The sequence below is a fragment of the Phoxinus phoxinus genome (genome assembly GCF_949152265.1).
Source record: "Phoxinus phoxinus genome assembly, chromosome: 17".
Lineage (NCBI taxonomy): Eukaryota > Metazoa > Chordata > Actinopteri > Cypriniformes > Leuciscidae > Phoxinus > Phoxinus phoxinus.
The window spans coordinates 6,192,927-6,337,105 of record NC_136892.1 but is presented as its reverse complement, the minus strand read 5'-3'; the positions used below and the strand labels follow the sequence as shown (position 1 = coordinate 6,337,105).

The window sequence follows — 144,179 nt, the reverse complement described above, 5'->3', positions numbered from 1 at the left end:
CTTGGGTATTTGTAACATTTTGCTTCGCAATCTGACCCGAAATCCCTGATATACTCAGAGTTTTTGCTGCTTTACTGCAGTTTCCATTTTGTTAATTAGCCCTATTGTCTGCTTATCAATCAGATTAGCGCTGGGGGATCTGGGCGGAGGGTGCTGAGTAGAGCAAGTTTACCCAGGAGGAAGTGCAGGGCTTTGATCTCTGCTAATGAGCTGCCAATACTGCCCTCAAGGGCTACTTCCTGGGGCCAGCTGGAAGCCTGCAAGTTAGGCCACCTGAAACAACACGTACTCTTTCCCTTTCCAAGTGCCCTCACCCCACCTGCCCTTCCCCCAGTTTTCTTCAATGGTAACCCTTCCCCCAAATTGAACTCTGTGATAATTGGAGATAGAGGTGGGCTACAGTCACTCAAGGTTTTATTGTCCCTATACACTCTTTAGCCAGACTAGTGGCCTGATGTTCTTGGTGACACTTCGCTTTTTTATTTAGATCAACTTTTCCCCTTTGGTAAATGATGGATGCAACATTCTGTTTGTTCTGTCACTCTCCTCAAGCTCAGCCAGATTTTTCAAGTTTGAAATGTTCACAATCAGTACTTTGAAATTGGGTTAATTGAACATTTTAGCTAGATTACAATAAATGAAAGATTTTTTTTGTTGTTGCTTTTTTCTCCCCTCATAGTTCACTGACAATTTTTGTCCTGTAAATATGCTCAACTATTTTATTTTTGTAATAATAATTTAACAATTTTTTTTCTAAGGAAAGAGTGCATTTCTTATCTTTGTGATTTGAAAATAATTTAAGGAAACAAACTTTGACGTTGGCCTGAGAAAGTGTCATAGCGCTGCCCACAGTGCTATTGCTCCGACACGACAGCTCTCTTTCATCAGATATGGTATCTATGGGTCATAATACTGATACAATACTGATTGTTTCAAAGCAGCTTGACAGTAATAACAGGAAAATAAAGCACTAGTTTATTTCGGCTGTACAGCAGATCTAGAAGAAAATAATGTCATACCGTCTCTCTATTAATTTTGAAGCTGTGGGTTTGTAGTTACATCGAAAGTTGAAAAATCTATATTATAACTGTTGAGTTTCTAAGTGGCAACACTTAAGTGATAAATCACTGGCCAGTGTTGGTAATGAGTTTCTGCGCTCCTGAATGTTTCTCTGTGCCCGCGATCTTTACGTGATGTGCGAGCGACCGTCGGTATGAGTGTTCCTGTGCCACAATGTATCACCACATCACCACATTTGTTAAATATGATGATACACACCCGATGGTCTCACTTGAATGTTCAAATTGGCAAGCCTTTAAACATACAATTGACAAACTTTCGTGAGGACGCAAGCTTTAGTGCTCTTGCTCGGGAGCTTGTGCGCTGTGTGTGTGTGTGTATTCTTTACTGAAGACAAAATGTGTCCAAACGACAGACACTGCGTTTTTCTTTGGTACAAGCTGCTCCTGTCGCTCAGTTGACTTGGCGTTTGAGTTCTTCTCCATGTTGCTTTCATGCCGCTGACTGGACGGGGCGGAATCACGTGACTACACACGTGGTAATATGTTTTTAAGGAGAAAATTGCATAGGTTAGAGGTTCTAGATTTCGGTTTCGATTACTTTTCGATTAATTGTCCGGCCTACTTTGAATTATGAAACCCTCAGACAGATTATTTCACAGTTTCAAAACCAGACATCTCCGTCCCATGGAATGTCCAAACAGGAGTGCGTGATTCTCTCCAGAACGCCCCTTAATCCTCACCGCTTCCAGTAAACCTCTCACTGTTGGGTATCCTCTCACTCCTTTGTGACCGTGGGAGAGGGTTGAAACAGAAAGCTCAGCCAATCCTCAGAAGCTCTGTTTCACATCCATTCTCTTCCTTGATCCAGCTCAGGTACCTGCAGTCCTGGGAAAGAAGCGACTGGCCATGTCTTTCCCCACTGGACATTGAGCCATGCTGAGGTTGATGGCGAGCACACAGCAGCCCCTTTCATGGGCGTGGGGACAGGGCAACACGGGACACTTCCTGGGCTGAATGGCGCCCCGACACTCGACACCTGGGACAGCGGCGCTTCGACGCTGGCCCGGTGCCAACCTCAACGAGGCACCTTTGTGCTCCTGGTCTCAGTAACCTATCCGGAAAGATCTCTCAGTGCTGGTTCCCATGCATCACTCCACTCTACTTCACACTGCCTTTGTGCCCAACTGGCTCGGGACTCTCCTCACTTCCTTTCGCCTCAATCCAGGCTATAATTGCATGGTCCCAGTGAAAAGCAAGTATGAACTTGAAAAGAGGGGTTCAACTCTTGCTTTGCAGTAGCCTTTGGGCTCGGGCCACTGAATACAGTTTCTTGTACATGTAAAACCATTCTCCAGGATTAATTTGAAGGCATTGTTCAAACATGGCCTATCTGGTGTCCCACTGTCTTTACTGCTGCTCTTTAAATCTTCCTCACAATAAGGTACAAAGTGCTTCATTCTCCTAAATAAAGGAAGCACAATAATCTCTTGTTGTGACAATCCACTATTGCGCTTGAAGCAGGACATCAAAAATAAATCGAAAATATGCTAATTTTGCTAGAAATGTTAACCACTGTGATCCAGGCACATAAAAACGGGGGTGTTGAGCCTGTTGAGATGTGAAATGGCTAACCACAAAAAGCCATACGATGGCAACATGTGCACAGGAGACTAGGTTTGCTTGTTTTGAGGTGTTGCCTCCAAGCTCTGTGCGGCTCGGTCCAAACCCACCAACCCATCTAGCTTGTCAGACGCACAAGGCTGTCTCCCCAGGATGGTTTAGTACATTGTACAAAGTGACAAACCCATCAAAGCACCCGGGCCCAAATAAAAGGTCTTTTTATGACTTTCCTTCAAAGAGCGGCTAGGAGTTCAAAGCACACACAGTGAGAGCGAGTCGATGGAAAGTTCAGAATCATACGGAGAGGCAAAGAGATGTGGGGGTGGGGGGGGTGAGGGCCTCAAAGGGGATTCAATATTGCTCATGAAAGGCCTCCCCCAACCTGCCATACTCTGTGTTCTCCTAGGCAGTAAATCTTCGACATTAGGTTATCATTCTCCTGTACACGCCACCTTGCCGCCGCACTAAATATATTTCAATTTCATAAACATATGACGTATTCACGGTATCTTCTGCAGCATATGGCCTGTCTTCTGAAGACGAAGCAGTCAGTGGCTGTACAGTTTAGCCTGCACGGCACAGATAAGAATGCAGCTCAGAGTTGGGAAAAATGATTTTGCTTCCTGCCCTCAATTTGTGCCTCCCTTTTCAGAAACCGAGAGAGCTCTTTAATTAAAAATGGATGTCACTTGTGGTAAATATCCTTATTTATGTGCATACAGTTGTATGCCTAACATCAAATGCATCTTTGATGTGAAGGCATGTTAAGCCCCAATTCGGTCTCAATTTACAGCGTAATGTGAGCTTTCAATAAATGCACAGCTTTGATGACTTGATGGCTGCACTGCATCTTCTATTGCATTCTGAATGCAGTTTCTGAGTAAACCTTGCCATATTTCATTGGAATGAAGTGAATCAGCCCAAATTTATTTGCTATCATGCAGTGGTGAGGAATGATGTATCACCAAGAGAACCATGTGTCCAGTTTGTCAACGTCCCTTCTACAGTCATTGAATAATTTTTTTATTTTTTTGATGAGTCATGTTGAATCAATGTAGAGCACGTTTACGGAACTTGTGCGCAGACAACAATTACATTATATGGACAACTTTACAAGCGGAAACCCTAGAACTAGGGCAAACGTACGATGACCCAAATCTGCGTATATCTGATGCTCAGGGGTGAATCCATTGTTCTGCTATAGTGAAACATGTTAGCATGCTGATGGGACAATAATAGTGACTGAAAAAGCCAACCTTGGAAATCTTTTTCATTTGTTGAATAACACAAATAAGAGTTTAGAACAATCTCCCTCAACCAAGTCTGGGTAACTCTCCAAACAAACATTAACAGTGAAGCAAAGAATCAACTCCAATCAAATGCAAACTATGAGCATGTGTGTGCGGCCTCACTAATTACAAAGCAGCCTGAGTTTACGTTGGCTGAGCGACAGCGAGCGCTGCGGGCTGATCCACTAACCAGCTGACAGATTGGCCATCCTAAAGTTTGGCTTTAGCAAGTGTCATTCCATTCACTCTGTGCCGATACCATATCAAGTCACCCATGCCATTGTATAAATAAAGGTATGATTTCCGCTCGTAGATATATAATGCAGGTATCTCCTTACCAAGCCCTCCCTTCACACTGGCTTTGTGCCTCTGCAGTGCTCCTGAAATCCCCCAGCCCTTTTAATCCCCACAGCAACAAGGGTCTGTTTCTCTGCTTTATACTGAAGTAGGCCTCTGAGGCCTGCTGTATGCCTGTTGGCTAGAAGCCTCCTGTTTACAATTTCCCTATTCCTGTTTTTAATGTTGCTCCGAGAGCAGCCACAAAGGGCCAGTTTTGTCCAGCATGAACAAGGGAGCCATTAGAACAGAGATGGAGGAAGGAAGGAAAGGAGATTTGGGGGGGGGGGGGGGGGGGGGAATCAGGTGCCCCAGGGGGGATTAGTTATCCCAGCTGCTCCCTTTGGGGTAAGACATGGAAGGCATTTTTATTTCAGAAGGAATCAAGAGTTGGGGACAGCTATGGATGCATTGAGGAATGATATGTCCTGATGACATGATAACATTATGATAGTTCCTTGCCACTGTCGCCTTTGGCTTGCTTAGTTGGGACACTTAATGTTCAACAATATTATTGATCTGCCTGCATTGACACAATTATATGTGAACTGACCTGAGCAGGATGATGACATCACTGTTTGCCCCAGAGCGGCTAGATATATAAATGAACTGAATTAAAAAAGTTTTTACAACGGAAATGAACCATCATTGAACTTACTTAATCTGGACTATGATGCTATTTTCTTCTAGATCTGCTGTACAGCATTTTCCTGTTGTCACTGTCAAGCTGCTTTGAAACAATCTGAATTGTAAAAAGCGTTATATAAAAAAAGGTGACTTGACTTGACATGAATAAGAAGCTTATTCACATACATGTCTAGAGAAGTACATGTGTTCTCAAAGGTGTCCTAAAGACATGGGATGATAACGCTTGATTTTTTAAAACACTTTGCTCTTTAGACACCAAATTGAGATTTAGTTTAATTGCAGTGCTAGTTTAAAAAAAACTTAACAAGTAGCAAACACTAGCTAAACTTTTGAAGAAATTATCAGTGTGCTTGTTTGTAAAAATCTATCTATCTATATCCATCCATCCAACCATCCATCCATCCATCCATCCAACCATCCATCCATCCATCCATCCATCCATCCATCCATCCATCCATCCATCCATCCATCCATCCATCCATCCATCCATCCATCCATCCATGTGAGCTGATTAGGGAAAAATATGCAGCTAACAAGTGAGTTTACTTTAACATTTATCAGTTTCCCAAAACATTAGCTCTGACTATGGAAATACAGACCCATGGCTTTTCTCTGGTCCTATCTATGGAAGAATTCTCCAGGGTAACCCTGCACTGGCCAGCCCTCATAGTGGAAAAGCAGCATGAGTTTTTCTTTTCTCCATATGGCAGCCATTTGTCTCAAAGAGCTCTGTCAAACATAAATAATATGTTATGAAAAAATGGGCAGAAAGCATTACTTCCTCTGGGATAGGATCTCTGGAGGTCTGGTGTCCTTCACATCCTTGTCCTTCACAGAGACAGAGAGCAAGAAAAGAGAGAAAGAAAGACTATACAGACTGGCTGCAAGTGCGTGCACAAGTCTGGAGAACGCATGTAACCCTTAATCAAAGCAGGCCCTGAAAACTCAGCCCATCTTTTTGTTTGCAGTGCATACTGGACTCGAGCTATCAGGAAATGACAGCAATGGAAGACAAATCTGCAGAAATATCACACAACTCAATCATCTACAAGACACCAGATATCTGTAGATTTGACTATTTGGCCAATTAAAATGGAACTCTAAAATGAGCGTTACAGTATTTGGTCAAATGCTGCTGGTTTCAACAATAATACATATAGCTCAATGCAATTTGGTATTTCTTTTTTAAAAGTTTTGAAAGTTTTGCTTTTGTTTCAAAGTAACTTTCTGGACATCTCAGCACTGATAGAGGTGACTTCTTTTTCTTTTCTTTTTTTGAAAAATACCCTGACAAAATTAATCCTTTAACTCTATATCCATTCCTCCCTTTCCTTCTGTTTCTTCACCAGCCCAGGCTCAAGCTTTCCGTGAGTGCCGAAGGGATCATGATTAACATTCGTTCAATTCGCTGAGGGACACGCATTCTAAGCCCTTCCTTCCTGCTGCAAGTGGAATTCTCATTAAGTCATAACTACTTTTCAAGAGCAGCATTCCTGCTTAGGAGTCCCTCCAAGATTCCAGCACAATGATTTTCTTAGCTGCAAATTAATTGCCGAAGAAGACAAAGAAAGGGGGTAATTTTTCTTAGATCTGACACAAGGTAATTTATTAAAAGAAAGAGCAAGTATAACTGTCATGCATTAATGAATGAGGTCTTGTCAGGAAGTAAAATATTTTCATATTCAGACATGCACAGTGTTTAAACTTCTGATGTGATATCCATCATTCAATTTGTTAAAGTCGACATGAAGTCCAAATAGACCTTATTTACCTTCTTAATGCGCGTATCTATTCTTACTGTGTGTGATGTAGAGTGTTCCAATTTTTTTCAAGTTTGTCTTCATAATTTGTCATAAAATATAATTACTTTTTTTCCACCTCTGAAATGACTTTCCCTCTCAGCTGATGTCACAAATCCCTCTGACTTTTCAACCCTTTGGCTCCAGTTTCCACTTTTCATGATCCAACCAATTCCCAATGGATGAAATCAAGCCCCGCCCTAAATTTTGTGATTATATGGTGATTATATGGTTTCTCTTGGAAATACGTCAGATTACAAAAGTAAAATTGGTTGCAAAGAGGCTGCATTTCATGTTGACTAGAAATTCTAATTCTAACCAGGGACAAGATCAAGTCAAGTCACCTTTATTTATATAGCGCTTTTTACAATACAGATTGTTTCAAAGCAGCTTTACAGTGATGAAAATAATTCAACAGAGTTTGAACAGAGGCTGTACAGCAGATTTAGATGAAAATAGCGTCAGAGTCCATTTTAAGTAAGTTCTGTGATGGTTCATTTTTGTTGTAAATAAGTTATATAAGTTAATGGTGTCAATGCAGGCAGATCAATAATATTGTTGAATATTAAGTGTCCCCAACTAAGCAAGCCAAAAGCCAAAGGCGACAGTGGCAAGGAACCAAAACTCCATCAGGTGACAGAATGGGGAGAAAAAAAAAACAGTCGGGGGTTGGGGGCAGTTCTCCTCTGGCCAACAAACAAATGATTACCTGCATAAAGTAGCTTGGCCACTTAAACCAGATAAAATAACTGATGGAGCCGTCTGCCCCTAGATTTCCTTTCTTTGGCACTGCAGGGCTGGGCACAGGCCTTCTCGCTCTTACCTGGGCTGAATGGCTCTGACTGGGGTAACTGAAAATGGGTGCCCCCCTACTTGACTCATTTAGTAATTTGTCTGGCTCTTTTCCTTCTTCCCTACAGCTTGTAAAATGATCCAGCAACTTAATTTCCCCCTTCCCAAAAAAAGATGGATGCTAATCCTGTAGGAGAATGAGAGGAAAGGGCTGTAGGCACTTAAAGTCAACCCTTAAAACCTAAAGACTGAAGGCAACCTCTTCATGTAAGAGGGCCTCTCACAAACACACATGCATGTGGAATCTCATGGCACATATTAAAGATCCCTGTGTCTTTACAGTTTGCACAACATTTTCCTTACAAAAAATGACTGTGGCGGTACTATATGGTGTCAAATTATGGTACCATGATATGGAATGCTTACCATATTTATATGACATTTGCATGGTACTCCAAATGCTTTAATGTTTGAATGCTTAAAAATCATGTAATTAAAAATGTCTTCTTCTAGTTCACACAGGACAGTTCACCCAAAAATAAAAATCCTGTCACCGTTTACTCAACCTCAAGTTGTTCCAAACCTGTATGATTTTTCTTCTTCTGTTGAACACAAAGAATATTTTTTTGAAGAATGTTGGTAATCAAACAGTTGACGGTAGCCATTTACTTCCATATAGGAAAAAAATACTATGGAAGTCAATGGCTATCGTCAACTGTTTGCTTGCCAACTTTCTTCAAAAGTCTTCTTTTGTGTTTAAAGGAAGAAAAAAACCCATATGGGTTTGGAACAATGTGAGTAAATGATGACAAAATAAAACAAATACTAAATGCTAAATACTTAATACTAAACCCATGGTATTACCATGAAACCATATCCATGGTAATTATTTAGGTGTTTTATCACCATAATGCAATATTTACAATGTTAAAATGCAAAATGTAATGCAAAGAAATTGTTAACAAAGGAAAAATACCGTTTTAAAATGACCTTTTACAAAAAAGTCAGTTTTGGAGACAAATTTCACAGAAACAATGTGATAGTGAAAGATGCATTATCACTGTCATCTTGTTTTGCCTGAAATGTTTGCTGTCAGCAGATCGAGAAGCAGTTTTATTCCACTCACAGCCATGGTGCATCCATGCTGGCCGCCGCTTTGCTGATGTGAAGTGGTGCCGGGGACCGGAGGCACACTTCTAGACTTGTGGATGAGGCAGAAAATGCATTATGGTCTGTTATGGTTGGCTGATCGCTCCCATTCAAACAGTGAGCTGCTCACAAAAGGGCCAGGGCCGAGTTCAAATAATGGATCGACTCCCACCCCCCTCTCCACCCTGGCCGCCCCATTTAGATGATCATGAGGCACTTTTGGTGGCAGGGCAGAATCTGTGCCCCGTATCCTGGTCTTGTTGTTGCATACTGGTGATGAACAGCAGGACTATTGGTTGGACTTCCTGTGTTTCAAAGAGGGTGTTGCTGACCATCAGGAAGGGAAGCCTGAAAGGCGGAACATGGACGCAGGGTTGCTCATTCAGATGGAGAGGAGCCCTTGGGGAGGGGAAGTTGGGGATTTACTTCAAAGCATCCACAGACAACTTTTCAGAGGGTTTAGAAGCAATGGCATGCATGTACCAGTCAAGCAGTTCTCATTAAGTTTGTCCCTTGCAGCCAAAACTAGCCGACAAGACTTGTTCCCTTCTCTAAGGTCATGCTAATATGACTACAGACACTTGACTTTTTTTTGAAAATTATACGAAAGTCCTTTGGGTTGGGGGGTGGGGTGACACAACAAAAGCACAAAGTGGTAGTTCTGTCACAGCAAAGAAATAAGGGGAAAATAATTTGGTTTCCGATCTTCCAATTGTCTAAAACTACAGATTTAACTCTGAAACCAAAGAATATACGTGTGTGGTTGCAAGGGTATTCTGTTGAGTTGCCTCAAAAACCAAAGCTCAACAAAAGTCTTGAATATATTTCAGGTTTGAACATTAAATAACTCTAGTGGAATTTCAATTCATCTTTTATTTGTTGCTTCTCTTAAGGTGTCTCTTATGCCCTCAAGCCATGTTCTTAAATGTCTTTGACTTCAAGCTGAAAATTTTTGAGACAGCTTTCAAAGCTTAACTTTATTTTCCTTATTTTTTTACTTTAATCTTTTGCTTTCCAAATGTAGATGTTTGCTGAGTTGTTCTCCCATCTAATAATGATATGATAATCTTCTTCGTGAGAAACTCATTAATTTGTGCCAGTGATTTTCACCTGGTTTTCAACCGCAAAATAGGCTACATCTAGTCTGAAATGTACAAATGTATTTGTTCAATATATTTCAGTGAAGTGCATTGACTTTTGAAACTTTTGCTCTCCCTTGAGAAACTATGGATTCGCCTACAAAAGTTATACTACCCTGCTTATTTGACACGTCCTGATTTTGCTGAGTTAGATGCGGTCCTTGTTCAACATTTTGTTGATCCTGGAACAACATTCCTGTCTGAAAATGTAAACCAAAACCCTAAACCTAACTCTACCCATAACTTAACCTAAATAACCCAACCTAACCTAAAATCAGAGGGAAATGTCAGGTGAATAACACTGATGTGGAAGCACCTAACCCTGGCTGTAAGCCTAAACTTGACATAAACTGTACACTAGTTTCTCAAATCTGATTGGTTGATTGCAATGTTGTTCCAGGATTAACAAAGATGTTAAACTTGGTGAAATCAGGTTCTGCCATCTGGATATTTGCCTACTATAACATTCCTCTCCCTCATCTCATTTAATGAATTACTCCTGTCATGAAAAAAATATATATATTAATTTCCACTTTCTGACTACTTTCAGTGGGTGGTAATAGCACAACGTTAAACGCGGCAGGTAAATAGCACTGACTTTTGTGAATAAGCACTAGTATAGCACTGTGCTTCTCTTTTCCTTTCAAGGCAAGACAATTGACAAGGCAGCCATCTTGCTATCCTCCAGTTAGTGTGGTTCAATTGAATAAGTGTAAACGCTGCCATCCGAACCTAGCCTGGTTCTACCAGACTCTCGTACATTTTATTTGTACAGAGAGTCTGGCCTCTCTCCATTGACAAGCGTTAACTTCCTTGAAGGCGGGTACTCTGTTGAAGTTTAAAACTATTGGATCTGCCATAACCAATCGCTAGCGTTTGGTCGTGACGTATGACGACTCAAACTAGCGCACAACCTCAACGTCATCGTTCTCAGCCACTCCCTCTGTTCGCTGATTGGACCGGTAAACAATTGACTGGAGAGAAAACCCAAGAATACACGCAAACCCAGACGTAGTTCTGAAAGAAAAATGACAATTGAGCGGAAGCACGTAGGAGGGCGGAGCCAGGCTAATCCGAACCCAGGTGCGCACCAAAAAAACAAACAAACTGGTGCAGTTTGACTGAAATATGAACGCAACACTGACCAAAGACATCTAAACAAACCAAAAACAGGATGTGATGTCACAAGATGAGACCCTAATACGGACAGAAGCTTACGTTTTCATACGCTACACTGCCCGATAAGTTCGGCACAGGTGTCGGAAACGCCGTCAGCTTGCAGTAGATCTTTATTTGTGTGCAACACGGGAATCCCGGACACTGTTTTGACTCCTTTACACATTTTATTAGCTCTTCGTGAGTTCTCAGCTGGTATAAATATCATCATATGCATGCACATTTAGCCAGCGCACAGCATTATTTTTAATGTTCAGTAAGTTCCGTCCAAGTGAACCAAACTACAAGTGTGAATATATACATATATTTATTTTTTCTAAGTACTGTGTCACCACTTGATGTTTCTAAAGCAAAACCAATTGAGAAACAGTGAATGTTAGTTTTCTCATAAGTGTTCTTAACTCAGCCCAACCGTCTACTTCTGTCTTCTTCTCTCCTTCTCTGATTACAGGGCCCAGGCAATGAATGAAGTTGATGTTATCTGGTTTTCCTGCTCTCTCGTCCGTTCTCCTTCTGTTCTTTCCTCTCATTTACTGTACAGTAACAGTGGTGTCTTTCAGCTCTGGGAGAGTAAATGAAGTTGTAGCCCTCTCTGGCTGTGTGTTGTGGGTCCAGCCTGGAGACAGGACTCACGGCCCACCTCAAGCTCTCAATCAGAAAACAGATAATACAGAGCTTCTGCTGCTGGACACACTGTAATAAAGCACACATGTGTGAACCAGATCCTCATCCTCTCTTTCGCAACTTCCATATTTTCCCCACAGACTTTTCAGGAGGATATCTGGTCAGTTGTTACATATGCTGTCAGATATGCTGACATGAAGGCATCAAGCCAGTTTTGTAATGGCGCAATGCTGGATTTCAGTATTGTGTAATAAGCCTGTGTAGGTCATGCTGAGGTGAACTATGCAATAGAGCTGGTTGTTTTCGAAAAACACATAATTTTTAATGATTACTCATAGCTGTACAGGGGGAAGTTGTTATTGTAGCGGTGCTATTTTCCAAATCTGGTGGTACTTATGGTTTGGTGGTTTGCTTTTATTATGTAATGAGTACATCTGAGTTCAAGTTCAATGATTTAAACTAACAGGTCAACACAGAGCTGCTTTATCAATGTTCTGCATCATAACATTGACTTGTACTGATCTACACTTTTAGGGTCAGTCTCATTGCAGGTCAAATTTAGATTTTTTTTTTTTTCGAAAATAAAGTCGATTTCTGGATCATAAGGATTATAATACACTACATGTCAAATTGTGGAATAGTTAATTGATGGAATAATAATGATTTTTTTATTATTATTGTTGTTTTAAAGTATCACCAATGCTGCATTTATTCTACGAAAAATATACACAAAATTGTGAATATATTTTAAAATGTAATTTATCCATGTGATGGCAAAGGAGCAATTACTCAAGTCTTCAGTGTCTTGTGATCCTACAGAAATCTTCAGAAAATGTTCTGCTCAAGATAAATTTTTTATTATTATCATTGTTGAAAACGGTTGTGCTGCTTCATATTTTTGTGAAAACTGAGATACCCTACAATTCAAATATTTAGTAATATAATTATTATTTTTTTAATTAAAGGAGAAATGTATTAATACTTTTATTCAGCAAGTACACAATACATTAATCAAGTGACAGTGAAGACATTTAAAAAAAAATAATGTATCAATGTTTCCATAAAAATTTTAAGCAGAATTTATTTTCAACATTGATAATAATAATAAAAAACATTATTAATAATTGAGCACCAATAATAAGTAAGCTCCAAATGAGTATCTTAGAATGATTTAGTGATTCTAACAGTTTCATTGAATCATAAATTATTGAAAACTGAAATAATTAATATATATTTATTTTTCAAAATACAGTAAAAACAACGTGATTTTTTGTTTTTTTACATATTATGAGAATTGGGGGAGAAATTGTCATAGAAAATAAAAATGTTTTAATATTATAATAAAAAACAATCTTTATGTAAAATGTCCACAGATGCCTTTATCAAAAGCATCTTAAAGTGTATTAAATCTGCCCCTTATCAGAGCATAAGTTCTTGACAGATTTCACTCTTCATTATGATTGAGCAAATTTCAGCCGTTTGACTGATTGTATTTCTCTTGCTCCGCTCTGTGTCTTCACTAATGTAAAACACCTTTGTAATGTAAAAAATGTAAAACAGTCTCAAGCCTTCCTCTTCCTCCCCTTGTAATCCATCTCACAGCCTCTCCTGTCTTCCTGCGCTCCCCTCCTCCTCTCGGAGAGGCCGAGAGTTAGTGGCTGATAAGGGTGATGTCATACCTCCGCTTCCTGGGGATGTGAGTAACTGTATATGCTGTGCTGAGGGGCACGGTGGGGAAACCTCACACACACACACACACACACACACACACACACGAATGTCGTGTCCACGTCCATCTCAAAGCTTTGCAGAACATTTCATGCTCAAACATCCTGTTTGTCTCAGGATGCAAACACAAATGCAGATGCACAGACTATGGGTTTGCTGAACACAAAGTTCTGGTATCACAACATGATCTCATTATTTTTTCCAGGTCTTTAGATACTGTCCATATATTTATATCGTGCAAATCAGTGTCTAACATGCAGAACTACACCTGAGAATAGTGAGCCTGTTGGTTTTCTTTCCTAAATGACCCCTCTTTCATTTTAAAGTCAACATGAAATAAAATATGGATGTGCCCAAAGCCTAAATCTGAATTCAGGAAAGGCGCAGAAAATGAATGACGCATTTTACAGATGTATGCTTGCTTTGGTAGTCGGTTACATTACAGAACATCAGATTTCACTGATCATGTGACGAGAGTAAGGAGAGATGATTGACAGAGGATTTGGTGCGCAACAGACCCTGAGTGTCATTGGCAATCTAATATCTTATCTTGTAAAATGTGCGGTCAGTACCAATATAACCACCCAACCATATCATTGTGAGAGCAAAAGCATTGAAATATATTTTTTCCATCACCATGTCCTTTTAGGGGCTCCGTAGAATGCGTAATTTAATTTTTTTTTAACATATTCAGCTTTTATATATATATATATATATGCTTTTTTATATATATGCTTTTTTATATAAATCTTTCCAGTTATCTTGTACACATTCCTCTCATTCAACTTACACAATTCTCTGGTTAATGTCCTAAAAGGAGGCATCAAATAGAAAACAATTCCTTTTGCCGCTGTCAAATGAAAACCTAGGCCCTTTTAAGAGTGTAAACTGATATTTCCCCATTTATGGTACGGAAACGTGAGTCTACATGTGTCTGTCAGCAAGCTGTCCTGTGCCAAGTATCTCTTTCCTGTAAGAGATTACGGTCTTGGAGGTTTGCTATGTAGGTTTAAAAAGATCAGGATGTGGTCCATCTTGTAATTTACACCATGAAGAAGAAGAAAAAAACAAACAAGGCACGAGCACAGTTGCTCGTTGGGAAACCAGCAGATTGCAAGTGGTTTAAAACGCCGTGTTTCTCTCTTGAGAATATCTCGAGTCAATCGTGTGTGATTTAAAGAGTGAACGGACAGAAATTCTGCTTCTGCTCCTCACAAACTTTCACCCACATCCTTTTAATTCCACATGCATACAAAGACGCAGGCGAGCAGTGATGTGTGAGCTGGCCTCCGCTGGCGGGGCCCCAAAGGCTCCTGTTCTTCTCTAGTCTACCGTGGAACTGCTCCTTTCACCGGCTCCAAAGGGACCTCTGATTAGAAATCCTTCTCCGCTGCCGAATCTCCTGTCCTCCGCTTGCTGTGGAGTCTGAACTTAACAGAAACACAAGGACAAAGCAAACATTACATTTCGTGAGCCGTGTCTTCGCTGGCCTGGTGTTATTGGGTTCTTTGGGAAGATTCTGACATTATCATTTATGCACTGCTTAGGTTACAGCAAGAGACAGAATACAAAACAACCTATATTAAAACTTTAAAAATGTAGTTAGTTTTAGGCAAGCTTGGGTTTTATTTGGTTCTGCTTTGCTGTTGTCTTGACATTCAATGCGTCACTTGTTTTCCGTCAGTTTTCCAGTGCTTAAGAATCAACACCGCCATAGATGCAAGAAAGACCAATCACAACTCAGTATGCCAATAAATAGTGATGGAAGCTTCGAATCGTTTGCGAATCGGCGATTCGAAGCAAACAAAGTCATGTGATTTCAGTAAACGAGGCTTTGTTACATGTCATAGCTGTTTCTAAATGATTTGAAATTTGAATAATCACCACTAGGGGCATAGTAATAATGAACAAGTGTATATGATATTTTTCAATTTGTAGCCCTACAAAACAAGCAACAACAATTTTTTTTATAAAATATCACATGCTATAAAGACACATCATATTTAATGGTATTAGATGAATTATTAATTGTATTTAATTGCATTTAATTAATTTAATGAATTGACACCTTCAACAAAACATTTGCAATTTTACAATAAAAATTGTTTTATACAAGTTTGTGCTGCATTTACACTGTTATGACCAGCATTGGTCACCAGCGTGTGGTGCTTCGAAATTGAATCATTTGGCGAAGATATTCCTTCTGTTGATTCAAAAAGTTTTGAAAAAGTTTTGTTTCATTGCTAATAAATACAAGAGAGAAGACCAAATGCAATTAAAGCTACAATATGTAATATTTTTTTGCCGATAGGGGTCGCTAACCTCTTGCAGTATCAAAGGCGTAGGTTTATGACGCAGTGATACGCTGAATGATGGGACTTGCTGTCAAGCTGATGGATCTAATAATGTTAATGTATGAGTGAAAACATTGATGTTTTTTAACATTACAGTGGTATCAATCAAGTCGCGATTGCTAATAATTGACAGATATCACACGCGAGTCTCCCGGGTAAAAAGGATATTTAATTCTAATTCTACAGGTTATTTGAAGAATTAAACTTGTAAGGTAACGCAGCACTGTTTTACTTGGTCTAACTTTACACCATCATACTAAACAGCATCTGAGTGTGTTGAAAGTTATAATGTTATTCTGTGTTAGTTTGTTTGCTCTATGAAACTAGCAGCTTACAAGTAAGCTAGATCAACATTAGAATAACATACAGATCATATTCTAACATTGCATCATGTTGAGCTATATAACATTGATTTGTTTTATGTACATTTGCTCACATGTCTAATAAAGAATTTTCAAGAGCGGAGTCGCTGTCAAGTCGTGACTCGTGAAGCAAGTCAAGTTCGTCACGGACGTGGAGCTCTCGGCATCTCGAAAACACCACGCTGATATTGAGCCTCATTTTAGTTCTCCTTTTTGTCCCAAAGTCTGCTTGCCATGGTCCATAATGTTTGAACGAAATAAGAACAGCGTGCCGCTAAACTTTACGCTCTACGCAGTTGTCCACGTCTGTCGCCATGGTTACGTCATGCTATGGCAGTACGAGCGGAAACCGAGGATAGCGCGGATATTGCATCATTGACAGGCGACATTTTTTTCTGGGACGGGCCATTATTTAAAATGGGAATTTCTCTGAAATAAAAAATCTTTTGGGATATTGTAAGTACACAACTGCAGGAATATATATATCACACTGTGCAAGTTATCTTGGGATATTTTAATACAAGATTCTTACATATTGTACCTTTAAGTATGCACATCTTACAACAAAAACATAATTGACATTATATTTAGAATGCAGATATCACAGGGTTGCAAAAAGACAGAGATAAAAGAGATGGATCTATTTGCAGTTTTCTTTAAACAAAATAAACTCAAAATGACCCTTCTTCAGGCTATCTGGAAAGAGAACAACCTATTGTGAGACAAGATCTGACAAAGAACAACTGAATACAGAACATTATGGAGAGTAAAAATAAAAATAAATAGATTTGGGAAAGTGCTTGAATATTGCTTAAATATATATAGTTTATTGTTATATATTATATTTACAATGTATTTATTTATATGTGCAATGTATAGTAATAATATATATGTTAGAAATAAATGACTAATCCCATGACTAATAAATACAAAAAAAAAAAAATATTATTTAGCAAATGTTACATGCAAACACTGATGGTTAGATATTTGAAGTATAATGTATTGTATTTATCAAAAATTGCACACACATCTATGAAATGATCTACAAGCTAAATGTGTATGGAGTCTAAGCTGAATTAACCGCAGTAAATTGTAGCGAAGAAGAATAAAAAGATCAGCCTGTAAAAACAAACAGTCACAGAGGAGTAAAAAGAAAAATATTACTGAAAGGAAGAGTATGGCACACAGTTAAAGAGAAAGAGATCTCTCAGGATCCAGGGACAGCTCATCTCTCACACAGATCTGTGTCCGGAGCTCTCACACACTTCCAGACAGGAAGCGACACGTCTCCCCTGACGGCTCCTTAAAGGGCCCTGCCAGAATACGACCAGTAAGCCTGAAAATCCCCTCGAAGCACCTCTCACCACACCCACCTTTATTACACCCCTAGCAGCCTGTCCTACCAGAAACTAACTCTCAATGCAATGCCAACAACACCTGCGGGTTTCCTGACCAACCCATTCCTGTCAATACACAGATGTGTGATCCATTTACACACACAGGCCAAGCGTTTTCTATGCTGCTTACTGTATTCTTAAGCTGGAAATGCTGTACTAGAGTAGGACACAATTGGAAAATAGTGTGCAAGCACCAGGGGCATTTCTAGCCTTTCACTGATAAGACTTTTGCTAGTTTTGTTTGCTACAATGGATTATGTCCACCTCATCCAGCCCTCTTTTTGTTCTCTGTTATATTTTGTTACAGTGTTTGGAATGAGAAAATGGTATTAACTGAATCACAAACAACTTGTCAGAACCTGTTTGTCAGATTAGATCAAAAGAGTGATTTATTGTCAAATCTGGCACCATTAGTCCTGATAGTAAACAGCGGATAAAAAACACGCACAACATGATTGATAAAATATTATCAGCAAATAGCAGCACACTTTATGGCCTTTTTCCCCCATCACATATTTAAGTAATAATCACAAATGAGTTATCTTTCGAAAACTTAAACGCAAAAGTCATCCTTGGAAACCTTTTTGAAATTGGTCATTGCATTTCCATCGCAACTGTACTTTAAATCCTTGTTGCGGGATCCTCCCCCCAGTGGGCATTCTCATGTTTTAAATTTTTACTAAATTTACTGCACTATTTTATAATTTAATATTTTTCTAATCTTGACAAAATGTTGTTGTATCTGAGATTCCAGGGTTCAAATTAGTCCATTGTTTTGTTGAAAAGTGATATTGTTCCAGAAATTCTCTCTGTAATGTGTGTGTCCCACAGTGGCTAATTTTGTTTTAGCGCCTGAACAAATTCTCACAGGAACCACAATTTTTGTGACATCAACATCGAACCTTGGTAAGACATGGATTTGATGGATTTGATTTTATAACAATGTTTAAGTCCAAAGTATTTTCCAAAAATATATATATTTTCTATAAAATAGAAACTTTTACTTTTAAAGTTTATCACAGTACATTAGATTTACAGTAACTTTTTTACTTATTCATTTTTTTAAATGGTTTCACGTCAGCACGTCACTTAATCTGCTGAGTGTCTTCTTTCAAAAGTGACCAGATGTATTCATGAATTACAACCATTTAAGTTCTGATAGTTTCTTTTTATGTCTATGCTCAAAAAGGGGGGTAACGGTAAACATGTCAACTGAAAAGTTCATCGAAAGTCATGTCATTCTTATATTATAGAAGACATAATACATAGTACATACAAAATATATTTAGTCCCTAGTGTGCGAGTCAAGGCAACTGTGGCAAGTAAGGAAACCCTGCATTTAATGTTGGATAATTGAGAGAAAAAAAACATTGGGAGAAACCAGGCTACACCAGGGGACCATTACTAAAGGCTGTGTAATTTTAGTATAGTGTGTTTATATATTATGTTGTGTTGTGCCATGTCCTGTCCTGCTTTTAGGATTCCGTTTAAAGGATGTTACTCTTTTGCGTAATGTCAGTCTAATCTACTTTTATGAGAACTACATGCATCTATCCTCCCAGGAAGCATCCGATTATCTGTCCTAAAATTAGGGCTTTGGTCAACATGGACTTTTAGGGTCGGGGGAGTGCTTGCGTGGCTTCACTCGAGACATTCTGTCCTCAGGAAGCTGCTCCGTTCCTCCTGCGCCAGACCTGATCCACTCCCACATCGAGACAATGGCCCGCTTCAAAAAGGCCTATTTGTTTGGACATTCCTGTGAATAAGGGAATAATTACAGCAGGTCTCCTGCTCTTTCACAAGAGAGGATACAGCTCAAAAAGAGGCAATGAATGAAGGACAAAGAATGGGTGTGTGTATACATGCATTAGTGTGTGTGTATCCTGCAGCATTGACATCGTAAAGGGAAGGAGATGCCTGGGTTATTCTTGGTATGTGAGGCATTCACCATAAATAGGGCCACGACTCAGTGGTTTTTGTTTGTTGATGGGTTAGACAGTGACTATTTTAATTCCAATGGGATTCTATCTAGAGAATGGCTGGAAAAGGAAAAAGGAAGTGATGATGGATGTTAAACCAACATCCAGAGACCACTTCTTTTTTTTATAGCTAACTGGTCTTCTGATGTGTTTTTATGTGGAAAACGGTGGGTGGGCATGTTACGCGCTGCCTTAAAAAGAGTTTTTTTTTTTTTCTCATGAGGACATTACAGTTATAGTTGACACAGGTATGAAATTTCAATCATCGTTGACACATGCTGTTCCAAATTGATATGATTTCAATCTTCAGTAAGTTGCAAAAGGAGACATTAGGCAAAAATGCTCCAAAAATGACAGAAAACCCCCACAAAATGTCCATAAAACGTGTCCATACTCATGCACTATATTTATTTTCATAATCATACGATAGTTTTGTGTGAGAAATTTCGAGATTTGAGTTGGTTTTTTTTACTAAAAAGACGGACATAGGCGTCAAACCTGGTGTACCAAAATACATAAACGTGTAGGTAAATAGGGACAGTTCACCCAAAAAATAAAAATCTGTCATTATTTATTCAACCTCATGTTAATCTGAATGCCTTTTTTGTTTCTTCTGTGGAACCCAAAAGAAGATAAAAAAATTGTAAAATTAAATTTAGTGGGTTTTTTTTCCTTCATATTATGAAAGACAATAAGGTCTGATGCTGTTTGAACCTAACAGTTCTTCAAAATATATCTTCTTTTGTGTTACTTTCTCTTTAAATGTCCTCACATTAAGCTATCCTATTTCCTCAGTAGACTTTGAAAGATATCACGTACAAAATATACAGGTATTTACCACTTTTATGATACTTTGGAAGTGATTTTGGTCATGTTTGGAGTTTGACATTTTCATCGTGTGGAAAAGAGCAACGTGGCCATTCTGCTAAATATCTTCTTTTGTGTTCCACGGAACAAAGAAAGTTAAGGTATATTTCACTTCAAAATGAAAATTCTGTCATCATTTACTCGCCCTCAAGTTGTTTCAAACCTGTTCGAATTTCTTTCTTCTGTTGAACACAAAAGAATATATTATTGAAGAATGTAACCAAACAGTTGATGTAAACCCATTGACTTCCATAGTATTTTTTTCCCTACTATGCTTACTGACATTCTTCAAAATATCTTCTTTTGTGTTCAGCAGAAGAAAGACATTCATACAGGTTTAAACAACTTGAGGATGAGTAAATGATGACAGAATTTTAATTTTGAAGTGAATTACTTTTAAACAGGATTCTTCGGGGGTTTCTTAACCCATTCCTTAAGACCATTTCCCCAAACCCCAATGACTGGGTTTCTGTGTAGTGATTATCATAACATGCTCTATATGTGACCCAGTTTCATGCCAAAAATAAAAACTCTTTAGCACACATCACACAAGAGTGCAGTTTAGATGAGATCAGTCTCTCTGACGGCCACTTAATTATTGAAACTAATGTCAATATCCTATTTCCTGAGGATGTATTACAGCTCATCAAAGAAATGGGACAGGGATAAAAGATTGTAATATTCCATTCACACTCTCCTGCCAAGAGGGTTTATAATCAGGAAGTAGGAAAGACAGGAGGTGGACTTCCTGTTCTTCTGGATGGAGATGTAATAGCTTGCGCTGTATCACATCATGGGAATATAGAGAACGCATCCTGCCGAGAGCCTCGCTTGTGTTAGCGTGACGCACAAAGGGAGAGTACAGCTGCCATGTATTTGTTATCGTAACACCACACTCTTTTTTAGGTACTTCAGAGGGTGAGAGTCTTTTTTTAGCTCTTTCCGTCAATGAATCGGTCAGTTGTGTGGACAGGAACGGGAGGTGTGACAAATGAGAATGTGGTGGGCTAGCTGGGATCCTGGTTGTTATGGAAATCGGACTGATATCTCACAGGAAGAGGAAAAGGTGACCAACACACTGAGCAGAAAATACACAATGAATTCCCAATGAATACAGTCAGTTCATTTCTGTGGGATTTTCTGTTCTGAAATACACATTCTTTTTTTTTTATTTAAGGATGTCAGATTGCATAATGTTACACGTTTATGAAATCATCAATCACTCCAAAAGATATCTTTCTGTACAGTTTGGCCCAACATTTCTCTAATCTGGCAGGTTCTGTATTACACAACATCATTTATTTAAAAAAAATAGTTTTTTCATCATTATCATTTCTTCATTTAAGGTGATTTTTTCTTTCTTTTTGTAATCAGTCATCAGGAAACCTTCACAATCCATTTTACTTCCATATTCGTACATATTTTTGAATATTTGATTGGAGAGTGTATGGTGGGTGTTGTTTTTTTTTCACCAGAAATGTATTGGATCGTGAAATGTGGTTAATATTTGACATGTGGTTGGGAGGAAGGGATTGAAAAATACATAGCTTGATGATGTCAGCTGAAAAGCAAAGTCATTTCAGATGGAGAGCAAGTTATTACATTTTGATCAAATATTCATATCGTACACCAAGAAGATTTTTTCGCAATGAGATTAAGAATAGGGTCGATTTAGTGTGTTTCACTGGCCAAAACACACTAGAAAACACTGAGAAAACGGTAACCTAAAAATGGTAACATCTATATTAACTGATGTTCACTAAATCAACCTAAATACATTCATTTATACCAACAAACTCATTTTAATGGGTTAAATAGTGTAGAAATAGCTCATTAACTCTTTCCCCACCAGCATTTTTTTTAATATTTTTGAAATATTCACAAAACTTTCATGGCCCCCAGAATGCTGTTTTATTCTAGCTTCATTCTTTTTTATTATCACTTGAATGTGGGTAAGTTTCTTAAAAAAGCAACATTTTGAACAAAAAGCTATAAGAAAATAGTTTATTTTTTTTTCAAAGACTACAACGTACACAAGCAATGCTTTCATTACTGGTTTCTGATCCTTTTTTGCTCGTGTTTTTTTACCCAGAGGTTCTGTACTCTTTCAGAAGATGCATACTAGCGCCGTGGAAAATGTCATCCATGGCAGGGAAAGAGTTAAGGTAATAGTTGTAGGTAACCACTTTTTACGGTGCACCCTACCAACCACCCAGAAGTCCCACGCAACCATTCAAATCATCTTAGCAACAACATAGCAACAGGGTCAACGATATATAAGAGCACCATAACATTTTACAGCCTGAACTAACCTTGACATGTCATAAAAAGGTCACATTTTCAGATTTTTAAAGAGACTTATTGACCTTAGCACACACAGTCATGGAGGTTACAGGGCTTCTCTCTGTGACACTGTGTCCTGTTTTATGTTTTGGTTCCCCTTCATGTTTCTGCATGTTGGTTTCCTCACATGCGTATTATTTGAATTGATTAATATTTGGGACAAAAATGAATCGAGTCACTGACCTAATAACCTGGGAAGCACCCAGAAGCATTGTGATGGTGAGTGTTGCACATGCAAGCATCACTCATACTAAACGAAGCTATTCTGGAAAGTCTTCATTGAAAAAGATGCATTACGAGTATGTCTGCTCGATAATATTTACATTTAGCCAATATACAAGATTTTAACATGAATTTACCATCTCACTGTGAATGTTACTTTGAGCCTGCTGGGGGGGGGGGGGGGGGGGGGGGGAGTCCTGTGACCTGGGATTAAATATGAATGAGTTTTCTGTAGTAGTTTTTTTGTAGGCCAAAACCTGGAAACGAGTTAGCATTTTAGCACTTCCGGTTACATCGTACTGAAGTCAATGAGTTTTTTGAATGGATGTCTGATATAAGATCTGTGGTGAACACAAGCTCAAGATATTTTCATGGTTTTATACTACAGCATGTAATAGATTTGTCTTGTCCCTTTTACTTGTCTTGAAACATGTGTTTGCTACTGTAGCATGTGGCTAAATGGGACATTGAACGTCATCACGCTGAACATGTAAACTCATCTACACACTACTCCACAGTCGAGCTCTTACAAACTATTCTAACTCAAACTTTCAGGGAAAATGTATTTAATTAAAGACTGAAAGAGTTGTCGAAGCTTAATGGTGGTGATGTTGAAGATTCTTGTGATTGTATTGTATTTCGGCTTTAAAATGCATACAAGTTGTGTTCATATGTGATGGTTATCAAGATGAACAAAACATCTAAGAATCACAAACTTTTGTTTTTCACAGAGCTTGTTTTCTGCAACAATCCAAAAGCCAATGAAAAACCCTATTGGGTTTTTGTAAAGGGAACCAGAGTGATGCTAACTTCCGAGGTTGGCCTTCAAAAAAATGTTATTAATGCAGCGCTCTGTAGAGAACCGTAGTGGGCCCGGCACAACGCTCTCTGGTTGTCCCCCGGACGACATCCCTGTGATAACAGTATAAACGAACGTTTAAAGAATGATTGATCTGAAGAATGTGTCCAGAACTGCAGTTTTGAAAACGAGAAGGCCCGGATCCCAATAAGCCGCTCTCTCGAGGCCCTACCGCAAGCATGCGAGGCGCACCGTGAGGAATTCTCCATTCTACCCCAATTCTTTCTTCCTCCCTCCATCCTCTTCGTATCCTCCCCCCCTTCAGCCTCATAGCTTTTGCAGCCGCTCGAGACGTTGCAAAGTGTTTCAGCAGATGGAAAGCAGTCTTTAATTACAGTGGAATCAGCTGACCGGCATGCATCCCCTCTTTCCGTCCTGGATGGACGGAGGCTGAACAACAGCAAGGTAGAAAAGTAAGGCCGCACACACATGCATGCACGCAGATGTCAACAACACACTCCGGTTTAAGACTCCTCCAGGGGCACGTTGCAGGGGTGTGTGTGTGTGTGTGTGTGTGTGTGTGTGTGTGTGCTTGAGGTAATGAAGAAGTGTTTGTACAGTTTTGAAAGGATTTGTCTTCCGCTTTGACAGAGGTCTGTCAAAGTGCTTTATAATGCTGGTCTCTTGGCTGCAGTTGCGCCGGGGGAGTCCCAGAGGAAGCTGTTGCTTGTTCAGTTTACAGTGAATGGCTCCCTTCCTGCTCCAACCATGGCCCCAAAGGCTGGAGGCCAGGGTGCAGGGCTGTGTGTGTGTGTGTGTGTGTGTGTGTGTGTGTGTGTGTGTGTGTGTGTGTGTGTGTGTGTGTGTGTGTGTGTGTGTGTGTGTGTGTGTGTGTGTGTGTGTGTGTGTGTGTGTGTGTGTGTGTGTCTGTGTGTGTGTGTGTGTCTGTGTGTGTGTCTGAGAGAGAGAGAGAGAGAGAGAGAGAGTGCTCTCCCTTGTGCTTGTGGGTGGATATGCAATCGTACATCTGTTTGTTTGATAATGTGTGTATGTGTGTGTGTGTGTTTGTCATTTAACCTCACAGATTTGCATTATTAAAACAGTTCTTGGACTTTTTTTTAATTCTTCAACTTTTAACTGTTTACAGAAGGGAGTCTCATTTCCAACCAATACTCTTGCAATTGGCCATTTGCTTCAGCTGTCCTTCCGTAAACGTAGTGAAGTGCCTTCATATGAGAAAGACCATCTGCATTTTTGCCCATACTAAATATCAATCAGCAACCTGGAAATAATTTACTCTGAAACTCTTACAAGAAAGTTTCACTTATATATTCTGAGGTTACACTGAAATGTGTGGAGTGCTGCCATTTTCAGCTCAAGTCAACAGAAAAGTGGCTAATTAAATACATGACTGCCATCTGCTGGTGAAAGTACAATCTGTGTTATGTTCAAAAGTATTTATCCTGATAAATTATACATTCTTTTGCAACTCATTTGTGTGTGTGTGTGTGTGTGTGTGTAACCCGTGTTTCTTTTTTGAAACACACCATTAATTAGTCCTGGATTAGCTAGTCGTCCTCCAGGAAAACCCACCACCACCACCATCACCACCATGATACTATGGTTGTAAGTTTTGATTTTATTCTAGTTCCAATCTTCTTTGTTCTCATTTTCCCGCCACTGGTTTGTTTCTATGGTTGTTAATTAGTTCCCCACGCCTGTTCTGTGTCCGATCTCATTTATGGATAGTGGTTGTTTTCCCCAGCTTGTTTTGTGCAATTTTAGACTATCTGTATTATTCTCCTGCGTTGTGTGCTCATTACAGCAGCCACTTGAAGAACGGACCCCACAACGAGAAAAGTTTAAAAATGGACTCAAATGTGTCTTCTCCTCCACCCTGAACAGAGGAACCTGTATAGGTACCTTCATATTGCTGCTTGTTCAAATTGCTTAATTAAAATGAACTTAAGCAACACAATTGCTATAGATTTTGTCCAAACTTAATTTGATTGTGTTCAATCAGCTTAAATATATGTAAAATTGAAGTTTACTTAATCAGTTTGTGTTGGATTAGGAGTATTTGGGCTAGATACTCAAGCACGGCGGGTTCACCATCACCAGCCCCTCTCTGCACCCAGAGAACCGCCGGCCACCGTCCCGTTGTCCTGATGGAAGATCCAACCACGGCCCATTATAAGATTTCTAGCAGGAGCGGTCAGGTTTAGATTTTGTATCTGTTTGGCATTTGCTAGAATCCCAGACAAGCAACATAGTGTCTGCCCAGATCCGGGCCACATCTGGTTCATGTGGATTCAAGGCGTTCCAGATGTGGGCCGGACCTGGGCCGACACTATTTTCCTGTCTGAGATCCGTGATCCGTCTGAAGAAGATGTCCAGCTACAAAATAGGCCCAGAACATTAAAGATCCATCAGTATATTGAACCGTGGCCATGGGGTACTTTTATCCCTGTTTGCACCAAACACATCTGGTAAGTTTACTGCCAAAAAGCTCTTTTTTTTTAACGTTTCATCTGACCATATAATCCAGTCCCTTTTGAAGTTCCAGCTGTGCCTGACTACTGAATATTCTGGAGTTTGTTTTCGGAGGAGCGAGGTGAATTTTTCTTGAAATCCTCCCAAAAAACTTGTTGTGATGTACTGTAGGTGCTTTTTGTTAAAAAAATGAAGCTTTCGGACCACAAGACTCAACTAATCTCTGCAATTCTCCATCTGTGATCCTTGGAGAGTCTTTGGCCACTCAAACTCTCCTCCTCACCGTCCATTAAGACGTTCTCTTCCTGGCAGATTCGTAACATCTTTAGTTGATTGGAACTCCTTAACTATTTCCCTGGTGGTCAAAATTCTTTAGCTATTTTCATACAGCCACTTTCTATTTTGTGAAGCTCAACAATCTTTTGCTGCACTAATTAAATGACTTCTTGCATTTAAATGCCTAATTATTATTTTTTAAAGCATTTAAATTGTGATTTAACATGGAGATATAATTTTGGCAACACAACTTTATAAAAATAATACAACCTTTTGTTTCTAATGTGTTTTTATTGCCTTTTATTTGATGTTAAATGGTTAACATGATTTATTGTTGCACTATTGAAAGTATATTTCAAAGTCACAGTGAAGCTATGCCATTTAAGATATATTTCAATTCTTTTGTACAGCATAAATATACAGTAAAGTTAGTAGCCTATACAGTATATTTACATAGGAAAGGATCAGACATTCTTAAAATATTTCTATATCAAAGGCTCCAATGATAACAAAATACTTGTATTCGTAGAAAAAAATACAATAGTAATATTTTTTTTTAAACTTTTTTTTACATTCACCTGTACAGACAAAATGATCTAAAATAAATATAAAAAATAAATGTTTTATTTCTATATATAGACATATATTATATAGATAAAACGTCTAACTAAGCATTGTCTTCTCATTTACTTATTTAATTTATAATTCTTAATAGTGCTTGCAGTGTTTTGAGAGCCTCGACGGGCCGAAACATTACTGTATGCTGCCATCAACTGGAATTGGCAGGAAGTAGATTGCATTTTGGCCCTTGTGTGTTTTGGAGCCGCTTTTTGTCCGTCCATTCTTTCTGATCCCCACGTACCAGTCTCCGTTCTCCTGATACCTCTGTGACCGGTATGTGTTGTAGTGGTTCTCCTCGATCTTCTCAACGAAGTAACACTCATCGTTCAACATGGCCTGACACACAGGACAGAGATTAGAGCTGTTACACAGTTCTTTACAACCCTCTTTTAATGAATCAGAGTTCAGGAATTTAACAAGTTTAAACATCATGCTCCAGTTTAAAGAACGATTGAGGTTTTAATATGTTCAATATAATTTGTAGGAGTAGAAATATAAATTTTAAACTAATATCAAATTTGTGAATTTGGTTCATATAAGTATAGGTTACTTACAGTGCCATAAAGTTTTCCACATTTGTCCATTGCCAGGTATAGTCCAGTCTCATGACCCCTGATGGCCACCAATCCTGCTTTCACAGCTTTTACCTTCAAAAGAGCTGTCATACAATAATCATAAAACATGTATACTGCTATTACATTGTAACCATGTAGCCTAACAGTTGTTACAATTCACAGGTTCTAAAAGTGGCATTTTCCATTAAATGAATTACATTTTATAGTGCATGGCATGGTATCACTATAACATTTTTATTGCATAGGCTTTATATGTGCGCCTAAATTACACGTGTTCAAGCGCTTTTAACATTATTTCATAGATATTTTAGATAACATTTTTACATTTAGCTCTGTGTTAGGTTAATCAAGATAATCTCAGGTAATCCAATATGCTTCAAAGTTCAAAACAAATACTAACTGTGAACGTCGTTATCTTGTCGACTCGCATCCACAGTCCCGCTGGGTTGGATCCGGAGATGGTATCCTCCATTCCTGCAGTACAGTTTTTGCAGAGAATAATGTCTGGGATCTTTCTGCTCGGTGGTCGTCGGTAGCAGTGTGAAAGCGGGGATATCCCGCTCGGTCATGGCGCAGAGTGTTGCTCTGAGGCGCGCGGTGAGCATGAACACCCCTGTGAGGGAAATGGATCCGTCTTCCGAGCTCAACTACACTTATAACGAGTATGTGTCATGCAGCCTCCTTCACACTGTCTTATTATAAACAGACAAATTTGTTATGCTATTCTGAAACATAATTATGATTATGGTTCTTATAATTTTGGTCCATAGAAGTATATTGCAAATGTGTGTGTGTGTTTGTGTGTGTGTGTGTGTGTGTGTGTGTGTGTGTGTGTAATCCTTCGATTACAAAACGCTGAAATCTAAAATACATATAGCCAGGGTTGACAGTACAAAAGATTCTCATAATAGAACAAATTTGTAATTCCTTTCAAGATCCTTTCTTAAAGGGACAGTTAACCCAAAAATAAAAATCATGTTGTTCCAAACCCATAAGCGTTTAATCTTCAAAACACAAACGAAGATATTTTTTAATGAAACCCAAGTGGGTTCTGTCTCTCCACTGAAAGCCCAGGTATTCAAAACTTAGAAGATCCTAAATTTTCATAAAAGGCATATCAAAAATGAATCCTTTCATATAAAATGACTTTATATGATGAACAGTTTGAATTTAGGCTTTGCACATAAAAACGCCTATATATCTAAAACCACTTCACATATGGTAAACATGCAAGCTACCATATGTGATGTGCTGTATGTGTATTTTTGTTCCATTTTCGGGTGAACTATCCCCTTAAGGCCAATAGGTAGTTTGGTTTTCATTCACTTCAAAGGGCCTCAGCCAGACATCACATCTGAAGTGGTTTGAAAAGCTATCAGAAACATGTTCGGAGAGCAAGAGAGAACAAACAGAACAGGAATGCGTTCAGCCTTAACCGAGCATATTTTCCAAGCAGCCACTACACAGATACATTGTATTTATTGGAAATAGAGCCTTAGTGCCAGACAGGTTGTCGAGAACACTGTGCAAAGCAGCCAGTGTGAATGATGGCCCTCAATGGAGTGCTAATGAACTGGGTTGACCAGCAACGTTTGAGACTTACCTGTGACTTTGTTTCAGAGCTGCAAAGAGAAATGCAGTCTCTAACTGTGGAACAGAGTTTGTCCTTTTGTTTTTTTTGACTCTGGATAGTCTGGATAGAGTCAGTGGGCAGGCTTCTTCTTGTTCTCTTGAAGGATGACTAGTATTATGAGATACATCCCAGGGCAAAAAAGGCAGCTTTGGCATACTATCCAGTATCCAGTGCAGTCTATGTGTGTGACGTGGGCCTGTATGCTCGGAAAACCTGCCTGTGTAACATCATCTGGTTATCAACTGACCTGAACTCTGTTCACCGAGGCACTACTGCAGTAGATGCGCTCAGATCTGGTAGAAGATATGTGACCTCATCTTTTGCCCAGACAGTGAACTGTGTTCATTTCAGGACATTCTATATTTAGATCTGTCTGTATCGTCGCTATTTGTTGCACTTTGGTTTACACACCCAGTTTTTCTGAACCTTTGACATGCAGTAAGAGTTTGACTGTGTAGTTACTAAATGTACATATGACAAATAAATCCTTCTGAATTTCCATTACTTTTTCAGTTATATGTTTCCATATGTGATTACTGGATAAGATATAATATAGATAATTCAGTAAAATAATAAAAAAAAAAAAAATCCTAAATAAATTATATTTGATTTACCCACAGTAAATACAGTAATATTGTGAAATATTACAATTTAAAAACACAATATTTTAATATATTTTAAGATATGATGACAAAGCTGAATTTTCAGCAGCCATTTCTCCGAGTCACGTCAGTTTATTTCTATAGCGCTTTATTCAAAACAGGTTGTTTCAAAGCAGTTTTACTGTGATGAAAAGGAAGATAATGATGCAAACAGAATTCAATTCTGCAGTTACGAAGCTCTATAAAGACAATAGTCAGTTCAATGTTGATTCGGTTCAGTTCAATAACTCTGCAAACTTCATCAAATATCAAAGGAGTTCAATTCATCTATAAAGCAGCTCTGGAGAAAACATTGATATCATCATCCAGCTCATATCAGTTCTCATCCAATAGTGTCAGTACAGTCAAATCAACAATATTGCTGAATATTAAGTGTCCTCAACTAAGCAAGCCAGACAGTGGCAAAGAACCCAAACTCAGTCGGTGACAGAAATGGAGAAAAAAAACCTTGGGAGAAACCAACGAACATGGTTCAAGCTTGCATTACGAGTAAGATTGTGGTTTGATATCATTCAGAATATTTAAACCATTTCCTGCTTGAAAATCGTGATACTTCACGCCGGCATATGGATGAAGGAAAAGTTAAAGCTGGCCATATGGGTTTCTGTGCAGAGGACTTGGTCCTCATGGTCTTTGCTGAAGACTCCAGTCTTCAGTGTCACATGATCCTTCAGAAATCATTCTACAGCCATGGCCAAAAGCAGGTTAGGGTGTAGTTGGATATTCAAGCTCCACCCATTACGCCCAAAATACATTCAGAGAGGGGGAGCTGGACTTCACACTCCATCCATGGCTCTGCAGTGAGTAGCCTCTCTTAGTAAACTCTTTGAGCGTTATAGAAACTTACATGATCAAGTGTTTAAACGACAAAACACATTCCCTTCCATATATTTGAATATATCTGAATATATCATATAATTAATTATTTAGTTAACAAGTTTGTGAATATTTGGAATAAAAAAGGAAAACTAAATAAACTAGATATCTGTCGTAGTGTGGCTGCATGAAGTGCCACAATGGGATTAATGCATTCTAAAATAATGTTCTAAAATAACGGTCACCTTAAAAAAAACTCACGCTGGGGGTTCAGCTAGAATATAGAGCCCCTGGTATATAGATATACACCATCCTCTTTATCGCAAAAAAAAAAGAAAAGAATTTCTCTCTTTCTTTCTTTTTGCCGCGGGCAAGTCCCAGCCAACATTTGCATGTGGGGCCCATATGGGTATGAAATGGGCTGAAAAATGGGCCCCATGTAGGATTGTCCGCGGGTTCCATAATGGCCCCATGTTAATTGCCCAGATAGATTTCATGTAGGATTGCACTTGGTACTAGGTAGGACTCAAGTGGGCAACATACACAAGACCCATCTCGGTCCCAGTTTAATTATGACCAGCTAGCATAATTTTAATAATCATATCATCAACACATGGGAAAGTGTGAATTAGTATAAATAATTCTGATTGGATTATTAGAGCAAGCTGATTGCTGTAAAAGTCCAGTAAAGTCACCTTTATTTCACGAGTCACACTTATATATAATTAGATAAGGAAAAGGTGTATGCATATTTAGCATGCTGTCTGTTCTGAGCTTGGAATTTGGCCCGAACCCAGTGTACTCCCCCCGTTGTGGTAGCAGTAGTTCAAACTAGATGTGAGGAGATGGGGCGGTGGAGGGATGCTGATTAACTGTCAACAAACAGAGGTAAGTCTGCTGTATATATACCTGTTATCGTTAATTGAGTTGATTGACTGAATGTACTTCTCTCGTGTTAATTTGGTTAATTTTCTGAATGTGCTCTTCCCGAACTTTGTTAAGAAAACATAATTTCATGAGTTCACACTTACATATAATTAAATAGAGTTAAGGTATATGCATGTTTGGCGTGCTGTCCGAGGGGAAGTCTCAGTGCTCGTAATTTGGCCTGAACCCAGAGTACTCCCCCCAAAAAGCAAATGAGCAAAGGACAGCCTCCAGACTAAAGACCCCCAAAAATTGCCGGACTGGCGTTTCGAGAAAAAGCATGGTCGTTTGACGTCACGACGTCGGGTGAGTGGGTCCTATCGGCCGCCAGCAGGGTGAAATAAATTTGAAACGCCTGGCCAGGAGAGCTCTTGCGATGTCTGACTGAAGATCAAGACATACGGCATCAGACGGGTTAGCCTCGCCGGCAGACGGACGGAAAGCAAAGTATAGATGTTCGACCAGAAGGCTCTCGCAGCATCCGACGGGAGATCAAGACTCACGGTATCGGACGGATAAGCCTCGCCGGACGGAGAAGACAAAAAAGATGGACAGTGACTGGGCGGCATCGGACGGGCGTTTTGTGCTAAGATGCTTGATTGCTTTGAGGTGTTTTTGGAACCAAAAGTGTGTGACGGGTTTGTTGGAGTCAACTATGAAAAGAGGTTTGAAAGGAGATTTAGGTTGAGAGGTTGAAAATATAGACAAAATTGCCTTTTTTTTAAAGCTTGGTCTGTCTTGCTTTGTTTGATCAAGTATGAGATTGTTTCGCTATGGGGTGGTGTGGATTTTTGGGTCGAATTTGAAGGTGATAGCGATTTCTGAGCATCTAAGAAAACCAAAAAGACTCAGATGAACATAGCGTCGAGTGTAAGGGCGGTTTTGAGGGGCTGGTGACCTGTGCGAAGGGTATGAATACATTTTGTGAGAATGTCTCAAATGGATCCTCTGTTGTTTGCATATCACCCCAACATGGGTGTGTAGATGATGCCCTCATTTACATGCTACAGAGGATCCATGCACACCTGCACACTCCTGATGGATCTGTGAGGTTCACATTCTTTGACTTCTCAAGCGCCTTCAATACAATCCAGCCTCGACTGCTGTGTGAGAAGATGAGGAGAATGCTGGTGGATTCATCATTGGTCCTGTGGTGCATTAACTTTATCCTGCAGACCACATGTGCATCTGCAGAATAGTGTCTCCAATACTATCCTAAGTAATACGGGGGCGTCACAAGGAACCGTTCTGGCCCCGTTTCTGTTTACCATCTATACGGTTGGTTGTTGTCGGCCTAATTAAGGGAGGAGAGGAGGAGGAATACATGAGAACAATTAAGGACTTTGTGGTCTGGAGCGACCACAACCATCTCCACTTTAACATCTCAAAAACCAAAGAGATGGTTGTGGATTTTAGGAGGAAGAGGAAACAATCAATTCCGATCACCATACATGACAGACACCTTGGTGTGCAGCTCAACAACAACCTGGACTGGAAAAGCCACACAAGGGTGTTTTGCACCGGATAGTTCTAGGAACTTAGTTCTAGGAAATAGCCACCAGGATGGTTCATCGAGAACTAATGGTTCCCCTAAGAACGTTTTCCTGGTCGAATTTGCACCGCCAGTAGGAACTCTGAAGTGACGTAAGCCACGCTTGTTGTTTTTACTTTTATTTTTTGATTTTCATTACTTTTATTTTGATTGCGCAGCAGACCTTTATTTTGATAGCGCGGCGAACCGCAGAGCCAACACAATGCTCGTTAGTTTACGATCTGTCTAACAGTCCTGTCTAATACGCTATTAGATTAAACTGTTATGCATAGAAAGACAGTATATGAAAAGGTATTAGCGTATGCCGTGTGGCTGATGTCCAGTGTTGCTAGCTAAGCAGAAATACATAATCATGTTTCTCTTGGTCCCCTCAAAAGTTGTGTTGGATTTTCTCCTCAGTGTAAATGTTAAGAGGACCATCTATCACTGTTTTCCATGTTCGTAGAGTTAGTTTCTGGAGTAATTATATAGGCTTTAATATGTGTGTTTACACAGCCTTTTTTTTAAATGGCGGGTGCTGGTGTGTGCGTTCAGCGAATCAGCGTACACTAACGTCACGGATAGTTCCGACCTTACTCTGAAGGAGGAGCTAAATTAATTTATCCAAAAGGAGTTCCTAGAACTAAAATCGTTCCTAGTTCCTGCGGTGCGAACACGCCAAAATCCGGGAACATCTGCCAATAGTTCTAGAAACTATGAAAAGGTTCCTCCAGTGCGAAAGCCCCTATGGAGACGGTGTACAAGAAGGGTCAAAGCCAACTTTGTTTCTTAAGGAGGCTGAGGTCATTCAACATATGCCGTCCACTACTGTGCAACGTCTACCAGTCAGCAGTTTTTTGCTGTGGCGTGCTGGGGAGAGGGTGCCTGTACGGGAGATAGAAACAGAGTCCACAAACTTAGGCTGGCTCTTCTCATAGGGACTGAATTCGACATGGCCCAGCTGGTGGCGGAGCGAAGAATACACTCTAAGCTGAGATCGATAATGAACAATTCCTCACATCCACTCCACGCCCTTGGGGTGAGAACAGCAGCACCTTCAGTCAACGACTGATCGCACCAAAGTGCAAGTCTGAGCGCACCAGGAAGTCCTTTCTATCGGCGGCTATCAGATTGTTCAATGTGTTGTGATGATAACAAATCATCACTGGTACTGTATATAGTTATCATAGTTAATCATAATTTGGACATTTTTATCTTAGTTCGTTAGCGCTCATTTCTTATTTCCTGTTCATTTTTATATATTTTTTAAAATGTTTATATTGTAGATCGTACAGATTCGGAGATGACTTGTTTGTTATGTGTGGTGCTGTGTTTTTTGTGTATTGAAGCTACAGTGACAATGCAATTTTTCTGTAAAGGATCAATAAAGAATTAACAATGTTTTGTGCGTATATACATCATAATCAAACTCAAAGTATAACAACAATGAGCAGATGACATATCATTCCTTATAAGGCAAAACTTTATAATAAGTATATAGTAAAAAAGTATTTACAAATAATTTGCAAACTGTTAGTTTATAGTTCATTAATAGTTTATAAGCTAGTTGATGCATTAATAGACTATATACAAACAGTGGGACCTATCATACAGTGCATAAAGTGTTACCCAATATAATTTAGGTCCCTTTTTAGACACATGGTGGCAGTATCCTCCACATCAGAGATGCAGACAGTTGTGTTGGACATTAATTAATAACAAGACCAGCAGGAATGAAATGATATGAGGCAGTTCTTATGACACTGAGATATACTCACACCCAGGGAACATTTATCAGCCATCGGTGGAGACTCTCGCAACACCTTTCTTTAGTTTCCTTTCTTTCTTAACCAATTTCAATTCCGCTGTACATATAGCACCATCAAAGTGAACTTCCCCAGCAGCGATGGCAATATGGTATCTGTTCTTCTTTCAGTTGATGTTATAAATATCTGCTTTTCATTAGCATTGCCTTATTTGGCTTAAGGAGATGCTGACAGGTTTGAACAAGATTCTGACTAAAATATATTTAGAGCAAAAGTGAGACAAACCCTGGAGTAAAGTGGGAGAAAGGAATTCAGGATGGTTCGGGGGAAAAAGTCTGACCCCATCTCTGTTCCAGTATTTCTAAGCTGTCATTCACTGTAAAAAAGTTATATGAGATCAATAAATTATGACAACATAAGTTTTTATGTCACTTTAACTCAAAATAAGTTCAGCAATTTTCAACTTTTTTTTTTGTTATAAGATTCAACTATTTTTTTTAAAGGTCAGTTTAATGAATTTTAAGTCGAAATGACTTATCATCCAAGTTGATTGTAATGTAAGACAGTAACTTTTTTTTTTTTTTACTGTGTGGAGCTCATTAATTAATCTGCACTACATATATAGATAGATAGATAGATAGATAGATAGATAGATAGATAGATAGATAGATAGATAGATAGATAGATAGATAGATAGATAGATAGATAGATTTGTACAATGGGTTTTACAGTGGGAAAATATGTGAATTGAACTATGAAATCCTCACATCGTAGTGACATCATCGCTCTTGACCATCCAACCAATCACGTTCTTATCCTGTCGCATACAAAGCGTGTGTGCCGCGTTCACCGCACGCTCCGGAATCCCGCGACACCATTGGCCGAACGACATGCCAATCACAGGATTATCCGCTTCATGGTAGGTTGGTACAGACGCGTTTAAAAACGCCCAAACAGGAGACGCGATTACCGCGTTTTGTTTTATCATCACCCCACAGACGAACATTATGACGTCGTCATGAGAAGCGCGCGGGTATTCCGTGGATTCCCTTGATAGACAGATCGCCTCAAATATTTGTAGGTTTTTTTTTCTCCCAGCAGCGGCTTTGTTGAAGAGATGCACTTGTGATTTTTGTCAGACTGCATCCGTTTCCGACTACAGCTATGTAGTTTCCACTTCTATGCCTTTTATTATTAGTTAAAGTTGCGGTTAAGTTGCATCTGCATTGCATTCCTCTCTTGTCCTGGACTGAGGAACTGGAGTAAGAATGGGATTGCCTGCGTTAGAGTTCAGCGACTGCTATTTGGACAGCCCGCAATTCCGAGAGAGGCTGAAGTCTCATGAAATGGAATTAGAGAAGACCAATAAGTTCATCAAGGAGCTGATCAAGGATGGGAAAGCTTTAATTCAAGCCCTGAAAAGTAAGACATGTTTGCTCTGCTTATGAATGTAGGAGGGAACATGTACTTTGCTTATTAATCTGTAACATATTGTTTATTACACAAGACAAGGAAACAAGTTCGATTAATATATAGGCTAGTCCTTAAAAAGTGATTGTTTTATGTCAAAGACGTAGAGAGCTTAACATTTGTAAAACTACTTTTAAGTGTGTTTCTTTTGAATAATCTGTCCATTTTAAGACAATCATAAATTATTATCACATCCAGTTGCCCCAAAAAGTCACACTTAATTTTTTTTGGATGTCATTTACATTAACAAAATAGCAAACTAAATGTTCTCAAAAAAAAAAAAATTCCCATGGTTATTATTATTTTATTTTTTTGCAATTATTTTAATTAGGCTACAATTGAGTCATTTCCCTTCAGGTTTACACAGGTGTTCTTGCAGAATACTTGCAGAATTCATTAACTTTGGACAGGTTCAACTCACATTTCAGAAGCAGCCGCAGTGACCCACAGATCCAGACCCGCCTGAAATTTCCATTACCTTTCAAAACAAACACACACCGAGTCTGACCCTAGCAGAACAAGCGCTTACTAGAACTTACATCCAGTTGGAGTTGATACCAAACCGGCTCTCTGTGTTGACCCAAGAGACATGTCCTAAGACGCAAGGTGTTGAACACAATACCGAGGCGTGTCACGGCTCCCACGTTTGACAGCTTCAAATTCCTCGTGTTTGTTATATAAAGTTGTACAGCTGGAAAAGCCTCCTCTCTGATGTGGTTTCTAATATTGGAATCATCAGTTTTAATGACATTTGTCAGAGCAAGTCCCGAATAAGCCCTGCAAATTAAGATGTTTGCTTGTTACGTTTCTCATGCTTATCTATTAGCCTACACTTTTTGTTATTACAGAAAATGTACAACCAATTTGCCAAAACATAAAATAATTACAAATTGTCACTGTGTCGGATTTCACATGAGACCAAACCCTTCCTGTCCTCTTTATCCATTGCTGATCTTTTGCTCCACTCAATAGCGTATGCGATGTGTGAGAGACTTCATAAACACTTAACACACTAACTTGTTGTTTTGTGTCAACATGGAGCTTCTTTCCACAGTCTGAGCCCTGAAATCATGTTTAATTCCTCCATAAACACTAATCACAGGTTTTGTACTCCTCACAGATGTATTTTTGATAATTGACATTAAAAGACAGATGATGAGTTGAGGCAGGTTCAAAGGTTATGAGCAAATGTTCTCAGCGACTCGTGTTTTGGCAACACCCAAATAATGGCTTGAGGAACGAGGAAGGACTGATTTATAACTGACATGTATGGTATAGGGTAACAGTAATTGCTATGGTATTGTTATTTGTCAGGTTATTTTTTTCCACTAGGATATTTTGGTCTCTATGGGTCAGATCCTGTCTTCAATATAAGGCTATGGGATTTAAATACAATTGCGAACCAAGTCTTTTTTAAACTTAAAGTTAATGTGTAGCCTACCAATATATATCACTGCGGTCACATTTCTTCTGAATGATTCTGGCTTGTAAAATTGTGGACTGGAGTTTGATCACTGTTGTTTGGTTGCTATGTCCAAAGGATTGACAATTCACACTTTTTGCAACTTTGTTACTCATTATTTCACAATGCCTATCGGTCTACCCTTCCTCTTTTTCTTCTTCTTCTTTCTTATGTATACGTGTGGGATTGTCCTGCTTCATTCCATCAGTGAGTGGTTTGTGATTTTCTTGGACTTTTCTCCTACTGTCCTGAGGGCCGATCACCTCTGAACCCGTAGAACCGTGTGAATGCTCTATATATCACTGTGTCAGCTGGGCTTGATCCATGAGCTCAGATCTGCAGTACGGTTTGAGCTGTGACTGATTCACAGACATCAGGACACTGTAACCTTCAATGGGCCTGTGCATTGCTGCCACACAGCCTTTTCCTGGAATCATTTTTATGTTTTTTTTGGAGGAGTGACTAACATGATGTTGTGGTTCATGGATTGTTGGAAAGTTAGGGTGCAAATTTACTGGAGGGGTCGAATAATGTTCGAAGGAGTTATAAAAAAAAAAATACCCCTTAAAACTCATCTTTGATAATCAAATTTAAATGTTTTTTTTTTCTTTCCCATCATTTCTTCAAAAAGTTCTAAAAGAGATTAGTCTAATTTTTCTGAAGAAACTCGATCGATCACTTCATATGATGATCAGATTTCATTTAGGCTTTTATTCACATTTAAAAAATCATTAACTGGAAGCTCAAGCTTGTTCTCTTGACATGTGAGAACCATTGAGGTTAATTCTCGTGTTACGCAGCACGTTTGAGCTTCTGCAAGAATTCAATCTGTTCATCAAATAAAGCGATCGAGTCTCTTCAGAAAATTTGGACTAAAGCCCTCAATTCATATGGATTAGTTTTACAAAAAAAAAAAAAAACTTTTTTGAAGCGTCACACAGTGATAGTTGCGTAGCTGTCAATGGACGGACAGAAATCTCTCAGATTTCATCAAAAGTATTTTCATTTGTGTTCTTCCAAACCCAAAAGTCTTACGGGTTTGGAACAACATGAGGATGAGTAATTAATGATAGCATTTTCATTTTTGGGTGAACAAACCCTATAAAATGAGCTTGAATGTAACACCCTTGCTTCATTTATTTTAGTATATGCGGAAATTAGTCCCCGCCTCCACTCAATCCATCCAGCTCGGACTCCCTGATTCACTCGATCAACTCTAGTAGCCTAAATGCTACAGAATGGCAAGTATAAATATTGGTTTAATTTAGCCATATTAATTAAATAATGTAATAATTTATTCATAATAAATCATAATTTAACCAGAAACTGATTCAGAAGAAGCAAATTGTACAGGCAGGTCCGGCTTTACGGGGGAGCTTGAGCACCCTCAAACGAAAGCAAGAGCACACTCAGTTGTTCCTGTAATAATATCATATTGACAAAACATATTTTACTTCAAACATATACTCCAGTGCTAAACACATTCATACTATATAGAACATACTTTTGTACTGTCGCAAAGTTCAAATTTAAATGTTGTACGCACTCAGACACTGTGCGATTTCGGACGCACCGAATGCTTTGATAGCATTAGCACCGCAATTGCTGAATGAATACGGCATTATAGAACATTTAACATATATCATTTAACATGCCTGAAATCCCAGCCCAGTTTCAGTTAAATTTAAGTTTGTCTAAATTAAAAGAAACAAGTTCTTAAAACTCAAAAAAACGAAACAATTCAGATGACTTAAAATGTGTCAGTTTTGAGAACTCAAAAGAAAAGGAAAGTTCTAAATACTCATAAAAGTTCATTTGATTGAACTAATTTGTTTAAGTTGACCCTACTCAAACCAATTAATTATGTTTGAGCATTAGGGTTTATAGTAATTGGTTATCCTTTGGCTCGACTAGGTTATCAAACAGCCGATAACGTGTTCCTCAAACCGTGTTCCCGTTCGCCATCTCAGAGTCCGACAGCTGCCTTCTGAAAATCTGCATCTTTACACTGCAGTTTTAATGAGAAAATACTGCACCTGTTTTGTCTTAAAGCACATTAAAAACACCACAGATGTATATAAACAACATTAAAAGCTTGATTTTCACCACAGGGGGTCTTTAGAAAGTCTAGTTCACACACACTGCAGAGCGTTTCACAGGTTATGAACGGAAAGAGAACATGCTCCCGATGGATGAGGCTGTTTTCACACTGCACAGCTGTGAATGGAGAAAAGATACATTCGGTAGTGCTAAGTGAGGGCACATCCACAGATGAATGCATGAGAGGAGAACAAAGAAACAGCGTGTGTGTTTTGCTTGGTTTGTGCTGTGTGAGGAGTGGGCTGGAGGGGAATTAGGGCAACCTCCCCTTGATAATTATTGTCGCTCTATAATCTCAGCCCTCTGTCTGGAGGCGACCTACGGTAGCTGGCGTAGCTTCAGTCTGCCGCGCTGAGCAGGATTATCGTTTGTAGGATTAGCACATATCCTCTTTAATAAAGCAACTCTGATATACTATGTGCTCATAAACTCAGGATTACAATCAATCAATCAATCAATCAATCAATCAATCAATCAATCAATCAATCAATCAATCAATCAATCAATCAATCAGTCAGTCAATCAATCGTCTTTGATGGAGGCTCTCTAGTAAGTGATGGTGTTGCCTCCAGATGCATTTATAATGTATGGTTGGCATGTTCCCTGTCTTAAATTAATTTGTCCTCTGGCTGGTAATTGGAATACATGCCAGTTGCCTTAAAGTATTAATACTGGACTGGGGAAATACTGTATATTATGAAATATAAGTTTGTAGGATGATTATTACTATTGCACGTATGAGTTCAAATCCCTAAACGTAAGTTTTAACCTTTTTTTTTTTTGTTACTCATCATCCTGTGCCGTCCATCTATTTATATTTTTCACATTTTCTTCAGAAAAGAAAGGATATATCGGATCCACATCCGTTATAGGCTGATAATAGATGGTTGATATTGAATTTGCATGCTCATTTCTATATTTTTACATTTAGTTTACAATTGCTGTCATCTTACACTCACCTAAAGTAAATCTTTAAAAACACCTGCAATTTAATTGCTCTTTTAAATATAATCTTTTGCTCGAGTCAAAATGAAATACATTTATATTTTTATTATTTTTCATACTGTTTATTATAATGTTGGGATTCCTAAATTCACTTGTAGTAGGCCTATTTTAAATATAGTATTGAATTTTAATATTGTCCGTTCATTGGTTATTGACCACAGCATGAAAATAATTATTGATTTGTCTTGTCTTTAACATTCAGTGCATCCTCAGAAAAAGAAAAAAAAGTGTTATAAGCTTGTGTTGGTCTTTAAGGTTTATAATAAAAGACAGTTTGAGGAAAAAAGCGAGGGGAATCATTATGACCTTGTTGGGTTAGTTAGACCATCACAGTTTTCAACAGGCTCTTTCCAGGCAGGAAAAAGAAACCATTCAAGACTTTTATAAGAATGTTCCAGTTTTTTTTAAATTTTTTAATTTTTTTTAGATATGCTGTTGATAAAGCCTAACTTGTATTGAAGCAGGGGCATTCCTGAATGTTTAGGCCTGCTTCTTGAATGCTACATGTAGCCTATAATTATTTTATTTTCTGTTGAGTAAAAAAAAAAAAAAAAAAAACTGCTGCTCAGCTTCTCTGAAGTTTCAGGAGGCATAACATTTCTGGAGAAGGGGCAATATATTGACTCATGGCTACTTGTTTGTGGTTTTAGGCCGTCTGCTCTGGGATAAGCAGTTTTTTCTCGTATGCTGTGAAGTACAAGGCCTTTAGGTAATGGGCTGTGATTCAGCAACGCTCCACACTTTTGATGCATTGGTCTCGCACACACATTCTTACTGGTTAAGACTTCCTGTTTAATTCAATGCTCCACAATTGAGTGGCCACTTTTACCAAAACATCTTTCATGAATTCATATGTGTCACGATCTCTCCATGCTACAAATTGAGCTACCAATCTTGTCATCTCTGTAAGCCTCAAGTTGGTCACGTTTACATTTTTACAGTTTAACATTTACATTTTTCTGCCTAACGAAATTAAGTAGTTCACACAAACATAAAACACAATCTTGTTTTATTTACCTCCCCTTGATAGACTACTCTTGTTGTTCCAAAAACCCAACCTGACTTTTTTTGTTCTGTCAAACTCAAAAGGAGATATTTGACAGAATGTTAAGGGGATAGTTCACCCTGAAATGAACATTAAGTCATAATTGACTCAGCCTGGTGTTGTTGTAATGCAGCCGCGGCGCTAATAGAGTCTCACAAATGTACAGTCAAGCACAAAAGACCAAGGTCAGGATTTCTGTTAAATAGTACATTGGATTTTGGTTTGTTTTTCACTTAACCCTATATACCCGCAGAACACTTGACATATTGGGATTTAAAATGATGCTGGTCGCTATTCACTGCTATGGACAAATGCAAGCGGGAGATTTTTTAAATATTCTCTTTTTGTGATATGAAAATGGAAGAAGGACATATGGCATTAGAACAACATCAGGGTGAGTAAATGATGACTTACCGGTACGTTTCATTTTAGGGTGAACTATCCCTTTAATTTTTCAGACAATGACAAAAGTGCTGTCAAGCTCAAAAATAGATTTGTTAGATTAATAAACAGATTTGATAGATTTTTTCATTTAATAATTCATTTAATTTACTTTAATAATGAATTATTTTAAACATTTAATTGAATAATTTGATAAATATTTATACGGTAAGTACAAAACTGAAATAGATAACATGTTATCAAAACCTATCATATTACATGTTATTTTATTTAATAGTGACATTTCCAGTTTTGTAAATGACTGAAAACATTCCAAAAATATCTTCAGAATTATTTAGAACTACAACCTCGATTCAGACAACCACGCAATCTCATTCCTAAATGACAGTGATTCGCCTGTGTCTATTAAACCTTTGACAAAATCACACTAGAACACTATTACAAATATTCAAATTATCACAGAAGTACTGGGATAAAAGTTTAGAGTTTGCATATAAACACTGAGGTCTACGGTAGCGGTCACCTTTTGAAAGTAACTTAGCGCCTCAAATAACGATTGTATAGATCACATTGTTACGCAACTAAGTTGCAACAAGTGACTGTTAAAAATTGTATTTGTCATTGAATCATTCATTCAAGAGATTCGTTCAAAAACGCTGATTCATTCCATAATGAAACAAGTGAAGTATTTATGAGTCATTGAATCATTCATTTGAACCGTTTTTTAAAGTAATTCATTCTAAAAATAATAACATTTTTAAATAGACTGCAAATAATATTTTGTCAGAACCTCTGGTAAATTACATGTTATTTATAGTTGTCTGTTCAGAATCATGGCATTATCGTGCAGCAAACTCTCTTTGAAAAAAGTTTATCCAGAATCGTTCAGCTCTTACACGTCTTATAACTCTACTCATGCACTTCATTATAACTTTTAATAAAGAGCAGCTTGGACATTCTTCAAAATTGCTTCATTAAAGAATGAACAGGTTTACAACAATATGAGAGTGGGTAAAGGATGACAGATATATATATATATATTTTTGGATGAACTAATCCTTTAATGTCGAAACAGAAACACCTCAAAGGTAAAACTAGATTTCCTGTTATGAACCTGACCTGTGGACTTGGATGAACTGTTGCTTGAACATGACCTGTGTTGACTCAGGCTTCTGCAGGTTTCAGTGGTGAGCTTTGCCAGGGCTTTTTAATGAGAGAGCCACAGCCGTCAGGGGTTGAGGAGCCATGTGGGGTTTGGAAAGCAGCTCGGCCTGTGTGAGATTCTGTGTGCGTGTGCCACATCTTAAGTTCTGTTACACATTAAATTGATCTTATTTTAACATTCTCCTGGTGTACCATAAAAGTTAATGAGTGGAGGGCAGAGAGAGGACACAGGAGATGTTTTCTTGGATTGCTTCATGACTGTGTCCTCATTGCTGTCCAGGTGGTTGTGAAATGCATATAGGTACTGTACCTGCACAGGAAATTATTCCAGCAGTTCAGTGAGTTTAAAGGAATAAAAGAGCCAAAATAAACATTTGAAGCCTTTATATGAGAGATTCCTTTAAGAAGAAAACAACATTCTCATATTCTACTATAGAATTGTAGCACTGCTAATATAATAGTAATAATAAACCTTGAATTAGAACACGGATAGTCCCGGTCCTTGATTCTGATTGGTTGTGCCTTGTTCAGTAAGCACTGTGAAGTCCCAGTTTACAGTGAAGTTAGTTGTGGGGCTTCTTGGGGGTTATTGCTTTATTAATATTTTTTTTTTTCATCAACACTCAATAAAAAAAGCAATAAGGCAGTTTTTACATTAACATAATTTGGAAACATAATTTGAAAAGTTGAAGTCTCCTTGTGGTGTAAAATCAAGCTTTTAATGTTGTTTATATGTCTGTGGTGTTTTTAATATGCTTTAAGACAATCCATGTGCAAAGTCAACACCATTGCTGAGTATTTTCTCCTTAAAACTGCAGTGAATCAAACTCGGTTTAAAATCGCTGGTGTTTCTGACGTCAAAAACGACCTTGTAACCAATCAGGTCACCATGTGATCATCAACGAGTGGATCTCTGAGCTGCTGTGAGTGAGTGGAGGCGGGGCTCATTTGCATATTAATAGAACCGCATATACTAAATGAGGCAAGGGTGTCGAGTTCCATTCAAGCTATTTTAAGCAGACCCCAAACGTTCTTATCTAGTTACTTATGAGAAACATAGGGTTTAAAAAATAAACAGAACTGCTTCAAAGTTCGTGTTTTTGGTATGGGTGCGTGTACTTTATGTTGTAGAACAAAACGTCAAAGTATCATCAAGTTATGTTTACCACAGCACAGACCCTATTTTAGTCATAAATTGAAAACCTCCATTATAAAAAAAAATCCCATAGGAAAATCTAGAAGGAACCAGCGGCAAATTACTTTTCCGGGTTCGGACGCCATCTCTGCGCAATTAAACGTCTGTTTGACTCGGCTTTCACAGACAAACAAATGCAAAATAATGATGCTTTTTTTGACTGATAAACCAAATCTCTTTGCAAATTAATATGTTTTGTGATTTACAGTACAAAAAAAAAAAAGAAGTTATTTTTACAGTTTGTTCTCATTTGGAAAAATTAACCACAACTACCGCTTTCATATGAAATGACACGGCATGCTAAAAAGAATTGTGCTGTGGTACTAATAGGTTTAAAATAGTGCATTTCTATAATGATAACTGAACTTTTGCATTAGGGAGTAATGCAAAACTTAGAAAATAATATCAAAGCTTTTTGTCTTTATTTTGTCACGGCTCTTATTGGGGATGATTCATTGTGCATGCATACCTTTTAGTAACATTTGTTTGACCTTGCAATTTTTGCTGAAATTGTCATGTGCTGTGTTCCTGTAATATGACTCACTTCTCTGCTGTGCAAGGCCATGCTGCAGTTGATAGAATCACATTCAGTATACAACACACACTTTTCACAATCTAATCAGCAACTGATCAATAAACCCTCGTCCCACAGAAGACAGTGAATCTGGCAATGTTTTATTACGTTGTTCTGTTACATATATCGCGGCGTTTCTGAAATTAAATGTCCAGTGAGTAGCGCTAAAAAGCTAATGCTCTATTGCGTTGTTAAAGGATTAGTTCACTTCAGAATTAAAATTTACTGATAATTTACACTTTAAATTTCTTAATTCGAAAAGAAATTAAGTTTTTTTGAGGAAAACATGACAGGATTTTTCAACGGTTATCAATGGTTTGATGGTCCAAATTGCAGCTTCAAAGGCTCTACATGATCCCAGCTGAGGAATAAGGGTCTTATCTAGGCAAACGATCGGTCATTTTCTAAAAAAAAAAAAAACATTCATATACTTTTTAACCTCAAATGCTCATCTTGCACTAGCTGTGATGCGGCACACATTACGTACCGTATTCTCCGAACTATAAGTTGCACTTTTATTCATAGTTTGGCTGGTCCTGCGACTTATAGTCAGGTGCGACTTATATATCAAAATTAATTCATACTGACTGAGATGAACCAAGAGAAAACATTACCATCTACAGTCGCGAGAGGGTGCTCTAGTAAGCGGAGTTGTTCAGAAGCGACACTGAGGAAGAACTCAATGGATTCAGTGTTGTGGAATGAGATCGCGGGAGCTTGGTGAACTTGCTTACCACTAACTTGTTGGACTCGCTGGCTTATGTTAATTTAGCCTATTTAGCTTCCCAGCTATTTGTTCTTTATGCTATTGTATAGCTGAAATTACATTAACATGCCGGACACCTATTCAGCCTGTTGTTCTGTGTGCTATTGTGTAGCTGAATGACTTGCCTTTCCAGATTGAATGTCTGTTCTTGGTCTTGGATTTTGTGAAATAAATTTCTAAATAAATACGACTTATAGTCCAGTGCAACTTATATATGTTTTTTTCCTCTTCATGATGCATTTTTTGATTGATGCGACTTATACTACGGAGCGACTTATAGTCCGGAAAATACGGTAATCACATTGAAAGGTCACGCCTGATGTAGGCGGAATTACCGACCTAGTGTTTACAAAGTGAAAGTGCAAACTAAGTCAAACGCCCTAAAATAAATAAATTGTTTGTCCCAAAATAAATTGAGAAAAATGATTTGGAGTTTTTTGCCCTACCCTACATTTTCCGTCTACTTCAGGCGTGACCTTTCAACGGGATTACGTAACGTATGAAGTCGTGGATGTGCAAGGCGAGCATTTGTGGTTTAAAAGTATATAAATGTTTATTTTTGTTAGAAAATGACCGATCGTTTGGCTAGATAAGACCCTTATTCCTCGGCTGGGATCGTGTAGAGCTCTTTGAAGCTGCATTGAAATGGCAATTTCGACCTTCAACCCGTTGATAACCGTTGAAGTCACTATATGGAGAAAAATCCTGGAATGTTTTCCTCAAAAACCTTAATTACTTTTCGATTGAAGAAAGAAAGACATGGATATCTTGGATGACGTGGGGGTGCATAAATTATCAGGACATTTGATTTCGGAAGTGAACTAATCCTTTAACAAAAAATGGGATAAAACACATATATTTTAGCTGGCTTCTACATGTCTTTGAGTTCTTTTATTGGGACTTGTGTTTCAAAGGACTCGAGCCCCGCACTGCATGCATAGCCCAATGCTGTACCAAGTGAGCTACCGAGCAAGTTTACTACATCAGCAAAACGTGCTATGGTAAAGCGTTTTAAGATCATAACTTAGAATTGTTCAAAGAAAGTGTAAAAATAAGTTTTTATTTGATAATATGCCCCGTGATCATAATTTGTTTTGAAAAGGAATAAAAGTTGTTTCTGTTTTGCTGCCTCTAGTGTTCATCTGAAAACTGCAGTGAATTGTATAGGTACGTCTTTGGAGTTCTGCAAACATGCATGTTTTTCCAATGGGCCGGCGTTGGGGAAAAGAGTGTTGAAAATAAGCTTACCTCAATGAACAGTTTACCAACACAATGGAAATTCAAACCCAAGATTTGGCCTCAAGCGGTGCATATAATTCCATTCCATGAACTCGGACTTGTCTGACGATGAGTAACCACAGTAACTAATAGCATGGTATCATTACACCACAGGCTCTTTTTAAAATAACAAGTGTCCAATTGGCTAAAAGTTCTGTTATATGTAGAAGTGCAGCAAGGCGTAGAACTAAGATTCAGTTGGCCGAAGCACTTCTGTATTTTGCTCACTGCTCTAATCGCATTTGGTCTTCATTAGCGTGTTGCTGAGACTTGCTGTAGGTGTCACGTTCAGCATTTTCCAGTATTTGCTGTCTCATTGGAGAGGAAAGCAAAACGCAGGTGTTTTTTTGACATGTAATTCAGACAGATGTTGTTAATAATGATTTTTCCCCGTCATTGTGCCAAATATTGCCTGACTGCTCCACAGTCAGGCCCTTCACTGTCTGTTATACAGTAAAAACCTCTTTTTGGCTTGGTGACGGCACAGGAACAAAGAGGAAGTGGGCGTATCCGGCATGAGACAGTACTGAGTATTGCCAAGAACACAGGCCTTTGTTCCGTCTGACAATCCCAGAAAATGCTGTAAGCACTTTGGAATTTCGAAACTTATCTCTGAATTCTGCGTAACTGATGGATTTAGAGATGAACATTAGTGTTTGTTCTGTGATTTTTTTTTTTTGTCTGCATAATATGTATATTCTTTCTCTTACTCATCAGTCACATGATCCACAGTCACTGTCCCAAATTCCTCTTTTCCAAAGCTGTCAAATATGTGGGCTTTGGGTAAAGTCCCCTTGGGTTATTTAACTCTCTCTGTCTCTTTTTGAATGCTGACCATTGTGGCCCGAGGCTGCTCTCCCATGTCCTAACTCGATGAGTGTAGAACCAGTGAGTCCCCAGGAGGAGTGCAGTAAGAGACAATGGGCCAGTGTTCACAGGGCCTGGCTGGGCCGGACTGAATCGTTGAGGTCCAGATTGCTTGGAGATGAGGCAGGAACTTGAAATGTCCTGCCAGTGATCAATTGATTACGTTCTTCTCATTAACTTTTCACAAATGAATGCTTTAGGTTTACACTTTAAACCAAAGAGTGCAGGCTCAATGCTAAAGCTAGCCTGGTTCTACCAGACTCTCGTACATTTCATTTGTACAGAGAGTCTGGCTTCTGTCCATTGACAAGCGTCAACTTCTTTGAAGGCGGGTACTCTGTTGTTGAAGTTTAAAACTATTGGATGTGCCCAGAGTCACTCTGAATCTGCCATAACCTATCGCTAGCGTTTGGTCGTGACGTATGATGACTCAAACTAGCGCACAACCTCAACGTGATCGTTCTCAGACACTCCCTCTGTTCGCTGATTGGACGGGTAAAAAATTGACTGGAGAAAACCCAAGAATACACCACAATCCCAGAAGTAATTCTGAAGGAAAATGGAAATTGAGCGGAAGTACGTAGGAGGGCGGAGCCAGGCTAATGCTAAAGCTACACTGAATGTTAAATCTGAAAAGCTGCTGATGTTAGGAAGAACCGTTTCCGACAGGTTCCAAAATAATTATTAGAGAGACAAAAAAGCATGTTTTCAAGTAGTTTATTGTCCTCAACTTTTAAAGTTTTCAGTTCACACTAGAAGAGTTTCACTAATGAACTGCTGGCTACTTTAATTTCGCAGCCTTTGTATTTATATTTTGTGGAATTGAAAAAATAAGTATTATAATTTAGCAACATTATGACTTGGTTTCACAGACAGGGCTTAGATAAAGTCAGGATTAGGCCTTATTTCAATTAGGAGATTTAAGTAGTTTTATAAACGTTCCTTAGAAAAAAAAAACATTATTGTTGTGTCTCTTGGGACAAAACAATGGCATTGATATATGAAACAATGAACCAATCAGAAAGTGAGACAATGAACAAAGAACCAATGAAAACAAGACACATGAACAGGGGAAGCACATGACAGGGTCACATGATGGGGTCAGGGAAATCACATGACAAACCTGGAACATGACACTGGGAAAACTTCAAAATAAAATATGAAAAAAACATGGACATGAAACAAAACAACACATACTAAAGCACATGTAAAGTACTTGAGGTAACACTTTATTTTACAGTATACTTGTTACATATGTTACATGTATTTACATAATAACAAATTATGCATAAGTGCATGCAACTAATCAACCAGATCCTAATCCTTGCCAATGACACCTTAAAATAAAGTGCAACCGTACTTGATTATAATCTTAATATTAAAAAAATAAATTTTAAATTTTTAAGTGTTGTTTGATTTTACATTTAAAGTTAACATTTTAAATATATTAAATTGTGACTTCATCATTACAATTGTGTAATTAGAAATATACAAATACATGACAAATAAGTTTCAATAGAAATGACATTAAAAATATTTTAGGTTACCATAAATGCTTGTTCATTCAACAGTGCACTTTAAGCATGTTTAAATATAATATAATAATATAATTATAAATAGTGCATATAAATATGTACTTAAGTCTATAATAAAGTGTCCAAAAACATTACACTTCGTTTGTGCTTAAATATATTATTTTAAAATATACTATTTCTGTAATACTGTAAATAGTCTTTTTTTTTTGTTCTTTTTTTTTAAGTATGCTAACATGTACTTCATCACAAGGGTTCTCCTTGTCCCAGGTAAAAAATAATCCTATTTTCTAGTGAGGGAATTGATGATTTGCTGGACTGAGGCAGTGTGAAAAGGAATGGACTCTGCAGGTCTGTGAGGGTCACATGATGAATAATTAACCAGGATCGTTGACTGGGCTGCAGAGGGTCCATCATCGGCTCTTATCTTCTCTTACAGACCTTTACTGGCCGGGCCGTCAGTTTGAACAAAAACGCTGTGTCAGCAAGCAGTCACAAGGGGCGGCGACCAGATACCTGATCCCTTTCAGCCACAATGCAACTAGCATTACTGTACAGACTGAAATAATTCTTGGATAGGATGTGAATTCATAGGGGAAGGGGAGTCAGATTCATGAGATTGGTTTTAAAAGCTAGTGAATAGACTAATTGACTACATAATGTAGAGAGCACTTACTGTAACTGAAATGGATATATATATATATATACATATATATTTATAATGGTTTTTTTTTCTTTCTCCAAGGTAAAAAGTAGTAATTGTATTGAATGTGAAATTGTAGTGTACTTCAAATCGTATGAGTATATTTTTGAAGGAACAAAAAACTGTACTTGCATATACAATATTAATGAAATAAAAGGCCACTAAAGTGTAATGAAAGACATAACAATTTAATGACCAAGTTTCTTAACACACTTGAGTAGAATTTTAAAAAGTGCACTTTGAAATAATGTCTAATTAAGTTTTACTTTAAAGTACATGATCATCTCATTTTTTAAAGTACACTTATTTTGATGTGTTGACAGTGACATGTGTTGACACATACTAAAGTAATCTTAAGTACTTAAAGGATTAGTTCACTTTTAAAAAAACTTTTGCTGATAATTTACTCACCCCGATGTCATCCAAGATGTCCATGTCTTTCTTTCTTCAGTCGAAAAGAAATTAAGGTTTTTGATGAAAACATTTCTCCATATAATGGACTTCACTGGCGACCAAACGGTTCAAGGTCCAAATGACAGTTTCAGTGCCGCTTCAACGGGCTTTAAACGATACCAGACGATGAATAAGGGTCTTATCTAGCGAAACGCTCGTCATTTAAAAAATAAATAAAAAAGTTTAAGTTTTATAAGCACAAATGCTCACCTTGGCTCTGCTCTGTGATGCGCGTTCGTGACGTCATGTAATACGCAATTACGTTGAAAAGGTCACGCTTCACCGAGTCAGTGTTTACAAATGTGCGGAAGGAGGACCATACACACATATTCAAATGTCTTTGTGTCAGTTTATCGTTTAAAATGCCCATCTCGTGTGCGTATCCTGGGTGTTGTAATATTAAAAAGCCTAAAAGAAAATGTTCGTCAGGACAGAAATGTTTTACTTTTCATTGAAGCGTGACCTTTTCAACGTAATTGCGTATTACATGACGTCACGAACGCGCATCACAGAGCAGAGCCAAGGTGAGCATTTGTGCTTATAAAACTTAAACTTTTTTATTTATTTTTTAAATGACCGAGCGTTTCGCTAGATAAGACCCTTATTCATCGTCTGGTGTCGTTTAAAGCCTGTTGAAGCGGCACTGAAACTGTCATTTGGACCTTGAACCGTTTGGTCGCCAGTGAAGTCCATTATATGGAGAAATGTTTTCATCAAAAACCTTAATTTCTTTTCGACTGAAGAAAGAAAGACATGGACATCTTGGATGACTTCGGGGTGAGTAAATTATCAGCAAAAGTTTTTTTTTAAAGTGAACTAATCTTTAATTAGAAATTAAAGTACCGGTAAGTCTATTTTACAATATAAATAATTATGAAATTACATATAATTACTTACTTGAGTAAAAAAAAAAAGCACTCTTAGTTCACCCAAAAATAAAAATGATCCCATAGTTTACTCACCCTCCTCGAGCTATCCTAGATATATATGAGTTTCTTCTTTCAGCCAAACACAATCGGAGTTATATTAAAAAATATCCTGGCGCTTCCCAGCTGGCGCTACTCCTACATCCTACGTCATACGTCGGGTCAGAGGTCACTCTTCCGCCGGGACTTGTGTACGACTGTTACCGAAAGCAAGTGATTATAGTTTATAAAGTTATAAATATGGATATTTTTCTTAGATAAGTGCATCACTTCGCTTCAGAAGGCCTTTATAACCCGTCTTTATAATGGACCCTTTATAACCCGTCTTCATGATGAACGGATGCACTTTTTTGGACTTCCAAATCTAGGGTACCATTCACTTCCATTATAAAAGAAGGAAAAGAAGCTGAACGAAGAAAGTCATATACATCTAGGATAGCTAGAGGGTGAGTAAATTATGGGATAATTTTCATTTTTGGGTGAACTAACCCTTTAATCTTATTGCATTTAATATAAACTTAAACTAGAATACATAATTGTAAATAGTGTCCGAAAACATATTTTTAATTATTTTATTTCCATAATTAGTACTCTTTTTCAAAACTATGCTAAAGTGAACTACTTTTTCCACAAGGGAATATTATACCATATAGTTTTGAAAGAATTTAATTTTTAATTTGGCTTTTTCCCTTTTTTTATCCTATCAGGGGCAGGGCAGAAAGAGCCTTCTAATAATTATGTGCATTAATGGTCCACCTTGCTTATTTAACGTCACTCTAATGTAAAGGCAGAAATGACAGATGGATGATCTCGGTGGTCTCTGGAGGAGGAAGGGATAATGGCTGTGGACTGTGAGCAGGGAACTCTCCGCATGCCAACTCAAACAAACCACAACACACTGGCAATGAGAGGCAAGCTCCGGGCCGTTTCCCTCTCGTACAGCTCCAAAAATAACCCCTGCTGACAGTGTTTTAATCTCCACACAACCCCCTCTAGGGGTTCGAGGAATACTGTCGGCCAGAGAGATTTCCAAAATTCAAGCCTTGTGCTTGCTTTTGAAAGAAACTGTGAAATCTGGGAGCGATTTGTAGATCAGCACGGAGTGATTTGGTGATTAGCACCTTTGGACTGATCCAAAACCTCAGCAGCCAAGACCTTGCTTTAGCTCAGTATTGACAGAGCTTTTCTTGATGCATAACCTTATTAAACAGTTTACAAGATGAGATGCATTCAATTCAAGATGAGTCAATTCACACATATATATATAAAAAGATATCCAAAGCCAATGCATTGTAAAAAAAAAATCCTTTAAACAATGCAGTGAAAGGAATGTCAATCTTCCATGTATTATTGTCTCATAAACTTAATGGGATCATATGATTTTCGCCTTATATAATTAAATTGTGAACACAATGAACAAAGGTTCATATTTATATTGACAAAGCATGCGTTTGGGGAAGGACTACCTGATTGTTTGACTACTGTCAGACAGGATAAGTATTTGTGAAACACGTTTAAAACAAGAAGCCATCCTAGGTTTTTACTCACTTTACTCGCCCTGAAGCCATCCTAGGTGTATATGACATTCTTGCTTGGCAAGTCCATTCAAGTGCATCTATCCATGATAAAAGTGTCCCAAACGGCTTATTCTAACGTTTAGAGATGCTGCAGTCTCTACACTTTTTTATTTTTAATAGCTCAGTTTAAAAAAAGTATATCCGTTGATTTGCTGCACTGTGAATTATTTGACATTACATTCACAATAAATTACTGGCAACTAGTTACATTAATTTCACAGTAAGTTACTGTATAATTTTTACAGTACATAATTGTGAAATGACAGCTGTATACTGAGACCTCACAGTAGTAATGCCATTACATTACTGTGATTTAGCAGTATGCTGCTGTAGAATTACTGTTTTTTACTGTGAAGTTACAGCTAATGTCATCAGATTACTGTGATTTAGCAGTATGCTGCTGTAGAATTACTGTTTTTTACTGTGAAGTTACAGTTAATGTCATCAGATTACTGTGATTTAGCAGTATGCTGCTGTAGAATTACTGTTTTTAATTGTGAAGTTACAGTTAATGTCATCAGATTACTGTAATTCTACAGGAGCATACTGCTAAATCACTGTTTTTAACTGTGAAGTTACAGTAAATGCCATTAGATTACTGTGATTTAGCAGTATGCTGCTGTAGAATTACTGTTTTTAACTGTGAAGTTACAGTTAATGTCATCAGATTTCTGTGATTTAGCAGTATGCTGCTGTAGAATTACTGTTTTTAACGGTGAAGTTACAGCTAATGTCATCAGATTACTGTGATTTAGCAGTATGCTCCTGTAGAATTACTGTTTTTAACTGTGAAGTAATGTCATCAGATTACTGTGATTTAGCAGTATGCTCCTGTAGAATTACTGTTTTTAACTGTGAAGTTACAGCAAATGTCATCAGATTACTGTGATTTAGCAGTATGCTCCTGTAGAATTACTGTTTTTAACGGTGAAGTTACAGCTAATGTCATCAGATTACTGTGATTTAGCAGTATGCTGCTGTAGAATTACTGTTTTTAACTGTGAAGTTACAGTTAATGTCATCAGATTTCTGTGATTTAGCAGTATGCTGATGTAGAATTACTGTTTTTAACGGTGAAGTTACAGCTAATGTCATCAGATTACTGTGATTTAGCAGTATGCTCCTGTAGAATTACTGTTTTTAACTGTGAAGTAATGTCATCAGATTACTGTGATTTAGCAGTATGCTCCTGTAGAATTACTGTTTTTAACTGTGAAGTTACAGCTAATGTCATCAGATTACTGTGATTTAGCAGTATGCTCCTGTAGAATTACTGTTTTTAACTGTGAAGTTACAGTTAATGCCATCAGATTACTGTGATTTAGCAGTATGCTCCTGTTGAATTACTGTTTTTAAGTTTGAAGTTAGTTAATGCCATCAGATTTCTGTGATTTAACAGTATGCTCCTGTAGAATTACTGTTTTTAAGTTTGAAGTTACAGTTAATGTCATCAGATTTCTGTGATTTAGCAGTATGCTCCTGTAGAATTACTGTTTTTAAGTTTGAAGTTACAGTTAATGCCATCAGATTTCTGTGATTTAGCAGTATGCTCCTGTAGAATTACTGTTTTTAACTATGAAGTTGCAGTTAATGTCATCGGATTTCTGTGATTTAGCAGTATGCTGATGTAGAATTACTGTTTTTAACTATGAAGTTGCAGTTAATGTCATCAGATTTCTGTGATTTAGCAGTATGCTGATGTAGAATTACTGTTTTTAACTATGAAGTTGCAGTTAATGCCATCAGCTTACTGTGATTTAGCAGTATGCTCCTGTAGAATGTGTAAACTATAATAGTAATGCAACTCAGTAGCCAGTAATGTGCTGTTAATTTACACTTACCGGTAATAACTATTGAAAAATACTGTCGATTTTTACAATAAACGGTTTTATCTGTTAACCCATCAATAACCTATAACATTGAAAAGACATGTTAAATTCAAATAAACACAAAAACATGATACATTTTGTATTTCGGATTTATAATTATGGCCAAATCTAATGTATTGAGAGATGCTTTCCAAAGCAATTTGGGACTCCAGTGAGGCATGAAGACTGCAGCTGACCTACTAAAGCCTGTCTTCATTCATTATGTCACAAATTGGCCTATTTGACCTGAAAAAGAGGATGGTAAAAGTAAAAAAGAGCATAGATGCTTTTTGAAAAGGCCAGTTATTTTCTTCTTGAGACAGCGGCAGGCTCTGAAGTCGCTGAAGCATGTGAGTTTGCTCTTCCGGCCTATTATTCCTGTGAATCCTGGAGTGCCAACAACAGCACACACCAAGAGGATACAGTCCGTTTAGCTTTTAACTTGAGCACTTAGTCAGAAATTGCTGTTCGTTCACATGCATATACTGTAAATAACAATGGAGAAGTGCTGAGTATTGCAGTTATCTCAGAGGTATTTGTGTCTCAGAAAGGGGAAGAAGCAAATTAAAAGAGTTTCTATAGCTGCTATAAACGCAGTAGCCAGACAGAAACTCAGCTGTTTCAAAATAGCATGCTGCAGAAACCAGCAGTTTTTTTCTCTCTTGTGAAGTAGTGGTGCAGCAGGATAAAATGTTGCAAATGTGTGAAAACGCCACATATTAACTTGTCTCAAACCTGGTTTAGTTAAACTGTCAGAGTCATCTGTATGACAGATAAAAAATTATTGTATTAGCTGCTTTCTCGTCTTCTGCAGTGTTTTAGCTATTTTGCTGCTCACTGTGTTTCTGCTATTGTTGTTATTAAAATAACCGCATCGTCTTCAGCTCTTAATGCGGCACTTTATATTTTTAGTGAGGGAGGGAGTTCTAAGCAATGCACACCAGGCGGGAAAAGGCTTGAATTAAGCACTTTTGGCTCTAGATAAAAGTATTATAGATATAGCTCTGAAAGATCATTACCATAAACAACCCTGAGTGCTTGTGGTGTGAACGGCTCTGTTGTTTTGACGCGCTTCTCACTTTAATCTAATGGAATGGCAACGGCGTTCTGGCGATCTGTTGCGCATGCGCGACTTTAACTTCTACTTCGGGAGAACAGCTGATTTACCTTTGTAGTTATTACGTGACAGATTAGATTAATTAATGTTAGATTTTATAGTTATGTGGTATTTGAATTGTATCTATATATAATTTAATGCCCAACACGACCATTTTCTTGCTTTTTCAAATGGCAGTTGTTTTCTGTATTTTGTTAAATGATTAAATTATCCATTATGCTGTCCTCTTTATTGTTGCTTTGTGATTTTTGCATTCTTTGGTTATGGCAGTTAACAGTTTACTTCCGGTTGCCGTTCCATCAGCAGCTGTTGCTTATGTCCTGCGGTTCGGAGGGAACCATAGACTGTAAAAAAAATATGGACGTAGTGTCCGTGACGTCACCCGTTGGTTTCTGAAGAGCATTTTTGAAGCCCAAAGTGGGCAGAGCTGGCCGTCGCCATCTTGGTTAGCACTCCCGGATAAACGAAAATGGGCAAAAAGGCGGGATTAGCTGAGGTGACGTGACGCTAACAGACAGCAGACAAACGGCTAGTAGTGACAGCAGCGGCAATCCGGCAAAATCCACCCCCTCACAATTAGCTATGTAGACAAAAATCACTTTTAGTACCAGGCTGTAAACACATTTCTTTTCTGCTGTAAAGTTGAGCATTTTAACATGGGGGGTATATGGGATTTACTCTCTTTTGCAGCCTGTCTCTAGTGGCCAATCGATGAATTGCAGTTTTATTCACTTGACTAAAGGGCAGTACACACCGGGACGAATATCAGCGTGCATTATTCGTCAGCGTTTTTCAACGCGTTTTTTGTGTTCACACCCAAGCGATTTTCGCTGACGATGAGCCGAGTGAACATGCAAATTCATTCCCTGACATTAGATGGCGCTTAATGACTACCCCGCGTAGTCGCTGTCACGTTTGTCATATAGTTCTTTATATTCCGACACCAACATCTTGCCTGACATCTTCCTCGTCTTATTTCTTCCCGGCAGTGTAGACACTACTTGGCGTATATCTTCTTCGCCGTTACGTTATGCTCGGCAAGACCATTTTGTCTTTGAGCGCCCCCAAGTTGTGTTTTACTGTAACTTCAGAAGCTCCAGACACGTGAGCAAAAGCGCCAATCTCATTGGTCGGATAGTTTTTGACGCGGCGAGTCAAACCAAAAAAACAAATTCGAGGCGTTTTTAAAAAAATTACGCTTTTACGCGTGGCGTTTTACGCGTCGGTGTGCACACTCACATTGGCGCCCTTTGTTTAGTCACGAGGCGTTAAACGTCGGGGAATATCGCGTGTGAATATCGCGGTGTGAACAGGCCTTAACACTGATATAGGCTGTTGTAGGTGGTTGCTAGGGCATTGCCTTGCAGTTGCTAAGGTGGATGCTTACTGGCTCAAATTAAAATAGCCCACTATTAAGTCTTTATGAAAATCTAAGATTAATGAATTAATAAAAGAGGCTTGGAAAAGTAATAGCATACCTCTCCATTTTATAAGTTACTTGTAACTTACTATACTTGTACTACAAGTAGCTTAGCAACAGTTTCAAAGAAGCTACCCCAGGTCTCATATAGCCTTTCATTGCATTCTCCTTAAATGGACAGACATTTGGGTTTCATGAAACCCTAGTCCTTCACAGTTGAGGTGTTTGCTGTCTGTTTGGTACTCCCTCAAGCCCTTCTGCCTCGTCCAGATAACAGCGATCACCCGCCACCTGCTTACTAACTAGCAATCCATGCCAGCACATCCGTTGTACAGCCCCAAGAGTGGCAGGTGTTTGTTTCACATTCTGACTGATGAAAAAGCAGCTTATGCGAGCAAACATTCAGCCCCCGATAAACACAATTAAACACACTCCCTGCGAGAAGTGCTTGAACAGCACAAAAGCACACAAACACAAGTGAGCGCAAAAGCTCATGCATGTAGGCTTAAAGTTATCCATCATGGCTTGCCGTAATAATGGGATTTCCCCGCTGACCTAGAATCCTCTTCCTGGCGAGCAGAAGCGGAGATCCCAAGCAACCCGCCAGTATACACTCATCTCAGGACGTGTGCTGCCCTCCCTTTCTCCTGCAAGCATAACACACGCACATGTTCAGCATGTTGGCATGCCGATCTCATGAATACTTTGAATGATTCATTTCTACTTGGGGAAAGCAAGCGATGCTTGAAGGAGTTCTAAGAGGATCAAAGTGAATATTGATTATCCACTCCAGATTTTGTGTATCAGACTTCTCCTTAAGAGTCTAATTTGCAGTTGTATCAATTGAAAGACCACAGAAGGGCCTGAGTTAACATTAGCATAAACACTGTTTTCAAATGAATTTAAAATTACAAGCCAACTGTAAACTGTAAACATGTAAAAGTCAACATGAAATCAAAAGTTCTTCTGGTATTCTTCAGTCATTTTGGTTTCTTAGAATTTGTTACTTCATTGGAATAGTGCAAAACTTGGTAAAGGTTTTGGCACTTGCTATGTGAAAACACACACACACACACACACACACACACACACACACACACACACACACACACACACACAAACAGACACACACTCATGATTCGAAAAGGTTAAATGGTCCTGAACAAAAAAAAGGTAAAAAATGACGCATCTAGTGGACACGTTTAGTACTGCATTCCTTTTGAGATATCAACCTCAAATTTGGAACTTCATGCTTTTGATTTTCTGACAGTTTTAGAGTAAAATATGATTTGGAAAAATATATACAGTATTTCATATAAAAATTTAAAATTTTCATAACAAACTTAAAAACATTCTACAGCCTTTTAAAACCGTTTTCACTTCAGCAATAATCTGCCAAGTGGCGTCTTTAAAAAGAGACCAGACAGTTTCATTTTCAGGTCTATGCTTAAAAAGTGAATAAATGTATAATAACTACTACAAACTATCATAAATTTTTCGGCATACAAATTATAAAATTGGCAGCAAATTGCATATTTTGGCACAGTTTGAGCCTCTGAATAAAACTGAGTTTTTTTTTCCTCCTCGGGTGTGATCTTCATATTCTCATATAATACTATATGAGCCATCAAAACCTGATGTATCAAATATGATACAAACACATGCAAACTTTTTATTTGTTAACGATTTTATCGGTTCAATGAACTACATTTAAAAATATATTATATTTATTCCTATTATTTCATATGTCAGACTTAACTTATTATGTTGACATAGTAATTGTTACATGGATGAACTAAAGAATGACGTAACAGTGAATGATGTATGTTATTCCAATATTACCTAAAATTATATCATTATACGCATTCAAAAAGGTTACTTCATTGTTGACATGTAACGCCAACTACTAACCGACAGTACTCCATGCACATTTATGCGGAGCTCCTTTTTCCAAAGATTCGTCACAGTTTCCCCTTTCCTAATGGGAGCTGACGGGAAGAGGTCATGGAGAAACCTCGGTAACCTGTCAGCCGGAATAACGGATGCAGTTCTTGCAGGTCAAGTGTCATATAGATGCAGCTAAAGCCAGGTGCAGGAATGCTGTTTACACCCAATCATTTTATTGGATTAAATGACTCGTTTTAAATAGTTCATAATGACTCTTTTGTATTCCAGCGGGGCCAGAATACTGTCCTTCCCCACTGCAAACGCTGCCAGACTATAATGAGGTTACAGCACCACCGTTAGTTAGCAACATATGATGAGATTACGCGCCTGCAGAAGCATAACTGATCTATATCACGTGTCATAGAAATGATACGATGGTTCGTTTAGCACTTCATTCAACATTTATCGACTGGGAAAACCAGCAGTTTGCATGTTTGTTTGTTCAATTATCATTCATCTTACAAAAACCTTTGCTATCTGTGTGATCAATCTTCGAGTGTGTGCTATATACAGTATGTGAGAATGGTGCTTAACAAGCTTAATGGTGCTTTGCCGACTACTGTATAGCTTTTAGAAACTGTAACTATACCCTATGAATAAAACGCTGTACAATGGACGTCAATTATATCTAAAATCACGCAGCTTGTGGAGGAAAAGGTGTGAAGTATCTATAAAACAATAACAATCTTGTAAACTTACATTGAATGAGCGATATAGAGACCAGAATATCAAAGTGTTTTGACTTTTGACTACAAAACGTTCATCTAGAAACCACCCTAAATACATTAGCATCGTGGCAACTTTAGCGCAGGCATGTACCGAATGTACTGACAAATATCTATGGTGAACTAATGCGATTTCTATTTAAACGTGCATTTCAATATATTTGTGATTACACATTTGTAATGATGAAGTTTACAATTTAATATCTTTAAACATAAAAGCGAATAACAACACTACAGTTCAAATTAGTATGCAGTGTACTTAAACAAGTGTACTTAAAGCACATCAAAAGAATAATAAAGCATAATGATTTCAAATGTACTTTAAAGTTGAACTTTAAATTTAACAATATTACAAAGTGCACTTTTTTAAAAGTGTACCTACTGTAAGTGTGTTAAGAAACGTTGTGATGAAAGTGTACTGTCTTTAACTACATTTAAGATAACTTGTATATCATTCATTTGTTTTGTTTTTATTTACTTCAAATATTTGAAGTACACTACAGGTGCACATTCAATACAATTAAGTGAACTTTTTTCACAAGGGTTAAGATAATTGTATATAAACTTGACCTTTTTTTTACTTTAAGTAAACCATGCATGCATAACCAACAGTTGCTCATACTTTTTCGAGCACTTTATGGTTTTCCTGTTGCAGACCAGCATTCAGTTTCATTGTTGCAGCGTGTGAAAAACGGCAGAAGTCAACACGGCCCGAAGTGAGGGGGAGCGCGCTGCGCTACCGTACAGAACTTAAGAGTGATTTCATTGTATTTTTTCAGTGTGACCTCCAAACCACTTTTATCTCTCTGGGTGCTGTGTCAGCATCAAGCCCGAGTCCCTAAAGTAGGATTCCGTCAGAGGGGGGAAACAAGGGAGAGGGAAATCTTCCTGACTTTGTTGGGAACCTCTTTGTCGGGGTTGCTAGGAGACTGGAGCTATGTGGCCGAACACTGCAGCTAGAACGGGATGGGGAGGGTGGAGAATAGATATGGGACAGGCCGAAGAACAGAAGAGTAAAAAGAATGAAAAGATGGGGGAAGGCTTGAAAGAAGAGACTCCATTGAGTCAAACCCCTTATTTATTTGTTGTTGCATCTTCACACTAAGGAAAGTCCTTTTAATGGCTCTTTAAGTCATGAGACTAGTCATGAATGCTTGAAGCATTAGGCTTCTGAGCCTTAGAAATGTCTGGTACGCTGGACTGTATTGAATGTACACTTGGTAGTGGACTTCCAATCTTAAAAGTATGCTATATGTACTTGCATAATATTAATGAAATACAAGGGTGTTTAAGTGTACAGTTATGACTACTCTAATCGCACTTTAGAAAAGTGCATTTTAAATCGTTGTTTTAATAATATTTTGGTGTGCTTTAAATCAGTACACTTATTTTCATGTGCTGACTAAAGCCGCGTTTCCACCGAAATTACCCCGAACAATTTGTCCCAGGAACTTTTTTCCCAGAAACTTTTTTTGCCCCAGACCGGTTGCTTTCTGCGTTTACACCGCGGTCTAAAGTACCGGGGAGATTATAAACTGCGTGCGACTGCTCCTCCCAGTCTGCGACGGACAGTAATCAGTTTTGAGCGCCACATTTATAATAAGTATGGAGGAGATTCAAGCTGTGCTGTAGTTGTGTTTGTGATGTATTGCGGACATTGAATGAGATGGCTGGGACGAACGCGCAGAAAATTTCCTGTTACAATACGCTTAATAAAGCCTGAACCTCGTCGTCAGTCTAGTCCAGCTGTGTTTTTTTTTTTTTTTTTTTTATTCCATATTTGCAGACAGACAACTCTTAATGCATGAAGCCACGAACCGCAATAGATTTTTTTAAATGCCGGTTAAAATAGAATGCTGCGTGGAGTTCTCCAGTCAAAATGCGGCGTGAACACAACCAATCAGCATGTTCAGTCCCGCCCCCGAAAGTTCCTGAACTTTTAAAAAGTACTACCTCGCAAGCAGGGACTTTCGGAGGGGGAAATATTTACCCGGAACTTCATTTAGACCCTGGTTCCTGCGGTGTAAACACACCGAGTACCACCCCAAAGTTCCTAGTTCCTGGGGAAAGTTCCCGCGGTGGGAACGCGGCTTAACATACTAAAGCACATGAAAAGTACTTGATTCTAATTTCAACTGTAGTGTTTTTTGATATTACATTTAACGTTTATTTACACTCACTGGCCACTTTTAGACCAGTTTTCCCTTCTGAACTGCCTTAATTCTTCATGGCACCAGATTCAACAAGGTCCTGGAATCATTCCTCAGAGATTTTGGTCCATGTTCAGCATCACGCAGAGCCGTTACAACACATCCCAAATGTGCTCTATTGGATTGAGATCTGATGACTGTGGAGGCCATTTGAGTAAAATGATGTTCAAGAAAGCAGTTTGAGATGATTTGAGCTTTGGGACATGGTGCGTTACCCTGCTGGAAGTAGTCATCAGAAGATGGGTCACTGTGGTCACAAAGTGATGGACATGATCAGCAACAATACTCAGGTCGGCTGTGGAGTTTAAACGATGCTCAATTGTACCAAGAAAATATCCCTGCATCACACCATTGTTTATGACTTCCGACCCTACCATCTGAACGTTGCAGCAGAAATCAGACCAGGCAATGTTTTTGAGCCTGTGCGAATTGTAGTCTCAGTTTCCTCTTCTTAGCTGACAGGAGCGTGCCACTGTGTCTTCTGCTGGTGTTGGTTATCTGCTTCGAGGTTGGATGTGTTGTTCGTTCAGGGATGCTCTTCTGCAGACCTTGGTTGCAATGCGTGGTTATTTGAGTTACTGTTGCCTTTCTAACAGCTTGAACCAGTTTGGCCATTTCCTCTGACCTCTAGCATCAAGAAGGCATTTTCTTTGCGGACCATTTTTGGAATAACTTCTGAACTAATACTTAATTGAAGCTCCCTTTGATTTTATTACAGCTCTCAATCTGTTTGGATAGGAGTCAGCTTGACTTGGGAATATTTATTTTCCCACCTCTTTTTTTGCAAAAACGTTCTCCTGTCCTCTTCAGGTCCCCCCACAGATTGTCTGTAGATTCAGGTCTGGGCTCTGGCTGGGCCATTCCAAAACGTTAATCTTTCTTTGTTAAAGCGATTCTTCTGTTGAGTTAGATGTGTGTTTTGGATCATTGTCATGCTGAAAGGTGAAAGTTCTATTCATCGTGAGCTATTCATGATTCCCCCCACCTTGACTAAAGCCCCAGTTCCAGTTGAAGAAAAGCAGCCCCAAAACATGTTGCTTCACCACCATGCTTCACCTTGGATATGTTGTTCTTTTGCTGATGTGCTGTGTTGTTTTTTTGCACCAAACATAACTTATACAATTTTAGACAAAATGTCAATCTTGGTTTTATCAGACCATAACACAATGTCAACATGGTTTAGAGAGACTGGATATATGTTTTTGCAAAGATTAGCCAGGCTTAGATGATAATTTTAGTCAGAAAAGGCTTGTGTCTTGCCATCCTGCCCCATAGCCCAGACAGATGGAGAATATGGGAAACAGTAGGGAACAACTGAACACCCTTCTCTTCTGTTACAGAGAGTTACACCCCAAATGCATTTATTTTTTTCAGTTTTTTGGGGGGGAAACAACCAATATTGCACATTAAGCAATAGATAAATAAAGAAACACTACAACTTTTGTGTAAAAGTCCATGGCAGTCATGGCAACAGTTAATGATATTTTAAACTGTTCAATGTTGTTCACCAATACAATTTGCTTTCATTTTTTCATGTACACAAACACACCTGCTCACTGCTTTTCATGCTGACACTTGCTGGTTGAATGAAAAGCAGCTTTAGCCGAGACAAAGGTTGTGTATCCAGCACATGTTCGACTGCTCTCTTTTGTACACTACCAACGGATCCATGTCACGAGATCCCTCCTGTTAACCTATCCAGCACAACATGTAATGTTGTCCGTGTCCTCACTTATCACACTTTGAATAAAGCAGCTACATGTGTTTCATATACTGTTTTGTTTTGATTCTTTATACAAGAGCACAATTGCTGAATTCGGCCTTTGAGTTTGACCCATTCTCTTTATCATACACATTTTTCCCATATTAAGTTCACTATGTTGAGACTGTTTTGTTTACTACACCTTTAAGACTAATACATGTAATGTAAATGAGAGGTATAGAGAGTGTTGGGGTTACAGACTTTTTCATTGTGTGGTCTGAAGTTTATTTATTAAGTTTTTTGTTTCTGTGTTGATTTAACCCCCCCCCCCCCCCAATCAAATATGAATATTATATGCTAGATATACACTACAGAAAAAGTATAATGGATTTTTTTTTGTATTTGACCATAATCTAAAAATACATACTACAGTAATTTTTGACATAGATGAGGGTGGAACCAGAGGAATGGAGGGTTAGAGTGACACTGTAGGCTTGGAGGACAAGTGTGGAGACGGAGGATTAGTGGAACAAGGTGAAGCCAGTGGGAATGAGAAAACTTGGAGGAGCTGGAGGGATAAGGGCCCAAGTGCAGCTAAAGGCCCAGAAGTCCATGGTGGAGCCAGGGGGCGACAGAACAAGGAGAGACAGTGGGACAAGAGAGCCCGTTGGAACCAGAGGAAAGACAGACTACGGTCGAACCAAGTGATCAACAAACAATGGTTGAGCTGCAGGATCGGAAGGCCGAGGAAAAATCATGGGCTCAGAGCGCCAAGGTGGAGCAGAAGGGTCAGATCTGTTCCCAATTCCACAACTCCCAAGGCCATGGTGGCTGAGAAGAGCCGGTAGAGCAGGAGGATGAGGAGGAGCCAGGGAACTGGATGGAACCAGGGAGTTCGCATGGCTGGCAGAACCAGTGGAGAAGGAAGGGCCAAGAAACCGGACAAAATTATAGAGTCTAACAAGCCGGATGGGACTAACAGAGGAGGAACACTTTAGAGGTGGTTTTCAGGGTAGGATCTAACTCCTGGTAGGACAGGTCAATAAGCGCTGGCTCCAGGACAGACATGGCGGCTGGCTGAAGGTCCATGACACACGTGGGCACTCAGGGTCTCAAATTCTCCTCCTCACTTACTGTGAAATGAGATCCACATTGAAGGAATACCCACACACTAAAGAGCCCTTGTGGACTATCGTTGGGCAGTCGTGCCTTTGTGGGTGGTTTGAGTCTAGCACAAAAAAACACACACAGAGGCAATCACAGGGGTAGTCAATGATGTCACGCCTGTGGTTCTCGAGGGAACAATCCCCCTGGGTGAGGAGGAGGGTTTGTGCCACTGATAGATCCATTGTGGTTGGTTATTCTGTCACATGTAGGCAAGAACAGTTGAGGTGAGGATCTAATTGAAAATGCGGTCTTTAAAGGGGTCAGGAATTGAGAAATGAAAGTTTCCTTGATCTTTTGACATGTAAAAGGTCATTGCACTATAGAAATGTCCTGCGAGTTTCAGAATTCGAAACTTCTTTGTTAGTAACAGCTTTTATAAAAACCAAGCTTCTAAAATGACTGGTTTTGGATTTTTTGGTAAATGGACTGCATTTATATAGCGCTTTCACAGACCCAATGGCCACCAAAGCGCTTTACAATATTGCCTCACATTCACCCATTCACTCACGCATTCATACACCGACAGCGGTGTCAGCCATGCAAGGCGATCCAGCTCGTCGGGAGCAGCTGGGGTTAGGTGTCTTGCTCAAGGACACCTCGACACTTGGTCAGGTGGAACCGGGGATTGAACCACCAACCTTCCGGTTTGTAGACAATCTACATGAACCACTGAGCCACTGTCGCCCCTTTTTTACAGTATGATGTAATACTGCAACAAAAGACCTCCTCTGCAGCGAATCAGTGCCTTATTTTACATCATTGCCTCTTTAGCCCGCCAATTTGCGCATGTCATGTAGTAGTAAATACAAGAGAGACGCAAACACAGGATTAATGGAAAATTATATTATTTCTGCTAATCCGCTCTGTGTTTCCCCGCTGACTCCCCAGTCTGTGCTCTCTGGAGAGTGGTATGGAGGTTACAGAACGTCGTCCCATTGACAGGTAGATTACAAATTACAATCCACATTACAGACAGTGGTTGATCCGCGGAATTAGTAATCTGGTGGTTGTTTTTGTATTTCTGTCGCCTGTAGTAATTCTGACAGACTTCCGGTAATGTTTATCTCCGGGTCTTCTAATCTTGCTTACAACTTGTGCAAAATATCCACATGGAAGATAATTATAATTCTTGACTAATACAATTATTTCACCCAATCTGATCTATAAATGACACCAAATTTGTTGTTATCGGCACACTTTGTAGACAAAACAAACAAACAATGCCTTCACAAAAAAGAGGACGGAGAGAGAGAGAAAGCTGCTAAAGCCAGTTCAACATTGCATACATGGAGTCAAAGCTCCAGCATGTCAGCGGGTAAATCATCATATAGAATATTTAGCAGAAAGTTGTAAGGTAGCCTATATTTCCCATTATAATCAATTGTCTTGATACTAGTAAGATATTACATACATCATATTTATAATATTTTATTAAGACCATATCAATAGTATACATGATTTAAAAAAGTAATATACTATACATTTTCAAAAATGAGAAGTAGCATAGTACCATATATAATATAGATTTATACTGTATAATGTTAAATGAATTGTCTCATACTTCCATTGAAGATGAGGCAGAGGCAGGCTCAGAGAGTGAGAGCATCAGCCAGACAGCAGACAGTTAAACTGGCTGACAGTAAAGGAATATGCTAGAGTGTGATAAGAAGAATGATAAACATTGAATCATTTGAATGGAAGAGGAATTACAACAACATAAATTTAATTTGCACTAAGACCAGTTGTATTCACAATATGATTGTAAAAGGTTTGTTATTCATTCTCCATATTAAGATCATTCTGCCTCAGTCAACTCAAGAGTAAAGTGTAATAATTTAAATATGTATTTTTTAGAAAATGCAATACTGTATATAACACCTTGTAAATGTCATTCCAACCAATATTTCGTGTGTAGACAGTATATTTGCAGAGCATCTTTCCACAGAGAGTAAAGAAAGAGGGCAAAAGAATGACACAGAACCAATATGACCAAAGACAATGTTTTGATCATATGCATATGCTATGAATTATTAATGTTGCATCAGCCATTCAGTGTATGGTGGACAAAGGGATTATGCAAATGTTGGTTCATAATGTCTGGCATGAAAACTTAAGACATTTTAATTGTCGTTACAGGCACATTTTTCCAACGAGCAATTTTCCATTTTAGCACTGACCTCACTCAAGTCCCTTTAAGGCAAGTCATTTCACTCGGCGGCCATCTTTGAAACGCCTCTCGGGCATACATCTAACCCTCTCTTTGAATGGGGAACCATCAAATTCTCCAAAACTGTTCGCCAAGCTTATGATTAAATTTCATTTTTGAAATCACCAATGAAATCTGATAACGACTGTCTCATAAATGTTGTTTCTAAACACTCGAATCATGACAGAAAACAACATTTGTCAGGTTGGATCGTGCTCATGCGCAGTGTAAGCGCACGTCTGACTGTTTCTATAGGAACCGGAGCTTCTAACGGCAGCTGCAGTGATGCGATGACTTTACCAATCGGCGATTGGCTCTTATTTAGGAGGCGGGACTTATTCCGCCCTATTTAGCGTTGCCCTTTTCCCCATTTAAAACAATACGAGAGACGAGTCTTGTGTTATTCTATAGTCTTTGCCTCACTTTCTGCACGGACTACTACTTTTGAGATTTCTACATGTCTAGTGTAATTCTACTTCTATGTAACATAATATTATTAATGGATGATTATGAGTTATGAAAAAATATTGCTAATTTTTTTGTCACGTGTTCACAGCTCACAACTTGATCAGTGAGTAGATCAGAAAAGATATTTTCTTAAAGTTTTTTATTCCTCGTTTAGGAATAACTGCACTACCAGATGCATTTTGCACTTCACATGCTAAAAAACAAACATATATAGCAAACCCTGAAGAAACAACTATGCAATGTAGGGTAATATTGGAGGCAGACGAACCGCCAACAAAATAAGTTGTTTTGCAGTTGTTGACATCTCTTACCAACATAGTGTTGGTTTGAGTCTGTTAGTGGTACAGGGCCTTTAGTGAGTTTGTTGCAGTGATTCATGTGTATTTGCTGACATTGCAGGGATTAAGTATCCGGTTGTAACTCACTTCCTACCCTATTATTCATTTCCCTTTCCTGTGGCATACCACCGTCCTCCTCTCTGAAGGACGTGTGCATCAGTGTTGGAAATCCACATTCATGGTCCATCGGTACTCCATCAAAATCCACTTCCTGTACGCATGTTACTACAGCAGAGAAAACACAAGATGTATTTCATCTGACTTTTTTGTTTTTGCCTTGAGGCCTGCAAATGGAGGAAATGTATTCCAGCGTCCGTTTCTGGAGGGTTAACAAGTCATTTCATGCTCATTGAGTTGCTAACACTGCTGTAACTGTACTTCATCTGCAAGCGTCACTCAGCACAGCGGCCACACAAATCCCAGATGGCTGCAGCTTTCATCTTATCTTGCTGACTAAACTAAATGAGCAGAAATTGCAGTGCCCTGAAATTGACCCAAAAACAACAAGAGGCAATTCCTCAGAGGTCAATTAGAGGAAGTGGAGTGAAACTGCAGGCCTTCATTCGTTGAGCAACTGCTCATCTGTCTCCATGTTTGTTTACGGTGTTGTCGACAAATGTGTTGATTTTAAAAATGCAAAATTGGCCTTGTTTCAAAAAGATATCTCATTTTGTGTGCTAAAACAATAAGCTAAAGCTGTATAAACTTTGTAATGTGCACACCGAGGCTAGAGTGTGGTGTAAGCTGTCAAGAAATATAGATATTTCATCCCAAAATCAAAAGAAAAATCCCCTTAATTCTCAATAGCCTTATGCAAAGTGTATTACATGTAAAGATGGCCCAGATGTTTCTAGTTGACATTCACCTCAGAGTATCAGTTAGATTGCAAAGTTACTAATATTGTTGTTCATCTTGTGCAGTCGTTTTTTGTTTGTTGTAGATTTGAAATAGACATTTATCCTTAACAGTGTGATCTATCGCAATGACTTCATTATAAGTATGACTTAATGTTTATTTCTCCTTTGTTTATGCAAATTCCCATTTGTACATGCAACATGTTTGGTCTTTGACAACCCTGTTATGGTCCATATGTCAGAATGTGTTTGTTTTGTTATGAATGAATGAATGAACTTGAATGCATATCTGCATCTTCTTCAAATTATATCTTAATTGATTTGTTCCAAGTAAAATATCTCACTGAACATTATAATGTGTGTGTGTTCAACTGTGATGTGGCTGTGTTTTGCTGAGTCGACTTTGGCTTCTGACTAGCTCTCGCTGTGTGGCCCAGTACAGCTCCCTGCTGGTAAAGTGCTGTGTGTAATGGAAGCTCTGCCGTTTGGACCATCTGGAGAGATGTGTCTTCCAGGTCTTCACTGGCCTCCGTCACAAAGGCTTTTATCAGATATAATGCTCTAGATGTGACGTTTTTTCCCTCTATGAGTATCAGAAAAAATGCAAATAGGTGGCAAAAAAATGCCCACATAATTGGTTATTGTTTATTTATTATTATATTATATATTATTATATGAAAATATGTATTTAACTTGGCTGCCAAGTTAAGTATTTAAAAAAAAATCTTAAGTCTTCTGCTTAATGTGAGGAATAGACCAACATCTACATTATTCGTTGATAATTTCCACTGTCGCTCTCAATTCAAATGAGAACCCTCTGGAATTGTTTTGAATGTGCACGTGTAATGTACTTCAAATCTTAAAAAGCATATTCAATTAATCTGTACTTTCAGTCAGATAATATGGTATCATTGAAATAAAACTGAATTGCAAGTTCATCATTATAATACAAATATATTTCAAACATGACATATACATTTCAGTAGAAATTATGTAGCCTAATTATGTTTTAGTTTATCATAAATGTTTGCCAGTACAGTCTTCGTTGTGTACAGTGTGTCGGCTGTACACTTTATCCATATTTCAAAGACAAAATAAGTATTTATGAAATTACTACATACAGGGCAACTCGAACAATTAGAATATCGCACAAAAGTTAATTTATTTCCGTAATTCAACTTAAAAGGTGAAACTAATATATTATATAGACTCATTACATGCAAAAGTGAGATATTTCAAGCCTTTATTTGTATGGCTTACAGCTTATGAATATCCCAAATTCAAAATGATAATATTGTGAAAAGGTTTTTAAAGCTGTAAGCCATAATCATAAAAAATTACAAATAAAGGCTTGAAATAATTCACTTTGCATGTAATGAGTCTATATAATATATTAGTTTCACCTTTTAAGTTGAATTACTGAAATAAATTAACTTTTGGACCATATTCTAATTTTTCGAGTTTCACCTGTTGTATACTTAAGTCCTATACTAACTTATAAAACTTAATAATAATAAAACACTCTTAAGTTAAACCAATTGCATTGATATATTTGCACATCATTTTATACAATAATACATTTTAATTTAATTGTAAATAACATTTTCCGAAAACATTGCATTCATTTCTCACTTTTTCCGTAATAAGTAGTCTTTTTTTAAACAATAACAATAACACATTGTGCAGTGTTACAACACAGATCTCCCTCAGAAAGTTTGTGTTTTTTAGGTTAGCATCTAGTTTCTGAATACATAACACACATGTTTAACAAAGCTAGTGGGTTGTACAAAGTGGCTGCTAAGTGTCTTCCGTAATGGTCTTGAGAAACAAATTACACTCCTTTCCTTGGCTGAGGCTGAGTTATGTGCTCCTGGACCTCAACCAATGGCTCTGTTCATGACATCTTTCTGTTAGCATTACAAAACACTTCCAGGTTACGATGCAGACAGTTGCATTGCAGAAATGTTGGGTAGCATGAGAAATATTGTATGTTGGTGAGAACCTGCAGTTCACTAAGCTTCAAGATACTTATAATTTCATGTATTTAAACTACGAGCCACCCATTTGATAAAGGAGCTAGCTGCCCTATTAGCAAAAAAGCTAACTACACTGAAGCTAGTCTAGCGTAGCCAGCCCTTCTGCCGTTAGTCTGACAGTTTGTTTTGTTCTGCATCATGTTTAGGGGCGTGAACATTTAAAGTTGATGTCCCTACGATAACAGACCGGCTTGCATCCACTAAGTTTACTGCAACAATGGTGCCTCAAACTTCCCATACTTGTGAAAATCCAGCATTTAGTTGATCCTGATAAGCACTCATTGTCACAGTTGACACACACGACTTCCCAAAAATCCTGTAGAATTCCACCAATCAGATGACGACTTCAAAAATCCCAAAGTGTTTACCATTTTGCGTTCCTTATGCATCAGACTTTCAGCCAACTGTCGGCTGTTTACACGACACCATTTTCAACTAAAAACACAAAACTTTTTATGCTTTTTGGCCGTTCATTTGCTCTGCAAAGCCGTTTTGGGTTCTTGAAAACGCAAACTTTTGAAAATGGGTTTCAAAGTGCAAGTTTTTGAAAACGGTCTCCGTGCAAACAACAAAAACGTGAGTCTCTGAAGACGACGACGTCATGCACATGTGTATTAAGTGTTCAGTCTATAGTGTTACATCGCCATCTAATGGTCTGGCAGCAGAATACAGCGTTTTTAGTCGTTCCGCGGGTCCGTGTGAATGGGGATCGTTTGGACAATGGTGTCATCTGTACGAGAAAAACTCAAAGGAAGAACTTCTCATGTTTTAACCATATCGCTGTCGTGTAAACGTACCCTGAGACTACACTGGAGCTAAATAATCGTGGGCAAAACAAAGAAACCAAACGATTCACTAAACTGGATCACACCTCCAGACACTCCAGAGAGAGATTCTAGGAAAGCGAGATTCAGTTTTCTCAGATAAATGCATTGCATCTGTGGGATCTAGATACTTTTGTACTGTTTTAGTTTTTAGTTTTGTACTGTTGCTGGTTTTAGTTAAAAACCTTGAGCTCATCTTTAAGTATTTGTATGATTCATTCAACTCATTTGAGAGATTAAAAAAATGCACATGTTCAGGAACATCCGAAAAAGTTGATGAGGGATGATGAAGGATTTGGGAGGGCCGATCCTCCCTCACAGAAATGGGAGCTCCCTGTAGACAGCAGCTGGTATCCAGCAGCGATCTGTCTCCTCCCAGTGCAGGACACTTTCCAAACAAGGCCAGATTACATCGTTTTAAGTGTTTCCATTTTCTCACTTCACTGTCACTGTGGACATGTTCACACTTCAGGTTTTGGGGGTCACAACCACATTCAAATGTTATTGCTACTTGTGTGTAAAGAATACACGAATCACTCCAACTATTTTTTTTTTCTGTGTATGATGTTTTAGTGTTTTTATGCAATAAAAAAAAACATTTGAATGTGTTTTTGAATACATTATATAAGATAAAATGCTATTCAATGAACTTGAATATAACTATTCTGTGGTGAACATTTATCTTTTTTATTCATTTAAATAGTTTAGGGGATTGTAAAGTAAAAAAAAAGCTGGGTGGCTCAAGTGTGCTGATATATTTCAGTAAAAAAATCTTCATTAAAAGAAAATAATTCTGGAAAAGAAAATACTTGTTTGGAATAAATTAGTATTATTATTTTATAGGGGGAATAAGCAGTTTCGTTAAAGGGATAGTTCAGATATTTATTTTTTATTCTGTCATTTACTCACCCTAAAGTTGTTCCAAACCTGTATACATTTCTTTTCTTCCTCTAAACACAAAAGAATATATTTTGAAGAATGTCGGTAACCAAACAGTTGATGGACCTAATTGACTTCCATAATATTTTTTCCCCTCCAAACTATGGAAGTCAATGGGTTACATCAACTGTCTGGTTACCGACATTCTTCAAAATATCTTATTTTGTGTTCAGCAGAAGAAAAGAAATGTAAACAGGTTTGGGACGACTTGAGGGTGAGTAAATGATGACAGAATTAAAAATGTTGGGTGAACTATCCCTTTAAAATATTTGAAAAACTTTTATGTGGTGTGACCAAAAGAAGCCATGTGGTGAAAACATGTAGGAAAAAAACTGAAAAAGGTTTCATTAAGAGGACTAAGAAGTCTCTTGTGAAAATGAAATGGACCTTTTCATGACATGGCATGGCTAGTTTAGATTAAAAATGCCTCTAAACCGTAGAGGAAATTTATTTTGCAAGCAAGCAACATTTCAACTAAAGTTTTCGGGTGCACCGACAGCTCAGCGTGAGCAGCATTCCACTGGAGCCTTTGGAAACAAAAAATGCTGCATCTTTTTATTTGATTTCCTGTCTTGTTGGCTTGTATTTGCGAGTGTTTGTGCGTACATACTCAACTGTACGTGTGCATTCCTTCCGGGCGCTTGGACATGCATTGTGTCGCTGGGCAGAAGGCAGGAAGCAGGGCACACTGGAGGAGACAAATTGTGGGGAATTCTGTGTTCTTGGAGGACATGTGGAGGAAAAAGCTTGTGGATGTCAATAGAAACTGATTATTTTTAGCGCCAGTTGCTACTTAACAATTCATTTTTGGATTCCCGAGTGCTAAAATAACTCCGTAGATACCAAGTGGAAGATTGTTGGAAAGTAGCGTTGTCACTTTACCAAAATCAGCAGTCGATCCCAATACTAGTTAATGAAATTACATTTTTATTGATGCCAAAGCAAAAACGACTATGCTTTTGAATATACCCATGAGATGTCATAACTTGACTGGTAATTGGTGGGATTTTTTTTTATTAGAGATTCATGCAGATTTAACAATTTTACAGTTTTGTTCATGCATTTTAAAACGGCTTGTAACCTTGTAGCTCGGTAAGCCAAACAGAGTCGCATTTCTTTCCGTGAAGAACTGGGTCAATTTGTTTCACAAGATGTAAATGTATGTCCTAAGGAATTTGTGTGCTGGCAAACTTACAACTGAGTTGATTATTATTACTTATGTCATTTGTATTTGAGAGAGTTTACACACAGGGAATTACATTTGCCCAAAATGTGCTTTTGATGTTGGCACTTTGACAGTCACATGCAGAATGTTTGGCTCACATCTCGGTGAGTGATCCATTCTTTTGAAAAGAGCTGCCAAGACAAATCCTTTAGTGGAGCTACAGGACGTTTATTTATTTATTTATTATTATTTTTATTGGCTTGGAACCACGAGCAAGTTGTACATTTTCAAAACTTTTAGTCATAATCTGATAATAGTAAATAAAATGTACTTTAATTTTTTCAAACATTTCAGCATATTTTCAATTGTTCAATAGTTTCAATATGTTTAATCTATATACACTTTTCATTAACAGCAGCTGTCTTCCATTATGTGAATACTATCAAGCCATTATGTTAAGACAGTGTCTTATCTAGTATGACTCACTATCAGTTAGTCAAGGGGAAACCAGTCTTACTTTTCGGTATCAGATAAGGCCAATCTACGCTTTTATGTAACTGATTGAATAAATTTATGAACGCTCTTAAAAACATTTTTTTTATGTCTAGCCTAACTTGTAAGCGGTTTATGCAACCGGCAGCAATTGAATACATATTCCTATCATTTTATCCAAGTGATTAATCATTGATTTTGGACATCTATAGATTACTATAGATCATTTATTCTATAGAACTTGTTTGCAATTTTCAAAATAGATAACCAAATATAATGAATTATTGTTAAAGTATATGCGATTTACCTCAAAGGATTTAACTAAAAAGTGCTACAGACGTTGATGTCTAGCTCGGCTCATTTGCGTGCGAGTTTTTCTTTTGTTTGCTATTTTAAAGAAGAATTTTTCCATAGTTATGACAATCTAAAACCGAGGGGCCTGTCTTCGATTTATAAGCTGATCTGAGCAGCCAAATTCTCATTCCATGACAAACAGTATTTATTTTTAGGGTCTTTTGGGCTCATTCTGTCTTAGCTTTCTTTCTTGGACATTTTCCCCTTGTAGTCTCTTTTTCTTATTCCCTCACAGAACTCTCACTCACTTTGTCAGTCTTATGTCTTGAAAGGCCCAGGCAGCACAAAGTTTCCAAAGTCAAGTACATGTCTCTCAGTTGACTGACAATTTGTGGTTTTGTCACCTTGTGCTATTCTCGTATTCTTTTAACACATCTCTTTATCACATCTTTTGCAGATTTGTCCACAGCAAAGAGAAAGTTTGCAGAGTCGCTGAACGAGTTTAAATTCCAGTGCATTGGTGATGCAGAAACAGATGATGAGATATGCATTGGTAAGGTCACTATTGCTTCTTCTCTAATGTTGTTGTTAAGGAACACAACACTTTTTTTGGAAATAGGCTCATTTTCCAACTCCCCTAGAGATAAACAGTTGAGTTTTACTGTTTTCAAACAGTAAAGCACTTTTAGCATAGCTTAGCATAGATCATTGCATCTGATTAAACCGTTAGCATCTCTCTCAAAAAAATGACCAAAGAGTTTCGATATTTTTCCTATTTAAAGCATGACTCTTCTGTAGTTACATCGTGTACTAAGACTGACAGAAAATGAAAAGTTGTGATTGATATGGCTAGGAAGTATACTCTCATTCCTGCGTAATACTCAAGGAACTGTGCTGCCGTACCAGTAGGCGCAATGACGCAGCGCCTGAAAATAGTCCCCAGTTCGGTAACTTCCACTAAGTTTGTAATATCATTGCGCTGCTGCACTCATGGTACGGCAGCAGTTCCTTGATTATTACGCAGGAATGAGATAGTTCCTAGTAATATTGACCTAGAAAATCGCAACTACAGAAGAGTCAAGCTTTAAATAGGAAAAATATCGAAACTCTTTGGTCATTTGTTTGAGAGAGATGCTAACGGTCTAATCAGATTCAATGATCTATGCTAAGCTATGCTTATGTATGTAAGCTATGTATGTACAGAAACTACATCCCGTGTCTGTGTTGACAATGTCAATATTGCTGGAGTTCTGGTTCAACCTTCCACCACTGTCAACAACCTGGGTATAATCTTTGATTCCTCTCTTTCCTTCCTTCCTTCCTTCCTCACATCTCCTCGCTCATTAAGTCTGCCTTCTTCCACCTTCGCAATATTGCACGCTTATGTTACGTCCTTTTCTTAACATCAGTGATGCTGAGACCCTAGTTCACGGTTTCATCAGTTCACGGCTTGACTATTGCAATTCACTTTTCTTTGGCTTACCCAATTCATCATTAAATAAAATTCAATATATTCAGAACTCTGAGTCCTCCAGAGTCCTCACTCACTCAAAGAAATCTTCCCACATTACTCCGATTTTACGCAGTCTACATTGGTTACCCATTCGCTATCGCATTCAGTACACGATACTCCTTATTACATTCAAAGCACTCCATGGTCTTGCCCCCAACTACAGTATATTTCTGATTTCATCCATATACTCCCCTGTTCGCACAAAAAGATCTTCTGATACCGGTCTGTTGACGATCCCACGGCACAAACTAGCATCGTTTGGTGGAAGGGCATTTTGCACCGCTACCCCAACACATCCGTAATCTCTCATCTCTACATGACTTCAAAACCCACATTAAAACATATCTTTTTGTCACTTGTTTCCCCGACCCCTGACTCTATGTTCTGATTCTATATGTACCTTCACAGTTTCTATGTCATGTTTTTATGTCATGTTTCTATGTCATGTGTTTTTCTAATTTATTGTAAAGCGACCTTAAGTCTTCAGAAAGGCGCTATATAAAATAAACATATTATTATTATGCTAAAAGTGCTACCGCCAGACCCGGAAATCGGCTGAATGGATTTGAAAACGGTAAAACTCATGTTTAACTCTAGGGGAGTTGGAAAATGAGCCTATTTCCAAAAAAAGTGGAGTGTTCCTTTAAGGTCAGTGTAATGAAGAAAAAAAAAACAGCTTTAGCATGAAACCAAAGTATCATCATCAGTTTTAAACCCCAACAAAATGTCAATGTACTGTATGCTATTATACATAGAACATTTGTAGAAAGCATATGTGATCTATGAACTCACCCTTAAAAGCACCAGCTTCATCATTGTTTCTCTAAAGAGAATCGGTTGAGTACCAACTGATCCATGGCCATCTGATTTCACTCCAGTTCTTACACAATATATTCATTACCAGCTTTTAACTCAAATAGACAGATTTTACTGAGCGCCATCCACATGACCATTTCATCGAGCCACAATTAAACTAAGCTCAACTTTTATGCATTTGCCATAATTTCACTTGACGGTGTGGCATCAAAGACTTAAGTGTTGGAACCTGTGGGAATTTTTGTGGCTTTCTGTAAGTCCTGGCACCTCACATGGAAACTTGCTGAAATCCTGCTCGGCTAAATCTGAAGAAGGAACAAGTATGGACTTGCCTTTCTTCTGATCTCATCTTCAATTGCAGCCTTGCAGTCCTGCAGTCTCTTGCTTTCTGTTGACATTGTTCTTTATGAAGTTGAACATTAAAACCGTAGGCCACAGCAGAGCCCACTTTATTATATCTGGACTCTGGAGTTTTCTTAGTAAATGCATCCAGTGCATGTCTGAGGTTGAGTATCTTGAGAGATTTGATGAGGTTTTAGTTTCGATATACTAGTGCCAAGCAATGAAAGGCAAGCATCAGTGCTATTCTGCACATAGTTAGACATGCATGTTTGCTGCAGACAGGAATGTCATATAATGCATCAGTTCCATTCAGACAATTTAAAACAGGCGAAAATAAAATAAAAATCAACCAGACTTGCACTGAAGTAAGGACCTAATCAGTATCTAGGGATTTTTTGGTATTTTTTTTTTTTGACTTAGCATAGCAGCATGCAAATACTGCCCTAAAACCTTTTAGGTCGAATATCGAATATGCAATAAATGAATACATATAAAAATCATATAAATACAATAAATACATGTAGTGTACTTCAAAAAAAATTCATATTAAAAGTTTGACTTTAAAGTAATTTTAAATCATTATGTTCGAATAATCTTTTGTATGTTTTAAATTTAAAGTACACGTATTTTGATGTCTTACTAACATACTAAAGCACATACAAAGTAGCGGAGTATGATTTTAACTCTAGCGTGTTATTTGATATTACATTTATAGTTAATAGATTTTACATGTGCTAAATTGCTACGTCATCATTATAAATGTGTAATTACAATATATTTAGATACATGACATTAAGTATATTTTATTTGACCATAAATGTCTGTACATTCGGCTGTACACTTTAAAAGATGTACTTAAATCCTTCTTAAGTGGGTTAAAAAGCACTCTTAAGCAACTAAGTAAGGGATAATGTATAGCGAGGCGGTTGTTATAGCGAATACAACCCCGACAGGCTGATCGGGACCCCGATACATTTCTTTTAAAAACGATTGTATTGCTTCCGTTAAAGAACACCGTGTCCATGGCAACACTCTGTTTTTCTTGGCAACGGTGTGTTATACTTAGCATTCTACATTCGAATTTAACCAAGCCATGTAATAACTGCATATAAATTATAAATTGTCATTTAAATGCAAATGACAAGCATTTTGCAAGTTTCTGAAAACATTACATTCAGTTCACAATTAAACTTATTTTAAAGTATACATATTTCTGTAATAAGTACTTTGCATGAAAAAACATAAATCTAGTTGTATTTATTATTATTATTATTTATTTATTTATTTTCACCTAGGCACAGATACAAACATGTGGTTATTTTCAGGGAAAAAAAATAACTCTTTCTTTTATAACTCTATAACTTTAACTCTAAAAAATCCTTTTTTCCCCCTGTTTTTTCTCCCGTTTGTTTTTCTAGTGTTAAACACAGTCTTTTCAGAAATGTTGGTATTTGGCCACTGGTATTTTGTAAGAGCACTAAACGTATGGTAGATCTGTGTTGTCACCTTCTCATGGTTGTCACACATACTGTACATATGAACACAAACCTGATGTCCTGGTTTCTGTGGTGAATTATAAAATGACAAATGACTTCAGGGCTTGTAGATGCAAATGAACATAATATGGCTAAGATGTTGTGTGTGGGGTCACCAGTCTCATATGTTTTCTTTCAAAGCTAAATCACTACAGGAGTTTGCTGGAGTCTTACAGAACCTGGAAGATGAGAGAACACGAATGGTGAGCTGGTTTCTTCTTCATCATCATCATCAGCTTCATTATCATTATGCTTATCATCACTAATATTTGAAAGGAATAGTTCATTCAAAAATGAAACTTACCCCTATGTTGTACCAAACCAGTTCCGTTCAATATAGAACGTTGGACAGTATGATTATAGAGAGAGAGAGAGAGAGAGAGAGAGAGAGAGAGAGAGAGAGAGAGAGAGAGAGAGAGAGAGAGAGAGAGAGAGAGAGATTCTGCTATAGCATTGATACCATGGTGCTAATGACAAAATCTGACACGAAGCAGATAAAAAATTACTTTGTACCTTGCTAACTGTCACATTAGAATAGAATAGAATAGAATATACTTTATTGTCCCCTAGGGGAAATTTGTCATGGACTCCAAAGTGCGTAGTGCATAGAAGCAACTGCCATTACAGACAAGAAACAAAAAAAAGAAACACACGTTATAAATACTGAACACCAAGTTATTGCACACTTCTCAGGCCTATCTATTACAGATCGTATAAATCTATTTAAAAATTTTGATTTAAAATTTTGATGGAAACTGGTACAAAGGAGTATTTAAAACGGTTCAATTTAGTTTTAGGGATTCTGTATCTTCTGCCAGAAGGCAAGAGCTCATATTCCGTATGGAGGATGTGAGACGGGTCCAACAATACTCTAGGTATATAGGTAGCTTTGTGAGCTTATGGATGTGATTTTGTTTTTTCACACTTGTTAGATACTGTGTAGCTGGTTTACAGTTTCCAAGCAAAGTTGCAACTTGCTGATGCATGCTTACACCATGAAAAATTTAAATAAAAAAGAAAATTAGCCCATGATTTACTCATCCTGATGTCATCAGGTGTGTATGACATTCTTCTTTCAGACGAATACAATCGGAGTTATATTAAAACATGTCCTGGCTCTTCCAACCTTTATAATGGCAGTGAATGGCTGTATGTCTTTGGAAGTCCATCAAAGCGCATCCATCCATGATTAAAGTGCTCCACACGTCTCTGGGGGTTAATAAAGGTCTTCTGAAGTGAAGCGACGTGTTCGTGAAAAATATCCATATTTAAAACTCTATCGACTAAAATAACTTCCAGCAAACGGCCGTACGTATCGATTTACAGCGAAAGACTAATAACCCTTGAACTTGACGCATATGATGGATATTGTAGTTCTAGACTAAATGTGAGCATGCATTTACTCATCTCACTCGCACAAAAATAGATTCAGTATTCCTCAACATGAATAAAAACAGTGAAATGCAAACCTGCAATAATTAAACATGTCAAATTACACACATATTTTATGTATTTAATCTCACTTTAATCTCATTAACCAATGTCTTTGCTGCTGACTTTTGATGATCCAATGCAACCATACGAATAAGCAAAAATGACTAGGAAAACATCAAATTTGCAATATCTGCATCCTATTCTTCTGTGGTCCAGCACATCTGAAAGGTTTGTTTGAGCTGCGCCCTCTACTGCACAGGAGTGAATGTGCATTTTCCTAAAATTACTAAAACAAACTATATGGCTATATAATAACTGTGCTTTCACTGAAGAAAATGATGGAGTGGTGAATATGGTGAGTAAATGTTGACTGAAATGTCAGTTTTGGATGCAAGTAATGAAAGGAACTCTGCGACTTGTGTCTCTTCAGATTGAAAATGCCAATGATGTGTTGATCTTGCCGCTGGAGCGCTTCAGAAAGGAGCAGATTGCAGCTGCAAAGGTGAGAGTAAAAGTTCCTGTTCAAAGTCAAACCACTTTAGGCTGTTATGGTATTCATAGGCTTATTGTGTCTCTGAACTCCCGCCATCACGTCACAATGTATCAATGCCGTTGAAGAAGGACCCTGTTCAAAGGCAAATTGGTCATTTATGATTAATGTTACAGAGTCAACATGTGGAGAATCCATGTGGGCCGAGCAAATGCAGAAGTGTTTCTAAGAAACTGCCTTAACGTTTTAAACAGCACTGCCATCTGTTGGTTATGTTGCGTAAGCACTTATTATAGTGCTCGTGATGAAAATAAAAAGATACAATTAATCTGCTTAATTTGATACATAACAGGTTGTGCATTTCTCTTAAAAAAAAATTAAAAATTAAAATTGAATGCCAAACTGTGTTGAAAGTACATTTATCAGAATACAAATGCAATACATTTAGGGCATAGTATAAGGCAAATTGGGATGCAGCTATTGTTATTTTTGTCACTGGTTTGCCTGTGTTTCTAATAGGGATGCACCAAATCCAGATTTTTGGGGTTCGGCCGAATACCGAATCCACTGGTTAAGATTCTGCTGAATCCGAAACCGAATACCAAATCCTACTCCCATCCTCAGTCCATTAACACAGTAAACACATCAATGAAGTAAACAACGTCCACAGCAGTGGATTTTTCATTTTATTTTATTTTAACTGTTTAAAAAAAGAAAAAGAATAAGCAACATTATGCATTTTAACAGCAGTGATGTTGTATATTGTTTTAGGGTCCTTGCCACCACGAGAGACAAATCGTCATTGCAAATTGAACATGTAGCTCGACTTGAATTGCCTTCTTTTGACTGAAAGTACTGCCAAACAACACTTTTTTTCTGCTCACGAGTTCCATTTTCACTTTCTCACAGCCTACGACATTCGAACGGTCCACTACTGTAACAAGTGGAAATAAGGTGTGGCCCCTTTAAGAGCTGTGCGCTCCCTGTTGAACTGTCGGCAGTCTACATTGTATTGTATGCGCCTCGATACCCCATGTATGTGGGTTATTTCTGTTTGATGCTAATTTTTATCTTATTTTATTAAGTAACGCTGTGGATGATAGAACGTGTGACAGTTACATGAGTTCGATTGGGGAATAAAGTGCGAGTTGTAAGATGCCAATCGCCTCCATGATGTTGTGGGATGTGCCTCCAGTGTGTTTAGTTTAGGACAGCTCAGTGTGTGTGAATGAGAGTGAGTGAGTGCGTGTGTCCGAGATGCGCCCCTCCCCCCTGTATGACGCCCGCGAAACAGCGGATGAGAGTGGTGTGGGAATGATACGGTGACCAGTGCAGGTAGTTAGCTATGTGAAGTGTATTCCAGTGCAGCTAGAAAAATAAAGACACCCAAACTCTTCGGCAAGACGGCCTCTTTGTTTTTGTATGCTACCATCACACTAAACAGCGTGAAGTTTAGGGAATTAACCCCGGGAGGAAAACTTCTGGCCCTGGAGAAGACGGATCTCCCCTGTCTCTCCCAACCACGGTTAGGAGACAGAAGCAGGAAAGGTTAACAATGAGTATGTCTGGCCTCTGCTATAACTTTAGCTGTGAGTTACCGGTATCCCTATTTTTCTTCCTGACACACGCGTTACACTACGTAGACACTTTCCCGTAATCAACGGCGCGTGACGTCGACCATCGGCGCGTATTGCAAGCCTAGGGTTTGGTTCGGTGGAAAAAAATTCTAAGGTTCGGCAGAAACTGAACCCCTTTTAAAAAAAAACAGTATTCGGCCGAATCCGAATCCTGGATTCGGTGCATCCCTAGTTTCTAATCTAGTTCATCATTAGTTGTCATGGTTTCTGATTAGTTTCACACCTGTTTCTTGTTCTGTTGATCATTCCCTCTGTGTATTTAAGCCTTCAGTTTTCTCCGTTTTGTGTTCCGCTTTAATGGTTTGTGTGTAGGGTTTTATGCTCTTTGTGTTTATTAAAGGGGGGGGTAAAATACTTAGTTTCAGTCAATCTCATGTTAATCTTGAGTACCTATAGAGTAATCGTGCGTCTTTCATATCTCCAAAAAGTCTTTAGTTTCATCATATTTATAAAATAAAAATACAGCTTTCCGATTCTATCCGGAAAAAGCCGAGGTCCTTGATTCTGGGCGTGGGCGGAGCTATAGAGTCAAGCGGGAGCGCGCGGGAAGGTTTGCTTATTATCGATCGTGGTGCGGTAGGCCATATTACTATATATATATATAGTATTTGGTTTGCAAATCCAGCGACGACCTGGGCCTTGTTAATAAAACATTCGTCACTGAAATGACCAGAACACAAAACCGCACTTGCCACACTCCTTTGCTGTCCCGGAAATACAAACTGCATCCACTGTTCCACACTGGGTTCTTTGGGAAGCTGAACAAGGTAAAAAAACACACTTTTTTGGAGACATTCTTGACATCAACCATTCCTATTTAGCGCTGCTGATGATGATTTCCGGTAGTAGCGCGTCGATGCATAGATATTATATAGAGATATATGATGTCTATGCGCCGATGAGCGCGGTCTTTCTCTCCTCTGGTCGACGTGTGCGTGAACGCGCTTTTCCGAGAGCAATGCTCATATAAGGAGTTCCACTCTGGTCTACGTCATTAGATCTACGATAGAAAAAAACCAGCCGAAACGTGTTGCAATCCGGAAGTATGATTTTCAGCACAGAAATTCTCTGTTATTCGTTCAAAATAACTTTTCAAACTTTGGCCATTATTAGCATGAGAATCCATCTCTTTAACACTGTAAACAACTCTGAATATATGAAACACCATTGTACCCCCCCTTTAAAGATTATTTCATTGTTCATTCTGTCACACTTGTGGATTGACTACATCCTCATCAGTCACAAAAGCATGACTAAAACATAATGGTTTAAAATGTACTTTAAGTAAACCGTTTAATCGTATACTATTAAAGAGTGCACTTTAAAAAAATAATCATGAAATGACTCTCTTTAAGCACTCTTTAGTGGCCTTTTATTTAATTAATTTAGTTTAAAACTATACTTAAAATGTTTGAAGCGCACTTCTTCTTCACAAGGGTTGGAGAACAGAGACATTTAGGTTATCTGTCTAATCACAGTCAAGAGCAACTTCAGCATCCACCCCAAACGCGCTACTTGATATAGTTTAATTAAAGTGAATGCATACACTTCAAACAGAAACGACTTAACTGCTTTCAAAATGTCAAATATATTCAATTTAAAATGAATATGTACAGTATGCAAGTATCCTCATATAGTCTAACTTTATAGCTGTTGTCTGTTTGAGTTGACTCAAGCGTTTGTGTTTTTTATCCCTTAGGAGGCCAAAAAGAAATATGATAAAGAGACCGAGAAGTATTGTGCAGTGGTGGAGAAACATCTCAGCCTGTCTGCCAAGAAGAAGGAAGCACACCTTCATGAAGTATGTACTGCTCTCAATGCCAATCTATGTAGACTGAAATGACCCTTTTGCATACTGTTAAGGGACTAAAAGCCACAAACCCCCAATTTGATTTCATGTGGATTTCAGTTGTGTATTCTGCCTGATTTTCTAAACGCATTTCCCCACAGGCGGATAACCAGGTGGACCACGTGAGGCAGCACTTCTATGAGGTCTCACTGGAATATGTCTTCAAAGTGCAGGAAGTTCAGGAAAGGAAAATGTTTGAGTTTGTGGAGCCGGTAAAACCTCATCTCATTTTATTGCAGTGGTTCTTCAAAGATACAATAGCACTGCCGAAAACATGGTATCCCATCCCAGCAAACATTTGGACACGAATGTTTGGACACGTGTAATGACCGTCCCTCCGACACGTCCCGTCATGGTTGAAAAATAGTTCCAAAGTGAAAGTTGAACGGACGTCTTTGAGGTTATCTGTTCTGTGTTACATATTTTTACTGATTTATGATGTCCTACCGCGATTTTTGGCCAGGGACGCGACGCGACGTCGGACAAATGTTTGCTGGGATGGTACTGTCTGGTACTTTTTTGTTAGTAAAGCTCTTAAAAATTTGGACTGAAATTAAATTTGCTAAATATAATTGCAATTATACATCTTTAAATGATTTTGTATTTCCTCTTCACGACAGCTGCTTTCCTCTTTGTTGTTGTGTGTAGTTGCTGTCTTTTCTACAGGGTCTATTTACATATTATCATCATGGGTACGAACTGGCCAAAGACTTCAACCATTTCAAGACAGACCTCACTATCAGCATTCAAAATGTGAGTCCATTTCTTACAACAGACCCTCACAGATGTTGATATTACACATTTAAAAAAAGCAGAATTAGTTCAGTTTATAGCCTTAGTGCATTAAAGGGATAGTTCACCCAAAATTGACAATTCTGTCATTAATTACTCACCCTCATGTCGCACGTTTAATCTACGGAACACAAATGAAGATTTTTTTTTATGAAATTTAAGAGCTTCCTGTTCCTCCATTGACAGCTGTACAACTATCACTTTGACACTTCAAAAAGTTCATAAAAAGATTGTAAAACTAAGCCATATGAATTGAGCGGTTTAGTCCAAATTTTCTGAAGAGACTCACTTTATATGATAAACAGAGTGAATTTAAGCTTTTATTCACATATAAACATTAATCAACTCACACACCAGTTGTGGTAAACGGAAGCTCAAGCATGTTTGCTTGACATGTGAGAACCAATGAGGTTAATTCTCGTGTTACGGAGGACGTTTGAGCTTCTACAAGAACCAATGAGGTTCATTCTCGTGTTACGCAGCACGTTTGAGCTTCAGCAAGAACCAATGAGGATCATTCTCGTGTTACGCAGCACGTTTGAGCTTCAGCAAGAACCAATGAGGTTAACTCTCGTGTTACGCAGCACGTTTGAGCTTCAGCAAGAACCAATGAGGATCATTCTCGTGTTACGCAGCACGTTTGAGCTTCAGCAAGAACCAATGAGGTTCATTCTTATGTTACGCAGCACGTTTGAGCTTCAGCAAGAACCAATGAGGTTCATTCTCGTGTTACGCAGCACGTTTGAGCTTCAGCAAGAACCAATGAGGTTCATTCTCGTGTTAGGCATCACGTTTGAGCTTCAGCAAGAACCAATGAGGTTCATTCTCGTGTTACGCTTCACGTTTGAGCTTCAGCGAGAACCAATGAGGTTCATTCTCGTGTTACGCAGCACGTTTGAGCTTCAGCAAGAACCAATGAGGTTCATTCTCGTGTTACGCATCACGTTTGAGCTTCAGCAAGAACCAATGAGGTTCATTCTCGTGTTACGCTTCACGTTTGAGCTTCAGCAAGAACCAATGAGGTTCATTCTCGTGTTACGCTTCACGTTTGAGCTTCAGCAAGAACCAATGAGGTTCATTCTCGTGTTACGCAGCATGTTTGAGCTTCAGCAAGAACCAATGAGGTTCATTCTTATGTTACGCAGCACGTTTGAGCTTCAGCAAGAACCAATGAGGTTCATTCTCGTGTTACGCTTCACGTTTGAGCTTCCGCAAGAACCAATGAGGTTCATTCTCGTGTTACGCAGCACGTTTGAGCTTCTGCAAGAACCAATGAGGTTCATTCTCGTGTTACGCAGCACGTTTGAGCTTCAGCAAGAGATTTTTTCTGGCTTGCCAAGCAGGTTTTGGTTGAACTTCTGTTTATGTTCGCTGATCAATGTTTATATGTGAATAAAAGCCACAATCTGTTCATTATATAAAGCGAAGTCTCTTCCGAAAATTTTGACTAAAGCACTCAATTCATATGGATTAGTTTTACAATCTCTTTATGAACTTTTTGAGTCAAAGTGATTGTTGAGTACCTGTCAATGGAGTGACAGAAAGCTCTCAGATTTCATCAAAAAGATCTTCATTTTTGTTCCGAAGATGAACAGGTTTGGAACGGCACAAGGGTGAGTTTAATTTCGGGGTTGAACTATCCCTTTAATAATTTGCAAATGAGAAACATCACCATGCCATGTAAAGTCCATTGGGATGAGTGTGTGTTCACTGGACAGGATATCAACATGACTCAAACCTGACCCCTGATCTGAGCAGTCAATGTCCTTTTGCCAAAATATAAATTACAACCATCATAAAACCGGCCACTTCACAATGAGTCTGGTCAGTTATGTGTTATATTTAAGCAGCGCAGTTGTTTCATGTATCACGGTCACTTTTTTACAGTGAGCGGCAAGTTTTCACAAGCATTCTCGAATCTTCATACCTGTTGAAGCATTCACCTTCTTATTGTCTTTGTGGTCTTTCAGACTCGGAACCGGTTTGATAGTACACGGTCAGAGGTGGAATGTTTGATGAAGAAGATGAAGGAAAACCCACACGAACACAAGAGCATCAGTCCGCACACAATGCAGGGATATCTGTTTGTGCAGGAGAAACGTAAGTTGAAAAGTGTGGAGCTTCTCTTATTTATAAGACACAACTGATCACACTGACTTGTGGCCTCTGTAGAAGTTAGTGTGATTTTTATTTTTAATTAAGTTTAATTTTCAATTACTAGTCAACTACACTACCCTCAATACTAAATGGCGACCCAACATTCAGAGAAGTGTGCATGGACACAGTGATTGTGGCAAAACGGCTCTACCATGAAGCATTGCGAATGACGTCATTGACCATCTTTGATCTCCCTGCATTCTCAAACTACTTGTACATTTGTGTATATGTAGTATCTAAAATGTATTGTATTTATCAAAGTTGTTTTATATTGCTGGCAACTGTTGTTATCTATATGATGTATCACTATTCACAGAGCTTTGTTGCAACTCAGGGTCATGAAATATGTGTGCCTATTTTTGCAAAAAAAATATGACATTGTTTTTTGCATGGTTCGTGGCAGTTTCAAAGTGAAATGTTCTGAAACAAATAAATATAACTGTGCCAACATTGTATTAGATTGATTGACTTAAATGAAATGTGCAGTGATATATTTACTAAATATATTTACTGATATAAATATAATTAAACAGTATTTTGAGTACTTCTTTATTGCACAATGCACATTTCTTGATATTAAGCCTTAAAATGTGTTTAATATCACTATTAGTAAGGATAGTATGATCTCTGTATAATGTCGGCCTTAAAAAGCAAGATATATAAAGTGTACCTAAAGTATATTTTGTTAAAAGTTCCATTTCCTGTCTCCTGAGAATCTGAGATACCTTCATCTGATCGAATTTTTGAAGGCAGCATAGATGTATCCTTCACTGCCTTAGATATCCCACAATCCTGTGTTTTCCGTTCTGTGACAGTTGAGCTAAGATGGCATCTGAAAGTTGCAGTTGGTGGTCAGTTTGTGTGTAAATGTATGTTTTTGACCAATGGTTCCACTTTTGATGTCATTTCTAGTGAGACATTTCAATTGTAGTAAATTAATATTCAAGTTTATTTGCTCTATTTACAATCCCCATAGAGTTCCCTCTAGTGGCAATTATCACAAAATCCAGATTCATGTATTTTTTTTCCCACAAGAGGTCAGCAGAGACACACAATGCGAGATCCATTAGAATTGGACTGGATTGATGTCTTTTCTATTTTTGTGAAATAATGTAAAATGCATATTTTCAATTAAAATAATAAAATTCAATAATTTAGAGATAAAAAAAAAAATCACACATGTAAATATAAAATATCATATTTTATCATTATAGACTGTTAATAAGATTTCTGGACAAGAAAAAAAAGTAGTGTAATAAGTCTCCGTGTCATTTTGGCCCCTGAGGAGATGTTTGGTTACACTCCGGGGAGGAGAGCTTTGTGATCCACCGTACTGTATCTTGTGGTCTAACTGTCTTTTTCTCATGTGGCTCCTTGCTTTACCAAATCAGGTTCCTTCGTGTCCACATGGGTGAAGTACTACTGCTCCTATCACCGAGAGCCCAAGCGCATGACCTTGATGATGTTCGATCAGAAGTCTGGGGGTAAAACTGTAAGTTGTTCTCTCTCTCACACACACACTCTCTCACATACAGTACAAACTCTCTCGCACCCTTTCACTCAGCAGCATGTGTAACCTTTGGATTGGAGAGTGGGTTCTGGCACAGGCCACGTGCTTGTTCCCCATGCTGGCACTGACACGACTCTTATCCTGCACAGAAAGCTGTGTATCGCATGGTTGAGCTGGCACTGGTGTCTGCACCTGGCTCTGTGCCCGTCCCACTCTCCACAGCCACACACACACACACTGGGTCAATAACACGAATCTCAAACCAGGGACTGCATGCGGCCTGATTACATTCTGACCACTTACAACCAAACTAAACACACAAGCCTGCCAACCGCAAGAGAAAAGCAAACAGAAAACATTATAAATTCAATTCAGAATTACATTGTTTCTTGATCTGAATGGTTTATGTTATTGCTGACATATTTACTTAAAAGTTTTCGCCGGTTGCAATGAAAACCTCTTCAATTGAATATAGGCAAATTGCAGAATTAAAAATGTGCTTTCGATTCTTGAGTTAGAATTTGAATTGCGGTCACCCACTGGAGTTTCAAGTGGAATGGCAGGAAAAGCAATTTACCGAATTGCAATTTTAAACAATTCAACAAAAGAGGAATTGCATGAGTCCAACATGTAAAGCTGCACGATTAATCGTTAAAACATAACGACCTCGATTCGATCACTCACATGATCTCATTCCTAAACGACAGCTGTGTTAAAAATAATTAAAATGATCACAAAGTACTGGGATAAGAGTTTATAGATTGGATATAAACACTGATGTCTACAGTAGAGATCAAAATAGAGTGACTCACCTTCTGAAAATATCTTGATGCCACTAGGTGGCGACAAGTGAGTGTTAAAAAATGTATTTGTCATTGAATCATTCATTCAAGAGATTCATTCACAAATGATGATTCATCCAGTAATGAAACGAGTGAAGTATTAATGAGTGAGTCATCATGTTTCAAATGAATTCTTGTGTTGAGCATTAAACAATGATTAGTTTTATGTGGACAAACGTGTCCAAACAGTTGCTCACTTAATAAAACGCATCATATATTAAAGCGTCTTTGGTGTTTCTGAAGAGGATAATGCGGATATAAAAATCATTGATAGGCAACAACAAGCCGTTACACTGGTTAAAATAGCCGATTTCTCTGGATTTAAACACTGTTGGAAACATTTGGGTTAATGTACTGTAAGTACACAAGTCAACTAAATATATAATTTTGTTCTAGTGCTGTAACACGCATTTACTTTTTTTTTAAGTTTCATTCTATTTTAATTCTACTTTTCTTTAAAATCAAATTTGAATTAGAATCATGTTTGCGGCCTCAGTTCAATACAGCTCAAATTCAGTACACATTACAGAAGCTTGTGTAGCCGCTTCACACAAACACCAATTCTAAACAGAATTAAAAGATTGATTGTGTATTTAATGTACATTAAATAATCCTATATATATATATATATTCCAGTAATTATTTATATTCTTTTAAACCTAATGTTGACTGCCTGTCCGCTCATCTTCAACATATTTGGCATGATATTTTAGTGAGCTATATATGGATAATATTAGAGAAGTCAAATCTGGTAAAAACAAACAAAAAAACATATCCACACTATTCCTGCGCCCCATGATGCTTTGCGCGAATTATGGGTTTAACTTCCGTTACGCTGTAAACAATCAGTGAAAAGGCTCGCTCTATGAACGCAATTTAAGAAAGTGTCACCATAAAACGACATTTATCTACTCACCGTTCAAACATCAAACATTAAAAGGAAATTTAAAAGTGTAAAAGCATCAACAAGGAACTTTCAACTGACCAAATAACCCCAAAAGCACGATTCTTTCCACAGTTAAATATCACTGTAATATATCTGTAACTTATGTTGCCTTAATCAAAAATGTTCATTAACTTCAGCATTACGTGATACTATTTCAAAATGATTTCCGTCATTTTGACAGATTATAAATTGCATTTACCTGTGAAAACAAACCTGGAAAGAGACGTGAGGGTTTGATGAGAATAACGAGAGATTATTCGCGCATTCCAGTGAATTATTAATTGAATATATCGTAAATTAAATTCGGGAAACCAGACCATAAATGCGCAGTATATGTTGTCCTTTTTCATACTTTTACAGCGGATTGCAAAGGGAAAAAAGAAAATGATCAGGAGGAAAAGAAAGCAGCGACAGAAAAAAGCTCTTGCCGTATATAACATGTCACGTTAAAATACCAAGTGTATGTTATTCTCATGATGCCTGAAAATAAACCATGAAGGGAAATTGACAGCTCATCCAGTCAAACTAACAGATAAGCTTTATTTGTTTGGCAAACTTATGATTTGAAATTATTAGTTTCAGCCTTTTTGAATGGAAGTTCCCCAAACCGGAAGTGCCACCCATAATTCAAAACGCAGTGAGATCGTCAGGAATAAGGTGGATATTAAATTAAACATGCAATGTGATGAGTTAAAAATATTACTTTACACAGACAAAGGTTGATAAGCAGAGGTTTTGCTAAGGTGGTTACTAGGGAGTTGCTAGGGTGTTCTATGGCTGCTTACTGGTCCAAGTCAAGTATTTTCGTAATAAAAATGGTAAGTGTTATCAATTCCAGTAGTGATAGCACACTGCAGCTCAACAAGGCACACAAATATGATAATTCATGTTTGCAGCACAAACGGTGTGGTTGAATTATGGACCAAAATGAAATACTTCAGGTTAAGGGTTCAAATACTAATGCTTCCCATAGGAAACATTATTAAATAACCTAGAATATTCCTTAACACATGACTTTATCCCTAATTGTGCAATTGAGACTAGACTGCAGAGTGTCCCATTTGTCATGAATAGTTTCAGATGAGTGCTAACATGAGCTCAGTTTGTTTAGTCTGCAATCGTTACGCTAGCTTTACCTTATCACCTTCTCTGGAATGACAAGAGAGAAAGAAATCTAGAGAGAAGTCACTCAGTAGAGTGGATTGATAGAAACAATTAGACTGTAAGTGGAGAGGTCACTGAAAAAAGAGAACGCCAGTGCTCTGGTAATGAACTCCAGAGGCATGTGTGTAATGTGTTGTTAGTCGGTAAAGGAGTTGTGAAGTGTTGAAATAAAAATAGCTCGCCGCATCTGAACACCCATTCCTTGGCCAGACTTTGCAAGAAGATATGGAGTAACCTGACACTTTATCATACATTTATATAATAATTTATGTGATGACAGTGTAGTCTGTAAATATAGAACATCTGGTCACATTTTCCTCTTAGCTGTCCAGGCTCACGTAAAAATCAGTCAAATAGTGAGAATTTGGTGTCTATATTCAACCTCATGTTTCTCTTTCAGGGAGACGAGGAAAGCTTTACGCTCAAATCTTGCACCAGAAGGAAAACAGACTCCATTGAGAAGAGGTTCTGCTTTGACATTGAAGCCGTGGACCGGTGAGTTGACGGCCCGCATACCCGCCACCAGATGGCGCTTTAGTCCACATAACATCCAGCAGGAGTCACACTTCCTGGCTGCTGCTCAGAAAAGGGGGTGGAGATTTGAACTAGGTCTGCCAGGCATAAAAAGAGTACACTGCAGATAGCTTCAACCTGTCATAACTGTTGCAGTAACTAGGAATGGAGAGGTAAAGAGGCCATCTCATTGGTTGAGAGTAGGAGAATGCAGGCGATTACTTTATACATTATGCCAAAATGTCCTCAGCCCTCCTCAAAATGGTGATGCAATGTGGGACTTTTAGGAAGTGCACACTGCAAAAATATTTTTTTAAACTATATTTAGTCTTGTTTCCAAGCTAAATTGTGTCAGATAATACGATTTATTTCCACAGAATATATCTATATATTTGCGTTTAAAGGCACAGTATGTAATATTGACGCTAGTGGTTGAAATGAGTAATGCAGTTCAAATGAAAAAATATTTGAGAAAGTTGTTGTTTCCCCGCCTCCTCCTCAGACTCGACGCTCACGCAACAGGAACAACCGCAATTGACAATGGAAAGCGACGAGCCTTACAACACTGTATATTTATCTGCATTTTAATGTGCCTCTGCTCATAGAGCGGTAACACTTTACAATAACCTTTCATTAGTTAACATTGGTTAACTACTTTAGTTAACATTGGTTAACTACTTTAGTTAACATTAACTAAGAATGGACTGCACTTCTACAGCATTTAATAATCTTGGTTAATGCTAATTTCAACATTAACAATGATTATTAACTAACATTAAGAAAGATTAATAAATACTGAAATGAAAACTGGGTCCAACCCCTAGCAAGGTGTACCTAATAAAGTGGCCAGTGAGTGTATGTCTAAATTCACTCGTTTTTCTTACTGTGGCCATTTAGTAAGCAAAGAATTTCACACACAAGTCTGCACATGAATGTGTATATTACAGCAATGCCTTTTCCGTTTACGTTACCTAATGATTCAGCACAGTGTCAATGTGTCACTTATGATGAACATGATTTCCAGTTTTCCATCTTCTCTTTCCACACTGACTGCTATTCTCAGATGGTGTGAAAAGAAAAGAAAATCGTATTACTATAGCAACCGATGTAGCTATCACGGATATTGACAACATTATTGGGACAAACGGATCAGATTTCAGGATTTGCAAAATAAGAGTATGAACGGTCCTTTGACAGTCCAATCAGTGCTTTGATAAAGTTTTTTTTGCCAAGCGAAAACCTTTCTCTAATTCAGCTAACACAGTCTCACCCCAAAACGTCACATACTGACGGGTCTTGACCATATGGCAACATACGACGAAAAGGGTACCCTTTAACGTCCATGTGTGACGATTCGGGTATGGTTGGGTTTAGGTATGCTTTAGGGTTTACCGCTAGGAGGCGCTGCTGGTGCGCTTATGTCTGCGTCTCATATTGACGTTACATGGGTACCTTTTCGTCGTATGTCGACGTATGGTCAAGACCCGTCAGTATATGACGTTTTGGGGTGAGACCGGGCTGATTCAGCATACAAAGGTCCTGTATAGGCCCTGCTCATCAATACCTGTTATAGAAAACGTCTCGGTTACGTATGTAACCCTCGTTCCCTGAAGGAGGGGACGGAGACGTTACATCAGAACGACTGATGAATTGGGATCTCGTCTGAGAGCCAATCCACATTGGCATGCGAGATTTGCATCGCACGCTCCGCCCCGCAGCGCGGGTATAAATACAGAAGCGTGTGCGCTCGCATTTCAGGCGTTTGCTGAGGAGCCGAGCACCGGCCGCTCAGCGGTGGTACAGAAACTGTGGCGACGGGACGTAACCTCTCCGTTCTCTCCTTCAGGGAACGAGGGTTACATACATAACCGAGACGTTCCCTTTCAGTCAGATCTTGGGACTCAGCCGTGAAGCTAGTGCTGAGGCGGCCTCATATGAAGCAATCCGAGTGGCTGCAGATGCCATATGCCCCAGGAGCCTCTGAAAAAGTTTCTTGAGTGAATTCAAGCAGTTCAACACCGACCGAGCACGTTCCTCTGTCAGGTGCGCTGTCTGGTTGACCGAGTCCAACTCCATAACGAGAAAAGCGATCCTCTGCGCGGGGGAGAGTTTGCTTGTCTCCCAGTTGACCCGAAGTCCCAACTGGCTGAGGTGACTGAGCACCAGGTCCCTGTGTTTGCACCACTGCTCTTGTGACTGGGCCAGTATGAGCCTGTCGTCGAGGTAGTTGAGGACGCAAACTTTAGTTGAAGACGTGAGGTGACAGCGACATCCCGAAGGGGAGAACTCTGTACTGATATGCCCGACAAAGCGAAGGAGAATCGAGATATGAAAGTACGCGTCCTTCAGGTCGATCACAGCAAACCAATCTTGGGGATGGATGCATTTAAAAATGCGTTTCTTCGTTAACATTTTGAATGGGAGCTTGTGAAATGGGCAGCTCACGATGGCCTGGTAGCACCTCGGAGCAGGCTTTTGATTGCCCGAAAAGGCCACCTTGTGAGATGGGAGCATCTCGCACCCCTGCAAGGTTTAGCCAGGAAAAACTTCTGGACCACCAAGGCGGACATCGTCCGGCCAAGGGCCAGTGCTGCGACTTTAACACGGTCGGTCATCATGCGCAGTTCCTGCAACCGGTGGCTCGCCGGCACACGACACGGTGAGGAGTGGGAGGTCCACTGAGATTTTGCCCGGCGGATAAACTCTCGCTGAGATCCTCGATCTCCCAAAGTGTCAAGCAGCGGCTGGTCAACAGCAGAGGGGACTCAAGCTTTCCAGGGAGAAAGAAGAGTCGCTGTCATTCGAAAACATGAACCACCCTTAAACGCCGTCTCAGCATGCTTGTGGCAAGACAGCGCCCGTGGCCGTCAGATAAGGACAGGATCGACTGCATCCAGAAATGCACGGGTGGAATAACATCTTTAAAAAGACGCGGCGTCACACCCGTGTTTGCTCTTTTAGAGAAATAAGCTCTTTTAATGCTGAAGCGCACAGGGGAAATGGCCACAGAACAGCTTGCAGGGATTAGTGCAGTGTGTAATGAAAGCTCTTTTAGGGTGTCATTGAAACCGCAGGGAATGCTCTTGAAGATCGCGACTGAGCGCCGTCACCCCAACACTGCCAAGCAGAGCTTCGTCCCGACTCGTAGTAAATCACTCGAACAAATGATTGCATCGCAACAACACAAGTACTCGGCTCCAAAGTGAAAAGCTGAAATGCGAGCACACCCACTTCCGTATTTATACGCGCTGCGGGCGCTGCTTGCGAATCAAATATCGAATGGCAATGTGCATTGGCTCACTCGATGGTGATTGGGCACTCAGGCGAGATCCCAATCCGTCAGTCGTTCTGACGTAATATTGAACGTGATTGACTGAAAGGGAACCACAGACTGGTCACTCTCTGACCTTTATTTCTGAAGAAATATGGCTGTACCTAGCATACAAGTAAAAGCCAGTGTACTGGGCCGTGTGTTGGAAAACCTCTTAATATTTCAGTATGGCAGCTCTATCAGTAAATCAGTAGCACACACTCACACACCATTAACCCATGTGACAACTGAAGGTTAGGCCATGTCGGGTCAGGCAGAGTGATGGTAATAGAACTGGGCTTTTTAAATGAGTTTGTGGACAGAAGCCACTGATAGATTTACAATGTGTTAGTGCACTGGTGGTGTGGAAAACAATGACATTTTGTGTATGTGATGTTAATTTTTTTCATTGGCTAAGCCGACATATGGAAAGGTGTTTGAATAGTGTTTTTTTAGTGATTTTGTAAAATTGCAATGTGATTTGTATAAAATATATTTGTGAATAGTTAATGCGTGTTTCTTCAACTATGACTGCTTTTGTCCTTGTTAAAAAAAAGTACACTTTAGCATACGTTTAAAAAGTTTAGTACAGAAATAATATAATCGTGCCTTTTTGACCCACTTACTGTAAGTAGGACTTAAGTAAATATTAAATTGCATATAAATATGTACTTGTGTTTGAAATATGGATAGTGTACTGTCAAATACTGACAAGCATTTAAAACTTGTATGTCATGTATTTAAATATATTTGTAATTTCAAAAATTTTAATGATGCAGTTATAATTTACTGCATTAAAATATATTTACTTTAAAAGTGCAGTAAGTGATTTCTGAGAAACGCTGTTGACAATTTAAATCAACATTTAAACAAATAATTTGACCAGTGTTTGCTAGATGTCTGTTCTGTGTGTGTGTGTGTTCAAAAATATTGTGTTTGTACTTTGCACATAGTCCTGGCTGTGTAAACAGGAGAAAAAAACGATCCACGGATCACCAAAACACTCTTGCAAGCAACACAGACAAAAACACACAAAAGAAAGACAAAAACACACAAAAGAATGGCAAAATGCCCGCTTTGTCAAGTGTCCTCGTAAGCACAGTCTTAAATTAGTTAAATAAAGTCTTAAATGATCGTAAAGAGTTGTCAGTTCCACATCATGTGCGTCTTAAAGTGACAGCAGCCTAATAAATCTGCTGCCGTGATGTCTGTCATTTATGTAAATCAAAGAACAAAAGACAAAGAGAAAATCCCTCACTGCTCTTGCCTGAATAACTTTTGTAGCTTTAATAAGGATTCATCTACTTTTAAATTATAATTTATGCAGTGAAGACTGTGTTTGATAACTTTATATTATTATTCTACATTTGGAGATTAACTGTGAAATTATTACAATACAGAAGTATATTTAAAACTTTATTGTTAGGTGTGATTAATCGCTATTACAGAAAAATGTGCAATTAATTAGTACATGTCTTTTAACCGCATACATCAGCGGTGTGTGTGTGTGTGTGTGTGTGCGCATGCATGTGGACTGTACCCCTGTGACAAAATGTCCCCACAAAGATGACAATATCTGGAATATTTGTCCTTGTGGGGAAAATCTGAGGAAATCGGCTTATAAATCATACTAAATGCAGAAAGTTTTCTGTGATGGTTTAGGGATAAGGGACAGAATATACAGTTTGTATAGTATAAAAATCATTATGTCGATGGAAAATCCCCATAAAACATGAAAACCCAACTTGTGTGTGTGTGTGTGCGCGCATGCATGTGTACTGTACCCCTGTGCATGCCTACGTGTGGACATGTGTGCATGTTTCAGGCCTGGCGTGATCACCATGCAGGCGCTGTCAGAAGAAGACCGCAGACTCTGGATGGAAGCCATGGACGGAAGAGAGCCGGTACTTTATCTGAGAGATCATAAATTTGTTTCGCTTTCAATTCTGATAGGCTTCATCTTAAGAGTGTTTCACATGCTTGGCACTGCTGTGCATCAGATAAAGTGAATTCTCGTTTCGAATGCATATTCATGAGACTCATTGCGCCTCATAAATATGCATGTTAAGGCCTTTAGCCTGTGTTCTTTTTTTAAAATCTGAATTCCCATACATTGGTTTAGTTAAATATTTGCTTCATAATTGAATCTGCGATGTATTGTAGGATGTTTTAGACTCTGTCTTATAATCTAGTGAGCTGCCTTGCTTGTCTGCGGCCTACATAGACAGCTATGTTTAAGGGCAGCATGCTAACTGGATTAGAAGCAGAATCAGTGACTGATGAAACACTCTTTAGGCAACATCTCAAATGGTGCTTATCACATAACAAATAAACAACGCTCAGGGCAAAAACCTTTGACAGTTGATTTTAATAGTTAGCTGTTAGCATGCTGCATAGCTAATCAGCATAAAAATTCATAGACCGCACAAATATTTGGTTAAATAGTTTACCCATTTAAATTTTTATCAAATATTATTTGATTTTGAATTGATTATACATTTATAATCCATTTTTTCAGTTGTCCGCAATGCCTATGAAGGCTTCTCACTAGGTTTTGAAACAGATAACGTGCTAGCATGCTGAGTGAATCTTTCAGTATGACGAAGCCTGATTTCAAAAGCACCAAGCAAAGAGATTATACATGTAAAATAGTGCAAATGAGGCGTCTGCATTGTGTGCTACAGTATGACGGCTCGACTGGTAAAACAAAATTGTACTTGTTAAGTAGGAGATGATTTTTTTGTGTGTTAACAGCCACAATCTTAACCACAATGTCTTCTCACAGGTGTACACCCTCAACCGGGATAGCCAGAATGAAGCCAGTAAGTATGGCGCCAGTTCGGTCATCTCAATTTGAAAACCATAATTGCACACTCTTATCATGTCATTTTCATGAACACTTGTGTGTTTTATATTACTGTTTGTTTTACCATGAACTTGTTCTGATGTTTTCTTTGTCCCAATGTACTTTCTATTCAAGTGGCCCAATTAGATGTCATCGGCTTCAACATTGTCACAAAATTCATCTATGCCGTAGAAACAAGAGGTACACCTCATATTGTTTTTTTTTTTGTTCAGAAATAAAGGTCAGATGGTGACCAGCACACGATTAAATCTTCGTCTGAAATCACATATTCTCTTGAATAGGTACTACTTATTTTGAATAAGTAATTACATCACGACCGCTAAAAAAGTATGTTCTTTATATAGTACGATTGAGTGTAGTGTGAATGTAATCCAGCCGTATTACATGTACCATGATGTCATTATCATGTGACCTACCAGCGCCAGTTACGCTGTGTCACTGCCATTCATAAATCCTCTCCCGTGGCCTCATGGGATAGTAAAGTGTCCATCGTATACACACTTCAGAATCTGACTGGAAGTAGTAGGTCATCCGGGGACTTTCCGCCTACTCTTTTATGAGAACTGTGAATTTGGACATACTTAAGTATGCGATTTCAGATGCAGCCTATCTCTGACAACCTTTGGTTTCCTATAACAGGTATTGATGAACAGGGACTATACAGGATCGTTGGCGTCAACTCCAGAGTGCAGAAACTACTCGGCCTGGCCATGGGTGAGAATCTGCTGGTCATTTTGCTTTAGTGAATTTAGGAGATTAAAATTAAATGAATTTCAGCCATAAATGTCAGCTATACAATTTCTTAGCCTTAAAATTGTTTCAAGAAACATATAAGGGCCTTTTCAGACATAGGGCCCTATCTGGCACCCAGCGCAATTGACTTTGTACGCCGACGCATGTATCATTCTGCCGACGCACAGCGGACTTTTCCCCGTGAACATTTAAATAGAGAACATTGACCGTGGTGTCTATTGGTACCATGGTATCTAGTTTTATTACAACGCTCACTTGTAGTTTTTAGACAGCTTTGTTTAATTGTAATGTGAGGGGTCTAGTTGTCACGTTGCGTCATTGATTTACACTGTAAACTGCTCGTGGATTATAATGGAATGTATCTAGGTCCGCCACATTCCTCTCTTGCAGTGCAGACAGATTTATTGATTACAGAGTGTCATGCATTGCTCTTGTACAGACAGATATGTTGACTACAACAGTCTTGTTTTGTGGAGTTGGATCGTTTGCATGGCAGACACATTTTCTTTTCTCAGTTCATCTTGTCAAATCAAATTAAATTTAGGATGATTTAAATCCTATCAGCGTTGAATACCTAGACCTTGTTCTTTGCTACCATGCCGAAATCCATGTTCAAGTCCCTCCCATATATACAGTATTCTTACTGTACTTTCAAAGCACATCTTCCTCATTTGTGTATAAAGCTTCACTTTTCAAGGAACCGTAATTCTGGTTGGTAATTCCGTACAAATGTTGAGCAGAGGTAACCATAAGATACTGTAACCCTCCTCTAGACCCCAAAACATGTGCAGATGTGGAGCTGGACAGCACAGAATGGGAGATCAAGACCATCACCAGTGCAATAAAGCACTACCTCAGGTACCAGCCGTCCCACTCACACATGACCAGAGGGGCATCAATCCAGTTAGAACAGTCTTTGCAACACCAAATGCATCTTTGACTAGCCGTGTAGCATTTCAAAAGTTAGCTTAAAGCTAAAGCTAAAGCAAGCATCAATTCTACAAATCCTTCATTTATATACACCTTTATTTATACAGCACTTTATCCAATACTGTTTCAAAGCAGCTTTACAGTGATCATTGTAAATGAATGCATCAGAGATTGTTTTGGCTGTACAGCAGCTCTAGAAGAAAGTCATTGTCCAGTTGAAGTATGTTTTTCATTGATTCACTTCTGTTGTAAAAATCATTAGTTGCTAACTTAGGGGCCGCTTACACGACACCGTTTTCAACGGAAAACAGAAAACTTTGAATGCGTTCTGGCCGTTCATTTTCACGACAACGCCGTTTTGGTGGCCTGGGAACACAATCTTTGAAATATGTTTTTTGAAAGCGATACCGTCCGTTATCATCTCCGTGTAAACCTAAAAAACGTGAATCTGAAAACGGTGCCGGCATGCACATGCGTATTACGTGTTAAGTCTATACCAAGACAGCAACATAGTGCTGGTCCACATCTGGAACGCGTTGAATCCACATGTACCAGATGTGGGCCGGATCTGGGTCGACGCTATGTTGCTGTCTGGGTAGGCATGCGCGTTTGAATGCGTATGTGCATTTACATATAGTCTTTCTTTACAAAGTGACCAATTACTTGTCTGGCATTCATAATACAGCGTTTTTAGTCGTTTCCGCAGATCCGTGTGAATGGGAATCGTTTTGATAACGTTTTCATCTGTTTAGAGGAATACAACTGTCGTTGTGAAAAAATAATAATAACCCTTCTACTTAGAGTTATTAACTTAGCAACCATGCAAAACACTAGCCTGGCAAATACAAAACAATCTAGAAAATACACACAGGACAAGTACATCTAACTTAAATTAATACATTGTTAGCTTTCTGTGTGATTTGTATATTTGCATTTCTGAAATGCATAACTGGGACACAGTAGCCTCTGATAACAGATCACTCTAAATTGTTGTGTAGAAACATGCATTTTATGTAAAGCTGCTTTGAAACAATATGTATTGTGAAAAGCGCTATACAAATAAATGTGAATTGAATTAAATTGAATCTGCAAGTAGTTAAAAAAAAGAAACATTTAAGATTTGAAGTACACGATAAGTTTTCACCACACACTTTTCACACACACAAGGGGGATCACAGGGAACCCATTTGTTCATGACCCACACACAACATGCTAGCACTGTGCCATCAAGTTTTGCACGAGCAATTATCTAGTCATTCATGTTGTAAGCATAAGATGTTTTCTAACAAACCGTCTGATCATTCATATTATTCAACAGCATTGCTAATACACTACAGTGAATAAGTTAGTGAATAAGTAGTGTAGAACTTTTAAAACCGGTCAAGGAAGACCTTCATGGCTTCAAACGCTCTCCGTTTATTCTTTCTGGACGCCATGATTCCTTCTGTCTTTGAGTCTCGTTGTCTGTTTTCTCTTCTTCTGTCCATCAGGATGCTGCCGGGTCCGCTCATGACATACCAGTACCAGAGGAACTTCATCAAAGCAGCCAGTGAGTCTCTCTCCATCTGTCTGCTTATTTACACTCCTCTATTCTGATTGTGTGATAGTATCTGACTACAGCTCGGCCGTTCAGAGAGGAGGAGTGCTCACGCTAGTAAGACTCAGTCCAAAGCAGGAAACCAGGGTGCAAAAAAATGAAAATGGATTCACAGCGCGGCGGCTGTTGTCTGAGACCTCAAGGGATGTTGTCCCTCCTCCAGATCTTCTTTTTGGAGACCATAAACTTCCATTTTCCACACTGCAAAAAATAACTTATACTTTAGCTTCAAGCTCAAACTTTTACATTTTGTTAGATTTGTGCTTTATTTTCTTGATCAGTATTTTGTGTTTAAGATAATAAGACTTGTTTTCAGACATTATATTCTTGTCTTAAGCTTAAATGTACTACATTTAGTGAAGTTTATAAAAAAAAAAATACATAATTAAAAAAAAATATATATATATAACCCATTACTATTTTATAAATAAATAAAGCTGTGGCTAATTTCGTATAAAGCAAAGGTTGAGCTACAGAAATATAGCTTCCCCTTCCCTTGTCAGCCTCTGTTTTACCTCTCTCTCACTTTATATTTTTACTGGGGATTATTAGTATACCATGGCAGCCAGACATATTAATATTTGAGTGATCTTCAGTCAGACATTTCACACTTCAGCTTCCAACTTCATTCTATTTGATCTTTGCGTAAAACAACCATTTGCTAAAATGATCCGAATTATTTTGTAAAATATTAAAATGGTTAATTAATTACCAGCATTTTTTGTAACCACTAGGGGGAAATTATTATAAATATATTAAATATTAAAGAAATATTAAAGTTTCATAGAAATATTCTATGAAAAGAATATTTCATTTAATTTTGCAAGTAAATTTATCTAGCTATAAGGATGTTTGAATATTTTGTTCAGGAAAACAAGACAACAAAACCTGATTAACAAGATGACCCCCCCCCCCCCCACACACACACACACACACACACACACACACACACACATACACACATTTGTAACTCATGCTGTCTTCATTTGATCTCGTTTTGTTCTCTATCATTGTTTCCATTTTTGTTTCTGATTGTCTGTCTTTCTCTCTGCTTTTTTTCCCACCCCTTCAGGGTGACGTTAGGCCCTTGTCCTCATATGAACTGGGTTTTTTTTCTCCGGAGTGCTCCACCCCTCCCTTTCTGCCTTTCATATTCTCTGTTTTTTCCACCCCTCCCCTCGTTCATTCCTGTCTATGCGAGCCGTTTATGTGATAAAGAGCAAGGTACCATCTGGAGTTTGCCCCTCATCAGAGAGAGAGAGAGAGAGAGAGAGATGAGAATATGGGAGTGAGAGACGATGTGAATGTGTGTGTAACTGGAGAAGAGTAAATCTAGAGAAACAAGAAAGTGTGAACATGTTTGTGTACAGTCTAGTGGTTCAGTTTCTGTTCAACACAATGAAATACATGTCTGGTCTGGTTATGTGCTATCTTTATAAAACTGGGACTTGCAGTTTAATATTTGCAGGAGATCATTTTCTGTATCTCCATTTTGTGTCTAAAAAAAAAGTTTGCTAAAATGATTAAAATAATTTCTTAAATGATTAACTAATTAAAAGCGTTTTTAACTAATGGGGAAGGAAGAAATAATTCGATATTTTTTTATGCTTTATTTTCAACAAATAGCAGTACAAGGGTAACTTTTATATACACCAGAAGAACATATCATGCTTAACAATACAATATCAATTACAAAAGAAAATAAAGAAAAGTCGGGAAAAACAAACAAAATAAATATAGATATACGGTATAAAATATTATCCGAAAGTTCTGAAAACACATTAATAATTGCTTTTTTATACTATTTTATCAATAGATAAAGCGGCGTTGTTTGTTCAAATCCAAGTTGCAGCATTTTTTTTTTTTTAAAGCAATGAATGTGAGGCTACAGAAATATAATAATCCACAATATATTTTTCTCCCTTGTTATGTCATCTATATACTCTTGTTACTGGGGATTATTAGGATATCAAGGCAGCCGGTTAGATTACTCTAATATTTCAGTGACCTTTAAGAGCCGCGTCTGGTGGCTTATCCTTGCCCTTAAACACTGCTGCAGCCGTCACATGCACTAGGTGGCACAGTTTCTGTGCTTTTACATCCAGACACACACACACACACACACACACACACACACACACACACACACACACACACACACACACACACACACACACACGTGAGCATTAATATCACTTTAATTGGAATAATGTGTCTGTGTCAGTGGGGAACGGGATCTTTTGTTCAGTTTTACAACAGCAGCAACTGATGCAAATTTCCAGCCCTGAAATCTGTGAATGTTGAAGTACACATCAAGACTGTAGTTAAATACAGCAGCACAACGCCTACAATTCATGCGGAACAAAAAGGAAATGTGCTTGTTTTCCTTTGCAACCCCTCACTCTCTCGCTTCCTCTTTTGTCGGTCTTCCTAGAACTGGACAATCCCGAGGCGAGGGTGGCAGAGATCCACTCCATAGTGCACCGTCTCCCCGAGAAGAACCGCCAGATGCTGGAACTTCTCATGAAACACTTGGCCAAGTGAGTTTTGGGGTTGACGCCCCTTTTTAATGCGGTGTTACAAATCCAGCAGAGCCAAAGACCTTAGAGGATTGCCTTTGTAAGAACCGCAAGCATGCTGATGGCAATAAAGGCCTCAACTTCCCCTTTGTGTTTGTCCAGCTGAAAAGAGCGGCTTGTTTTCCTCCACCTGTCTCCTTCCCTCCTGTACCCGGCTCCGCTTTCTTTTGTGCGAGTCTAATTTGACACCCTGACTGCCGAGCTCTGCAGAGCCGTTTCTCACTCACGCTGGCAGATTTTGGAGTTTTACGGAAAACTTCTAAGCGAAAAACCTTTTTAAAAGATCAGATTCATAATCCGTAGGAATTTTGGGATGTAGAATTTGAATATACCCAATTGATTTATTTGCATAGCCTTTATTCGATGGAATCGCTGGGATTGAATGCTGTCCTCGTCGGTTGGAAATGATCTTGTCATGTAGGAATTTTAATAAATCTCTTCACCTGAGAAAACCAGTGAACACAATAGCCAGTGTGCATAGGATTCATTTGGATTTAAAAAAAAAAAAAAAAATTTATCTTGGGTTCTGTTTACACTAAATCATTACAGACTGTTGAGTTTGCTCATCAGAATCACACACACACACACACACACACGCACACATGCACGCACACACGCACGCACGCGTGCACACACACACACACACACACGGTTTCGCTATCTTTGTGGGGACTCTATGGGGGTAATGGTTTTTATACTGTACAAACTGTATCTTCTATCCCCTTACACTAACACTACCCCTAATCTACCCATCACACACAACTTTCTGAATTTTTACATAAAAAAAAAAACATAATTTAGTTAATACATTTTCCTCGTCGGGACCGCTGGCTGATCCTATGTTTTACTATCCTTGTGGGGACATTTGGTACAATGCAATATAAACCTGTGTACACACACACACACACACACACACACACACACACACACACACACACACACACACACACACACACACACACACACACACACACACACACACACACACACACACACACACACACACATATTGTTATATCATGAAATAACTTTTAAAAATAATGTTTATTATTTCCATAATACATTTTTGTTGATTTTATTTAGCCCTATTTTTGTTAGACTGTAAATAAAGCTAAATATAGAGAAAAGCACTAAACTACACTAAGGACTAAATGAGTGAATGAGATGTTACTCTCTCCACAGAGTGGCCAGTCACCACCAGCAGAATCTGATGACGGTCGCTAACCTCGGCGTAGTGTTCGGCCCTACACTTCTGAGGCCTCAGGAAGAGACCGTCGCAGCGATCATGGACATCAAGTTCCAGAACATTGTGGTAGAGATCCTGATCGAGAACCATGAACGGGTATGTTCTTTATTCCCAGCTAACAATGTTGAGTTCCCGGAGCGTTCTGGAAACGTTCGTTTCTGGTTCCCAGAACAGATAGAACCCAGATTTTAAGTTTCTTCAGCACCAAATAACAACTTCAACACAATAGGGTTTTCAAAATATGAAATTTATTCACAGACATTAAAAATGAATAAACTATTATTTCTGAAAGCTTTGTTTCCACCACAGAATAATTGTGACTTTTTGTCTCACAATTGCGAGTTTATATTTTGCATTTCTGACTTTATTTCTCGGAATTGCATGATTTAAAGTCGCAATTGAGTGTTATAAACTCGCAAGAAACTCGCAGTTATAAACTCGCAAGAAATACAATTTCTGAAAATGTTGACTTTATAACACGCAATTGCGAGTTTATATTTTGCAATCCTGACATCTTTTCTCAGAGTTGAGTTATAAAAGTCCAATTCTAAAGGGAAAAAAACTCAGGGCAAATTACTTTTTTCCTCAGAATTGCGAAGAATCTCCCAATTGCGTGTTATAAAGTCAAAAATTGCGAGATATAAACATGCATTTCTGAGAAAAAAAAGTCTGAATTGTGAGTTTATATCTCACAATTCTGACTTTATAACACACAATTGCGACATTATATTACGCAATTCTAAGATAAAAAGTCAGAATTGCAAGATGTAAACTCGCAATTGTGAGGAAAAAAGTCAGAATTGGGAGATAAAAAGTTGTTACGTTTCTTTCTGAAGCGGAAACAAGCTTCCATAATTATTTTACTTCAAATATGATAACATTACATCATTTCTTACAACTGAATTGAGCAGTTTAGCTGGACATACTACTTTTTTTTTGGTCAGTAAACATAATGTTCTCTTCAATTAGACGTGTCAAATCTCAATTTATTATTGTATGTATGTTAATTATAAGTAATTATTCAATAAAGAGATTGATTCACATGTTAGTCCACTCAGTCAGTAAAACGAAATGACCGTTCATTTTTAAATTACTCAAGTTGGCGTGGCTTTCTGTGAAAGACAAACGGCTTAATATTTTTAGCTATGAAATTGTATTTATCTGATCATTATAATGCGATATGTAATTCTGCAAAATATAGTTTATGGTTATGAAAAATTACACATTTCAGCATTAGAATAATCTCTGTATTAGTCATCGCACAAGTTTACATAGTTATGAAAATAAAACATAAATAACCTGCAAGGAACCTTCTGGAACCAGAATAGCCAGTCATATACTATGAAACTTGGGTTGAGCTTGTTTTTTTTCTTCTGAACCTTTGGTGATGATCCGCACAGCTAATGATTTAAATGGCTCATTAGATTGTTTTTATCAATTTGTCACCGTATTCAACCCATATGTGTGAAAGAAGGATGTAATTCCTCTATTAAAAGAGGCGACACTGATTCAGCAGCGAGACACTCTTTAAGGGACACACTCAGACCATGTTTGCAGTAACAGGTAACTTCAAAGCCAACAGGAGCTTAAGGGTAAATCAGCTTAGAGTAGTCGCCATGGCAACATGCAAATCGGCTCATGGCTGATTCCTCAAGCTGACCCCACAGTCACATGACAGAGAGCCACTCCCCCTGCCCGAAGGGGTGAAGTGGCCTGGGTAAGTTTTAAGATCAAGGCTGTCACCACGTCCTGTGCATTTAACCTTCCCATGTCTCGTCCCCGTAAACACACGGCACGTGCTTTATGTGACTCTGTGAATGAGGTTGACCTGTAATGAATCCTTCAAGCATTGTAGGCTACCTATCCTATATCTGTCAGCATATATACACAGTTATGTACAGCAGGAAACAAACAGTAAACTGTAACATAAACCTGATCCTCAAAAAGCGTTTCATTTACAAACACGCAATAGACTCTTTGCATAAAACCTTGTGACCATTAATTTTGTGTCTCAAGAGAAAGGGGTTTTTCTCAGTATTCTTAATAGCATAGTTCACCAAACTAATTATATTGTGGCATCTTTTACTCAATCTTATGTTGTTCCACAGTCATTTGACCCCCTCATATGACATATTACAGAATGCCCAAACTGTTCTTTTTCCTTGAATACATTCACTGAGGCCAGTATAAAATGTAAAATCCCTCTGTCTATTTTATTAAAGCATTTTATTGGTTAATTTGTTCGATTAAAACACACATTTAGTCATTTAGTGTGCCTAAAGGGATAGTTCACGGTAACACCATGTCCTAACCAGACACAACGCCGCGACATGTGATAAAAAATAATCTTTTTCATGTTAATCGGAGTTTTTGTCCCGGCTAGCCGCGATGTCGACACGAGATTATTCTATTTTAGAAACGGTTTCTATTTTTCTGTGACGTCGTGGCTAAAACAACACCACAAAGCGTTTCTCCAAACTCAGGTCACTGTTCTCAAAACAGTTAACACAGTAATCTGAACACTTCGTCATTTTCCTAAACATGTTGTACATTTTCCTTAATTTCATGCACATTACAAATCTCATACATCACACTGTGCATTCAATTCTCAAATGTTGTCACAGTAGTTCATACAGCCAACCAAATTGTAATATATCAGGAAAAAACAATTGCAGCTTTTTAAAATTGGTTTTACGAAAATCACAATCATTTGTGCACCATTTTCCCGAACACAACAAACACAACTCTGTTATTTGTTACATTCTCAGTTGTACTTGGAATGTTCTCAATTGACCGTTCGCAAAGACTCGCCCCCCTTAGTTACTGTCGCTATGTCCGACAAGCTCTCACACACACATCATGTTCTCACGCAGTGAAAAACACATCACAGAGCAGAGAGGAGACTGACAACGTGCTGACAGACACGACAGACTAGGTTACTTTTCAGTTACTTTTGATATTAAACATATTAAACAAAGTCTCACCTTTTAAATTTGGTTATTTTTTAAAAGAAATTTAAACAATAAATACTGTGTGGTATAAATGAACTACAAGGAAGAGATGATCTGTTCACGAGCAGCTTTAACTGAGGCTCTACAGCGATCTCTCAGACACATTAAAGAGCCACAAAACGGTATTTATTGTTTACATTTATTTTTAAAAATAACCAAATTTGAAAGGTGAGACTTTATTTAATATGTTTAATATCAAAAGTAACCGAAAAGTAACCTGGTCTGTCCTGTCTGTCAGTGTGTTGTCAGTGTCCTCTCTGCTCTGCGATTTATTTATCTCTGTGTGAGAACATGGTGTGTGTGTGAGAGCGGTGTAGTTTGTCGAACATAGCGACAGTAACTAAGGGGGGCAGGTCTTTGCGAATGGTCAATTAGCCCCAAATAAATATCTGCTGAGTTATAGTAATAGACACAACACAGGAAATGCAAATTTCCTAATTGTTTACATAGCTATCTCAATTACGAAAACTATAAAAAAAAAAAAAAAAAAGAAGAATGGGAAAAGGAGGAGGCTCTATTTGCAATGACCCAAGGAGGCCGCGTTTCCACCGAAATTACCCGGAACAATTTGTTTGGGGAACTTTTTGCCCCCCAGACCTGTTGCTGTCTGCGTTTCCATCGCGGTCTAAAGTACTGTGAAGATCAGGAAAATAGTCTGGTGACGTAGGACTACTCTCTACTTTACAGTTCCCGCTGGATTTCATTCTCTGAATTTAAGCTTAATAAAGCCTGAACCTTGTCGTCGGCCCATCGGTCATATTTTTTAAACTCCATTGTTAATTCGAATAGCAAACAACTCTTATTGCACGCACCGCAACTGACTTCTAAAACCACCCTGGAAAGTTCCAGAACTTTGAAAAAGTACTACCCCGTGAGCAGGGACTTTCTGAGGGGGACATTTTTAACCAGAACTTCATTTAGAACTTTGGAAAGTTCCTGCGGTGGAAGGTTTTGGAGAGGATAGAGAAAGGGTAATATGAGAGGGAGAGGAACTGTGGAAGAGGTAGAAAGAGATGAGGGGAAAGGAATAGATGGTATTGGAAGACGAGATGGAGCAAGAAGAGTTGAGGATGTAGGAAGAGGAAGAAGGGATGGTAGAGTAGAAGGCAATGGTATTAGTAGAAGGAGCAAGAGAATAAAATATAAGAAGACATGGACAGAGGAGAAGGGGAGAGTAAGGTGTAAGGGGAGGGAGGAGAGGTAGAAGGATAGGATACAGACAGGTTTCAAATTAAATCAGAGCCAACCTTGATATAAATTATGGTTTGGGCTTCCTTCACCAAACCAAGCATTCGATCTACGTCAGAGCGTCCACGAGTGGTTTGAGCATCACACACATGTCAGGAAGGTGTTCCTTCCAGCATATTCTCCTCTTGGAGATGGAAAGAATGTGTTTGCAACCCTTTAACCAAGTAAGTCTTCAAGCGATGGAAGAGCCCTTTGGAGAAGTTGAGGCACAAGGATGGATCCATCCAGCATTCACAGTTTTTTTTTCCCACGATGCATGACTCGTGAAAATATATGCTGTGATGTTGATGAAATTAATGAATAGCATATTTCAACTGCTCATGGTATGATCCATTTTAGTGATGGCCAAATGGCACATTAAACTCAGTCAGATCTATAAAAATGTATATTCATATTTACAAGTTATTATATACATAATCATGATGATACATTAAACTCCCCGTCATTCTCTCCTTGATAACGCAAATATTTCTACCCGTTTTTGCTCGTGTGAATGTCAGTCTCTGCTTTTCCACTACATACTAAAGCCGCTTGTGTGTATAACGCGCCGGCTTACTTTCAGCTAGTAAAATACTTCTTTGGTTTTGATTGGTTTGGGCTTTCTACAGCAAATTAAACTGCTCAGCATACAGCCTGCCTCAGATTGTGTTTAGACAATGCCAAATAGTAAAAAACATAATAACACGATCAGTGCCTAAATTCTGATTGGGTGGAAAATTCAGACATTTGGTTGGGCTCAGCCCACCCCCTGCCTATGCCTAGATCCGGCCCCAATTTACAATAATTATTTAGTTTGAAGTCACCATTGTTATCAGAATTATTTTAAGTTGGGAACTTCAGCCTTTTGCAATTATAATTAAGTCTCTTCCACCTAACGCAGCCAACATAGGAGAATAAAATAAGATTATTGGCTGAGTTTAACTCGACTTGCAATCCCTGCTTAAAATTACAGTGTTGAATAACTGTCAAAATGTTCTATTTTAGATTTCTCTTTGCAAATGGAGCCTTGACACTAGTTTAGAATACACAACTCCAAAATCACAGTAATTCCATAGTCAGTATCTCAATTAATTTTTGAATGCTTCACAAACAAGTGGTACATTTTCTCTGTTTCTTCTCTCTTAGAACTAATCTCACACACAAAAAAAAAATGTCTCAAATGTTAGCATATTTTCAATTGTTAATACAATATACAAGATTGCAAAGTATTATTTTTACTAAACATAATATATATACATTTCATTTATATAACATTTTCATCCACAGTTATTGCCTTTCTTTCTTAATGTCATTACTAGCAAACTTTTCAATTGCATAAAGCTATAAGGTATATTCTCCCAGGATCAGTAGCAGCATTTCAGTCTGTTCTATTTTTGTGCAGACACTCATCCCATCATTGTGGCTCTCTGACATCTTTATGCTGATTTGAATTTCCTCTCGGCTCTGCAGATTTTCAAAGACATGCCAGTGTCTGGAGGAGGGCAGGGCAACACCCAGCTCAACCTGCCCAGGCGGAGAAGTGCAGACGGCAAGGCCCCGTCCTGCAGTGAGAGACCCCTCACGCTTTTCCCCACACCCACATTCTCAGAGAAAGACAAAGGTACACCAGCAAGTGCTTTCTTTAAAATCTTTAAAATAATAGTTCTTTGGAACTAAAAATAATGCTAGAATGCATGACTCTGTACATGACCTTCATGACTAGCCAGTTCTATTTCAACCCGGTCAACACGTCTCCATATGGGTCAGCCTTGCTAGAGGGCAAGCTGTCAGGAGATCGTATTTCAAATTAAACACGCTCCACCTGCGCAAAGTTAGGGCTGTCAAATTAAAATGAGAATTTTGAATATTATTTCAAAAACATTAAAACCCAACAACGACACTTACATCATCATCATCATCATCACATATCGTGCACCACTGATAAGGCTGATCTGGATAAAGATACCTCCCAGGACTCAGATCCAGCACTTCTTGATCCATCAGATAAAGCTGTGATTTTTAGGGCAGCAGAGCGAGCTCAAGTGCCGGTTTTGGCAGTACCAATGACATCTGTTTTTGTTAGAGGCTCCCATCTTCAGACATCCGAAGGGCCAAAGAGCTAGTCTTTTGATGCCCGTTTTGATAGGGAGAAACAAGGCTGCTTTGTGGTCCCACCTAACCTCAAATGACGATACCTAACCAGTCCTGAATCTTCATGAAGTAAGACTCTGCCTGGGTAACATCAACCCCAGGAAGGCATCTGGTTCACACGGACTACTGGGCCGGGTGCTAGAGGACTGTGTGGCCGAGCTGGCAGAGGTCTTCACTACCATCTTCAACCTATCACTGTCCAGGTCATGGGTCCCAGCATGTTTTAAGGCAGCCACAATCATTCCTATCCCCAAACAAGCCAATGCCACATGCCTGAATGATTATAGGTCTGTGGCACTGACATCTATCCCTGCAAAGTGCCTGAAGCGGCTGGTTATGAAACACTTAAAAAAGGCCCTACCACCTGCTTTGGACCAGTACCAGTTTGCATACAAGGAGAACAGATCAACAGAGGATGCCATTGCCCCTCACATATTTGTGGAACATCTGGAGCACAAAAACACCTATAGACGGCTGCTTTTCTTCGACTTTAGTTCAGCTTTTAATACACTATGGCCAAATACACTCCTGCTGAAACTGTGTAACCTTGGACTGAACAAGTCACTATGCAACTGGATATTGGACATTTTAACCAACCGCTCTCAATGTGTGAAAATAGGCGAGCACGTTTCTAACACCATATCCATCAATACTGGTGCCCCTCAGGGTTGCGTGCTCAGTCCACTACTCTACATGCTTTACACCCATGACTGTTCTGCCTCCTTCCCCACTAATTACATCATTAAATTTGCTTACGACACAACATGCTCGGCCTCATAACAAACAACGAGACGGCATACAAGGAGGAGATTGAACTACTGGCAGAGTCGTGTAAAAAGCATAACCTGGTACTTAACATCAAAAAGACGAAAGAAATCATAGTTGACTTTTGTAAACCCAACCACCTTGGTCACTCACCCCTTAACATTAATGGGGAGGCAGTTGAGAGGGTCAACAACTTTACTTTTCTTGGTCTCACTGTGTCGGAGGATCTGTCCTGGGGCAGTAACATCACTTCAGCTGTAGGGAAGGCCCAGCAGCGGCTCTTTTACCTGAGGAAGCAACTCAGGTAAAAGGTTTACAACTGTGCAATTCAAAGTGTGCTGACTTGTGGGCTGTTAGTGTGGTTTTCTAGCTGCACTATAGCTGAACAGCAGTTGATTCAGAGGGCGGTGAAAACTGCAGGCAAAATCATCGGGACTGTCCTCCCGGAGATCTCATCTGTGTACACTTCCCGCTGTCTTTGTAGGACACCCAAAATCACGAGAAACCGATTCCATCCAGCACACGGCTTGTTCCACCTGCAACAATCGGGCAGGAGGTACAGGTCTCTTCAAGCCAGAACCACCAGAGTGGCCAACAGCCTCTACCCCAGGCAGTTAGACTGCCGAATAAGCACCATTCCCTTCTCCCCCCTCCACTCACTTAATCTACTCACTTAATATTATCCAACAATTGCAAAAACTGTGAACTTGACTTTGCATTGACACACAATAGTACTCATTTTCCTGGTTACTAGTGACTCTTTGCCTCATATACCCTTTTCATTGTTGATTACGTCACTTTGCCCGGTTATTGTAGCTATTGTAGATCTCACTTAATCCGTCTTTTATGCATACTATCCAACAATTGCAATAACTGTGAACTGGACTTTGCATTGCTGCAGCACACACAACTATACACAATTATACACTAGTGATTCTTCGCCTCATATAACATTTTCCTTGATGTTTGTCGCTTTGCCCTGTTTACAAAATACGCAATTGTTGATCTCTTGCACTTCATTAAATTGCACTTGATGCTCTAATGTAATCTCGTTGTATCATTGCAATGACAATAAATAATTTATTATTATTATTATTATTCCTGGAAGGCACCACTAGCGCTAATGCCTTACCCAAAACACAGTTAGTTAATATGTCGGGCCGGATAGCTGTGGCCTTGCCACAGTGCCTCTGGTGGGACCAACATTTGGTATGTTGGCTGGAGCAACAGCATGAGCAGATAGAGACAAAATCATCCAGACAAGCGCAGCAGGGCTGTGGATGTTCAGCTGTGTAAAGCTTATCAGGCATCAGCTTTAGCGGCAAGGCTTTCTGGTCTTGTTTAAAGTTTACAGTCCATGGCTTCAGTGGTCCAACCACGCCGCCAGGTTTGGTTATCAGAAGCAAATGTTTATGACCAGGATTGTGCAACAGTGGTAGCTGCCCCAGTTGTACCAAGGGAGGTTTTTGGCTCATCATCAGGAGCAGCCCTGGAACAGACACGGAAAGCAAGGGAGTTAACTTATGCAGTGCGACTGATGAGGCAAATGGGACTGTTTTTGGCAACAGGAGGCTTGGGTCGTTCAACCTCATCTGGCCAAGACTGGGGAGGTTCACAGCGTACTTTGACCAAGAGTTCCTTGGCAAACCAGAGGAAGGGCAATCGCCACTCAGCAGCAGCCAACAAAGCAGCTAGAAATGCGACTGTTAGGATCCCTGGGTACTCAATACCCTAAGATCAGGATACAGGCTCCAGTTCAGAACCAAGCCTCCAGATTACCAGGGTATTGTTCCAAAAGTCTAAAAAGGAAATGCAGAGTGCAAATCCCTCTCGACAGAGGTCTCAACACTATTGCGGAAAAGAGCAATAACACTCCTGCCCTCAGAGTCAGTAGGGCAGGGGTTTTATTCGGCCTACTTTCTAATTTCAAAGAAGGATGGAGACTGGCGTTCCATCTTTCATCTGAAACGGTTCAATTGGTCTTTAAAACGTCTACCTTTTCGAATGTTGAACCTGTCAACCCTCTTCACAAGCATAAGACAAGGGGGACTGGTATATTACAGCAATTTAACATTTGTTAATATTAGTTAATAATAGGTTAATGTTAGTTCATTGCATTAACTAATGTTAACAGATAAAATGCTTTAGTAAATGTTGAGATTAACATTAACTAAGATGAACACATGCTGTAGAATTATTGTTCATGTTAACTAGTGTAGTTAGCTAATGTTAACAAATGAAACCTTAATTGTAAAAAGGAAATCCCAAAGATTGTTTTGCGTTCTCCCAGTAGGTTGTTTACATGCAAACAGTTTTACGTTGCTAAGCTCTGTGCATCAGGTCAGCGGGAGAAGGAAATTCAGTTTGAGGTCTATAAATTGTTGTGCTATAAATGACAATGGAATCAATTATTGAAATAGTTTCGGGTTTCAAGTTGGCACACCTACGGTATGACCAGACACCGCCCTGTTCGCAATTACTAAAAAATGCTGCCAACCCCTTCTGGGCATGTGACGAGTTAACTGGTCCACCATTAGATTCCATTTAGTTATTGTTTAAAGACAGGAGTCACTAGAAGTGTAATTTGAATTGCTTATTGAAATACAAACCACCATTAAAAAAAATGCAAACCATTAGATCCCACCAGGCCATGTTTTAGCCACAGGCTGGAGTAATCATATTAGCATACCATTAACTCTTCATTAGGATAACAACGTGTTTGCTTTTCCATCAGCAGTGGAGAAGAGGAACAGTGTGGTTGTAAACTCCAGTGCAGACTCGGTAAACTGCAACAGCACACACAACTGGACTCGACTCAACAGCCTGCCCACTGGAGATGGAGATCATGATGGACCTCAACTGGCCAAACCGAGTCAGCCTAATTCACTGTAAGTGTACAGTACATGCTTTAAAGCAATAGTGTTTTAAAATACTGTCTCCCATTCTCCTGGTTGCCTCTATTTATTTGAGCATCCCAGCCAGCCCAACACAACAACATTGGCCGAACCAATGTCATGAGTTTGTTCAACCAACAGCAGGAAGGGGGAGTGTTCAAGAAACTTACTTAAAAACCATCGTTTTCAATCATCAAACCAAGCAGCTTATTGTTGGTCACTGCTTGTGACAAACTTGAAAGTCTGTGTGTGGAACTTTTTCGCCCTCACGCAAAACTCCAGATCATGCAGATTCCTATTGGAATGACTGGATTTTGATAAACTAATTCATAATTGGTTTTCAGATGGTTTTGCCCGTGTATACTAAAAGAATATGCAATTTCTCCACACACAAACACATTCTGTTTATCATCATCATTATTCCAATATCAAGGGCAATTGACCGTTCGCAAAAGCCACGCCCCTTAGTTATTGTTACTACGCCCGTCAAACAATTGAGAACCAGACACATGGCTGGGTTGAGCTCCATAGGCTACATTAAGTGATTGGTTTTGGAGTAATGCAGCAGACATATCCTCCAGGGCACGACAGAAAGTATAGACAGAATAGCGCACGGGAGAACATGCACAAAACAGTTTTGTAAAATTATATATCAATACTTTTTATTTGATCATATATCATTTTACAAAACTGTTTTGCGCATGTGCTCCCGCGCGCGCTATTTCAGTCACAACACTGCAATCAGCGGACGCGCTGAAACCATTACTCTCGATGCGGTTCTCTTCATTCATAACTCGTAGCCGACTGACTGAGAAGGATATATTTGTGTAAATAGTTGTGCAACTGCGCAAACTTTGTTTTGAAGTTTAATGTTTGAGTTCCAGAGGAATTTGTGACTGTGTACCTGTTCAACCACATCAAAGTTTCGTAATTAGTAAGTCCGTGCTTTTTCTCTTTTTTTTCTCTTGTTTGCTGACTGATGAGGGGGCCGCAGTGCCGTAGTGAAACGGTGTTTGTACATGTAGCCTATTTTTTTATAATAGTTGAAAGCAATCATAAAATACAGCAAGTTTTAAGCTTGTGCAGACCTCACTGCCATAGGCGCATCATTGCACTATCTTGCTGAAATCGGAATGTTTGACGGAGGTCCTTCTCCTTAGTTACAGTTGCTGAGCTAGGATTGGACGAGAACCGTTCGAGGGCGGGGTTTTGCGAACGGTCAATTATTGACAATAATGATTTTTGTCATAATATTGCAGTCCTACCTTAGCCTGGCTAACGCCAGACCCAATTCTCGTTGAGACTTGGGTCTGGGAACCACATGTTCATTTTCTCGTATTTGAGGCGTGGTTTACGAATGCGCCGGCGCCGTTTATTGGGTGCTATTATCAAATGCGCCTGTACGTAGCTCATAGCCAATCGTTTCCATTATACCAGATGACGTATGTAGAGAAATGGTTTAACGCCAAACGCTGCTCTTTTTTCTAAATAAAATTGCGATCTAAACTACTTAGAACAATATCTAAGGCTGCATCAAAAGGTAGCTTCGCGTCTGCTGCCATGTTGACTTGATAGATATAAACAAACTGCTTAGTTGTGTCGCAAAGATGTCGTCATCGTCTTGCTGCTCCCTCCCCGTTCTGTGATTGGTTCCCTAAACGAGGCGAAAATCAGGTCCATGGTTTCCAGACTGCCTTTCAGCGAGAATAAAATCGCGCTGCAAAGGCAGTCTGGGGAAACCCAGGCTAGTCCTACCTTGTAATGAGTTTTTTTATTATAATTATTGATATACTTTATGTGGGATATTTAAAATGTAAAATCTCAACATTATGCAATTGCTGTGAAAATACATTTATGCCACATTTGAGCAGCATTGAACAGCCTATGTAAAGAAACATGCCATGACAGATGAGGCTTCTGTGCCATTTTGGCAATGCAAAAGCGAAATAGCTTTTGTTGAAGGCGTTTGTTGAATTTTATTGTTAACAGACAGTATTCTGATGGATTGAATGAATTAACTAAATTTTAATATTTTACATAAAAAAACAGCACAGAGGCATAAGGTAATTATATGTATAAAAAAATAACTTTACAAAGTAAAAAAGAAAATTACTTTTATGGGGCAAATATTGACCCTTAGGCTCTGTGTCCACCAAAGCGTTTTTTCACGTGGCTGGATTATTTTTTAAATTGTTTTCAATTGGAGCGCCGCGTTTTTAAAATGCCAGGAGGGTAACGAGGCGCTGAGTGTCTTTTATACGTTGAAGCACTCCGCATTTTTTACAGGTCACCGAGAGTTGAAGAATGTTCAACTTTTTTACCCAGCTGACCAATCATAGTGGAGATGGGGCGGGACAAATACTACACCGACCAACCGTCACATTCTGCTTGTACAACGTCAACAGATGACAACAACAAGCATAATAACGTAACGAAATAATTTAAAACTAGAGCCAGAGCAAATTTTTATATAGAAACAACACTGAAACAAACTATCTGTGAAATGAGATACTAGTAACACTACAGATATTCCATATCATAGCAAGCAAAGCATCTCAACTGGAAAAAAACAAAAAACCTGCGCTGCCAACAGCTAGGCGTTTTCAGCAGAGCGCCTTGCGTTTTCAGCTGCCTAAGTAAACGTGCTTTGGTGGACACGTGGCCTTAGTACAAAAGTTCATTTCTGACCCTGGTACATGTGATCACCTTAAGTCAGGGTTTCTTGCACCAAAAAGTTGTCAGAATCTAGTTTTACATGACCATTTTCTCTCTGACCCGTACTGCACCTTTAAGACTTATTTCTCTCTGACCCGTACTGCACCTTTAAAACTTCTTTATGTAAATGACACAACTTCTTCCCATATGCAATGAGGTGCAGCAAAAATGTCAATGTTCGAAGCATAATTGAGATGTATTTTCTAAGTAGATTTGCTGCAAGTTGCAGGCCGGACTTGAACCTTTGTTGCATACATAAGCACTGTAGCTCATGTCTAAAGCGTATGTGTTAACTGCTTTGCTGTTGGTTCAATATTAGAGCATATCTACAAAATAGATCAAACATAATAGATATTTTACCTTTTAGGTATTAACTTTGTAAAAAAAAAATCCTGTTTTCCATAATACATCCCCTTCAAAGCAAACATGTACCCTCTCACATGGGCTGCAGTAATGATTTCCCCTGTAACCTTTCCAATCTCCTACAGCCCTTTTCCGCTGTTCGCACTTTCTAAGGCTCACTGTTTGAAGTATGCATCTCACTGTCTCTGGTAGGCCATGGGTCGGTAATGGATTTTTGAACCACTATCTTGGGCCCATTTTGATAGCTCTTAGCTGTGCACAGCTATGGCATGAGATGAGGGTAGTTTTTTTAATGCTGCTTCTCTGCAGCATAAGCACATACGGAGCAGATGTTTACTTCCTTCCGAATGACAAGGACAAACATACAAAAAGTCCCCATGTTCTCAAGATCTTGATCTCAGCGAAACGCACTTATTGCTTTGCTTTTTTTGGAAACCTATTAGAAATATGAATGCAAGCAATTTTCTCAAAAAATGTACTGTGCTGAGGTCAGTTTCAACTTTAAAAAAAAAGTTTGTGTTGTTAGTGGTGTTTGATAAGGCAAGCATTTCCACATGCGTTGTACATACATACGTTGGATTTGAACAAATCATTAATTCTAAGTATTACATTTTGGTGTGTATCTTATAATGCACTGTTTGTGCAACAGATATGAATGATATCAAGTCAAGTCACCTTTATTCATATAGCACTTTATACAATACAGATTGTTTCAAAGCAGCTTTATAGTGATAACAGGGAAATTATGATGATTTCGGCTGTTGTTCAGCTGAAGTCAGTTCAGTGTTGATTCAGTTCCATTGTAAAGATCATCAATTATTAAAGCAGTTCTGCAAAAAAATTATGTCATTTTCCAGCTCAGTTCAGTTCTCACACAACAGCGTCAGTACAGTCAGATCAATAATATTATTGAATATTAAGTGTCCCCAGCTAAGCAAGCCAGAGGCGACAGTGGCAAGGAACCCAAACTCCATCGGGTGACAATGAAGAAAAAAAGCCTTGGGAGAAACCAGGCGCAGTCGGGGGATCAGTTATGATGTGACTATGATTCAGGCTGCATCACAAGTCAGAATTCAGATCAGGATCGGTAGCATTCAAATATTCATCCAAGTCCTTTAGCTTCAAAATCGATTTCTCAAATTACTGTGCCTTGTTGGGGAAAGTCAAGTCACCTTCATTTATATAGCGCTTTTAACAATGTAGATTGTTTCAAAGCAGCTTTACAGTGATGATAGGAAATTAAAGTAACAGCGATTGTTTTGGCTTTACAGCAGCTCTAGAATAAAGTTATTGTCCAGCTAAATTTAGATTTGATTGATTCACTTCCCGCCGCTCAGTGCCTGGTGTCTCGAGAACGCAAACCATGACATAAGTTCCAAGGTACAAGCCTTGAAAAATGTATAAAACAGAATTTTTTATCGCTTCCGCATAGCCACGTGAACTGGAATTATCCCGACAACGTTTTATCTGTACATAGGTAAAGAAGGAGGGTTTCAAGCCATAACTAGAGACCAGAATATCATATGACCAGAAACTCGTATTAAGAGTCTTGAGAACAGTGTCAAATAGATGGTATAAGGTTTTCTTATCAAAGCACTGAAATGGGTGTTCCACAAGGGTCAATATTGGGACCGCTTTTTTTACATTATATTATATATTATGTATTATAGATTAGATGTGGCATTAATATATTATTATAACACCAATGACATAAAACTAGTTATAAACTTAGGGGAAAAATGTTTACAATGTTCGTTCAATTAATTTAAATGAATCGGACTGAATGCAATGATTGGACGAACATATGTACATGTTTTAATATGTAGAGCACTTCTATTATTGATTGCTATCAGGATGTGAAGAGAGTTTCCAGAATAACAGTGTTTATTAAAAAAAATGCCTAACCTAACATTAAATGATTAGTTGTTTTTGTTGTTTTCACATATATTGTATTAATGTGGTGAATGTGGTTGTTGGCTGTTATATTTCTTAGTTTCTGCAAATCATCTATTATCTAGAAGCATATAGAGGGTATTGTCCCTGTCATATAAACAATAAAATAAAATAAATTAAATAGAGACATCATAGAGCAACCACCCAGAACATCCTAGCAACCACTACAGTAGCAATGCCCCAGAAACCACTCAGAACACCCTAGCAACATCATTAGCAAGTACAAGAACATAATAACAGTGCCCTTGCTACCATCATCTGTTTTAACTGTTTGAATTAGTATGTGGAATAGAACAATGATTTATCTCCATGTTTGCTGTGAAGTAGACAGCATCTTACATTTAGGAGATCTTTACTGTTTGCACATAGTTTTTAGTTTTAGCTTTTGTTTCAGGGTCAAAAGGGTAGATTGTTCTATCAGACTGAACAATGTTTTGATACAATCTGTGATTCATTTCATTACCTTACATTGGCTACAGTCTTGGCTTGCTTTGAGGTTTTTATTATGTGAACGGAAATTATGAAACCCAGCACAACCCTCAGATTCTCTCAATTGCTTGCCAAGATATGTATTGTTGAGAGAGACATGACTGCCCAGGTCTTGATTTTAACCGGTGTTCCCCAAGATTCTGTCCTCGACCCTTTTCCAATCTCACTCTCCCAGTAGGAGATCACACTCTTAAGTTTCACGTTTTTTTTATTCCTGTGAAATATACTCGCACAGATACCAAGATTAGTGTGAAAAAGCAAACATCCAGTGATTCTGGCCCTTCATACATGTTCATTGAATACTCTCCAATCTCAATCTCATATACAAGGCGCCCTATCTTGCACCCAGCGCAAATTCCTTTGTACATCGACGCATGTATCATTCCTATTTTGCACCCCCGCACAGCAGACTTTTCCCTCCACATACGCACGTCGCTAAATTAGTGAATTAACTTGCGCTCGCGGGGGCGGTTCAGCGCAAACGTTCCCTGGTGCTATTTTGCAGTTTCAGAAAACAATTCCGCCACAAACCAGGAAAAACCTAGTCTAAAATCAGTGGCGCGTTGCGTGTTATTCATATGCTATTTTAAGCGCGCGTGCTTGGCCATAATGTAGCGTGTGCACAACGCGCATACACTTATTGTCTAATCTACAGACGCAGCGGTTTTAATTTTTGCAAATCATACATTATTACAAGGAAAAATATTAAAACACGAGGGAAATCATTGTTGTGTCCATGAATATGTGAAAAAATAGGCATTCATCTAGCTTACACATTTACCCAAATTATTATACGCCTGTTTAACTGAAGCTAATTTGGGTGGGTTTCTCCCATCCTCATACATTGTCACTTCTCTGTCTTTTACGGTCCTGACGAGAATGTCGGTCTCCTCGGCTGTGAACCGCTCCTGGTGTGCGCCTGCCAAACCCGCCGTTATAATAGCAATCTGCCGTGGAACAAGCGCGTCGGCTCTTAAAGGGAATGTGAGAGAACGCTCTGATTGGTTTATTTCACGTTACGCCCAAACTACACCTATGAATAATGAAGCTACTTCAGACCAACCCCTTTTAGATTTGTGTCGGGCGCAAGAGTCATTTATCCCGCCGGTATAATTGCAACAGCGCCCGGGATCCGCCCACAAAGTTGCGTTTTCGCGCTTGATACTTGCGTTTCAGATCGTTAAAATAGGCCCCAAAGTCATTAATCATCCTCAGAGTGGAACGGTTTGGTCTCTTAGATCATGTAAGAACATAGGAATATATTTAAAATGGTATTTAATCATGAAATACCCATTGCAAAAAACAATAACCATCAAGGGTCTGGACAAAACAGGGAGATTACAGTGCCAAGAATAAGTGAATACACCCATGCTAAAGATGACTAAAAAGAGGAATAAAAAATAATCATTTGGAAATTGATTTAATGCCTTAATTAAAAAAAATGAGGAAAGATCCGACCTTTAAGGACACCAATTTTCTTTGTGAATGAATGATGTATCGTAAATAAATAAATGTTCTTCCTTAAAATGCAGGGTGCATAAGTCAGGACACCCCTATGTTAAATTCCCATAGCGGAAGGCAGATTTTTATTTTTAAAGGCCAGTTATTTCATGGATCCAGGATACTATGCATCCTGATAAAGTTCCCTTGGCCTTTGGAAATAAAATAGCACCACATCGTCACATACCCTTCACCACACCTAGAGATTGGCATGGGGTACTTTCCATAAGATCATCTCTCAATGCAAATCAAACCAGCTATTAGGCGACCTGAAATAAAACCATTCCAAAATAAATAAATGCAAGACGAACCAAATGACTGACCATAGAAACAAATGAGGAGATAATCGGTAACCAAAACTAACAGTAGAGCAGAGAAACAGGAACTAAACAAAAGACAACAGAATGTCAAAATAAGAGTCCAAGTCCGTGGCAAGGAGGCAAGTCAAGACATGTTTTGCTCTGGCTTGGCTAAAGTATCGATTCACATGAATCACGATCCCATCTTCTGCAATTCGCAGAAGACTGCCAGTCATATGTGTAATGATTGCAGTTAGCTTTGACATTTGAATTATAATGTTGGGTTGACTGAAAAAAACGGTTTCACTTTATTTAGACGGTCCCTTTAACACATTCTGTTGACTATACGTAATGTTGCAGCTACATGTCTACTAACTCTCATTAGAGTGTGAGTAGAGTATTAGTAGACTGGTAGGGTTAGGGTTAGAATAAGTTGACATGTAGTTGCAAAGTTACTTATAGTCAGTATAATGTCTGTTGGAGGATCATCAACAATAAAGAGTTATCAGATATTAAGCAGACAGTCTACTAATACTCTAATGAGAGTTAGATGACATGTAGTTGCACAGTTACTTACAGTCAACAGAATGTTCAAAAAAATGGACCATCAAAATAAAGTGTTACCGAAAAACTATACATTTCAAGGTTTACAATTAATTCGGTGAGATTTTAGAGAACTGTCTACTGCAGTCAAATAAGAAAAGTCACACAAAACAGTAAACTACCCAGACTTAGTGTCGGCCCAGATATGACCCACATCTGGTACGCATTGAATCCACATGTACTGTACCAGATGTGGCCCGGATCTGGGCAGACACTATGTTGCTGTCTGGGTATGCATATGTCGAATCAAAAATTGATTCAAAATCGAGAAGCCATGTCTGTTATTTTAAGCAACTTTCACTCCCCATAAAGTTAAAGTCAGGCTTATTTCCAGAATACAGATATACAAACAATATTTATAATTTAGTTTATTTCATTCTCATCCTGTTTAATGCTTCATGCATAAATCAGTGAAATTAAAATCTCCATCTATAAACTATTTTGATGAGCCAAGTTGCTTATTTTGGGCTTGTTTTGCTTGGTTTGTTTATGGCAACACTGGCCTCTCTTTCTCTTTTCATTCGCTTAACATCACTCTCTTTGTGCAAACCAAATTGCACAGCCAAATCTGCCACGTTTAACAGAGCGAGCTCCAAACTCTAGTATTTCCCAGTACCAAAGAGCCATCTCATGCACAAGCCAAAAACATGCACAAGAACATACATGATTAGAAGTAAACAGAGAGTGAGTATCAAATGTGAATGCATAATTAATAAGCATGTATAATTTAGATTTGATTGATCTAATGTGTGAATTCTGGGTATTCGGGAGCCAGTGCTAATGCTTTTTTATTTCTTTGTGATATTTCACTATGACTCCGTTTGACAGGAAAATAAGAAAGCCAGTTGCAACAAGTGAGTGATAGCGTTGTATCTCTCTCACTGATAAGAAGTTTCATATGAGTTCAGTTATGTGGATAGCAGGAACGTTTTGTCCGTTTTGTCAAGGCATCTTGAGGCGGTGCTTTTTCAAATAAGTGTGTAAGACAGAAAAAAAGACACCAGAGACATGTTACAAAATATTAGATCAAATAGTGTGTGCTAAAAATAATTTCTATTCAGCAACACTAACAATAACGTTTCAGGGGGAGGCAGCAACTCTCCTGACTCCCTTGAGTTTGTTGTGTTCTCACTGAGTTCCTGGAGCATGGCGTGAATGTGAGGAGAGGAACTGCAAAATGTAGGTTAAAAAAAAGTTACCGGCATGTGATTGAATGCTGATTACCCTGTCAATGATGCAATGCCTGTCTATCATCATTGCAGCCGGTCCACAAATTGGCCTAAATGAGTCAAACTGGTTGAAATGTACAGACCAATTTACTGCCATCATGATGTCATAGCGATTCGTAAGTATTCATATGAATTCGTAGAATCTCAGTCATACGTTTCCGCCGCAGTGACATATAACTGTTTCCAGTGAGATCGAGTTGTTACTGCAGATTTGTTGACAAATGACCTGAAAACAAGGTGACTAATACAAATAATGGCCATACAACAGTAGTAACAAAATCTAAAAGCTTTTTACAAATGTATTGTTGTTGTTATAAAAAAAATGCTGACGTGACTTTGAAGTGATCTGTTTGTAATAAATTGTATATTAATATTGAACAAATAGTACACTGTATGAAACACAAATTTGTATTTATAGTATACACAAACAGATTTAACCACTTTTTTAACCGCATATTCAGAAGTATTAATAGGATAGATAGTTTAGATAGTTGTTCCCATTGTTTTTATAACTAAGCCGTTTTAACCAATTTTAGATTATTAGATTAAAATGGCCAAATAAAAAACAAAATATTACTTACTGTTGTGAAATGTAGAGACATTGAGCAAAATAGGATGATGACAGTATGACATCTAAATATTTTCATGGATTTAGGAGACAAAGTCCTGCTTTTGTAACATTGAAATCTGTTTGTTTTGTATATTGAAGGTTAATCCAGATAAGCGTCCATGATATTATGAGATTAATAGTCACAGCACTGCTGTGTGGTTCAGGTATTTCCAACGATGTAGGGAGAAACCAACCCCACAAGGATAGTAATACCAGAAATCTTGTATCTTGTGTGGACATTTTTCATCCATATGATGAAAACAGCTTATAAATGATACTGAATTATTATTATTATTATTATTAAAATGCAGAAGGTTTACAGTAGTGGGTTTACGGCAGTGGTTCCCAAACTTTTTAGAGTGGATTACCCCCTGGGGCATTTACCATCCTTCTGCGTACCGCTTCTCGTTCACTAAAGGCCATTGCACACTGAGTCCGAAATTCGCATCCGAATTTTTCGCACTTAAAAAAATAAAAATGACCTCACGTTATGTCAATCACGCTTGCACACTGCCTCCGAAACTTTCGTCCGTCATAAAAAAAAATCGAAACGGGTACGATTTTCTGCGTTTTTCGCATCCGTAACAAGCAGTTTGAATGGTGTTTGAATTGTGCTTTGACAATTCAGAGCCACCGAATCACAAATACGAAAAAACGCATACGAAAATTTCGGACTCAGTGTGCAATGGCCTTTAGACTGCAGATTTCCAATCATAGACAATATTTGCCCCCGTAAATTGATTTTCTGGTGCATTTTGTACCTATATAAAGGCAAAGTTTTTGTAACCCTATTAAATGTATGTGTCATGTTTTATGTCAAATTCTTAAAATTCCATTCATTTAATTGATGTAATAAAAAAAAAATTAAACAATCAATAATTTCAATCAAATGAAATCAGTATCAACAAAAGTCATCTTTGCACTGCAGTGGCATAAGCTGCATTTACACACTGTTTAATGCTGCTCAGAGGTGGCATGAATGCAGTTACAATGGCATAAATAATTTTATGAAATATTTTAAATAAAAAATGTTAAATAGAGAAATATGAAATTGTGGTAAAAACAAAGTGATACTTTTAAATATTAAACTAAAACCGCCAGTAGGTGGCAGTAAGTCACTGTCTTAATGAGTGCGTCATTAAATAATTTATTCAGTAACGAAGCAAGTGGCTGTATTTATGAATGGGTCATATTGAATCATTGTCTCTGCTAATTTGTTCAAAGTTGCAGATTCTTTTACTAACGAAACACAGCTGTGTGTTGCTTGGGACAGTTCTGTTGTGCCGTTTATTGGAACTGTTATTTCATTGCCAAACAGACCAAACAATTTTTTTGTCATGACAACTCTCTTTTAAAGTGTTTGGCATAGTAATAGATATGACAATGTTGATATATGTTTGGTCTTGGCAGAATAGATCTGCTACGCTTCTCCTGCTGCAGAGTAAGTAAGGGACTTGCTACTGCCAATACATACACGGACACGCTGCTGTGAGTGAGTAAGAGATGCTGCTGCTGCTGTACAATATAGCGTACATGAATTACCCGTAGCAGATCTAAACAGGTGGAGCTGGGGAAGGTGGAGGGTTTCTGAAAGCACACTGCATTGCTAAGGCAAATGCTACCCATGTATTTGAAGGTTAAGCACGCAAGCTCATAGGCAGTTCTATATTTGTTCTTTATGCTAGTAACAGCTGAAACCCCATTTTTGCAAAGATACTTAATCAAAAATGGTAGTAATGTAGGGTGATTTGCTAAGGCAGCAGACTCTGCATTAGGAGTTGCACAGGCTAGTCTTTAATGCTCTGCCATTTACTTAAGCTTGACGGGGGCGTAACAGGATAAGAAATCTTTGAAGGTTTTGAAGTTCCAACAGTTGGAATGAGAAATAAAGGCATACTCTTTGCTCCACAAGATATGCTTGATTATATCTGCATGCAACCTATCATATGCACTCTGCTTTTGTGGATGCAGTCTGTTTTGACCACAAAAAGATGAGGTAATTTGATTGGATGTCATGTATTTGAATTTTTACGCCAGTACCATTTTCCTGTTTTTTCACTAGAGGCTGCATTTTGCCAGTTAGAAATACATGCTTGTGTTTTAATGTTATTTTAAGGTGGGGTAAAATTAAATGTACGTCAAAACTCAGCATTTTGTTTGCCCTCTATGTACCCCCTCTATCACCTCATGAACACCCAAGGGGTACGCATACCCTAGTTTGTGAACCACTGGGTTAGGGGATATTATATACAGTTTGTGCAATATAAAAATCATTATGTTTTTGGTAAGTCCCCATAAAACCTGGAAACATCTTGTTGTGAAACAAGATGTGTGTGTGTGCACTCGTGATCGGTGGTAAAGGCCATATATATATATCAGCGGTGAGGATCAGCGGTCCAAAGCCACAAGACTGAGATGAATGCTGTCATCTATATATATACATATATTAATTGTGGCCGTGAGCTGATATACCCATCTCAAAGGCCTCTCACCCGGCAGGCTGTAAATCAATGCTGGCCTGAGATTGATGAACTGCTTGAGAAAACGTGTTATCAGTTGAATTACGTTGGCCGAGGCAGCCAATGTCACATTGTAGAAAATGAAAGTGGTGCCTTGAATGCAAAGGCCAAGTGTATGCAATTATCTACAACAGTGGGGCCTTAAGTTCTAACTCTGCTCCAACACTCATACCTGTATTTTTTAAATAAGCCTGAAGGACTTGTAAGACTTGAGAATTTCCGGGCCGCCTGGTTGAGGAACGACCACTCCCCGAGAAGACGTTTCTGGAAATGAACATTTTAACTTTTTCTTGCGAAATTACCATCCCCATCCGAGACGCACCACACCAAGCAGTTCACACCTCACCCACACACACTCTCATTACCCATCCCAGTTTTTTAGAGTTTAGAGATATCTTGCTTACAGAGGAGGATGGGTCTTTCATGCAAATGGGATCCTGCCCTCAAAAGGTGTAAACTCTGGAGACCGTGATTAAGGCAAATTCCCATTGTTAGCACATGTTTAGGTTTCTGTCGTGATCTGAGTATATAAAGAACTATCTCAAGAGGCTTAAGGCGGGATAATGAAATCAGCCCGTAATGCTAAATGTCTTTCAGACACTCAGCATTATGTATCCTATTTTCCTGAGTCAGGTATGCATCAGGTGTGCATCTTTACCTCAGAACATTTGATGTTATGTATTGATCATATTTTAATTGATTCTGTAATTAGCAATTATACATTTACCTGACTAATAATAAATTGTTACATTTGATTTTATTCTGACTTATTCTGAAATGTTTAACTTTAGTAGATTGGCCAGCAGCCATATCACCCTGTAGCCCAAGACTGGTTGCCCACTGAAGCTAAGCAGGGCTGAGTCTGGTTAGTACCTGGATGGGAGACTCCTGGGAAATCCAGGTTGCTGCTGGAAGAGGTGTTAGTGAGGCCAGCAGGGGGCGCTCACCCTGTGGTCTGTGTGGGTCCTAATGCCCCAGTATAGTGACTGGGACACTATACTGTCAAAGAGTACCATCCTTCGGATGAGACATTAAACTGAGGTCCTGACTCTCTGTGGTCACAAAAAATCCCATTTGCCCCTTGGCCTCTATCCATCATGGCCTCCTAATCATCCCTATCTCCTCTCCACCAGTAAACTGGGCGTTCTGGCGCAATATGGCTGCCGTCGCATCATCCAGGTGGATGCTGCACATTGGTTATGCGCTATATAAATGTAACAAATTATTATTACATTGTTTCCATTGTTACCGCAAAGCTGTGTCGAGGGTTAAGGACATACTAGATCTCAGGTTAGATGGAGCTTGGGTCACATCAGGTGGGATTCTAGATTTCTGACTAACTGCTTGACTTTAACTAAGTTGTTATGCAATCGCATTATAGGGGGCTAGATAAAAATACTATTGAGGTAATAATAGCAAGCAATGGAGTGGCATTATCTTAATGTACTTGCCATAACCTCTGATTATTGTTTGGGCCTTAACTAAGTTGTTATATAGGCGACTGTAGGGGGCTAAATGGGTACCTTTAAATATTAGCAAGCATGGGCAGCATTGTTAAATTGCTTTAGCTGTAACCTCTGGTTATCGATCAGACTGGCGAGTTTGTGATCGTGGGCCCGCATAAAAATGAACGGCTGGTGTGAGGACCCTGTGCAACTTTGAATGAACAAGTACAATAAGAGTAAAGAGTTAAATAGAATAATCAAATGTGGAGATAAACTGTTATGTAAATTACCAATAACCAATTGGCATTCCAACCTAAATTCGAGATTGTGATAAAAGGGAGTCATTAAAAGTTTAATTGGAATTCAATTACTTTGTCATGCTGAAAAGACAGTAACACGCAGAAACCTTCACCCGCTTATCGGAAACTGTCGCTGGACCGATTGGACAGGCCTTACAGACTTGATTAGCTGGATCAGGTGTGTTTAAAGCCCAATTTATACGTCTGCGTCAAACTCACGCCGTAGCTACGTCGTACCCTGACGTGCACCTCTCCAAAAATGTAACAACGTGTCAATTCTACGCAGATGCAAGCGCTGTGATTGGTCCGCTAGAACCGCTCCCTCGGGTTTCACACACTCCCGCTGCACGTGTAATTTCACATCAACGCGGACAACGACGCAGAAGTATAAATGAAAACCAACGCGTAGCCTACAGCTTAGAGGCTCCGGCGTAGGTCCGACGCAGAAGTATTAATCAGCCTTTAGGTTGAAGCCCCGCGGGACCTTCAGGAACTCAATTGCAAAACATCTGACTAGGGTTGGGTGCCGTTCACATTTGAACGGTACCGGTGCCTAAAATTCGGTGCCCCTACCCAACAGTACCTTTTTTTGGTAATTTAGGCATTAATTAATAAGACAGCTCAAAAAAGTAGTCCAAAAGAGATGATTATATTTACCATGATTTACATTTTTAGTACTTTATAATGCATAGGTGGCGATGTCAACAGATTAATGGCGCTTTTCCACTACACAGTACTAGCTTGCCTCGGCTCGACTTGACTCGCCTTTGTTTGGTTTTCCACTGTGTAAAAGTTGTACCGGTACCTGCTTCCAGGTACTTTTTTTCGTATCACCTTCAGCGAGGTTCTGAGCGAGCCGAGGCGAGCTGAGGCGATACTAAAATGTGACGTGACACACGCAGACTGCTGATTGGTCAGAGAGAATCGTCACTATTCACTGCGTCATCATTGCACGCGCCAGACGGAGTATCCTGAATTACCCCGACATTTTTAAATAGTTTGGCCAGAGATTGCGTGATATACCCACATTACTAATATTATGTAAAACAGCATACACTCGATTTGCCAACATAACACATTTTAGTCTTTTTCTTTTTTTAAAGAAAATTCCTTTGGTTTCATCCTTCTGCTGGAAAATAAGTCCTCTGAAAGTGTATAGGCTGCACAGTGATACAAAACGTATCTAGATAAACCAATATTCAGCGTCATAGTCGAATATTACGTTTCAACATGGTTAAAACACTATTGACCAATGAGCACCGTATTTAAACAGGAAATACAGAATGGTAGGGACTAAATGTGACCGCATAATGTATTTTCACTGAGTGAGAGTCCATTAACACTGCTAATGTATGGACATTTAGATTATTAAAGTTAATTCGCCACTTGAGGTCACACTGTTCCCATGACAACCCCAGTATCTACTGTGAGTAGACGCTCATCAGTTTAGTCATGAGTGCGATGGATGCTTGGCTACAAATTCCACAGTGTCCAATAAGAAGCTTTATTTGCTCCCGGTCAAATAAAAAACTGACATCCACTAACTTATGTATCACTCGAGATTGTGTTTTACTGTGGCTTGTTTGGGACACGCGAACATAGATGTGCTTGAATTAGCAACAGAGGATTCATTCTGCAGCAACAATATATCAACTACTTACTAGCAACCACAGGATAGCTTAACATCACTGTCTGATGTGTTCGATTATAAGTCTAACTTTATATTAGGTGTCTTTAACTATTATGTAATGTAATGTTAGGTACAATGCTATTGAGATGAGCTACGGGTAAGGTTAGGACAGGTTTGGTTTAAGGGTGGGTTAAAGGGTCAACAGTGTAATTATAGATAATGAAATAAATTACAGCTATAGTTACATTTTTTTAACGATAAGTACAATGCATAGAAGAACATGTATGCTCACAATATGTGCATTGTATCAAATGTTTAATTTAAATTGCATTACATTGTAGGTAAAGTGTGTCCATAAATGTTTACAATGGAGGTTAAAAAGGTTGCTTCTGTCTTGCTGAATGTTTCCGACGTGTAAAAACTGTTCATACAGCCGGTTTCCCTCTGCTCAAAGGTGAAGTGTGTGGTTTCTGTGCCACTAATGTCACCAAACGGAACTGGAAAAATAATGAATGTTTTAGGTCATGCAGGTTTCTCATCTTACATTGGTTGGACAAACGGACAGTTCCGTCCCAAACTCATGCTATTGGTTGAGCCACTGTTGGAGGTCAGAATGGTTCCTCAATATTTGGGAAGGCCGAGGCCAGTGGGAGAGAGTTTTTGATCATGAACATTACACTTTACACAATTTTGTATTGATTGTTATTAAACTTGTCAGCTACTGTAGCAACATGATATAACTGAATACCGTACTGTATTTGAGACTTTGCCAAAGCTTGAAGAATGATTTGAGATCTTGTAGCGTCAGTAAGAATGGGTTAAAATTACAAACCAATCACTATTGTTTTGACATGTATGCATTATCATATGTGTTTTCTGTAAAATATATATTTCTAATACAGAGTGAAAACTGTATAAAAGAAATATTTTTAAGTAAAAAAAATAACAGTACATAATAAAGACAGATTATACTTTTAAAATAAAAAACAATGTAGCAATAATAATAATATGTGAAAATGTCGGCAGAGCAAGTAGAACTCAGAAGTACTTGCCTTTTAGCCCTTTTGCTATAGCACCACTTACAAAAAAATCCTTTTTGCATATTTATATTCATGCATACAATTATTATAACATTGTTTTCTGTAATTTTCAGTCAAAATCCGAAGGTTCGCAGCAGTATGTCAACAAGGTAAGTTGATCAAGTTTGGCAGCCAGCATTAGAGAGAGAGAGAGAGAGAGAGAGAGAGAGAGAGAGAGAGAGAGAGAGAGAGATAAAGAATCATTATGTTACATTAACAAATTATCACTAATGTTTTTCTCAGCATGTTTTACTCAGGAACAGTTCCAGTAAATATGAAAATTCAGTCATCATTTACTCACCAAACCAGCATCTGTATGACGTTCTTTGTTCAGTAGAAATCAAATTAATATATTTGGGCAAATATTTACGCTGCTACAGTATTTGTATGCAATAAAAACCGTACTGTAACAGGGCTGTTCTTTCTGGTGCTTCACTGTGTGCATTTGTTGCACAAAGATAAAACAACTTTTGTGTTCACACATTGGAAAGACATGTTGTGTAAATGATGACACAATTGTCATTATTGGCTGAATTGTTACAGTAAACATGAATCTCTAAAGCATGTTTTACTGTGTTTATGTCTATTTCTTTATGCCGACTTTCTCTTAAAGTCTCTTGTGAAAGTTCTAACTAAGCAGCTGCTATAACATAAACGTTGGTGCTGGGATGCGTGTGTGTGTGTGTTTGTCACAGCCCAGCTTCACCCAGTCCCACTTCACCACGCTCCCCCTCGTGGCCGATGTTCTCTGCCCCCTCCAGCCCCCAGCTGGCCTCCAGCCCCTCCAGCGAATCCTCCCCCCTCAGGTGTGTGTTCTGCTCTGGCCTGCTTAGACCACTATCTATAGCGGTTTTCTAATCGTTCAGTGTTAAGCTTCAGCTTTGCAAATTCACACCTTCCCCCTCAAGTCTGAGCGTATACACCAACTCCACTAATATTAGTTTTTAGTGCTATATTTTTTTATTTATTTAGACAAAGCATTTTAAAAACTATTTATTGGTTATTAGCTAAAACATGAAAATAATCAGCCCATATTTTTATATAGGGGCATTCCTATTATATAATGTTGTACAGAATGATTACTGCACTTTTGTCCTATAGTATTTACAGTACTCAGCATAAATGACTACACCTCCTCTGAAAGTTAATAAAGTCAGCAATTATTCTTTATAGAAGACATATTATAGTTCCTTGAAGATAAAATGTTCTAGCAAGTCTGCTTGATCAGATTTTATCATCAAAGGGATATAATGTTGTGTTGAAAAAATGAGTACACCGTCCTGAAAGTTACGAAATAAAACAAAAAAAAATTGCTTTGAACTTGTCACATTTAATTGCTTTGAACATTTCTCAACAATTAAAAATGTTATATAGACTGCTGAATCCACTTGGGGATAGAATTGTCAAAATGTTTGTATTTCTTTTCACAAAAGAAGACAATGGTACAAGAGGATTCCCAAAGCACATGTGGAAATATAGTTAAAGAAACAGAAACTCAGATTTTTTTGATAAGAAAAGAGCTGGAGAAATGCCAGCAAGTGTTTCAGAGCTGACAAAAGCTGTGAGAAGAGTGATGCAATGTGCAGAAGTGAAATGCACTGTTTCCCTTTCGAGGGAACTCAATGCTGCGAAAGAATGTTGATGCTATGGGAACGCTTCTGCTCGGAAGCATGTGTGAATCTCACTGGCGAAACGTGGTCCCGTGACAGATAATGGCACACCTTGGAAACTATAACGGACAGCCGGACATCGTCAGCTTCTGTATCGTCAGTAAGCGCTTTGTGTCGTTGTGAGCCGTATTTGATGTTGTTTGTCTCATTATTATATTATTATGGCAGGTAGTAAGCAGCAGTTAAAGATCTGTGTGTCTCCCTGCCCACTCTACATTACAGGAGATGACACACTGGTGACAATCTCTGTGTGGTCTGCTTGAGAGAGTGGAGCACACACAGTCAGCTCTCTAGGAGGCTGGCTGTGTTCATTGTGAGCATTTGCCGATAAGAACGCTCTGTTCCCACCTAGCTCCCTTTGAACAGGGAGGCCAGGCACGTGCCCCTCCTGGTTCGGTTGACGGCTCAGATCATGGAGGTCGCATAGAATTGGCAGAGAAACTTGAGATAGGTTTTTCCCTTTCTCAGCTCTCACCTACCGGTCCCAGTGCTGGGTACCATGAAACGGCTCACCGGTACAGAACAACCGAAAATACTTCCCCAATACCCTCCCCAGATTGAGCAATCACCCCAGTTTCACAACATACCGGGCAAAGACTGGGCGAGAAGCTCACTGGAGACCGCTGCGTCCCAGGACACCCGAAGTGGCCTCCCAAGGACACTGATAAAAAATGGGCACACTATCAGCGATTTCAGGCCCAAAAATAAATTATCACATTCATCAAATCTTTCCTAACGATCCGCTAGCTGCCCGCCCCATAAGCAGGCCGTCAAAAAAACGTGTCTCTGTAGGCAGACTAGGCTCTGAGATCTGCACACAAAAACAATTGGTTTCACCAACCACTCAAAACTAAAATAAATAGTCCAACCAATCACCGACAGGGGCTGGGGTGTGAGGTTTTGCGCTCGTGCACGGCTGCACGCGAAGTCGGAGCTGAAGAAGAAGCCGTGTTTTGGAATAAACATGATGGTATTCCCTCGCATGCAACTCTAATCTTAATCCTCCTCCTCTTGGGGATTGACTCAATTTCTCTATTTCATTGATAGACGCTGGCTTCTTCTTCAGCTCCGACTTCGCGTGCAGCCGTGCACGAGCGCAAAACCCAGCCCCTGTCGTGATTGGTTGAAGAGTGTGCTTTCTCCACTACAGAGAACCACTTTTCTAGGGTTGATTTGGGACTACAATGCAGGCACATCTGTCTCCTGCTCTTATCAAGTCAATACTTTCAGCCAGGCAAAATCAGGCCAAGCTGCTAACGACAGACACTTCCCTCATGGGCTGGGTTGCTGTCCTAGATGGACGCCCAATTCAGGGTCTGTGGAGAGGTCTTCATCTTTCATAAAGCATAAATAGCTTGGAGATGATGGCTGTATTTCTATACTTCCTCCCAGATCTCAGAGGCTACCATGTCCTTGTCCATTCAAACAACATCAGTAGTCTCATACACAAATCACCAGGAAGGTCTGCGTTTGCACACTCTCTATGCAGATTGCCGCAACAGATCCTCCTCTGAGCCCAGGGCAAGCTTATCTCGATGAGGGCAGTTTACATCCCATGGCACCTAAATCAAGGACTCCACCCAGAAAAAGGTTCAGCCAGGCAGAAGTGGACTTGTTCTCATCAGAAGAAACAGCACACTGTCTGCCCTGGTTCTCCCTCACACAAATCCAGCTCTGTTGGGGTTGGATGCCATGGTTCAGACTTGGCTGAGGCTATGTCTGTACTCATTTCGCCCAATCGATCTGCTCCAGGGAGTTCTAGAGTGGGATTGCAGGACGGGGTTCATCTGTTAATAGTAGCCCCATTCTGGCCATCCCAAGTTTGGTTTTTGGACCTGATGTCTCTCCATGGGAGATTAGATCAAGTAGGAGACCATATTTATCACCACAGTCTGGAAATATGTAGGGATGCACCGAATCCAGATTTTTGGGGTTCGGCCGAATACCGAATCCACTGGTTAAGATTCTGCCGAATCCGAAACCGAATACCGAATCCTACTCCCATCCTCAGTCCATTAACACAGCAAACACATCAATGAAGTAAACAACGTCCACAGCAGTGGATTTTTCATTTTATTTTATTTTAACTGTAAAAAATTAAAATAATAAGCAACATTATGCATTTTAACAGCGGTGATGTTGTATATTGTTTAGGGTCCTTGCCAGTGACGTGCGGTGGTGTCTTAAAGAGGCTAAGCACTGAGTTATGAAAGCTAGATGTGCCTAATCAATAGTTTCATGAATTCACACACCATTGTGTGATGCAATTCAAAATCTAGAAACAGAAGATGCAACTCTCTCCTTATTCCTTGCATTGGTGGGCACTTTTTCAACATGACAATGACTCAATACATACTCCCAAGGTGAAAATCCTAGTATTGAAGTGAAGGCCAAGCATGGTAACCCATACTCGGAATTTGTCCTCAAACATCAGGGTCCTCCTTTACGAGGTCAACAGAATAGATGTGACAATATGTCATAAACTTGTACACTCAATGCCAAGAAGAGTCAGAGAAGTATACTTAGTTATGGAGGATATACTACATACTACACGATTGTTGAATTTAATCAAGGGTGTACTTATTTTTGCAAACCTTAAGTTATGCAAAATTGGCTCATTTTCTTATTTTACAGATATTAATGTTTTTATTTCTTCTTCTATTAATTAATGATTTATTCTTCTATTAATTAATTATATTAATTATTTATTACCTGTCAAAAGTTTGGATTTTTTTTTTAAAGAAGTCTTTTCTGCTCACCAAGGTTGTATTTATTTAATCAAAAATACAGTAAACACACTAATATTCTGAAATATTATTACAATTTAATAACAATAGATGCTGGCTACACCATGACTTTAGTGCTATTAGACTTCGTAGATCATAGGATTCGTTTATCTCGGCTGGAACGTTCGATTGGTATCTCAGGTACGGCACTCAAACGGTACGGCATTTCTTCTCTAACAGAAGTTGTTCTGTTAGGTTAGGTACTCATTCAACCTCTGTGACTCACCTCAATTGTGGGGTACCCCAGGGATCGATTATTATATAATAGCACCCCTACTATTCTCATTGTACATGCTACCCCTAGGATCAATTAGGAGTAGATCTGGTGTGTCGTACTGTACCACTGTTATGCGGATGACATCCAAATCCACATACCTATAAAACATAAAGTTACTCTGCATATAAGAGATTACAAGACTGTCTTCACAAACTCAAGCTGTGGCTCACTAACAATTTCATGTTGCTTAATGATGATAAAAATTATCCAATTTGGTCCAAATGAGCTCTCTGACAGAAATTCTATCGATCTAGGCAACCTCACACCACCTTACCTCCGACGTTAAAAACTCGGGATTTTATCTCTCGACGGTGGTCTTAAATTGAACAAACAAATCAATGCCACAGTCAGCGCCAGTTTTTACCACATATGCCGGTTAGCCAAAGTCAAACCATTTTTAAACAGGAATAGCTTTGCAACAATTATTCACTTCCGCTTTATTTCAACACGACTCAACTACTGTAACACATTATATGTCGGGTTACCTCTCTTTTCCATCTTTCATTTCCAAATCACCCCAATCCTACATTCTCTGCATTGGTTACCAGTCCGATACAGAATTGATTTTAAAATGTTATTATTCGTTTATAAATACCTCCAAATACCTTTCTGACTGATTGTCACTCATAACCCATCCAGATCACTTAGATCAAGAGATGAACATCTCGTCTGTTCCAGGATCTCGCTTACAACGCAGTGGAACAACCTACACACAGCTCCCACATGAAAACAGCTCCCACATGAGCTGAATTTAAATCCATTACTTCCCTAAAATTTGATTTGAAAATAATTAAAAATTTGAAGACATTTAAAAATGTAATTTATTCCTGTGATCAAAGCTGAATTTTCAGCATCATGACTCGTCTTCAGTGTCACATGATCCTTCAGAAATCATTCTAATATGATTTGATGCTCAAGAAACATTTATTAATATTTGTATACATCAAGGATGCATTAAATTGATCAAAGGTGCCAGAAATATGTATCGTTATAAATGTTCGTTACTATTTAATAAATGATTTAATACATTTAATAAATCAGTTTAATAAATACATATAAATGCTGTTTATTAAACTTTGTATTCATCAAAGAATCCTAAAAATGTTAAGCAGCACAAATGTCTTCAACATTGATAATAATAACATTAATAAGAAATGATTATTGAGCTGCAAATCATCATATTAGAATGATTTCTGAAGGATCATGTGACACTGAAGACTCATGATGCTGAAAATTCAGCTTTGCCAGCAGAATAATAAATTATATTTTAAAATATGTTAAAATAGAAAACAGTTATTTTAATCGCAATATTTGTAATAAATAATATTACTGTTTTTACAATACGTTTAATTACATAAATGTAGCCGTGGTGAGCATAAGAGAGTTCTTTCAAAAAATAAAATTTCTAATATTTTTACTATTGCTGTATATGTTTAATAAATTGCAATGTTGCCATCTCTCCATGAGTTGTAATAGTGATCAAGAAATGTTTTAATATTTTTACATTCCGAGGGGTGTATTCTTTTATGAGTCCTGTACATTGTATCCCAAGGTACTTCAAAGACTAAAATGGTCATTTAAAACATGTATAATAATAATAATAATATAACCTTACCATGACAACATTATGAACAACCCATAATAATACCATGGTACTTTTTTTTTAAACACATTTTCTATATATAGTGTGATTACACTAATGCCCCTTTAAGCGTACATGTAAACACACATTTATGCACTTAAGCCCCTTAAACATACATACATTTGGAGCTTTTTCAGCTTGAAGTCTGCAAACCTAATAATGCCTTTGAATTGTCTCCATGTATTTTCTGAGCAGATACTGATATCATGCATTTAATTCAATTAAAATGTTGAATTCATTAAAAGCCCTAACAAATGTTCTTTTCTTTCCCAGTACCCCGCTCCGAAAAGCACGTGCCCTGTACGCCTGCAAGGCTGAGCATGACTCTGAGCTGTCCTTTATCGCAGGGACCATATTCGACAACGGTACGTCTGCATAAACCTCAGTATCTGCACTGTATTTGGTTAGTTAGGCAGGTTTGAGCCGTGAGCGCTGGCGTAGGAGCAGCGAATCGATACATCTGCTTTGTTCCGCCTCCTGCCCCTCAACAGGAACCAGAGATCGGACCGTCCACGGATTGACATTTGACACTGTGGAGCAGATTAGATTAGTGTTTAATGAAACCTCAGGCGTGCTCTACTGCAAGATTCAAGAGGCTGCACATTCTCCAGATGATTTTTTGGGGGATAGTGTCAACTTCTATTAACTCCGGGATAGGGTGACCAGATGAGATTGGCTGAAATACGGGACGGGGGGTGGGGTTTCGGGACGGGGGGTTGGCCTACTATGATATTAGACTACATAGCCTATAATAAAAGATAATTAATTTCAAACCTGAACCAAACATTTTTATTCAAAGTTTAACAGTCTGTCATAAGCAGGGTTCGAAATGAGGGGGGTCTGGGGGGGTCCCGGACCCTCCATAAGTCATTAGGGACCCCCCATAATAATTTATTTTTGGATTTTGGGGGGTCCCCGACAAGTATATTTTAACATTAAAAATTTGTGAGAAAATTATAGGTCTTTAGTGACGTTTTATATTTATAACAGTAATTTATTTATTTTCTAGCGTGAGGCAGCAATCAGGGCAGCTATTTAGCAGCGTCCTACAGCGTCACAGACGAGACGCGAAGAGGCGTCGTCCATATTTTGTTTACAGTCTATAGTCACAGATTGTTATTGTGGTGCTCCCGCAGCTGAATGCGGCAAAAGAGTGAAATCCTGAATGGAAATCCTGTAAGTGCTTTGATTATGTTTATATCTTGCTTATAGTAAAATATTAGGAGTTCGAGTTGCATTAACTAGATACCCAGTGTAATGATTAGAAGAGTAGGCTACGTTTGTTTATTGCTTGCTGTATGTGTATGAAGTAGAACGGAATGTGTAGTGTGTATTAATATATTGAACCGAAAGAAACGGTACGGTACGGTATAAAAAATAAATAAAACTTGCGTGCAAATTAAGTAATTAATGTAATGCGGAGCGGAACTACTGTTAACGTTGATACGCGGGTTCTTTAGGGACCCTGCCTTAGCTCTGAAGCAGGCTGCGATGTAAGATTGTAATGAATGCTGGGATAGTGTGTGTGTGTGTGTGTGTGTGAGAGAGAGAGAGAGAGAGAGAGAGAGAGAGAGAGAGAGAGAGAGAGAGAGAGAGAGAGAGAGAGAGAGAGAGAGAGAGAGAGAGAGAGAGAGAGAGAGAGAGATGGTAAACTATCTAGGAAGCTAATACTATTAAACCAGACAGTTTCTGGTCTCATTGACTTCCATAGTAGGAAAAAAAAATACTATGGAAGTCAATGAGACCAGAAACTGTCTGGTTACTGACATTCTTCTAAATATCTTCCTTTCTGTTCAGCAGAAGAAAGAAATTCATACAGGTTTAAAACCACACGAGGGTTAGTATATGATGACAGAATTTTCATTTTAAAGTATCCCTTTAACACTCATATTATAATAATAAATTGTATTTCTTAAGTAATATTTTTCTTCATTTTAATTTTGAGAACTAGTTAAGACAAATAAATAAAATGTGCCTGGACATGTTGATTTTGAATAATGTGGTTACTATTGGATTATTGTCATTTTAATGGCTTTTAGTCATATTAGAATATATTACGTTTTTTTTTTTTTTTTTCACGTGTCCCTAAATATTTTAGATCAGGTTATGGATTGACTACTTTGAAACAAAGTAAACTTTCTAATGTAGGTACAGTCTTTTCAGACATCATTATTTTTCAATCCAGCGGCCAGTTGTTTTACAAATTACATTTAATGTAACATAAGGGATGAGAAATGCCATTTGTATTTGATCAAACCCCTTGAAGGTGCATGGTGCTGCCATAATGAGTACACCTGGTGGATTTAGAGTCAACTTCCTTGCTCAAGGACAGAATGACCTGTTATTCACTTTGTCATGTCAGGGATTAGATTTATTTAAGGTGATGTAACTTTGTTGCTCCAGAGTTAGAGGTTTACCTGTTAGATTATAGCCACTTCTCCAGACACCACTACAATACTGGGCCTAGCCCAAACCATGAAAAACATCCCAAGACCATTATCCCACCTTCAACATTGGTCCATATAATTTTGCCTACAGTATATAGTGAAGCAAGGTATTCTTCAGAATTTTTTATAATTTAATAATTACATTTTAGGGGACCCCCCAAGAGTCCTAAGTCATTTCGAACCCTGGTCATAAGTCTGCTATTGCGTAACGCTAATAAGCCTTCTGCCAAAATTATTATTAAAACTAAACCGTCGGTCACTAAATAAGAAAACGAAATAATTGCGTCGACTATTTGCTTTGTGTAACCCGACATCAGACATTTGGCTGAAGTATTTTTTTGCACACAGTGCATATCTAAATTCACACCTATCTTTGTAGAACTTCAAAAAAAGAAAGAAAAAAGATTCTGCAGCCAATGAGCTGCCGGCGGGGGCCGGCTGCAGGACGACAACCTCCACGGACAGTTTTTAATGTTTTATCAGACAACTCAAGATTTTGCTTTAGTATCATTTTCGGGGCAAATAGGGCCGGATTCGGGATCCGGGACAACAGCTTAGATTTCGGGACTGTCACGAATGTTTCAGGACGTCTGGTCACCGTACTCAGGGAGGAGTCGACGGTATTTTGGGTGGTAATCAACATGAAGCAACAGATGCCGCACATACAGCTTAACTTTGAGAAAAAGATACAAAAGGAAGATTGTTTTTGGGTCGCATTGACAACTTTATCCTCTTATTTTCCATAGTTCATCGGTCAAGAGAGCCGGGTTGGCTGGAGGGCAGCTTGGATGGGAAGACGGGGTTAATTCCGGAGAACTACGTGGAGTTTGTTTAGACGCTGCAGAAGAACGGGACTTCGACAGAGAAGCCACATTAGCATGCCTGAGCGCGTCTGTCCGATGTTATGGGGTTTTGGCGCATCATTGTCCCACATATCCCACAGTGCACTGCAGCTGTGTAAAAAAGGGAACAGGGAACAAAAAAAACTAAACTGGGACCAAGTTGTTGCTGCCGCTTCGGGCACAATCAAGAAACTCTTTTTTAGATTTTCAAACAGGGCTTACCATGATTTTTTTCTATATATAAATATATATAAATATGTGAGCACTTCCTGGTTCACCATGATGTAATATGCGTGCTGTTGCTATGCAGTCTGGGGCTTTTTGAATGTGTTTTGTGTCTTTCAGGTCCTCGTAACTGTTTTGTTTAGAACTACTAAGAGATAACTGTTAATTATGGGGGGGGGGAAACTATTGCACTCTTTTATATATCAGGAAGCAATTAAATAAAATTCATTTAATTTTTTTCTCCTTTCTTAGCATGTAAGTGAAAAGCGTAAATTATTTCTTAATGTGAATTAACGTCATGTAAAGCACTCTTATTTAAGCATTATCTCTGATGAGATTTGTGTTCTTTTGGAGTGTATTAACATTGTAAATAAGTGACAATTGATAAGGTATAATTTTTTTTTTTGTAAAATGTGAATGATATATATTTTTATTGTAGCAAACTAACTTAATTTTTTTTGATAGCCCAATTGATCTTTTTCCATTAAAAAAAAAAAAAATCGTGTACAATTTTATGAGCCTTAATATTCTTCAGAATATTGAATAAATAAAAACATGGTTCAGTTGTTTTGATTTTTTTTTTTCCTGTTCAATAAATTTTCATTTAAATACAAATTGATGTTGCTTTATTATTATTTATTTTTTTAGAAATTGCTTGGTTTAACAATTGGTTCAAAATAAATATTGTACAGGTCTTTTTTGTTGTTTTTTAAACAACAGTCGGTCTTGAAAAGAAAAGAAACCAGCGTGTCCAAGTGTAAATGGGGAAAATAGCAAATGATCACATCGATTTCACAGTATAATAAACACACACACCTCCTCTGAACAAATTTTATCCAACATTTAATCAAATATGTGTAATGATCGACATTGACTACAGGAGAGGTGTAATACACAAATCATACAAAACTATTTTTCAAACAAATAGACATTGTATATCCTTTACATTGGATTACTTTTACATATAAACTGAAATGCAAAAAAAAAAAGCAAAAAAAAAAAAAAAAGACTTTAATGAAAGCCATATACCAGTGAAATATGATTTGCCCTTAATCTTTAAAGATAGTATTTGCATGAATTTTTGTACAAAATATACTATGTCAAGCCAGTATTAGGGTAGTGCAAATTCTCAGGCTCTGATACATAACTTTTACACACAGCTTTATTTATATTTTATTATTTATTTTTTTACTAGTTAATTTTACAGCATTATGTATGAGACCAAAGCCTAAATCTTTATAAAAGAAATAGAAAAGGATAAAATAAAGTACTAGAGTTGGGTAGTAAGTGCTACTGTAAAATGTAACTGCTTTAAATATTTCTTTTTCTCTCTTTCTCTTTTTTTTTCTTTTTCTTTAAATCTGCGTTGCTTTGGTCACTCTGTTGCACTATACAAACTATACTCGCAACCCCGACTTCTAACTTCAAGCTGTCATTCTTTAAAACAGTGAT

At 38.6% G+C, this 144,179-nt stretch overlaps 2 protein-coding genes across 5 annotated transcripts; one reads left to right on the top strand and one right to left on the bottom strand.

Annotated features, from left to right (window-relative positions):
* Nucleotides 1–26,693: 26,693 nt before the first annotated feature.
* Nucleotides 26,694–28,244, bottom strand: fgf1b (fibroblast growth factor 1b). Its single transcript, XM_079587203.1, has 3 exons — nucleotides 28,011–28,244; nucleotides 27,590–27,693; nucleotides 26,694–27,371 (listed from the first exon to the last, which is right to left on the bottom strand). Exons 1-3 carry the CDS (start codon nucleotides 28,213–28,215, stop codon nucleotides 27,168–27,170), a joined length of 513 nt encoding a protein of 170 aa, XP_079443329.1. The 5' UTR covers nucleotides 28,216–28,244; the 3' UTR covers nucleotides 26,694–27,167.
* Nucleotides 28,245–36,213: 7,969 nt separating this feature from the next.
* On the top strand, nucleotides 36,214–142,719 carry LOC306984307 (rho GTPase-activating protein 26-like; the record flags this gene model as incomplete). 4 transcript variants are annotated; one of them, XM_079585533.1, is made up of 24 exons in its annotated part: nucleotides 36,214–36,367; nucleotides 75,694–75,789; nucleotides 79,584–79,645; nucleotides 81,307–81,378; nucleotides 84,703–84,804; nucleotides 84,954–85,064; nucleotides 85,501–85,605; nucleotides 87,615–87,744; nucleotides 89,193–89,293; nucleotides 92,664–92,758; nucleotides 97,912–97,990; nucleotides 98,872–98,908; nucleotides 99,067–99,132; nucleotides 99,592–99,666; nucleotides 100,479–100,563; nucleotides 102,126–102,184; nucleotides 104,667–104,772; nucleotides 105,994–106,153; nucleotides 111,766–111,916; nucleotides 115,949–116,099; nucleotides 132,913–132,948; nucleotides 133,534–133,644; nucleotides 139,487–139,578; nucleotides 142,407–142,719. In XM_079585533.1, the coding sequence occupies 24 exons, from the start codon at nucleotides 36,214–36,216 to the stop codon at nucleotides 142,493–142,495; spliced, it is 2,325 nt and encodes a 774-aa protein (XP_079441659.1). In that variant the 3' UTR covers nucleotides 142,496–142,719. The 4 variants fall into 4 exon arrangements, with proteins under 4 accessions (XP_079441659.1, XP_079441658.1, XP_079441661.1 ...); XM_079585532.1 differs by having other exon boundaries at nucleotides 115,946–116,099; XM_079585535.1 differs by lacking the exon at nucleotides 133,534–133,644.
* Between the last annotated feature and the right edge of the window lie 1,460 nt (nucleotides 142,720–144,179).

What these genes read in the sequence shown, in the direction of transcription:
- fgf1b (XM_079587203.1), bottom strand. Translation starts at nt 28,215, where the DNA reads ATGCTCACCGCGCGCCTCAGAGCAACACTCTGCGCCATGACCGAGCGG. An exon ending in ACAAGATAACGACGTTCACA is followed by an intron (nt 27,694 to 28,010) that starts GTTAGTATTTGT and finishes ATTGTATGACAG; the next exon opens with CTCTTTTGAAGGTAAAAGCT. An exon ending in GTGGAAAACTTTATGGCACT is followed by an intron (nt 27,372 to 27,589) that starts GTAAGTAACCTA and finishes CCTGTGTGTCAG; the next exon opens with GCCATGTTGAACGATGAGTG.